This window comes from Macrobrachium rosenbergii, chromosome 4 (assembly GCF_040412425.1).
Source record: "Macrobrachium rosenbergii isolate ZJJX-2024 chromosome 4, ASM4041242v1, whole genome shotgun sequence".
NCBI classification, from domain to species: domain Eukaryota; kingdom Metazoa; phylum Arthropoda; class Malacostraca; order Decapoda; family Palaemonidae; genus Macrobrachium; species Macrobrachium rosenbergii.
In genome coordinates this window covers 33131176-33275242 of record NC_089744.1, presented here as the reverse complement: position 1 = coordinate 33275242, position 144067 = coordinate 33131176, and the positions used below count along the sequence as shown (strand labels likewise).

General features: G+C 43.7%; 3 protein-coding genes across 3 annotated transcripts in view; 1 reads left to right on the top strand and 2 right to left on the bottom strand.

Annotated features, from left to right (window-relative positions):
• The window catches only part of LOC136832440 (ATP-dependent RNA helicase glh-2-like), an 87700-nt gene extending 64448 nt beyond the window's left edge, over positions 1-23252 (bottom strand). Inside the window, exon 1 of the mRNA XM_067093321.1 lies at positions 23103-23252. The gene's annotated coding sequence lies outside the window, so the exon portion shown is untranslated. The remainder of the gene's footprint in view (positions 1-23102) is intronic.
• Positions 1-35140, top strand: part of LOC136832467 (uncharacterized) — a 38988-nt gene extending 3848 nt beyond the window's left edge. Inside the window, exons 3-7 of the mRNA XM_067093329.1 lie at positions 28667-28799; positions 29758-29903; positions 31685-31808; positions 32069-32227; positions 32607-35140. Coding sequence (XP_066949430.1) covers positions 28667-28799; positions 29758-29903; positions 31685-31808; positions 32069-32227; positions 32607-32994 — 950 coding nt within the window. The 3' untranslated portion in view covers positions 32995-35140. The remainder of the gene's footprint in view (positions 1-28666; positions 28800-29757; positions 29904-31684; positions 31809-32068; positions 32228-32606) is intronic.
• A 21282-nt stretch (positions 35141-56422) lies between these two features.
• Positions 56423-143760, bottom strand: LOC136832425 (heterochromatin protein 1-like). Its single transcript, XM_067093318.1, has 5 exons — positions 143396-143760; positions 122866-123008; positions 83459-84140; positions 65586-65683; positions 56423-57286 (listed from the first exon to the last, which is right to left on the bottom strand). The coding sequence occupies exons 2-5, from the start codon at positions 123000-123002 to the stop codon at positions 57163-57165; spliced, it is 1041 nt and encodes a 346-aa protein (XP_066949419.1). The 5' UTR covers positions 123003-123008; positions 143396-143760; the 3' UTR covers positions 56423-57162.
• Between the last annotated feature and the right edge of the window lie 307 nt (positions 143761-144067).

Here is a 144067-nt window from a genome sequence, read left to right as displayed (position 1 = left end):
TATATATATATATATATATATATATATATATATATATATATATATATATATATAATGTATATATATTCTTAATATTGATTAAGTTTTCTTATATTTACTTTCGAAAAAAACATTATAGCTCAGTATCTTTCGGACTGAAAATGCAATAAATTTCTGTCATCAATGCATGTTCGACGAAATCACTTGGGATAATCAAGGACGTCACTGTCTGCCATTGCATCTCGGGTAATTTCTTTCAGTTTTTGATTAAGTCAGATAAAACTCTCTTCATCCAACATCAAAATCATTCATCATCACCACAAAAACATCTTGAACTATGTGAAATCTCCTGTGCTTATCTTTCACAAATTTCCACTCATCTCTAGCCCTCCATTGTTTCGACTTCGTCTCAGTAGGCCTGGGTCTTCCAGCTCTTCTGTTGCTCAGAGGACTCCAGTTAACACTTTCACGTACTATTCTCCCCGGTAGCCGGCGGTAGGACCTGTCCATGCCATCTCCATTCCCCCTTCATCATATCTCATCTACATAATTAACCTCCGTATTTTCCTTTACGGTGTCATTTCTCAGTCTGTCCTTCTACCTGACTCCTAATGTTTTCTTTATCAGATTAAACAAATTAAATTTCTCCATTTTCCATCACTGAAACGGTTTCCCCGAAATTGGCTGCGATGTTCAATAGTACTGGCTTTTCGTGCCAGTTTCCTTTTGGTGGCCATGGACTGATTCTGTTTTCTAAGGGAACTGCCTTCATGATTCATCGTGACGTTTCGAGCTAAAATTTTCTATTTATGGTAAATGTTAAAATTTCAATATAAGAACACATCATTTAAAAATACATGTTCTCCAGGAGTATTTTTTCCCATTCGCCTCCGAATAGTGATCTAAAATATATCTTTGTGGGACTTACTTCTCGGAAAAAAATTGTCTTTGCTGACATCAGGTAGCAAAGTTGAAAAATGCAATGCACAATAAAGAACAAGTGTTAAAAGACAATTTTAAAAGATAAAATGTAAAAGAATACACTTGCTAAAGCAAATTACTACGTACACGCTTGGAAGAAAAAATCCTTCCATATATCTCCCATTACTTATAAACCTCCCCTTTTGTAATTCCTCTCCTCCCTAATGAGTCCTGCCATGTTGAAATTCCCACCATTCCATAATCAGCGCCATATCAAGCCAACTATTTTCATCCCGTTATATTTGACCTCCCTCATCCAGTCGGAGTACATAATGGCATTGGCTTGAATACCACTTGAAGCATGACAAAGCTGCTACGTTACGCACTGATTTCGGTCAGAGGTGCAATTAAACTGTTTCGAAGCAACGCAGTCGCTCGAGTAATTGGAAAATGAAGAGAGAGAGAGAGAGAGAGAGAGAGAGAGAGAGAGAGAGAGAGAGAGAGAGAGAGAGAGAGAATATACATAGAGATTTGATAATACAAACTGATGTCGCAAGAGCGAAAACTGAAACAAAGGCAAAGAGAGATAGACACAAGCGAAGGCAAGTTATTACGAACAGAACAGCGAGCGTCGCCACATAGCTCACATCACAGCGAAACGATCCATTAGACAACTCTCTCCGGCATAATCACAAGCAACCAAATCCTAATGTAAAAAAACAAGCTTTGAAAATCTCGCTTAAAACGGATCGTCCGTTTGACTTACTATAAGACTTATACTTCTGACATATCTTTTTTTATGCGTCAAGTATAGTCAGCTCAACCTGCTGTGAGATTCGTTTGGTTCCTAATTCCAACAGAGGCCGAAAGGAAGGGAATTCTCGATTCTAAAAGGAAAATGAGGTTAAAAAATAGAAGTAGGGAGTTACTGCCGTCAGTGCACCTCACGGGGTGCACTAAAGATATTACTAAAGGTTCTTTGCAGCGTCCCTTCGGTCCCTAGCTGCAACCCCTTTCAATCTTTTTACTGTGCCTCCGTTCATATTCTCTTTCTTCCATCTTGCTATCCACCCTCTCCTAACAACTGTTTCCTAGTGCATCTGCGAGGTTTTCCACCTGGATCCTTTCAAACCTACCTACTCAATTTTCCTTCCAGCGCTGAATGACCTCATAGGTCCAAGTGCTTGGTCTTTGCCCTAAACTCTATGTTCCATTCCATTCTAAAGGATTCACAGCTCTACCTTATCTTCTCAAGGACGATGAATAAATAATTCAGGAAATCCATAAGGCGGGAGAGAATTCCAAAACCTGGCAGTGAAGGGCAAGAAGAGGTCATCAAGGTGAACAATCTTGGGATCCTAAACCTCCGAAAATAAATACAGTATATGACGTAGCTATTTAACAGTACGGACGTGGCTGTCTGTTTGGAAGGGGTACTCACATTCCTCCAACCAACTAGACAGAGCAGTGTCAGAAATGGTGCACATAGAGAAGACAGTTAATCCGAGGGAATTTGAGCCAAAATAAAGGAAAGAAGAACCATGAAATTTATTGTCTAGTGAATTTTTTTAGAGCAATCCTGGGATTTTGATGAATTATTCGCTTTTTCATTTTAGCACATTTCGTAACCAACATGCTCACTTCGAATATTGATTAGCAATCAATATTCGAAGTGAGCGCAAAATATAATTTTTATTTTTTATGTGAACCCAGTGTGAAAAATGTATCATTTCCATAAAGTTAAGATGACTTTCCTAATATCTTTGCTTCCATTTGGTAGTACGTCTAAATAGCATAAGCAGTCCGGGGCCAAACATAATGCAGCATAAAATTTTAGGAATATTTCATATTTACATGGTTTGAAAGAGTCTCACCCATATCATGTGATTTGCATATAATTTTAGCTCGGAGACTTACTTCTCCGTTTGGGATATATTAACAGAGACCCGTTCTAGATCATGAAAATCCCCAAAGAGACCGATATAGCAGTTCCGTTATCATATAGAACAAGAAAAATGCGCCGAAGTTTCTTCGGCGCAATCGAGTTTTCTGTACAGCGAATAATCAAGTCCACCGAAAATAGACCTATCTTCAGGTGGTCTCGGTATAATGCCGTATGAGTCGCTGCCCATGAAACTCTCAGCCGGCCGTGGTGGCCTGTGTTGTTGCGTTGCAAGAAGCACGATTATGGCTAACTTTAACCTTAAGTAAAATAAAAGCTACTGAGGCTACAGGTCTGCAATTTGGTATATTTGATGATTGGAGGGTGGATGATCAACATACCAAATTGCAGCCCTCTAGCCTCAGTAGTTTTTAAGATCCGAGGGCGAACAGAAAAAAGTGCGAACAGAAAAACGTGCGGACGGACAGACAAAGCCGGCACAATAGTTTTCCTTTCAGAAAACTAAAAATGAAAGTTCGATTCTAAAGTACATTTTGAAGTGTTTCGTCAGTTCCGCAGATACTGGTAAAGGCACCACTGAACCAGTTCACAACTTTTTACTAAAGAATCTATTTAGAAAATTTACAGATACTCTTTGGAAAGGGAACTGTTCTCTTTATCAGTACCAATTTTCAGTATTATAGTAAATAAGGTGGAAATAAAGATAAAAGAAGTTTTTCATCCTTATCATCATCAGGTGTAACCAAAAATAGAACTTTATCTAATACAAAACCAGTTGGAAAAATATGCTATTGATTTAAGTTTAAGCTTATCTTTTCTTTTGCTTTTGATTATATATATATATATATATATATATATATATATATATATATATATATATATATATATGTGTGTGTGTGTGTGTGTGTGTGTGTTTGTATATATAATATATATATATATATATATATATATATATATATATATATATATATATACATTTTTATTACTAAAACTTACCCGTAAGGGGTTCGTGCCGCCAGTGCACCTCACGTGGTGTAGTGTAGGCATTACTTAAAATTCTTTGCAGTGTCCCTTCGGCCCCTTGCTACAACATCTTTCATTCCTACTGATGTACCTCCGTTCATATTCTCTTTCCTCCATCTGACTTTCCACCTCTCTAACAATTGTTTTATAGTGCAACTGCGAGGTTTTCCTCCTGTTACACCTTTCAATCCTTCTTACTGTCAATGTCCCTTTTAGCGCTGAATGACCTTATAGGCCCCAGTGCTTGGCCTTTGGCCTTAATTCCATATTCCATTCCCAATTATTTTAACGTAAAACTATGCAAATGGAATAAACCTGAAAGACCATTGACCTGTGAAGCGAGATTCCACAAAATATAATCCCTATGTGTGAACAAAGAAAATTTAGGATACAAGGAAAAATAACCATATAAATAAACCTTACAAAATATTACATAAACTTACACATAAAAACAGTAATATACAGCCAGACAAAAATTGAGGTAATGCTGCACAGGCCCTTAAAGGAGAATTAATATTGCCTTTTATCATATAACAAGAACAACAATAATATTAATCGCAGCGAAAAATCAACTCTATAAAAGTACAATAACCATACACAAATAAACGTACGTATACACACACACAGGATACCGGAACTGCAACGCGAGGGCGTGGGCGCGTTTCCTGTGTATTATATGAGGCAGGGGCTACTTCGCAACCGCCCAATATTGGCCGCCAAATGCAACAGACCCCTCTCCCGTCCGAGCCACGCCTGCGGGCCTAATGATATGGATGACGAATGTCTCGTTTACGCTGGCGCTTATTTTTGTGATGTATTGCTGTCTTTCCCTAATGCTTGCGATTGGTTACGGAGGTAACTCACACGTGTATTTGAGAGAGAAAGAAAGAGAGGGAAAGAGAGAGAATGGCATGCTTTGTACAAAGGTAAACTACAAAAGAGATTTTAGTGGTCTGATGAACTTGAGTCTGATCACGCGCACAAAGTTACAAAATCACATACACACAGACAGACACAGACGCATACAAGCCTAGAGAGAGAGAGAGAGAGAGAGAGAGAGAGGGATGGGAGTGGACAGGATATTCACATAATCTGTAAAAAAGTAAACGGCAAAAGATTTTTAATGCCATACTATCGTGTCTGAATACAAAAAAAAAAAAAATACAAACACGCAAGCAGAAACATTCGTGTTTTGTTAAAAGAAAAAAAGTACTGGTAATAATAATAATAATAATAATAATAATAATAATAATAATAATAATAATAATAATAATAATAATAATGTGACATACTTTTCTAAATGTAGAGAGAGAGAGAGAGAGAGAGAGAGAGAGAGAGAGAGAGAGAGAGAGAGAGTGTGTAAGTGTTGCTAGCGTGCTACATGGATTTTTAGAAAGCATTTAGCGGAAAAAATTGGGCCAAGATGATGGCGTCCATTTAAAAAGGTGCACCGTGTGATGGTTGCGGGAGCTGAAGGCCTGTTTTGTGTTTGTACAGTATTTAAATCAAACGGTAATTGCAAGGAAGGTGACGGGGAGCTGTACAGAAAAAATTTGTCAGTATCCGTTTTCCTTGAACTTTGCAAAGAATTGGGAAAGTTTAGGTGACAATCATCGGATAATGCTGAAGACGACGGAAGAAGGTAGGACTGCAGGGGACGAAGTTATGACAAACATTACAGAAGGATTTTGAGGAATAATGAATAGGAAAATAAGATATGAATTTCGAATGAAAGAGCACAATTGTTTAGTTATCCTGAGAAGAGAAAATCTTACTCTTAATGAAAGGTAATTTTATTCTGATTCTGAGACGATATATATATATATATATATATATATATATATATATATATATATATATATATATATATATATATATATATATATATATATATATATATATATTCTCAAATGTATATAATATAATAAGACGTTTCTGGATTCTCAAAGACTTCTTCAGGAAGACGTTATAATCCAATGGGCGTTTCTCTAGGAATCCTCCAGGAGCTGAAGACGAGTTCACAGGATTCTGGAGTCTTTAAGACTTTAAGATGACGTTATTAACCAATGGGCATTTCTCCAGGAATACTTCAGAGGCTGAAGACGGCTTCAAAGGATCCTGGAGTCGTGAAGACGTCTTCAAGAAGACGTTTTAATCCAATGGGCGTTTCTCCAGGAGTCCTTCCGGGAATTCCGAAGGGATCTGGGAATTCAGAAAGCTTCTGGGAATCCCGAAGGCTTCTGGGAATTCCGAAGGCTTCAAGACGATCTTCAGGCTCTGCAGCCTTTGGATTTCTTGCACAATACTAAAGAGAAGGAATCGGAGTAGGAATGGAGAAGGAATCGGATTTGGTCCTTCCTGGAGACGAAAATTTTCGAAGATTTCTTCGGGCGAATTCCGAAGGTTTCTGGGGTTTCCGAAGGCTTCAAAACGATCTCCAGGTTCTGAAGCCTTTGGATGTATATACGAAGGTGTGGAAATGCTACTTTTTTCATCACAATGACAGGCAACCTTAACTGGACCGAAATTTTCAGCATTGAGTGACCCAATGGGTAACGGGTGGTCTAGTGTTTATTAAATGTTTGATAATCATTCATTTAAAATACTTTTTTGCAAACTTTGCTCTCAAGTTGTACTCTTTGATGTACTCCATAAGGCAAAAGAAAATATTTTAAATGGTTAATGGATACTTTAATGTTTCTCAGCTTAAAAGGTCACTAATAAAGTATTGTTTCTTGCGCTGAATAGTTCAAACAATACAAAATTGTGCTGAAGCAAACATACTCTATCCTTATGAGAGCTACATATTCCCCTGTAACGAGTTAGTCTATCAGTTTCAATGTAGATTTGGAAATGAAATACAACATATCAAATCTAAACGGAGGGGAAAACAAGTGAGCACAAAACACATAACGGATAACTGTATGTCGATCACAGCAATTTGAACGACTAAAAACCGTTCATAATGAGCAACATGGCATTGATATGGTCACGACCAGCTGTGGCAAAGCAACCGCCAAAAATGTTCGCGCGCAATATCACGGAATCCTGCCAAAAATTTTCACGCGCATTATCACAACCTCCAGATAAGGGTATTTCATCTGCATTTTGCAATATTCCCGTTGTCAGAACTTGAGTATTTTCGAGCAAACAATCTGACTGATGTTACTGCTGCCGTTAATGACGAACGGATAAACAGCCAGTAATTCTCCCACGACGTAAGTCATTTGATCCCTAGCCCTAGTTGCAAAACCTGTTTGATTACCCTGACATCATTTGAACGTATGTGTAATCTGGAATTCGTTTTACGTTGTTAGTTCGAGCAGAATTGGCTTACAAACTATACCTGCATAAAGGCATGAAAACTTTGGAGGGCCAATGTTGTTTTCGGGAACATGACACTGCTATCATTCTTAATACCGAGATGCCCTTCACGCTTAACGTTACCATAAGGTCTGCGCAAGGACATAACCCATTGTTACTTATAAAGTTTTGATTTTCGATTTCTTATTTTTCCATTGGTTAATTTCCCTCCAGTCTTCAATGCGCATGGAATACTGAAGGACTATTACTTATATCTTGTATTTCAGTATGACGATTCAGTTGTACGATCTTAAAACATATTCAGATTGTAATATAAATATTTGGTTTGTTTCAGTATCTGAAAAAAAATTCTCCCTTTATGAACATATACAGGTCCTCAGGGCCACGTATAAGAAATTAGGGAATACTTTCCGCCTCTTGTATAAGCAAGAAAGATCAAAGATATAAAATTCACTTTGGTCTTCATTAAATATAAAATAAAAGCTTTATTTTTTCTCACGTTTACTGTAAAAATTTCAATAAGATTTTCCCATCAAATCAAACAAATCAGTTCTAATCCCCATGCGACATCATCTTTCGAAGCTTTAGTGCAGTCAGAGCACCTCACGTGGTGCACTGCAGTCATTTACAAAGGTTGTTAGCAGCGTCTATTCAGGCCCGAGCTAAACCCACCTTTCTTTAGACCTCTCTTCCCCGCTATAAAACATCTTTAATATTATTTCTTGGTGTAACTGTAGCCTTTTCTCCCAGTTCCACTTTAGAACTTTGCACTTCAACTCCCTTATTTTCTGTACCTCTTTATCTTGCTGTCCAACCACTCCAACTCCTTCTTTCACTGTCTTGAGCGCTGAATGGCCGAAAGTGGCCCAGTGCTTGGCTTGACAGCCTAAATTAATAAATCAAAATTCATCTTTCAATAATCAGTGATTGTTGTCTTCGGGAGATGCTACTTCCAGATGCAGATGTTCTAGCTGATCAATTCTGCAATAAATCAACTCCTTCGATGTGTGCAGTCATGATGCGAAAGTTTTTCTCATCTTTATATCGTGAGTTTTTACGCCTCATAATGACAGTTCAATGTACCGCTGTAGTCAGCAATTTCCTACTTCCCGCTTGATATCTCCAACGCCCTTTATTTTCACGTGTAAAGCGATGATTCATTGCCTTTAAGAGAACGACTACTAAATGAAAGCACGAATCAAATAGGAGAGAAAGAGAGAGCAAAACTACATGCATATATATATATATACATATACATATATATATATATATATATATATATATATATATATATATATATATATATATATATATATATATATATATATATATATATATTGCAGGAAGAAAGATCACAACGATCATATATGGACACTGAGAAAGGTGTTTATTAAACGTATGGCCATCACTTAAATTGCCAACCTCTTAAAACCCGTTTTCCTAAGTACTGGTCATTAGGGGTAAACTCATTCACTTTGCAAAGCACCTCCACATGAAATCTTTCGTTTCTGTGATCGTTTATTTCTTCCAGAGCAGTTCACATCTCTTCGTCATGGGACGGCGGGCGAACGATTATCCTTCATCCGAAATCTCGACGGGCGTCAACACGCCTCTCTTAACATCGTCACGGTGCGTAGACCTAGACCTACGTGCACATGATCCGTTAAGGAATCTGATATCCCGACAGCTCAACATCCAACCGGGGAGGTTATTCCTTGTCTCTTGTAGGGTATTCCGAAATCCGTGAACTCGAGGTATCCGAAAGTATAAGGCTGAACTGGATATGATAGCGTTACTCGTTTTGTTTTTGTTTTCGGTAATTTTGCGCTTATTTTACGCCGCGAGAAAGAATACATTTCAAACTTTCTGGCCGGATCTGGTTTGCTGATATTTCCAGATACAGGAACATTACCATAATGTATTTTTGTGACTGTTATTTCCCAAAATGTAAAATATACTGTATGTATATATATATATATATATATATATATATATATATATATATATATATATATATATATATATATATATATATATATATATATATATATATATATATATATATATATATATATATATATATATATATATATATATATATATATATATATATATATATATATAATATTTATATACCAGTACATATGTGTATATACATTTTATATATATATATATATATATATATATATATATATATATATATATATATATATATATATATATATATATATATATATGTTTCAAGTGATATAATCTGTTTCACTTGGCAGTAACATTGAAGTATTTGCAGAAATTACCTACAAAACTTAAATAATTTCATTTTTGTCACCGTAAGGTATATGTATGTGTGTATATATTTGTACATATATAAAATACACATATATACTATATATATATATATATATATATATATATATATATATATATATATATATATATATATATATATATATATATATATATATGTATATATATTACACATCATAATAGCTGTACAGGTGCGCTCAAGTAGGCCAGATTTTTAACTGTAAACACAATGTGAGTGAGAGAGAGAGAGAGAGAGAGAGAGAGAGAGAGAGAGAGAGAGAGAGAGAGAGAGAGAGAGGGGGATGGGGGATGACGTAGGTAGGTATACAATGATTTTAAGCAGACAGAATTTATTTTTATGAAAATCGGTCAGTTATACCTTATATATTTAACACGAGTGAATGTATTATTTATTCATAATTTAGCTTTAACAAGGAAATTAAATTTCAGTTTGATTCCGCAGCTTATTTTCATAATAAAACTAGAATGAAGTATCAGATATGACTAATTATTACGAATAATTATTAATTCTACGCCATTTTTGCCCTTATTCACAAATGTTACGATGCAATTAGTGCAGTCACTCATGTACCGTGCCAACGTTTGTCATATTTTCTTACACAAACAGAAGGAAGCTTCATTTTAACCCACAAGGTGATAATAACATTGAACGGAGTTATTATCATTGAAATCATTTAACCAGACCACTGAACTGATTATCACCTCTCATAGGGATAGCCCCAAGGATTGGAATGGAATGGAATATTAGCACCGGGACCGATGAGGTCATTCAGTGCTTTGAGAAATGAAAAGGAAATTTAAAATATGCATACATACATACATACACACATACATATATGTATACATATACATATATATATTTATATAATTTTATATATATGTAAAGACTCTCTTACACTGGTATGCAAACATACAATAAATACATTTACACGTTTACATACACACAATACAAAAATGTTAGCAACGATAAAAATCAGAATTAATTCAGTAAAGTTTTTAAAATTTGTATCTTTGAGCAAGTTATTAACAAATCCGTAGGGTTTGTATATTTTTAAAATCCTGGATGCTGTAAATATGCGCATTCACACTACTCTCAAATCACCTGCTCCCTGGAACACAGCGAATCTTTTTACAAAACATTCGTAAAGATCTGTCCATTAGTTTTCAAGCCATCCTAAAGAAACCGTTGACAAGGTCAGATATTAAACTTGTCGGAGAAAATATGACGTGGTACTTATTTTACCACTTAAAGCAAAAAAATCTGTTGTTGTAACACCCTCCTGTTAAATGGTGTATGTGCTTTGACTGTGTGCCTGACTGAGTGAATGAGTGACTGCTTGAACGACTGTCTGGCATGGTGACTGAATAAAAACTGGGTGTGCGGTGGGGTGACTGACATTGTGTCGGATTTTGATTCCCATAATGGGACTGCTATCTGCACAATACATATTTCATCAACATTGCTGATATAAAAATGACCTTAAAATATCTATGTTTTAGATCGTATTCATATTAATGCCTGGATACAGTATATATATAAGTTATTTATGAATGTAAGTAATTCTCAGATAAAAGACGGGTTTGCACGCATAAAAGATTATATATATATATATATATATATATATATATATATATATATATATATATATATATATATATATATATATATATATAATGTTGTATGTATATACATTACATATATAGTGTATATATACACAAATTCATATATATATATATATATATATATATATATATATATATATATATATATATATATATATATATATATATATATATATACACTGCTAAGATCATGCCTCATAAAACGATTATCTGATGTCCTGTACAATGTATACATATAATGTAATAATAATAATAAAAAAAATAATAATAATGTCTTAGCAGTATAATCTGCATCATTAGCAAGAGTAATTCACTTAACAGTAAAGGAGCAGACAATACTTCATGAACAATGACAGTAGCTAGAAAAGAAAAAATACTCCAGAATTTATCTCTCAAACGTAGGATGATTTCCGAAACGGCATTCGAGCAGAATACGCAGATCATAGCTGGTGTTAAGATTATTGCCTTCAATGAGGGTAATACCAGCTGGGGAAGATCCTCCTTGGTTTCCGATTTTTTGTGTACGAGTAGACTTCAAGGCACCACAAAGTCAATTGCCGGTGGCATTTACAGATGCCCTTGACATTTTCTTTCTGTTGTAAATTTCGGGTAAACGTTTCGATTGTCAAGTATGTGCAATGAAAAGGTTGATGTAGTTGGAACACTCTGACAAAGAGAATAAATGCCCCACCCATACAAGCACTGACCAGCCCCAAGGTTGCTTAAATTTGCTGATCGAATGACTAGCAGTGTGTGCATATGTGTAAAAAAAGAATGGCGGAGGCAGAAACAAACCACGGATTGTTTGGGGAAAATAAAAATCAGCCGGGCGTGGAACACAAAAAATATTCAGAACGCCATACTCTTTGACCACGTACAGAGAAAGGCAAAGGAAGCTTTCGTATTAACTGTACCATGGAGCGAACAAACACCCACTCCCATCATAACAACGAAACGGAAGCGTTCGTCAGCCCTGTTTCCGCTGAAACACCGGGCTACTTCCAGCTCAACGCGGAACAAGACAGGAAAGCGGGGAGATCTGGGATAAGTTATTGCGATGGCCTTTATTTCGATTTAATTCTTTTCACCTTTACCATTCCAAATGAGGCAACATTCATGAAAACAAGCCTGAAAAACAACTTTCTCAGAATACATTGCCAACATCTGCAAAAGGAAAAATCGAGAGAAATTTACAAGTGTTTGTCTTTTTCTGAATACGGTTAAATTCGGGACAGACATTTGTTATATCACTCTTCAGATTTAGGACTGACCAGATTTACATAAAAATCTTGGTCTGGTTAATTAACACTTATTATGCCTGGACATTCTTTCCCTCTGCTTTTTGGTTTCCTTTGTTTATTTCCTGACGTTGTTAGGAAGTTAAGGGTGACTTTTGTCTAAAGAATAATATCAACGTCCGTTAAAGCTATCGTTCTCAATTATTTTCATGTACTAAACTGCAATGAAGTAGGCCATCTTTTACAAATGACAAGATCAGAATCCTTATTTTAATATTTCGACAAATGATTAAATATTCAACATGAACATAGCTGACAACAGCCACAACCCCGTATGAAGCGCGCCACTTTCTAAACGGTTGGAACAATAACACTGAAACAATGCTCAGCTTCTTACTCAACGTCACCTGCTCTAGATAAATATTCAGAACACACCCATCAAAAGTCTGCTTTATTTAGGATGAAACCAGGTCAGCAAGATCACACAGCACCGCTGACCACAGCGCAAACAATGGCCCTTTTATTTTTTGTATTCTCTGCCACGAGAGCAGAGATGAGTATGTTTTTTGGATGATGCAATGATGACAAATTACGACTACCATATAAAGCTACAGTTGGGCAGTTGACAGGAAAGTACGGTCGCACAGATGTGATTTCGTAATGGCATATCTTTGGCGGGTGTCACTCACCCCGCTACTGCATTTTTTTAAATAACCATAATCAAATCATATATTCAGGAAAAATTTACGCTTAGTAAATGCTTTATATCTTACAATAAACAGTGATACTGATGCATTCTCTTAGCTAAAGGCATGGAATTTGTTAATCTTAGAAGTGTTTTAAACTATATTTTCAAAAAGTACCTTGGATTTCCTGTGATTTTTCATACTGACCCTATTCATTTAAAGCACTCCAATAGTTTACATGAATAAATTTTCATGAGATTTGGCAGACATAATCATTAGAGGACTAGGAGCAAATCATCAACTTTCTGTAGTATTTAGATTTGAAAGGATGTCTTTATTATCTGCAGCATTAAATATAATGCAGTTTTGGCATTATATTTAATGACCTTGAGACGGATAAGGATGCCAGGAAACAGAAGAAAGAGAATCCCAACGATAAAAATCATAGTCGTTCTGACCCACTGTCTTACAGAAAGCGTCCGCAGCTCGCTGCTCAAGAGGGTTTGTGCCTCTCGTGAAACAGAGCAACGCTATCGTCGGATTTACCAAGTTTTTCCGACCAGGTTATCTAGGCATCTACTTTCCGGAAGGAAAAGGTGAAAATTTGGAAATAACCTTGCTTGTTTAATTATTCACGGCTTGGTGATACTTTGATTTCGCATCAAATTTAACATACTTTTAAGGGGGTTTTCGTATCGTGTTCTAAAAATCCCTCGCTTCAGATCTCTTTACTAAGTACATTACTGTATGTAATTCTTAGAGTTTGTGAAAAGTTTTAATTTTTCCTCCTCAGCATTATTGTTATTAGTATTATGAACATTATTATTATACAATTTTTATTATTGTTGTTATTATTCACTGCATTTTCCTGTGCATCTCAGATGCCTTTCTGTAAGGCTACTGCATTAGTATTTTGCAGTGTTTATTTTTCTATTTTGCTGTTTTTCACCTCCCTTGAGCTTTGAAAGACCTCCGGCACAACTTTCATGTTTTGCCTAACAAAGATAAGACAACAGATAACTCAGCCAGTGTTCAGTAATTCGCTCGATGTGATATATCGATCTTAAAAAAAATGCCCACGGAGAACTAGTCTCTTCCTCAATTTTGATAAATTAACCCAGAAAACGTTCTAGGTAAAGATCAAGTTTTAAACGTTTGATAGTGAAATACAGGAAATCAGAAAGCCAGAAGCAAAGCGTAACAGAGCTGATATACTTCCAAGAGACAAAGCACAGAGAGAACTGCTTGGTACCGGATATACGGACGTGAACTCATCTCCACGAATCCAGGTGATATAAACTCATCTCCCCTGCCCGAAACGAAGGAAGGACTCTGTCACGTACCTCAAGCAAGAAGTCGTCAATGTAGTGGTGCCGTCGTCACGCTTAGGGTCATTTTTCTAATATCAAAATAGAATCACGGCTGAGTGTGGGATATAAAGCACATAGCAGTTATTATTCAAAGCAGCTGCTATGTGATTTACCTTGAGATGAAGGTGAGGTCACAGACTCTGGGAAACTTTGGAAATAATAATGATGATATGCCATATAAAGAATCTACCTTCTTATCTAGACCAATTTAATGAAAAAAAAATCTACATCCGCTTCAGAAACCAATAACTAAAATTTCTCCATAAAGAATCTTGCTCACCGTCACAATTACCACCCATCGACAATCCACCTGTGAAGAGCACCTGGGTTGCCGTACCAGACAGGTGCTCCTGAAGACTTATTTCTTGTGTTGAAAGGTTCCTCCCTCCCCCCCTCTCTACCTCCCTGTATACTGTACTGCAATCGCTGTACGCAAGGCTGCTCTTCACCGTCTAAATTACAGGCAGAACCCACCTCCCGATTACAGGAAACTCCCTTGTGCTCTCTGTAACTTCCCCGTGAATAAAACCACCGAAAAATATCTTCAGTTCCCTCTTCTTCTTTTTTTTGTCTGGGTGTGAGGATGTGTCATTACTGTAACTGATATTTGCGTTTTTATTCGGTTTTTATGCGGGTGATGCGCACGCAAATTACGTTAGGATGTTCTGCCTCTTCAGCTTTATAATTTTTTGTGTATGTGTTGAAGAGTGTTTGGTTGAAAGATAGAGAGAGAGAGAGAGAGAGAGAGAGAGAGAGAGAGAGAGAGAGAGAGAGAGAGAGAGATAATTAGATAGATAGCTAAATAGCTATACAGACAGACAGAAAGATAAAACAAGAGAGATAGTAGACAGATTAATACCAAGGTAGGCAGACAAAGCAGGCTAAATCACATCATTTCACCCACTGTCATCGCGAGGGCATACCTGTCAAATTAAGAGCAACCCCAAATCCCAGCCATAATTACCGACCCTGCAAGCAAGCACTCACCACATAGGCGTTCATGGCTTTTACTCGGCGCATACGATTAACAACACGATACGTTCTCACTTATAATGACGGGTGTGAGCCAAGGTTGCAATTACAGGGCGTTTATTTGACGCACTCTCGTATGCAAGTAGAGTATCAGGTAAAATATTAGGGAAGAATACATGGAAAATTTCGACAGTCGTAGCTACATTTCATCTGAAGTCACGTAATTTTCATTGGGAAAATATTACGGAAAATATTAAAAGGTTTAGCTGAAATGTGTCCGAATTGGAGTCAGTTAAACTCCGCAGAGAAAACATTATGGAAGACTATTAAGAAAGATATTGGCAGTCTTAGCTGATCTATATCTACTAGAGTCATTCCAGTTCTGTTGTGAAAATATCAGGAAGGGTTCAAGGGAATGTACTGTATACATAAGTTTACCTGAGGTCACCTGAAGTCCGCCAGGAAAATATTAAGAGGGTATTTGGGGAAAAAAAATCAGCTGACTCCGCTAAGTTGTATCTAAACTGGAATCAGCTAAACGTCGTCGGAAGATATCGGGGAAGCTAATGTACATTATATTTTTTGTTTATTGAAGTCACTTGAATTCAGTCGGGAAAATAGTGGGGGAAATATTAAGAAAAACAATAACAAGTTTAGCTGAATTTATCGGAGATGGAGTGGGTTTAACCCCAATGAAAAATATCAGAGCAAATATTAACAAGATCTGTGCAGTGTGATCTGATCTAAAATGGGTTCGATGAAACTCTGTCGGAAAATAAAAGAGAAAATGTGAAGAAAATGTACAAAACGAAATGAAAACTTTTGCGAGGTTAACTATATGGCAGCTCCGTACGTCCGATGGAGCCAGTTAAACTAAGTCAGAAAATAAGGAAAATATCAGTATGGGGTAAAATAACAGGGTAAATATAAGGTAAAATATTTGGGAAAATATGAGCAGAATTCCTGCCGTTATCAGTCATCAAGAATGAGATCATCCTTTTTTCCCAGATACGTAAGAATAAGAGGATTCATTATTTCTTAATCTGAATTTTCTCTCTTCTCCTATCTCGAAATCTTCGGAATATAAATGTCCGTTTTAGAGACCCCGAATAAAAACGGTCCGAGTTCAAGTCTGTAAGTGGAAGTCTTATGCGTGTTATTCAGATCTAAGCATCATCCTAATTTTCAGTTGCAAGCTGCATTTTCTCTTCACCCTCCGATTTTTTCAGCAACTTTTGCTAATGTTACGCAATATCAACATTTCAAGGTCGCTCCATGCAAGACGAAACACAAGGAGCTAACATAGGCTTCCGACGATGGTTGCCAACTCAAGTGTTAGGCTTGAAGGTTACGAAGTGATCTTATGCCGCAAGACATTACCCATCTCGGCTGCGTTCTGGATCGTTTCCTTGACGGAAGCGGGCATATGAGACAGGAAGGGAAGTGGCAATGAGGCGGACCCGTCGCATGAGCTGCCAAAGGCCGCACTTGCCAGTGTTGAGCGAGATGGTTTGTTGGCTTCTCGCTTTTATCATTCTACTCTGCAGCTGCTGAATACTCTGCCCGGTGAACATTTTAATATGTGGCTCAGTAACTGTTTTGTACTAGAACTGGAATATGAAATTTAGGGCAAAGGCCAAGCTGAATGAAGCCATTCAGCGCTGTAAGGGAAATTAAGAGTAAAAAGGTTTTAAAGGTGCAACAAGAGGAAAACGACCAGTTGCACTCTGAAACAATTGTAAGGAAAGGGGGGAAAGTAAGATGGAAGAAAGTGAATATGAACGAAGGTACAGTAGAAGGAATGAAAGGGGTTGCAGCTAGGGGCCGAAGGGACGCTGCAGGGAATCAAAGTAATGCCTCCAGAAGACTGCGTAAGGCGCACTGATGGCACTACCCCCCTACAGGGAGTAACTGCTGTGGCACCCACTGCATTTCAGCATGTGCTTTTCAAAACACTTAATAACATCCGTAATAAAACTCACTTCTTTTTTATTATCACTGCTTCTGATACGACAAATGCAACAGATGCATTACTAATCCTGCTTTCTAAAATTTCGTAACGCAGACTGTTGTAGCTACTGCTACCACCACAAATGCTGCTTATGATGACTATATTATTATTATTATTATTATTATTATTATTATTATTATTATTATTATTATTATTTCTAGAAAGGCAGAACGTTGCAAGCCCAGTAGAGAGAGCAATCTAGTTCAGGAATGAAAATGACAATACTGCAGAAAACGATGACGAACCAATGCTAAAAAATGCATTCTTTTTTTTACAGAATTATATTCAATAACAACAAATACACCTTTGAGTTTCAGCTTTGTAAGACCTCATGGTGTGATAAACAACCCAAGTTATTAAACACCAATGAGTAACAACCTGACCTTGGGCGAATGCTTTTTTTATGCTTAATTATCCCTTTATCACTAGGTGGAAGCAAAAACATACATTTATATATGCACTCGTGAACTTGGGAAGTAGATATTGTACCACCCAGTAAATGTAAACATCAAAACCGCTGTTAATGCCATTTAAATGACTTACATGCCGTAGCAATGGGAGAGAGAGAGAGAGAGAGAGAGAGAGAGAGAGAGAGAGAGAGATCATATGACGTATGTTTCCATCAAGGATTCCCGCAGGTATGACCTTGACATTGCAAGGTTTTAATCTACGGCAATAATTAAAAAGTATGACGATGTGCACCTTAGGTGTCTCCACCCATCCTTCCGGGCTGTTGACAAAGGAACATAAGCTGCCTTATCTGATTTAACGCTACTTGGTACTGAAGGAGACTACTTCCTTTTAGGAAATGTTACTGCTACTATTGCTATTATTACTATTAACACTACTTCTATCTAACTAAGGGTGCAGCTTGGCTAGTAATAATAATAAGTTTAAGGAGAAGAATTAAAAGAAAAAAGAAGCAGCTTTTCATAACCTGCGACTATGAAAAGATTATCTCCTGAACAAGAGAATAAGGTATTCATAATTTATAATCCCAGAAAGCATTAGGAGCTTGATCATTTAGCATTTATGAAATTACAATCTTCACAGTTGAGGCCATCTATGGTTTTAAAATATTATAACTGTATATTTTAACAGCACTAAAAAAATTATTAACTTCCCCTTCACAACGCCCTATAACACCGCCCTATAAGTCTTTTAGGAACGCTTTTTCATGAGCATATTTTTTACAAGGCTTTGCATATCGACTTTGTTCTTGGCTACTCGAGTAATCCTTCCCCCTTCACTCGCGGTTTCATTCTCTTTTCCGATTCTTTCAGATGCTATTGAATATCTCCACTAATCTGGTCTCGAGATCCATCTGAAGTGGCAGAAGTGGAGAGGAGGGATCGAATGATAAGGAGGAGAAAAAATGGAGAGAATAAAGTGTAGAAGGAAGTGTTACAGAGAGAGAGAGAGAGAGAGAGAGAGAGAGATACAACAGTGGAGGAAATGTTCGAGAGCAATAGAGGGAGATATTCAATGTTGAAGGAAGTGCTAGAGAGAGAGAGATAGAGGGGGGTGGGGTTGGCTGGACAAAATGCGTGCGGAAATAGTCAAGAGAGACTTGGGTGAGGGAGGGGAGAAGGATTCTATGAAATGCAGAGGAGCTAAACAAAAGAGAGAGAGAGAGAGAGAGAGAGAGAGAGAGAGAGAGAGAGAGAGAGAGAAAGAGCATTACGAGTAAGCTTTCAAAAGCAGCTTTCCCATATTCCGTGTAACGCAATTGATGGATACGATAATTAGACTTAGAAACCTAGTCTCATGCCGTGCATTTCCCACGCTCCCAAGTTTTCGTTCGAAGAAACAGGGGAAAACTAAATTGAAACGAAAATTAAGTGTCACGCTTAATAACTTTTCCATATCTAGCTGCTTGTTTGATAGCTAAGTGTTTTTATTTTCCTCAATAATTATGTGACGAAAAGTAAATGACGCTAGCAAATATTTGCATATATAAAATTACGTTCAATTTGGAAAGAACAAAGTAAAACGCAAGTAACTTTTCAAGATGTATACAGTGATCTCGTCTACATGGCTAACGAAAGGAATCAGCTAATTATTGAGAAAAAAATTGTTTATTCCAACCATTATTTGAGCAAGGTAAAACAAATATTTACGAAAAACTAACGTTACTGGGGTGTGCCTGGTTCCTCAACGCTCACCCCACAAAGTTGCGGCCACACTCACTGCATACACTACTAGACCTAATACAGAGCTTTAAAAAATTGAAGTCAATCACATGGAACGGCATTCTCCCTCAAGAGCGTGTGATCTCGGGCGCCTTTATTGAAACACCTGGTCCAGCCCACCGTACTATATAGTGTAATGACGAAACCTCAAGGCAGCCAATGCTATTTTCCTCTTGTTTAATTATTACAAGAATATGTTATTTTAATACCGATGAATTAATCATTATCGTACCATATATTTGCGAAAGTCTTGAAATCACGTTTAGCAAATATGATATTTTTTCCCACAATGCAGCTTCTATTAAAATAAAAAGTCGGTTTCGTTTCATCTGTCCACTCACCAACGCAGGTTTTAGGTAGATGTGTCATATGCATAGCTTTCAAAAGGCTGAAATCAATGTGTCCGACACCGCAGGCTTACTGTAATAAAGATGCATGATGTTTCTTCAGTAATACATCCCAATGCTTATATATGCAAACAACCCTAACGCCTTATTTTTTGGATTATAAACATGCCGATTTCTATCGATAATATAACAATACAAGCACAAGAATGACGAGCTTGTAACAAAACAGTCTACTACGGTCAAACGCAAACGAACGATGGACTTTTTCTTTTTTATATCTCAATGTAGGTACATAAAGACATCTGGCTATGCGAGTGCGAATAAGTTATTTTAACAATTTCTTGCATGTAAATTACATGTGTAGGTTAATATTCGAAATACGCAAGAAATCTTGTTGCCTGTGAGACTGTCTAGGGGCTGGAGGCGGTGAATGGAAGAACCACTGTTTTATTTATAACATGGCATGACAGCAATGAAATTGTGGTTTCTTTCTACACTACTCTGCATACTTATACAGTTTTTTCTGAAGCAAACAAATAATTATCATAGCCCAGTGCTTTGGTACTTTGGGACTATTTAGCTAAATAACCTATCAAGCAAAATTTAAAATCCCATTCAGTTCCCGTCACCCTTAGTGTTGATGACTTACGTAAGGCATAAAAGGCTAGCCTAGGCATACAATTTTACTTAACGTTGGGCATCGGAACGATAATCAGATAGAATGAAAAATAAAGGTTACAATGAAAACTAATTTTGCATGAAATAGAATGAATGTGTGCTTGAAAGGCCAGTAAAATAAAATACCTGGCGAATCAGTAGCATGGGCCTAGCTTCACTGGTGCTGATTCATGTTTTAGCGGCAAACAATATTAAAGGTTATTTTTGCAGTTTACGGACGTAGATATTACTTTGGTGTCATAATAAAGTGTTTTCATATACACGCAATGAAACTGTGCATAAAATAAATTTTTAATAAGAAAATCTTGTGATTCGAACAGTTTTTGAGCATGGGTCTGTGTGATCTGGGCAATACTAATGAGATGAATCATAATTACTGAAAGCTCATCGTTTTTGTGTTTGATATAAGTAAAGTGTTTGATATAATATCGTCTTTCGTGTTCGTAATTTACATCAGAAAGGGGCCAGGTTTCTCTGTCTATATAAACATTCTCAAATACATTATTAGAGAAATAGCTTAATATTTATCACAATAAACCAACGATATCGGAAACGTTGATTGTCAGCTAATCACGTACTACTCATGCGCAGGTGCCACCTCTTCATCCAGAAGTGGACAGATGAAATGAAAGTTGAAACTGAAACCGACTAAGGTAAACAAACCGACGACAACAAAAAAAAAAAAAAAAAAAAAAACTAGCACAAGCAACCATTTCTTTCGGTTCTAATACTTTGGAACGATATATACCTGGAGAGAATTTATAAATGAGAACTACCATATGAAAGTAATTCTGACTTGAAATAAAACTGTTCCTAAGGGATGGGCGGAACAGTGAAAAAACTTGCCGAATCAACAGGCATATGGTGTAGCCTTTGCATAGTCAACCCCCTTTAATAAAGTTTCCTGTAAAAGAAAACTATTGTGCCGACTTTGTCTGTCCGTCTGCACTTTATTCTGTTCACACTTTTTCTGTTCTCCCTTATTTCCTAAAAACTACTGAGGCTAGAGGGCTGCCAATTGGTACGTTGATCATCCACCCTCCAATCATCAGACATAACAAATTGCAGCTTCTAGCCTCAGTAGTTTTAATTTATTTAAGGTTATAAAGTTAGCCATAATCGTGCTTCTGGCAACGATATAAGATAGGCCACCACCGGGCCGTGGTTTAAGTTTCATGGGCCGCGGCTCATACAGCATTACGAGACCACCGAAAATAGATCTCTTTTCGGTGGCCTTGATTATATGCTGTTGCGGCCGTACAGAAAACTTGATTACGCCGAAGAAACTTCAGCGCAATTTTTACTTGTTTTCCCAAATTACCACCTTAATGACCATTTCTGGTAAAAAGTTTGCGTTAAACCATTAATACATTTTGTACTTGAAAATATAATTTTCCAATGTTTTAATGTGCTCTTTGAACGTTTCTGACATTCGTATTGTTAGGTGGGGGCCTACCTAACCACACCTAACCTAACAACCAAGGGTACCTGGTCCCTCCCCTAGTGAATGATATTAGTTTACAAACTTTCCTTAAACTTACTTTAATCTGAATGAGAGGTATCAATGAGATTAACGTTCTTGTATTTTACTCTCTTTTTGTTTTCCCCCCACATAAAAACCCCACTGTGGTCCCTGAAATTATAGAATATAAGGGGGCTCACTTTCTCTAAAAGTACTCATTTGCTAATGAAAAAATGTCAGAGCACATTAGGAAATAGGAAAAATGGTATTTTCAAGTCCAAAATGCAATAAAGGGTTAAAGTAAAATAATACCTGTTTTTTTTAATTAGTATGGTGTGTCGATTTCTTTTACCAAAGGGAAATTATTACTATTTATACTAGAAATTGAGCAGTTGTGCTTAGAATAAGTAGTTTGAGGGCATGAGTATAGCCTAGGCTACCGAACTTCCTTTCTTGCAATCACCAACCTACGCGACATATCGAGTGATGAAAACGTAAATTACGCAAAGATTTGTTACACATAAAAAATGTAGCTATTTTTTACTTTACTTCGAATACTGGAAATTGTTTTTAACGGTTTGGTTACATCGCCCTGAAATACTCTCTCGTAGTGTGATGTTTCGGAATTTTGTTTAGAAACATCGATTGATAAAATTCATTTTTTTAAACAATCCTAACGCCGATCTAGACAATATCCTACAGGCCTAATTACTGAGAATAATTCTTAATGACTGACAATATACAGCAGGTCTTCTTATGCATCACAGTAACGTGTTTAAACGACGAGTCTTGTTGACTTACTACTAGGCCTACTTACTACTAGGCATCTTCAATAACGAGCGAAACTTTTACTTAATATAATGTAACATATATAAGATGTCCCAAGATCTGATTTCAAAACTGAAATCGTCACTGCACGGGTTTGCTAAAATAAGGCGCTGAAAACTTAAGACGTAAACTGAAGTATATCTTCAAATAATAAGACATTAACTAACTAGCCTAGCATAAAATTATGGGTAGATAAAATTCAGTAAGCTTCGCTAACCTGTCTAATGTTACTCCATTTTCTCCTGAAGAATTCCTGTGTCCATTTCTGCGATTATAAGCTGCACAACGTACCACTATTGAAATAATGAACGAAACAAATCGCAAGATAATTTTCGTGATGATACCCGTAAGGTTGTTCGGGCTGCGACCGCAAGCAGCGCCGTTCAAGAGTCTGGTGGCGGAACACCAAACTATGTAGTACTACTGTACAGATATCTCCAATTCTTGTCCTTTTATGTTTATAACTCATAAAGTGAGCAGAAAATTTAATATGACTGCTCGTGACCACGCTAATTTTTTTTTTTTTTTTACATTCCTTAACTATCTTTTCTTTGAGCTGACGGTAATTTCATTTTGTTAAATACTGTTTCTTTTCACTTAGATTTTGATTTTAATATCTCCAGTTCTTATTAGATTTTGATTTTAATATCTCCAATTCTTGTCCTTTTATGTTTATAACTCATAAAGTGAGCACAAATATGACTGCTAGTGTCCACGCTAATTTTTTTTTTTTTTTCTTTACATTCCTTAACTATCTCTTCTTTGAGCTGCCAGTAATTTCATTTTGGTAAATACTGTTTCTTTTCACTTATTAGATTTTGATTTTAATATCACCTTTATATGCTACTTCATCACTAGTAATTCTCTAATTTGGAATGTTTACATCTCAGGGGCGTCATTTCAGATTTTTGTTTGGGGGGGGGGTCAAAGATGGTTTGGCGAGCGAAGCGAGCCTAACCAGCTGGGTTTTTTTTATTTTGAGCTATTTTATGTGCTTTTTGAAGCCACATGAGCAAGGTATTTCAGCAAAATAGGCAGACAAACAAACATTGTGTGTGATAGAGAAATATAGATAGATAGATAGATAGATAGATAGATAGATAGATAGATAAATAGATAGACAGACAGATTGCTAGATAGATAGATAGATAGGTAGATAGATAGACGGATAGATAGATAGATAGATAGATATAACTTAATGTGGTGACACATTTGAATTTCGGTAGGGATAATGGAAAACCCGCTGCTGTTACTTCTTGGGAGTTGGGGGTGTGATGGGGGCAACTTGAGTCTGGGGAGGCAGTTGCCCCCCCCCAGCCCCCCTAAATGACGCCCCTGTTACATCTATTCCACTCAAATACGTGCCAAAGTTTTTCTTCTGTAGTTAGAAACTTCACTGCTGAGGTCTCTAATAGGCTCAGGTTCTTGTAACCAAAAAATCCAGATACCAAGAACTTATTTTTTTATCACCAAAGGATAGGTAAAGAGGAATAACCACTGATTCATTCTTAACGCATGAGCTTTTGAATTTAATCTTCAGTCGCGCAATAATCCAGTCCTGGTTGATAACCGAACTCCACAGGAAAAACAAAATCTGAGTCATTAACAAATCTTCTGCTTTACAGTTAGTTAGTTCAAAAACATTTTTAATACAAATTTATGATACGTGAGACCTTGAGAACATATAAGCTATACCGTTAAATGAAAAACAATGCACCCTAACATGAGAAATGAGAAACTGGAGATATAGTTTACGCTTTGTTAAATACTGATGAAATAAATTGTCCTTCAAGTAACTTGATTCGTCTCCAAGCCTGTTTCCTCTCTGGTATGATTTTTTTAAGTCTACGAAAGTGTTGCGGGAATATCAGGGGAGCTACTCGTCTTTTTATGGAAGGAGAATGGAATGGTGATATCCACGACGAAAAAAAATGCAAGTCGCTTTGAAATAGCCTGCATTTTACTTCCGTTGTCTTTATGAACACGTCATCAGTTTCCTGCAACGCGCCAATGATTCGGGAAATTGAGTCACCACCTGAAATAACTTGGAAAACCTTGATCTGATGCTTCATTGGTTATTAGCAACGGGTAAACTACATGTATAAGTGTAACCCACTTACCCCTCTTCTATTATGTCCGTGGAGTAAACCTGTACTTACAATTTTAACCGTTTCCTAGTATCATGTTGATCGCTGACTTCCCATATAAGTTCAGAATTGAGAATTGAATGGCCGAGCTCAGTAGAGCGCGTTCTCCCTATTTCTTCATTGAGGCCTGGGAAATTCGCCATCCTAACTCTGTAGTGCGATGTTACTCAAACCTTCTCGCATTAAACACATCCACATTTATCGTAGTCTGAACGCCATGGTACAAATGGCTTCCATTTGGTTGCTCGGGGAAAAATGCGCCGTTCACGGCGAATTATACTATATCTTTTTTTTCATCTTTTATTTTAAAATGTTCAATGCACAATATACATAGTCTCGAATTGCAATATTACATGAAATCTCCCGTACCAATGTTCCTCAGTACCTCTCTTTAAACCTATCTTATTTTTTTTTTCTTTACTATTTTTATTTTACAAAAATGTTCATCATACAACATTTACCTTATATTTAATAACAATTTTCTTTCATCTGTTACCATACACAACACTTAGTCATTAACATTCAAAATGTTTTGGTAACATACACCTTAGGAAATAAGTTTTTAATTTTCAACTTACAACTCTCCATCAACAGCTTTTTCTGAAGATTCCTCTTATGTTTTAGAATGCTAAATAAAACGTTACTACTTATATTCTGTCTTTTCCCATTCCATACTGTTAATAGAAAATCAGTAATAAGAACTACAGCACAATTATGAACTTTATTAGTATTACAATTAAAATAAAAAAGAACAACATGAAGAAAACTTTGATTTCTTAAGTTACATAATGTTTTCAAGGCTATTTTTAAACATTTTACCAGCTGTTGAATCTGATCACAAAACCAGAAGGTATGGAACACATCCTGTCTACAACCGCAAAGATCCATGCCCACATTGTGGTTGTAGAGAGGATGTGTTTCATATCTTCTGGTTTTGTGATCAGATTCAACAGCTGGTAAAATGTTTAAAAACAGCCTTGTTTACATTATGAGAGCAAAGTTTTCTTCATGTTGTTCTTTTTTATTTTAATATATCTAGTACGGATTCAATAGACGTTTCTCAAGAACAACGTTTCGAAGGGTGTCTGTTTGCAGAAAGTGCATTCCGATACATCTAGTCTGGCCTAAGAGACCAACCGATATAACAACCTCAAAAGGAATTTAAGAAAAAAAATTATGCCTTATTGTATACATACATAAAGGCCTGTGTTTCATGTGCATGCACACATAGTCATATATATATATATATATATATATATATATATATATATATATATATATATATATATATATATATATATATATATATGGTGATTTGCGGTCCATACTCATACCCTGCGCTCATATAGCAAGAACTCAGAAAAGTATTCTGTATACACACATTTACGAGTATATATATAAATTTTATACACACACACACACACACACACACACATATATATATATATATATATATATATATATATATATATATATATATATATATATATATATATATATATATATATATATATATATATATATATATAAAATTTATATATATACTCGTAAATGTGTGTATACAGAATACTTTTCTGAGTTCTTGCTATATGAGCGCAGGGTATGAGTATGGACCCGCAAATCACCATACCTTTGGATTTTGGCGCTTTCAGTAGCAGTTAGGGCAAACCGTGCTATTATACTCTTGTAGTGACGTGAAAAGCGTGATTGCCTTTGGCATCGGCAGAAAATGCTCATCTGGCATTTCTTAGGACAGCAGTAGCCTGACCTGACTCATGTGGCGGTCATTAGCCATAAGAGAGATAGAAGAGAGATGTATAGAATATACAATTTAGGCCAAAGGCCAAGCTCTGGCACTTATGAGGTCATTCAGCGCTGAAAGGAAAATTGAGAGAGATTAAAATGTGTAACAGGAGGAAAACCTCACAGTTGCACTATGGAACAATTGTTAGAAGAGGATGGAAAGTGAGGTGGAAGAAAGAGAATGTGAATAGAGGCACAGTAAAAGAATGAAATGGGTTGCAGCTAGGGGACGAAGGGACGCTGCAAAAAACCGTATGTAATACCTGCTGAAAGTAACACCCCTCTAAGGGGCATAAGAGGGAGAGAGACTCATCCACCATATAGGGAACATTTCCATCCACAAAGTGTTCACAACTCCTCACTAAGTGCTTCTCTGTTATGGGATACAGTGAACTGAGAATCCCATACCATTTTAATTGACTAACCTGATTTATACACACACACACACACACACACACACACACACACACACACACACACACACACACACACACACATACATATATATATATATATATATATATATATATATATATATATATATATATATATATAGACGTAGGAGGGTGATTTATTTGGAGGGTAACACCAAATTTGCCCGAATTTCAGAAACCCCTGAGTTTTTTCAAGTTGCCATATATCTGTGTAATAGACACCAAACAGCTGTTAAATTATGTGCAGTAGGTACGAATTTAAAGAAGTTTAGCAAAACCATGTAGCTACTATTCTTTTTTCATTCAGTGTCCATGCATACATCCTGTCTGTTTTTGTAATCAAATGGGGATATTCTAAAGTAAATGATAAATTGATAATCATAATTCATGTGCAGTTATTTATTACCTGGTTAACTTACAAACACAAGTTTATCATCATTTTTATTCTTATTCTTGTTATTTTTTAAATTATAGAATTATTTTCCTTACTACGAATGCCCGAATATCCCAACCCATTTGCCCGAATTTTAGCAGATTCCTGAATCCAGGGGAGGCAGTTCCCAAACCCCTGCCCCCGCCTCCTACGCCTGTGTATATATATATATATATATATATATATATATATATATATATATATATATATATATATATATATATATATATGTATATATACATATATATATATAAATAACTTTCATCAATCTATTAAGCATTATTAAAAACAGGTCCTTTTATTTCATAACGATTGCTTTTGGGTTTGTTTCCGAGAAGCTAAACATATCCGCACGAGACTTGAGTGTGGTTTATCACATAAAAAGTGCTTTTAAATGCCCAAAGTTGAAGTTGATGATGCCCAAAGAGAATTAATGCCATGCACCGACCTTACAAAGCCTATTCAAACCAAACTTTTTCTTGGTATAAAAAAGAATTCGGGAAATTTATCACAAATAGCTTCAAGCAACAAAATGACATTTTCCCCGTTCAGCGGAACAGAAACACTATGTCCAAATGGCTTTGATTTGAATCTCTTCTGGACTCTATATATTGATTTAGAGTTACAGAACTCCGGTTAAATGTGTTGTTTGAAGAAAAGGGTTATTAAAAGAGAACAAAGGAAGATCAAACATTTTGAAGTTCCATGAATTTGGGGAAAAATATACCGAGGCAAACTGGCGGGAAGTTTTGACGTTGAAAGATGAGGACCAACTTGGGAGCAGGCCTCCACTTACAATGCTGTTGTTGATTGCATCAAAAACTCTAGTGGCTTATACGTCGGAGCATCTTAAAACACTGGGAAATTATCTCCTTTCTTGAACGATAACAGTCCTGGTAATAACCATTCTTCTGTAATTTAAAAGTTTACCTATTTATTTATTCATTCTTCTCCTTTTTTTCAGTCAGGCGGAACGAAGCCAGGGATGAACGAGGCATCGAGCACTTGGCGAGGTGCATCAAGATGGCAGAACCCCTCGTCCAGACTCCGGAGTACATTTTTCCTCTTACAGTTGCAGAGATCAGAAGCGTTTGCAGGTATGAAGGAAGGGAATAGAGAGGGGGGGCAGGGGGCCGCAATGGAACAAGATAGATAACTGACAGTTAACAAACAGATAAACATTACATATAAAATCAGCATTATAGGTCAAAAGCAAGCTGAGAGTTCTGAGGCTTTAAGGCACAATTTTCTTTTTCTTTTTTTTTCTTGTATGCGACTGAAGCCTATAGTTATCATAAATGGCTCAAGAAACAACTGTAAGGAAAAAAAATTAAATGAAGCAGAAAACATCTTGAGAGAGCCAATTCAGATGACAATAAGAGCGATCGGCAGTAGGGCATTTATATGCATCAAGTACGTTCAAAGCGCTGACGGAGAGTTCATTTATGATACTTAAAGAGTCAGAGAACCATTATAGTAAATAAACGCTCTTGAAAGAATGAGCACGGTAAGTTTCACAAAATATGATAGTGACACACGCGAGGAGGGAAAAGAACATTCTCAGCTCATCTGATAGTGTATTGCATATTGTATTGTATTGTATTGTATTTTGTCTAATTAAAAATAAAAGTGCACATTTCTATTACAACGTCTTAGGTGTTTTATATGAAAACAGTGTTGCAGGGATATCTGATACAGTTCAAATGATTTTCGAATCAACAGGATTAGTTTACCAACAAAAACTTTTCAGAAACTCTCAGATGGATGACAGAAACAAAGTAAACTTCAAAATCACCGATGTTCCCTGGAAGAATTTCCTGCTCAGTTCAGTTCTTCGAATAATCACTTTCTCGATACAAGCGATTGAAATGTTTGAAGAATTTTTTTTTAGTACGCAATAGACAGACTAACAATTTTGTGTACACATCAGCATTTTTAAATCTTTGAGGTATCAAACCAGCCAAAAACAATGTTTCCTTTTATCTTCATCTGTTTATTTTATCAACATTTCTCAAAATTTAGACCTACCTCAGATTTTTTTTCCCCCCCTTTTAGGATGTGGGACGGATTCGTCGACTGTGTGAACGAGTACACGGCGACTTACCTGTCACCTACGCAGAAGCATGAATTTAACCAGGCCATACGCAGCTCCATCGAATCCATCCAACAGCTGTGCGCTGGGGAGTATGACTACCAGAGATGTGAGTGATAGGTCAGCTTTCTGCTGACGCCTTCCTTCCTTATCTGAAGAGGGAGGGGAGAGAGAGAGAGAGAGATCATATTACCTTCATACTATATAAGAATCCAGTTTCTCTCCCTTCACATATACACACACGAACACACACACACACACACACACACACACATATATATATATATATATATATATATATATATATATATATATATATATATATATATATATATATATATATATATATATATATATATATATATATATATATATTATATACACAAAAAACATATATATATATATATATATATATATATATATATATATATATATATATATATATGTGTGTGTGTGTGTGTGTGTGTCTGTGCGCGCGCACTCATAATGCATACATATAAAGGAAACTTCCACAATGACATTGTCTAGAAAAAAAAATAGGCATTAAAAAATCAACTTTCGCTAGCTATTGCTACCTTTTTTAAACTAAAACAGATCGCTATGAGGTGTGGAGGTAATTTCTGGTGGCATAAAAATGAAAACATCAACACACTGGAATGCGCAATTGTTTTGAAAATGACACCGGCAGTTAGAAGGCACAACTATAAACAGATCACAATAAAAATACTCTGACTAAACGATTATATATATATATATATATATATATATATATATATATATATATATATATATATATATATATATATATATATATATGCATATACCCTTAATAGCTTGTGACTTTACATAAGGCCACAGGAGAAATAAAAAAAGGAGTACCAAGCGCTTTCTTCTTATTTCCAACACATTATCGAGATACAATTGTACCTCCAAACTGTGTTGGTAAATAACACGAAAACGCTTAATACCTCTTTCTTTTATTTTTCCTGTGGCTTTAACTAAATGAATGTATATATATATATATATATATATATATATATATATATATATATTATATATATATATATATATATATTTATATATATATATATATATACATACATGCATACATATATACACACAATATACACACACACACACACACACACACATATATATATATATATATATATATATATATATATATATATATATATATATATATATATATATATATATATATACAATATATATACAAGCCAAAATAACCCATTAGTGTTGAATTCACTTAAATTTGAGAATAACTTATACATAAAGGCATTTGCATCCGACAAAAGTAAGTTACTCTAACTAAGATTCGAACCTGCCTATTCGAAATGGTGTGGGTGACAGTCGACTTGACTATTCGTCCTTGAGTAGGAATGGAATGGAATATAAATTTTAACCCAAAGGCCAAGCACTGGGACCTGTGACATTATTCAGCCTGAAAGGGATGCATTGAGAGTAGAAAGGCTTGAAAGGTGTAAAAGGTGGAAGACCTCGCAGTTACTTAACGAAAGAATTGTTAGGAGAGGTTGGAAAGTAAGATGGAATAAATAGACACGAACGGAGGTACAGTAAAATGAATGAAAGGGGTTGTAGTTAGGGACCGAAAGGACGCTGCATATAAGCTTAAGGAATAGCTACAATGCACCACGTGAAGTGCACTGACGGCACCACCCTTCTACGGGGTTTCTTGTGTCATCTTTCATTGTGGCCAAGTAGGAAGAGAGAGCAAATGTGTCTGATATCAGCCTCAGTTCGACTTTTAAATATGACCCGTTTTGTATGGGACGTCTATCAGTTTTGACAGGTTTTTTCCACGGTGTTTCTTTTGAATTCTGATGCATCCTTTGGACTGTTTCTCCGCAGCCTACCTTGCTTATGCCCCGTGTCTGAAACGTGTATCTACCGATTCGGCTTTCTGCAACGACCAGTACCAGTACCTGGCTGACCTCGTCCAAGGAAGTACAGCCACAGATGCCCAGCTTTGTTGGTGAGATTCACTATTTAGTCAAACTGTTGCTTTGGTTTTCTGTTGGCATTACTAATATTTCGTCATAAAAGAAACAGTTAATAGTCTACAAAACCACAAGGAAGTCACTTTTGGCAAAATTGAATTATAAAATAACGGACCGCTTTCTCCTATATTTCCAGTTTTCAGGGATTGCCCTCTTGAACCAATCTTAATATATATCCAAGAACTGTTAACAGCTCGTAATTATGGAGTGTCTAATAACCATCTTTATTTAACAGTGCCCATCATAAATTTCGAGACTGCGTGCTCGAAAAGACACCGATGGAATGCGATAAAGAAGGTGTAGCCGCTGGGTCCAACATGCCAGCGTCCAGATTCATGAGAGACATGTTGGACCGGGCTCTTGGTTTTCTCCTCCAGAAATGCCGCGATTTCGTGTAAGTTTGTGCCTTCTTTGTCTTAAAACCTTACAAGTTCATTTTTTCTTTGAAGAGCTGCCACTTGAGAATGCTAGTATACAGGCAGTGGGGACAGTATGTTGGTGAAATGTAATATTAAATCTGGTCTCAGTTTATGTAATTATTGTAGGCTGTTAGATTTTAAAGCTTACCAGGATAGCGTACTTTATGTCATACTTCAAATGCTCGTGGTCGATGCAGCTATTAGTAAATCCCGAATTGTTGCATGGTAATGCAACCCAAATTAATTCTCAAACGCCTTTCTGTATGTGAAGAGAATGAAGATAGCTCTCCAAACCTACTGTTGCATTAAATTCGTTAGACAAGGTTGAGTATCTGACCCTTTATCCTCCCTCAGGCCCAACTCTCACGACTGCCCTCGAACAAACATCCGTCCATCCGTCACAACCGCTGACACGAGCGACAACAACGGTGGTGATGACTTCTTCAGTAACACCAACGACGGGGAGAAGAACAACGAAGACAACCTGGGCAACAACATCTACCTCCGTCCCGATTCGACAACGTCCCGCCAGTCCTCAACAACACCGCCGGATTCGACAACCCGCTTTACCTGGACGACCAAGGGCTCCGGCCTGGCAACTCCCGACCCGACCGACCATCTCTCCGGAAATAACCTGGAACCGGAGAGCCAGCAATATCGTGGAGGGGCTTCTGGAAACTTTGGGAACATCATTTCGATTGTGCTCTTGGCCGGTTTGACAACCGTGTTGAGGTTCCAATGATGGCGGACTGTGAAAAGCTGAACAAAATTGGAGGAGGTTCTTGCTCTGTTTTCGTTCTCATGTCTTGTTTACCTTTCGTACTTTTGGGTCTTTTTTATCTTTTCGTTTCAAAGGTGCTCAAGATTATGAAAATGCAATTTGCCAGCTAACATAAACAAACATCGTTATATGTCGCGAATTATCCTGAAATCTTAAAAACAACAAAAATTAATAGGTGGAATTAGGACAGTAGCCTAATGACTGTTATTGTTTTTGTCATTTATTATCATACATAGCAAATGCATCTGCAACGATGAAGTGCACAGTTCGTACAGATTTTGAATGATAATAAATCATGTCCAGGTTAGTAATTCTCTTGCTTTCTCACTTAGAACCATTACAAAGGACATGACGTAGTTTTGGTTTTGTTTCTCGGCAAATATCAAAAAGGATAAAGATCGTTTTCTTAGTCGAAATAATTGCCTTAGTGTTCATCTAAACGGTAGACTTAAACTTTGGACAGTAGCTATGAACTTTGAAAAAGAAAGAAGTTGAGAGAGAGAGAGAGAGAGGTAAAAAAAAAATACAGAGATATTAGGAACTTAAATATGATCGTGTTACGTATGACTCTCTCCCTTCAAAGTTGATATAGTAACGCTGAGTTTTATCGCTCCTTACTTATTCTTTCTTTGTTTGTTTATCTATCTGTCTGTCTCTCTCTCATTTTATCTTAGAACGCTGAGCACCCAAGTTCAAGCCTACTTTAAATATTCCTGTATATAAGAGTAGTTTATGGACTGCATTGCTTCCTTTTTGTATAGCTTCCTAAGACGTAGCGTCTTTTAGGGGAACAGGTGGAGGGCTTAGATTTCTTTTGTCCTTGAGAGAACACTGAAATATCTGTTCCTGTTCTCTCTTTTGGATACATTCATTCATTTAGACGAGACCACTATTTTTCATGATGGGGTTCAAAATCTCCTTAATTTTATAGTGTTCGCACTGCTATTGATTTGAAAGTTTATTTCAAGAGGTCAAATTTCGTCCACTAATTATTCATGGCTGTAGCTACTGTAAAAGCGAAAAGAGGAATTTGTTTGTAATTTAACAAGGTTGCATGTGGGCGCTTGGCTGATTTTTTTTTTTTTCTCAAATAAATTTTTAAATGTCATCCAAGCAATGATGGAAGTAGTTGCGTTGCTTCAGAGTAAATGGCTGTACCATGCAACCATAAGGAGGATTACCGATTTGCAATCCCACATCTACAGTAGATAGTTTCTGCATCCACAGGATTTCCCAGTTCTGTGTTTTTATATTGTGGTAGTACAGTGATTTTTACATTGCCAGTCAATTAATGCTAACAAGTGGTTATCGAATGCAATGCCTGTCTGACGGAATTTTATTTCCTTTGTGGAGTTCCACAAGTGGGCTTATATCAACAGCATGCATTCGTGTAGACTCTAAATAGAAATATTCTAAATGAAGTTTACTTATCAGTTGTAACACTGAAGAATCCCTGAATGGAAAACATCCTGTTTCTGTGAACAGAAAACGACACATTCTTCTTCCAAAGATGACAGCCGGGCAAAAGCATTGGAAGTTTACCTTCCCTTTTGCCAGATTGCCGTGGAGATGGTTTTGTCTGTGTGTTCAGAAACTAGTGTGTCGAACGTCTGTTACCCATTTTTTACCACGCAAAATTAACTTGTAATTGCAGCTTTTATATTGCATTCTGGTAGCTCTGTATTTTGGACATTTCCAAATCGTACAGTATACTGTAATTTTGTCTTTAAATTTTAAGTAACAAGATAAGTTTTCATTATGAAACACAAGAGGATTAAAAGATGCTACCAGAATGCGAAATATTAAAAGCCTAAGAATTTGTGCAAGATTTTTAATCAGGTTTACAATGATGTAGTTTTAGATAACGCTTTTTAGATGAAGCGCAGTTCACTATTAGTGCGTAAGCCTTGTTCTTTCCTTGTGTAAGAAGACCCTTGTAGCAAAATTCTTTGAAAGGGCTCAGCATTATCGGAATTAATAGTATAAACATTCTAGTCAAGACGGAAATCCTTTGGCAATCTGTGGGCTAAACATTTTTGTACATGGCTGGGTTGGTTCGTAATATAACAAGCACTCCGTGTATCTTCTGAATAAAATGTGCCTGTTATTTGACCTGTTTTTCACCTGTTATATTTTGGACTACAGACACACATACGGTGATGTCTTTATACATATATATATATATATATATATATATATGTGTGTATATATGTGTATATATATATATATATATATGTGTGTGTGTGTATGTGTATGTATATATATATACATATATATAAATATATACATATTGAAAAATGTCCAACATGCAAAACTTCTCCAGAACACATGAAGGAACTTACTGTACTGTGATCTGTGCTTGCAGCGTGTGCATATTAAGGGCATGCAATACCTTTATTAATCACATATAAATCCGAATGCAACCACGATTTAGCAGCCGCGTTGAAACTGTTCTTTGCCTTGTTTACTAATTATTTCATCGAGATTTAGTATTTGATCTAATATTTTTTATGTATTTGTCTCCTTTACCATAATCTGTTTCATATAAGGCCTGCTTTCTGACACTTCATAATGATACTACGTGTGGCTGAAGTTGCCGTTGGCCCTGGGCTTACTTATCCTGTATCTTTTTTTGTGATTAGTGGGAAAATTCTCTTTCATTGATAAGATTGAAATATCTTCCATAAATATTATTTTCATATTTACACCAGGCATTATCTACTGCGTGTGCTTTCTTGAAAGAGTCATTCATATTTTCATTTCGGTGAATAAAAAAAAGTGAATGTTGAAATAACATGGATGCGAATCGTAAACGCGTGAGTGTGAAACTTACTATAAGTACAATGGCAGCATTCCTAAACTCTATGGTGCTTGTTCTTCACGTTTCATTTACATTGATTGAATTAATCAAGGTGATGTCACAGACGAAAGCGTTTTCCAGCATCTTGTCCCCTAAACTTTCTTCGTTCGCATTCCACATACACACTTAACTTCCGTACAGAACTGGTTTTACATTACATCCTGCGGTTTGTGTCAACTGTGGAGATGATGAGAATGGTATGTGTACAAGGGAACCTAAATGTGTTCACTGTGGTGAGGGACATGCATCATCATCTCAACAGTATGATATATATTTATTTAAAAAAGAAACTCAGACGTTAAGAGTGATGGAAAGGATAACGTTTAAGGAAGCAAGAGAGAGAGAGCAAAAGCTAAGATTGTAAGACCTGGTCTAAGTTTTGCCTCAGTAGTAGCAAAACTTAGAAACCAACAGAAAGAGACAAACTAACCAAAATAAGAAGCACAAAGGTAGAGTAAAAAAAAAAGAATAGCTGAAAAGACGCCTAACAGTCATCAGAATCTATTGATGATGGTAATGCGAAGACAAGGTTCAGTAGAACCAACAAGGAAGACGTCAACATAGAACTAAGAAAAATTGAAGTGTCAGTTGAGACATCCTTCACCATCGGCCAGCGAGTGCTGGTCCGGTGCCAGCTTCTGTTGGTGCCAACTCCTCTTTGGAGGACAAACCAGCAGATGCTGGTCCCCCAGCGCCAGTCCTTGCTGGTGCTTCTGCCTCTTTAAAGGCAGGGCTGGCTACTGCCAGCAATAGCAAAATATATGAGAAGGTGTCTCTTTAGAGAACACCTCTGCTCTCTCCGTCTCGATTGAGACGGAGAGAAAAGAAACTAAAAAAAAAACCCTCAGTGTCAGACACTGAAGGAAAGGATGTTGGATCTTTCAAGGTGGTTATTCCCCCCAAGAAGCCAACAAAACTGCCCATTAAATTGCCTTCCCCAAGTAGAAAAAAGAACCCCCCCAATCTTGTAAAAAGGAACCATACTGATGGTCCCAGACGGAAATAAATTCACTTCCATAATTCAGTGGAACTGTCAGGGACTCCGAGCAAAGTATGAGGAAGTGAAGCTTTTGCTCTATGAGCATTCTCCTGTAGGGGTATGTTTGCAAGAGATCATGCTAGGTGAATATAGCCCTTGTCTTGGGGAATATGTTCACTTCAGAACTGAATTTGATTTGGAAGTGGGAAACACGATGGATCCCTCATCTACATCCGTCGAGATACTCCACACTTCAAAGTAAAACTAAATACTCCACTTCAAGCTGTGACTGTATGGATTAATTGTTCCGACACAATATACAAACCCTCGGTCCTTTACATTAGGGGGATTACTTTCAGGCGTGGGCTGGAAACAGCTGTTGAACTTCAAACAAGGTGGTTAGGCAGTTGACTACTGTCCGGGAGGCGGGGGTACCGCCTGCCCGGATGTAAACATTCCAATTTGCTTTCGGCCGTCGTAGAATGCGGACGTTGTTCTTTGCTCTCTGCCTGACAGCCTCTTTTCTCCTTTTTTTGGTGGGAAATCTTTGTTTTTTTTTCTTTATCAATGAATATGGACAAGCCTTCCTATCCCCAGCGTGTGTGTCCCGAGGTGGGAGGCAAGAAATGTAATTCATTTAGGACTAGCGTCGACGCGGACCCACACTCTCTGCCCATCTTGCAGAGGGCGTGTTTGTTCGTGCAACGCTTCTTGCAGTGAGTGTTGCTCTTGGTACCCCGAGCAATGGAGGAAGTTCGAGGGGAGGAGACATTACCGTCGTAAGCTTGCCAAGGAATCGTCCGAGGGTAATGCGCCCCCGACGGCTCCGGTGGTGGCGAATGTGACGGGTTCGTTTCTCCCTCCTGGCGAGCTTGTAAAGTCACCACATCGGCGCCAGCGTAGTGTTTCAGCGGCGCCATTAATTAAGTCTCCGCTGAGCATGTTTTCTTTGGTGACTTCCCATTTTCTTCAAGCTCAATTAGTCACGCCTAAAACGTGCCAGATCACGCATTTTTAATCATTTTTACTTTATGCGTATTTATACAAATGTCACATATTGTGTATCACATGTTTCTTCATTCACAGGCATCAAGACTGTATCCATATTGTAGTTCTGTATGTTTTGTATTGTAATTTGTACTCGTTCACTGCATATTATTGTTTATTGTTTTGACCTCAGGTCACAGTCAATTCCATTGTCTCTCGCGGGCCGGCGTCAGTCGGCCGCTATATAAACTGCCTGGATCTGTAATAAAGTAGCAGTAACTTTTACCTGCTCGTTTCTTTGACACCTTACAGTGGTGACCCCCGGAGTATCCCGGAGCCATTAGCGGACTGACACGGCAACTTAGTCTTGGCTCCAGGATTTCTCCAAAAACGCTCTTAGCGGCCTAAACACGGCGCTGTAACCAGCGTTTGAGCGTGCTGACTCGTCGGCGTACCCCACCAGCGCCACTAGCGGAACCACACGGCGCACGAAAGTGCGTACGCGAAAACCCCACTCCAGTAAGGGGTCAAAGGAGCGAGCATGGACGCGGATATCCCCTCCTTCATGCAGTTAAACGCGACCCCGCGGACTCGGAGGTTTACCTACCTCCCATCACACCCGCGCCCGCCCCGCGCCGAGGCCCTCCCGCAACTCCACACCAGCGCCCGAACACACGACGGCCGGGCAACACAATCGCGGGCCGCCCTCACAGTAAAGCTGCCGCCGTTTACGCAGGGGAACCCATCAATGTGGCTGCGCAGGGTGGAGAGCCACTTCAGAATCGCGGACCTGACGGACGAAATCCTACAGGCCGACACAGTGCTCAACGCCCTTCCGGAGGACGTGTACAGAAAACTCATCTCGCGAAAATACCGAAACACACCCCTCACATACAGCACCACAAAAAGTTCCTCCTCAAAGCTTGCTCCTGCCCATCGCCGAGCGGGCCGCCCGTGCTATCGACCTTGCCATAAACCCACGCCACGACCTCAATTCAAGAGACGCTTGGAGCATGGTCATAGATCTCCTGTCACTACCAGACTTGGGTGGCACAAAGAAGCGGCAGGAGATAAGCTTCGCACGGGAAATCTACCTTCGCCAACTCCTCCTGGAGGTACGCAACCAGATCGCTCACCCCTACACCATGCCTATTGAGGACCTCATAGAGACGGCGCAACATCTCACAGACTCCATCAAGGCTTCACAGCGGCTAAAACCAGCCACACAGCCGGTCAGCTCCGTCCAGCCTGAAGAGGACGTAGAGCAGCCCGTCAACGCCATCGCCAACAGACGTCCTCCGAACCACAGCAGATGGAGGTCCCGGGCTTCTGTCGCTACCACAAGTGGTTCGGAAAGGACGCCTGAAAAACTGCCTGCCGCCCTGCTCGTTCGCCCGTTCAAAAAAACGGGGTGGCGGCGGCCAGCAGGACAGGCCGCCATGGCAGCCGAAGAACCCAGGGCCTCAAAAACAGTAGGTTTTTACGTCCGCGACACCGTCTCCGGCAGGATGATGCTGGTCGACACAGGGGCCTTTAAATCGGTCTTCCCAGCATCCAGAGAGGACCGCAACCAGACACCAGCCGGCCGCTTTCCTGACGGCCGCCAACGGAACCCCATCCTCCCCTACGGCACCAGGCTCCTGTCGATCTCCATCCTGGCCAGAGTTACTCCTGGGACTTCATCGTCGCGACGTAGGAACCCCACTCCTGGGGCCGATTTTCTGGCGCACTTCGGCCTGCTAGTCGACGTGGGGCGCAAGCGCCTCCTCGATACTGACTCCTGCCGGTCTCTCCCGTTAACGGCGGGACCCAGACCCACCATCAGCGCCGTCGCCCCCACCAGTATGCACACCTACTGTTGGAGTTCCCTGAGGTATTTAAGCCTGAGCTTCGCCAAGTCCCCGGGCCCCAGCCAAGCACGGCATATACCACCATATAGCGACTAAAGGGCCCCGACACATGCGAAGTTCCGCAGGCTTCCCCCTCAGCGCCTTCAGGAGGCGAAAAAGCATTCATGGAGATGGAGCAGATGGGCATCTGCAGGAAAGCCTCCAGTCCATGGGCCTCCCCCTCCACATGGTGCAGAAACCAGACGGCTCCTGGAGACCCTGCGGCGACTACAGGCGGCTCAACATTGCAACAGAGCCCGACCACTACCCTCTACCCAACATGCAGGACCTCACGGCCTCCTTTCACGGGCCAAAATATTCACTAAATTGGACCTTCTTAAATCTTATTTCCAGGTACCTGTTGCGCCAGAAGACATACCAAAGACAGCCATCATCATGCCCTTCGGGTCCTATGTGTTCGCCTTCACCTTCGGGCTGAGGAACGCCGGGGCCACCTTCCAGCGGCTCATGGACAGCATCCTGTGGGACCTAAAGTTCTGCGTCTGCTACGTCGACGACATTCTCATATTTTCCAGGTCTCACAGCGAACACCAGAGACACATCAGGGCAGTCCTCCAGCGCCCCAAGAGAACGGCCTCGTCGTCCGTTTCGACAAGTGTACCTTCAGCGCCCAGAAAGCAGAATTCCTGGGTCACGAACAGTTGTCTCCGAGCAGCCGCGCCAAGTTCCCGTGGCCCTCAAGTTGACATCGATTACCAGGACCTTGCCAGAAACAGGCAGCCCCAGAAACCCCAGCATACCGCACGCCATCACATCCCTCAAGTGGCAGATGGCCCCAGCCTGCTCTGTGAGTCAGCCCCGCCCTTTGGTTCCAGTGCAGCCGCCAGGTATTCGATTATTCTCGGGCAGGACTGCTTTCAAAAAGTTCGCCAGAGAACAGGCCTGGGCAAAACAGTGCCTGACCAGACCAGAAACCCCAGCATACGAGTTCCACAGCCAGGGCGCCGCCATCATCCACATCGATGTGGCGGGCCCGTTCCCCATCAGGCGGATCCAGACCTCCTGACGGTGGTAGACCCCAACCCAGGCCCCAGCCTGCTCTTGGGTTAGCCACTTCCGACATCAGCACAGGTCAGCCCTGCTTTCCCTCTTGGGTTCCAGCCAACTGCTGGGAACCACGCCCACACCCACAGGTATTCGCGGCCAACGGCCTGGTCGAATTCCACGGTCCCTAAAGTCATCCCTCATGGCCTCTCACACATCAGCTGCCGTGGGTCCTCCGGCCAGGACCCCATCCACAGCTGAAAAACTGCCCCAAAAGTTCGCCTCCCACACTGCAGAGGCTCGGTGGCAAAAAGTTCGCCGCCAGGCGCCATACATCAAACGGCCTGGGCAAACAGTGCCATCTGCACCCACGTGCCAGACCAGTAACCAAGCCCTACAGGGGACCCTTCCGGTGGGTCGTCAGCTGGCACGGCAAGGAGTCGGGGTTAAAGCCCGGCGAGAGTTCCCACAGCCAGGGCGCACTCCAGCACGCCCTCACCCCGCAGGCCACATCCACATCGGCGGGAGACCCTCCGTTATCTTCAAGGAGCCGGGCACCCTTCAGCGTCCCAGCAGATACAGGGGATTAGTCAGACGTGTCCCTCAGTATTTGTAAAGTCACCACATCGGCGCCAGCGTAATTAAGTCTCCGCTGAGCATGTTTTCTTTAGTGACTTCCCATTTTCTTCAAGCTCAATTAGTCACGCCTAAAACGTGCCAGGTCACGCATTTTTAATCATTTTTACTTTATGCGTATTTATACAAATGTCACACATTGTGTATCACATGTTTCTTCATTCACAGGCATCAAGACTGTATCCATATTGTAGTTCTGTATGTTTTGTATTGTAATTTGTACTCGTTCACTGCATATTATTGTTTATTGTTTCGACCTCAGGTCACAGTCAATTCCATTGTCTCTCACTGCGGGCAAGCGCCAGTCAGCCGCTATATAAACTGCCTGGATCTGTAATAAAGTAGCAGTAACTTTTACCTGCTCGTTTCTTTGACACCTTACAAGCTTCCCCTGCTTGCTCCCTCTCCTTCGGGTGAGGACTCCCCCTCCCCTTCCTCATTCGTTTCATCGGGTGGGGGAGAGGTGGACCAGGGCATCCTCTCGGGGGTCTCTTCCCGTTCTGGAGGGGAATTTTTTCCTCCAGAGCGGGCGGAGGCTTCCCAGCCTAACCCGACTTTTGCTTCAGGTTTGTTCCGACACAATATACAAACCCTCGGTCCTTTACACTAGGGATTACTTTCAGACGTAGGCTGGAAACGGCCGTTGAACTTCAGACAAGGTGGTTAGGCAGTTAACTACTGTCCGGGAGGCGGGAGTACCGCCTGCCCGGATGTAAACATTCCAATTTGCTTTTGGCCATCGTAGCGTTCGGACATTGATCTTCGCCGCTCTCTGCCTGACAGCAATTTTTCTTCTCTTTGGTGGGAAATTCTTTGTTTTTCTTTCAATCATGGAAAAACCAACTAAGCCCTCCTATCCCCAGCGTGTGTGTCCCGGGGTAGGGGGGAAGAAATGCAATTCTTTTAGATCTCGAGTCGACGTGGACCCACACGCCCTCTGTACATCTGCAGGGGACGTGTGTGTTCACGCGACGATACTTGTAGTGAGTGTTGTTTGTGGTCCTCCGAGCAATGGGGCAAGTTCGAAGGGAGGCGATGTTACCGTCGTAAGCCTACCAAGGAGTCGTCCAAGGGAAATATGCCCCCGACGACTCCGTTGGTGGCGAATGTGTTGGGCTCGTTTCTCCCTCCAGGCGAACTTCCCCCTTCTCGCTCCCTCTCCCTCGGGTGAGGACTCCCCCTCCCCTTCTTCTTACGTTTCTTCGTTTGTGGAGGGGCGCGGGGGAGAGTTGGACCGCGACATCCTCTTGGAAGTCTCTTCCCGTTCCGGAGGGGAGTTTTTTCCTCTGGAGCGAGTGGAGGCTTCGCTTTCTAACCCGACTCTTGCTTCAGGTCCCGGACTGGATAGCCAGACACTGAATCCCAGCACATCCTGGCTACACCTGGGCCTACCTGGCTCGGCACTGGAGGGATTGGCTCCCCTGCCCCCGCCTCCAGTCACGACCCATGCGGCAACAACAGCCACCACGACAACTGTCACCTTCTCGAGGTTCATCCAGATGCCGATTTCAGTGGCTTCGCACCTGGACACCCAAGTGTCGGCGTCATCCGCGGGCCAGCACGTTGTTCCACTGCCGCCTGGCTTCCTGGCTCCATTTATGCATGCTGGCCCCTCCTACATGGTGACGTCATCATATCCATATGTGACTGTCGCTGCCCCTGTTGCTGACCATGGCCTGTCCTCGGATACGGTTCCTCGTCTGACTTTCCAGCCCAGCCCTTCGTCTGCTTCCATCCCCATTCCATTGACCCTGGCGCGGCCCGACTTGAATCTTCACGCGGGAGGGGCGGCGCCTGCATTCCCGGCCCCGCCCACTTTTGTTCCTAATAGACACGCGGCTTTCTCCGCCCAGGCAAATGCTGGCCCGAGCTCCGCTGTCGCTGCCCGGGATGTGCCTTCTGCTGCAGCCCCTCCTGCTGTTCCTGAGTCGGCGGCCTTGCTTTCCTGGCTTGGGGATTTGACTGCTGTCCTGAAGCAGATGGTGAAGAAGAAGAGGTCTAGGAAGGTGTCGTCCTCGTCTTCATCTTCATCATCGTCGTCTTTGTCTGCTGCTTCTTCCGCTTCTCCTTCCGAGGCTTCGCAGCCGACGAAGAAGTCTGCCTCTCCCCCCCCCAAGAAACCTCGTACTGAGACTTCTAAGGCTCTGCCTCCTTCCACAGGGAAGGCAGTGGGATCTCACGTCGGCTCTTCCCGATCCTCGGATCAGGGAACTGTTGCCCTGGCCTCCGGGCCAGGGGCACCGGGAGCCAAGGGTGTGCAGACCAAGGTCAGCACTCCCCCCACTGCGCCTAAGAAACTTCCTGCATCTAAGGCCAGCGAGTCCGCGTCAGACACTCGTTCGCGAGTTGCTCCGAGTACCAGGGTCTCCAAGGAGACTCGGGTACCCCAGTCTGATACGGTTGACACTTCTCGCCGTATGGACCAGGGCGAGAGAAAGAGCCGGGGCATGCAGGTGCTCCGTCTCTTCCTGCTGGCACTCCTTCAAGTGCCAAGTCAGGTTCCAGGGACAGTGCTTCAGCCCGCTGGGTCGAACGCAAGGAGAGGTAGGGAAGATATCCCCACTCAGTCTTCCCGAGGCCCGGCCTCGAAGAAGTCTGGGGCGCGTCCAGAGGACAGCGCAAGCTCGCGCCAGCCAGCCGCGCATTTGACTCCTCCCAGTCCCCGGCCATGTCCGCGCGGCCAGCCTGGCTCGGGGGAGGCGAGTGCGCGGCTTGGCTCTCGCGAGCCGCTCCGCTCTCCTCGGGAGATCGCTTCACCTGGGGTGAAGCGGTCTCCTCGACCTGGGGGCTCGTCATTACCGCGGGTTGGTGACTGCTCTCAGCCCGCTGCCTCTGCTGGTTCTGCCAGTAAAGGCAGTGGGAGTGCCCGATCTTCCTCGCCTGTCCCCTCCGCCCCTTCAATTTCTTCCAGGGGGCGCGAGTCAGAGAGGAGGAACTCTGGGGATTGTTCTCCTCAGAGTTCTACTGCATGGGGGTATGCACCTGGCTCGGTCCTTGGCTCGACCAGGTCCTACACCCGCGAGTTCAGAAGGTCCTCGGGGTCTGCCGAGGTTCTCCTCCTGCAGGGAGAGTAGTTCGGGAGGACCGCACTCTGAAGGACTCGAGGGTCCTCTGCCCCAGGATACGGACACCCCCGAAATACAGAGGACTTTTGCAGAGGTTATCACGCTGATTCGTCAGCACAATGACCTCGGGGAAGGGACCACGGCCTCGTCTGTGGATCGTCCGTAGCTCCTCGAATCCTTCTGGGGACCCAAGAAGGAACCCAAGGCTTTGGTGGGGCTGCCGTGGTCCACGCTTGCCGAGGAGGTACTCGATCAGGTGAACGGTCTTGTGTCTGGGCAGGACAGTTCACTTCGATCGAGCCGCTCGGACAAGCTTCTTCCCCCACCTCTGCCTCGTCAGAAGCATTTCTACGCACCAGTGGAAGGGGCTTTGCTGACCAAACAGGTTGATCCGGACCTGACTCGTTTGGGTTCGGGTCTGTCGTTGCAGCAATTGACTGCAGAGAACATATCCCTCTCTCAGCAAGAAGCTGCAACCCTGGAAGCCACCGCCATGGCGGCCTTCCAAGCAGTCTCCTGGCTCGATCTGTGGTCATTCACATTATCGAAGGTAGCTGCTTCCTCAGGTGCTATCGTACTGGGGAGGACTCCGCCTTTGGGAGACTGTGCCAGTCTGGAGGTAGGGCCATTTCCTACCTCACCCACCAGACTGCAAACCTTGTGCTAATGTGGAGAGACACTGTTCTCTCTCGCTTTGCCAGGTCCGTAGGTCCCGAGTCGGCTATTGGCCTTCGGAATGGACCGTTGCTGGGTTCCTCCTCTCTCTTCCCTAGAGAGTTGGTGGACGCCGCGGTGGACAAGTGCCATGCCGATGACAGCGACCGGCTTGTTCACCAGGCAGTGGCCAAGACCTCCGGGTCTTCTCATCCCACTGCAGCCAGGTCTTCGGGCCAGGCTGGCACTTCCTCGGCCCTCAGAAGTCCCAGTCTTCGAAGGGGTCCCGAGGAAACACCTAGCCTCCTTCTTCCTCAAGAAGGGGGGTCACTCCCACCCTTTTCAGCCCTCTTTCCAAGCCGGTAAAGGGGGCAAGGGTAAGAAGAAGGGGAAATGCTAGGGGCGGCGTTCCCCCCCCAAAAGCTGCCGAAGGTGGGGGGTGCCTGTCGAGCCATTGGGCAACGTGGCAGCGACACGGAGCCGAGACCTGGATAGTGGATGTCCTTCGGGAAGGATATCTACTACCCTTCGAGTCTCGGCCTCCCCTCACCTACACTCCGGTCCATCTCTAAACATATCTACTAGGTTCGTCGAAGGACATCGCACTACAGCAAGACGTGCAAGCCATGCTGAACAAGAGTGCTGTAGAAGTCGTGTCGAACCAGTCTCCAGGCTTTTACAGCCGCGTCTTTCTCGTAGAGAAGGCCTCAGGGGGATGGAGACTGGTCATAGACCTCTCTCCCTTGAACCATTTCATTCGCCAGACTCGGTTCACGATGGAAACAGCGCAAACTGTGCTGGCCTCCATCAGGGAGAACAACTTCATGCTTACGGTGGACTTGAGGGATGCATATTTCCAGATACCCATCCATCCGTCCTCGAGCAAGTCCTCTGCTTTGTCCTCGGGGAGTCGGTCTTCCAATTCAGGGCACTTTGCTTCGGGCTCTCGACCTCTCCCCAGGTGTTCACAAGAGTTTTCTCTCTCGTGTCAGCTTGGGCCCACTCGCACGGGATACGTCTACTGAGGTATCTCAACGACTGGCTAGTCCTGGCGAGCTCTCGCTCGCTGTTGCTACAGGACAGGGATCGTCTCCTCAAGTTTTGCCGGGATCTAGGGATCATGGTAAATCTGGAGAAGTCAGATCTCACCCCCAAGCAGAGGACAAAGTACCTGGGCATGCTGTTAGATACGGTGGCAGCGAAAGTCTTTCCCTCGGACTCTCGTATCAGCAAGTTCAGGCAGGCAGCACAGTTGTTCCTGTCACGGCAGGAGCAACCAGCTCGGCAATGGCAAGTCGTCATCGGTCACCTGTTGTCATTGGAGAAACTAGTACCGCACGGGCGTCTTCACCTGCGGTCTCTCCAGTGGAGACTAAAGGAGTATTGGTCCCAGTCCCACGACCCCCAGTCCTTCTTCATTCCTCTTTCCGAGGAGGTGAGAAAGGACCTTCACTGGTGGTTAGACGACAGGAACCTCTTAATAGGAGTATCCCTGCATACTCCCCCCGGTTGATGCTTCTGTTCTTTGGACGCATCGACCGAGGGATGGGGCGCACACCTGGAGGAGTTGCTGACTTCGGGAGTGTGGCACCGAGACGACAAGCACCTTCCCATCAACATCCTGGAGCTCAAGGCAGCCTTCCTGGCCCTCCAGGAGTTCCAGGATCGAGTGATGGGACACTCCGTGGTACTGATGAGCGACAATACCACGGTAGTGGCATACGTCAACAAGCAGGGGGATTGGTGTCCCACCAGCTTCATCAGTTGACGGTGCAGGTGCACGAGTGGGCCGTGGCTCACTCGGTAGAGCTGTCAGCCAGGTACATTCCAGGCAAGAGGAATGTTGTGACAGACAAGCTCAGCCGAAAGAGCCAGGTGGTAGGGACCGAATGGTCCCTCCATCAGGAAGTAGCGGAAAGGCTGTTCGACCTGTGGGGGCGTCCAGCCATCGATCTGTTCGCCACCCAGCACAACAGAAAACTCCAGGTCTTCTGTTCTGTCGTGCCGGACCCATGGGCTGCTGCGGAGGACGCGTTCCAACACCCGTGGGACAATCTCGACGCTTACGCCTTTCCCCCATTCTGCCTGATTTGCCGAGTGATCAGCCGAGTGATGATCACCCCGAATCTCAGAATGACTTTAGTGGCACCCAAATGGCCCCAGGCCGTTTGGTACCCGGACCTGCTAGCTCTCTTCTCCGAGGCACCGAGAGAGATCCCCCCTGGCCCAACCTTCTCCGTCAACCTCACGCAGAGCGGTTCCACCTGGCAGTGCATTCCCTGTCTTCACGGCTGGAGGTTATCCACCATCTCTTGCGAGCGAGAGGCTTTTTGCGCCGCGCAGCAACAGAGATGGCAGGATACCTCAGAAGATCCTCCGCAGCGGTATACCAGGGAAAGTGGTCCATCTTCTGTGGTTGGTGTCATCAAAGGGGTATCTCTCCGGTCGAAGCTACTATTCAGCAGGTCGCGGACTTCCTCGTCTTCCTTCGCCGAAAGAAGCTTCTCTCCGTTTCAGCCATGAAAGGCTACTGTGCTGCACTCGGCCTAGTCTTACGGCTGAAGGGAGTAGACATCTCCTCCTCCTTCGAGATATCTCTACTAATGAGAAGCTTCGAAAGGTCTTGCCCACCCAGGGATCTCAGGCCCCCTGCGTGGGATGTGACTCTCGTCCTAAGGAGCCTGACTCGTGCACCGTACGAGCCTTTACGAGAGTCGTCAGACAGGGATCTGACCCTCAAGACCGTCTTCCTGCTAGCCCTGGCATTGGCAAAGAGAGTTGGCGAACTTCACAAACTTTCCTTTGATGTTAAACACTCGAGGGGATGGGGATCAGTTACGCTCGATTTTGTAGCGAAGACTCAGAATCCTTCGGTCCCTGACGCACGGTTCTAGTCCTTCACGATCCCCTTCCTAGAGGACTTTGTAGGTAATGAACCACACGAGATGCTACTGTGTCCTGTTAGAGTGCTGCGGCGCTTTCTGAAGAGGACTCAACACCTCTGGCCTGAGTGTCGACGACTCTTCGTTAGTACTGGCTTGACCAAGAAAGAAGTGTCCAAGAACACCATCTCTTTCTGGCTTTGTGAGACGATAAGGAGAGCGTACGCTGCTGCAGGAGAAGACGACACTGGTACGCTTCGTCCGAGAGCTCACGAGGTCCGCAGCATTGGTCCGTCCCTCGCATTCCGGAAGAATATGTCGGTGTCACAGGTGCTGAAGGGGGGGGGTGTGGTCCCAACAGACTACTTTCACCTCCTTTTACCTCTGGGATGTTGCACGCAAGTCCTTGGACACTTTTTCCTTGGGTCCTGTGGTGGCTGCTCAACAAGTTATGCAGCTTACCCGGCTCCTCTAACAGAACAGATTGCATCTTACCTAAGTTGTACGGTTGTGATTGGGAGAATGAATGTGGAGTGACTGGCCTCTCTTCTTTCTCCCCATCCTGGCTCTCTTCCCACAGGCAGGGAGCTGGTGTGCCGTTACATGCTGTATCTGGCAGTCGATGCAGGTAAGCACCCAACGGGAGCTCCCGTTCTATTTTTTCGTTCAGGTTGATAGAAGCAACACCACTCCTTCCTCTTGTAAGGGGGGGAAGGAGACCATGACTATAAGACAAACCCAATGCTTGTATTTGCCTTTATATCATCCAACGTCAAGTTCTTCCTAGCCTACTTTGCATGAAGTGACGTTTTCCTCTTTCATGCAAAGGGACCCAGAAGTCTGACAACTGATCCTGCGTTTCTTACAACCTGATCTTTTGTCAGAGGCAGTTTTTTCCTTCCTCGCTCTCACGACCAGGAAGGGAAGACAAGGTGGTGAACTCCAGTCAGTTCATAGAGACTTAATCAGATTCCTCCTCCAATCAGTAAGTCTCCTAATGTAAAGGACCGAGGGTTTGTATATTGTGTCGGAACAAATAACAATTTTTAAAGTAAATTGTATTTTTCCTAACTATACAAACCCGAGGTCCTTTACACTTTGTGCCCACCTCATGCCACCCCTCAATCTGATACCTAGGCCGAAAGGCAAATTGGAATGTTTACATCCGGGCAGGCGATACTCCCGCCTCCCGGATAGTAGTCAACTGCCTAACCACCTTGTTTGAAGTTCCACGGCCGTTTCCAGCCTACGCCTGAAAGTAATCCCTAATGTAAAGGACCTCGGGTTTGTATAGTTAGGAAAAATACAATTTACTTTAAAAATTGTTATTTTTCTTCAGAGAATGTTTTGGAAGGAAAAATAGTCTCCAGAACTTAATACCAAGGAATTAACACTTCCTGAACAAAGTTCAGCAGGCAAACTTGAATATTGTATAGCACTTTTAAACTTGCAGTAGTATGGGACACTTATCAAATACTGACTGTTAACAGTTAAGGTTGCAGTAACACAGTATAGATTTCCTAACAAAAATTCCACAGACAAATATGACTAACTCTGATTTCAATTCTTTTAAATTCTATTATTGAATTTTATATAGTACATAAATGTGAAAGTGCAAACAAAAATTGTTCCGACATGATATACAAACCATCGGTCCGCTACACTAGGAATTACTTACAGCGAAGCTGGACACGGCCGTTAAACTCTTGAACAAGGTGGTTAGGCAGCAACTACTGTCAGGTAGGCGGGAATAACCGCCTGCCCTGTTGTAAACATTCCAGTTTGCTTTTGGCTGTCATGCGTTGCAGGCATGTTTTTGGATCTCTTTTGCCTGACTGTCATTAACCCTTAAACGCCGAGCCTCTATTTACAAAAGTGTCTGCCCTATGCCGGTGGCGTTCAGAAGTTAGCGCCGAAGCGGAAAAAAAGTTTTTTTTTTAAAAATCACAGCACGTTTAGTTTTTAAGATTAAGACTTCATTTTGCGCTCCTTTTTTTGTCATTGCCTGAAGTTTAGTATGCAACCATCAGAAATGAAAAAAAATATCATTATCATATATAAATATTGAAATATATGACAGCACAAAAAAAAATTTCATATATAATTGTATATAAATTGCGCTGTGAGCAAAACGGTTAAAGCTAACAAGTTATTTTTTATTCGTTGTATTGTACACTAAATTGTGATTATTTTGGTATATAACAAATTGTAAAATGATCGAATCAACACAGAGAAAATATTATCACAAAATCATGCATGAATTCGTAACACGCGGATGTAAAAAAAGTTTTTTTCAAAAATTCACCATAAATCGAAATATTGTGCTAGAGAATTCCTGTTTGTTGCAAAATGAAGGTAATTGATTGAATATTACTAGACTGGAAGCGTTTTAGCTTACAATTGCAGTTTTCGACCATTTCGGTCGAGTTAAAGTTAACTGAAGGTGGAATTTTTTCTATTTATCGTGATTTATATGAAAATATTTCAAACCTGATAAAAGCTACAACCATGAGTTATTTTTTGTATTCTACATGAAATTGCGTACATTTTCTTGTATAACACTTTATGAAACACCTAATAGAAAATGGTGCAAAAATTACGACAAGGTGACTAAATAAATTTTGAGATTTTCAGCAGAGTTACGGCGAGCGGAGGTAAGGAAAAAGTTTTTTTCAAAAATTCACCATAAATTGAAATATTGTGCTAGAGACTTCCCGTTTGTTGCAAAATGAAGATAAATGATTGAATGTTACTAGAACGAATGAGTTTTAGCTTACAATTGCATTTTTCGACCATTTCAGTCGAGTCAAAGTTGACCGAAGGTTTAAATTTTGGCACTTATCGTGATTTATATGAAAATATTTCAAAACTGATGAAAGTTACAACCATGAGTTATTTTTTGTTGTATTCTGCATGAAATTGCACACATTTTCATGTATAACACTTTATGTAACGCCTAATAGAAAACGGTGCGAAAATTACGACAAGGTGACTAAAGAAATTCTGAGATTTTCAGCAGAGTTACCACGCGCGGAGGTAAGGAAAAAGTTTTTTTTTCAAAAATTCACCATAAATTGAAATATTGCGCTAGAGACTTTCAATTTGTTGCAAAATGAAAGTAAATGATTGAATGTTACTAGAATGCAAGAGTTTTAGCTTACAATTGCGTTTTTCGACCATTTTGGTCGAGTCAAAGTTGACCGAAGGTTGAAATTTTGGCACTTATCGTGATTTATATGAAAATATTTCAAAACTGACAAAAGCTACAACCATGAGTTGTTTTTTGTTGTATTTTACATGAAATTGCGCACATTTTCATATATAAAACTTTATGTAACGGATAATATAAAACGGTGCAAACATTACGACAAAGTGACGAAAAGAATTTCTGAGATTTACGGCTGAGTTAGCGAGCGGACGTAAGGAAAAAGTTTTTTCAAAAAGTTCACCATAAATCGAAATATTGTGCTAGAGACTTCCAATTTGTTGCAAAATGAAGGTAAATGATTGAATATTACTAGAATGTAAGAGTTTTAGCTTACAATTGCGTTTTTCGACCATTTCGGTCGAGTCAAAGTTGAAGGAAGGTTGAAGTTTTGGCACTTATCGTGATATGAAAATATTTCAAAACTTATAAAAGCTACAACCATGTGTTGTTTTTTGTTTTATTCTACATGAAATTGCGCACATTTTCATATATAAAAGTTTATGTAATGGCTAATATAAAACGGTGCAAAAATTACGAGTGACGAAAGAATTTCTGAGATGCGTCGCTGATGCTTTCTAGTGGGAGAAGAAAGAAATTCATGCATGCGCAGCTGGATCACGCTTGTAAACAAAACAACACTGTGATCCGTGAACTCCCAGCATTCCTCAAGGAGGGTGATTTAAAATTTTTCGCAAACTAGGCCTATAAGTATTTTTCCACGAATATTTAAAAAAACTTTTTGTAGTTGACGTATTTTACGTCCACTTGGCACCCGACAGACAATTTTCGTCGACGTAAAATATGTCCAGTCGGCGTTAAAGGGTTAAGCTCTTTATTATCCCCGTGGGACCTTTCTGTATTTGTGTGTATATATTGCTTGTGTTTGATACTTATTAATACAAACCCACGATTTATGATAGCCTCACATAAGCCGTCGTCCCCTGCATCTGTGTCTTGGGTTTGACGGCCAAGGGCGTATTTAAAGGGGCGTAACCGAGTGGTAATGCTTCTCTTCCAGTAGCCCTTTATTTAGATACTGAAGGCGTTCCTCTGTACGTTCGGAGATATTAGATTGGGATGTAATATCTCCGCTCCCCTACATTGATTGGGACATACGAGTTTGCTTCCCTTCTTGGGCTCCCGCCCTCCGTGTACAAGGGCATGGCTACTTCCTTCCTACTTGTGCTGAGTGTTGTTTTTGCCGCCTCGCCTGCACTGTAGAGTTGTAGGGGGAAGGTTGCAGGCGTCGTCTGTAAGTTCTGCTTCCACAGCGCGTCTGGTGGCCTCCCCTCCTTCCTTCTCTCTCCCTGTAGGTTCTTCCTTGTCTCTCCTTTGGTAGAGATCTCTCCCCTTTGCCCTCTTCATTTGCTCGTCAGGCGAAGACCGCGAAGCGGGGTAGGGCTGCGGGCGGTTGGCGACCTCTTCTAAGGGGCCTCCTTTCTCTGCGTAGAGCAGTTCCCCTCCTAGTGAGAGGAGTCTCCCTCTGCTAATCATCTTTGCTTTTTCTTTCGGGTTGACAGTGAGCATCACAGGCACAGCAGTAGTTGGCTCTATATCTCAGGGGATATCTTACATGAAGGAGTCCCAACGTTCATTCAGTGTTGCTTCGGGATCAACCACAGTACCTGTTTGGATGGCATAGTTACACGTCGGGATCGTTCCAACTCTGTTCCCACCGATGTGGATCGATCGCTGTCATTACTGGCCTTCATGTATGCTGTGGCACTGCCTCTGGCATACCTGTGGTCCATCTGCTCCTGCTGTTTTCTGTGTTACACTCCTGTTAACTCAACGACAGTCGCAGGGCAGCTCTTCCTGGTCTCCTGCTGCAGCTGTACTGATTGTTCCTGTCGCTGCTGGTGACTTTCATGTGACGTTCCTGGCCGTTGCTGTAGCTCCTGCCTTACGAACCGCTTCCATAGCTCCTGCATTGGCTGTCCTGATCGTGCCTAGCTGCCTTGGAGGTTACGATGTTTCATGTCCACCATCCTTTAGATGTTGGAGTGAAGGTGAAGGAAGTCGCCCTGTGGAAGTGACGTTCCTGGCTGTTGTGGTACCTACTGCCTTCCGAACTGTTTTCGTAGTTCCTGCAGCGGCAGTCCTGATCGTGCCTGCTGCTTCTCCTGGTGGTCGTGTCCTAGGCCGCTTCTGTTGTGTTCCTGCCTAGCTACCCTGGAGGTTACGATGTTTCGTGTCCACCATCCTGTAGATGTCGGAGTGAAGGTGAAGGAAGTCGGCCTGTGGAAGTAGCTGCCATCTTGTCCAACTTATCTTCTATTTTGTCTTCTGTTGCCTCTTCCTTTCCTCTCCCGAGGTTCAAGGGGGTCCCGGGAACCAGATAGACTTCCATCGGCTGAAGGAGAGGAAGACTGCTTCATCCCCCTTGATGCCCTTGGACGTCGAGGGACTGCCTCCTTCCGAGGAGGCAGTGGGTCTCTTGTTGGCTTTTCCCGACCTTCGGGTTAGGAAACCGATTCACATACCCCTGGGTTTTGTGTATTGGGAGCCGCAGGCGCGCAGACCTCGGTTAGCAATCCCGTTCCCAGTCCTAGAGGTTCCGCCTTTAAGAGGGGGGCTGCTTCAGGTGCTCATTCGCAAGCCTCTCCGAGTGCTCAAGATTCTGTTGAATATCGAGTATCCCGATCTGGTCTGGAGAGTAATCTCCCTGTCCCAGTCCGGGAGTAGTACGAGAAAAAGGGATGAGGCACCCAGATGTCTCAGCTCTTCCTGCCAGCACTACAAGCGCTTCCTGACGTCCTTCATGCTAATTATACAAAGATCTATACAGTTGGATCAAAGTCAGATAGTGGTGGTGGTTACGCTGTTATCCTTGGTGATACAGCATACACAGCTAAATTACCTGACTCTGCATCAGTATTTACTGCTGAGTTAACAGCCATAGTCTCTGCCCTAGATTTAGTTTTTCAAAGTAGTGACACTAATTTTGTAATATACTCAGATTCTAAAAGCACTTTAGAAGCTATTAAAAAATTTAATAGCTTTTATCCGTTAATTCAAAAAGTTCAGGAGTGGCTTTTTTTGTATCTGTCATCGGCGTAAATCATTCTCTTTCTGTTGGGTCCCTTCTCACGTGGGGATTCACAGAAATGAGATGGCAGACAGGAAAGCATAACCTGCTAGTATTTTATCAGAAACCACTTTCAGAAAAGTGCCTCATACAAACCTAAAATGTCCTATTAGATGTTTAAGTAAATGGCAAGAAAGGTGGATTTCTCCTATTCTTGCCAATAATAAAAAATATAGAAATATTAGGTAATATACAGCTGTGGTCTTTGTCATTCCAGCTTGACAGATGAACAGGAGTTATATTAACCAGATTAAGGACTGGGCACACTCGTTTAACCCATCAGTTTATTTTAGAAGGAAGCAGCCCTCCAGAGTGTGCTTACTGTGATGAGACACTAACAATGGAGCACATTCTGGTGGTCTGCCCCAGATATTTTAACCAAAGAAAAAGATATTTCCAGAGTAAATCCCTCTTGGATATTTTGGGAGATGAAGTCGATACTTCTGCTACCATCTCTAAAAAATTTTTAAAGTGTATACAAATTTTTAATGATATTTAATTTTTTTTCTAATATATATATTACATCACACAAAATTTTAATGACTTTTTTATATGTATATCACATCATTCATTAAACTTTATATCTTTATTTTATTTATTGGTCACATTGCTTCATTTTATTTATTAATCATTTCCTTCACTAATTCATAAATTCATTTACATTAACATATGTTATTTTATTCTCTCTTCTTTACAGCGCTGAATAGCCTTCTTGGCCCCAGTGCCTGGGCTTTTGCCCTAAATATCATACATCCATCAATCCCTTCTCACTTAGAAGGGCCCAGCAGGCCCAGGGTCATACTACTCCGGTAGGGGTCTGGGAGCCATGACCTCCCTTGCTTGCAAGGTAACTATGATCATGGTAATTCTGTGGTGGTTCTCAGTTCCAGTCAGTTGAAGAGGACTGACTTCCCACTGAAGGGGTAAGTCTCCTTTATAAAAGGCAATGGTTTGTATTCCTGTAGGAAAAAGTAACCAATTTTGAATAATTTGTATTTTTCCTAACTACGCAAACCAGAGCCTTTTTAATATTTAGTCCCACCTCAACTACCTGCTCAAGTCCCTGTGGCCGAAGGAAAAGTGAATGCGACAGTCAGTGACAGGGATACTCCCCCACTCCAATTGCTAACCACCTTGTTACAAAGTTGTGACCAGTTTCCAGCTCACACTGAAATATACTCCTTTATAATAGGCTCTGGTGTGTATATCTAGGGAAAATGAAACTTTATTCAAAATTTGTTACATTACTCTTCTTTGTAAATAAAAACACAAGACAGGCATAATGCACATACTGTAGTCACTTGTTTTGTATTTATAAAGAAGAAAAATATCACACCATTATATATCCAACAAGTAATAGATATTAGTTGGCTTTGGGCTGTAATTCACAGTTTGTGTTTTTGAGGGATTTGTGCACATTTTTCATCGAGCTTAAACACTAAAGTTTGTGGAGCCTGTAGGTTGGGGATTGTTGTTGGTTGCAAGTTGCAGAAACATATCTAAGTTCTCTTAGTCATCCTACATTTCTGTAGAGTACAGACAACCACCATCCCAGCCTACAAGGTCCCACGTCATTTGTTGGTAAAACTGGATAAAGTAAGGAGAGCACAAATCTTTTGAAATGCATACATAGCAACTCATGACTTACACACTAATAAAGACCTGATGTCTATTGTACTGTACACCACAGATTATCACTGTTATTGAGTGTGAATCTGTGCACCACAGATTATCATTGTTATTGAGTGAATCTGTAACTTGGTCAGAGTATAAAAAAAATGTTGATATAAATTTTGTGTTTAGCCTTACTCTGTGCCATGTCATATTTATGCTCATATTTATCTTTGTAAAATAAAATAGCACCTCCACTTAACAGATGATTTGGGGGTCTGGCTTTCTGATAAGTAAAGAAGTCCTTTTATAACCTGCACTTGAATATATATATCTTACAGTCAACAGGAATTCCATATTGTTCCTAACCTAAATTAACTTGTACTATTTATGCTGGAATATAAAGCTTGTCAAATTTCAGGTGGGGATATACATTGCAACATTAACATAACAAAGATTACCAATATTTCACTACCCAAATTTCAAAGCCACCAAACCAAGAAGTAGGTGAATGATACATATGCATAAAAAAAGTTATTCAATGTTTAGCACTAATAACAGCTTACACTTCCCAAAGTGGGACAGGGTAGGGAAAAGGCAACAATCTTATATGTTTTGTATAAAGACAAATTATTTACAAGGTATTCAAATAACACCATTTGATTGTGAAACCAAAAATGAGAGCATGATCATAGCAGCTATTCTCATTTTCTCATACATAAAATTTATACACTTGTTCTTATGTTTCAGCCATTACTAGAATAAAGTAATCCAACTGAAGTCCAAGAAAAATACAATGGCCTTTAATTGAAAATAAAAGTATAACTTGAGTACCTATGCCCACATCAAGTTTCTTTACTATAAATAAAACTAATGCTTCTTGTTTAGATTCTAAACAATTTCTTACCTCTACAGAATAACTAATTACATTATTCATAAACAGCAGTAAAAAAATTCCTTTATTTAACTACGTTATTCACAAAAAAAAAAAAACTTTGAGACCTTTCTTAGGCAGTGTGAGTGATGTCTATATTGGCCTATACAATATATAAATCAAATTAAAACTTTTGTACTATCTAAACCAAAGTATAATAGTTCTCCTCCTCAAAATACTCTATTAGAAAAATGTTTTCTTATAAAAGTAATAAAAATATACTGTACTGCACTTCAATGCAGCAAGTTCTTTCATTAAAAAAAAAAAAGTACTGGTAAACTCAAGATCTCTTTTCTTATGCGAATCATGCACAATCACATTTCTCCCCGATTTAACTTTCCTCATCTGTGTTGGTGTTCCACGTTAATCTTGCTTCATAAAAACTTATAACTAACTGTGGTACTTTGACATTGGCTTCTTTGGCTGGAACCAATTCTACTTCGCTTAACCCTTTCCTGAAAAAAGACAACATCGGTTACAAAACATCACCAGTCTTTTATGTATATTAATTCTTTAAAACTACTCTACTAAACAATGCAATCATTATGTTATGAAAATGTCGGATTTCTTGCACATCTACCGCATTTCACACTGAATAGCCAAATTTCATAAACAGGGCTGCCAAAACATTAACAACCTTAACACCCTTAAGGGACAGGCTAATTATACATCATGCAACCCACCCATACCGGGCAAACTTTACCCTGTTAAGCACCCCCAGACGACCTTGCTGCTGACGCACCATCAAGCTTTTTTTTATAGTCAGTGGTCATTTCACTGAAGATAGTTTTTCAAAGTTAATATTCATTTTTATGCTTATAATTCATACTTGTAGTTAAATGTAGGAATATTAATTAAATGATGGGATAAAAAACAATACTACTATTATTTTATTTCAAAAGACTACATAATACTGAATGAAAAATGTTATACATACATGCATTATTTTTCTTTCGTTATGCCAATCTCTAAAGCAAGGGGCTACACACAATCCTACTTCACAGTCCTTACACCAATATGGGCTATCCCTTCTTATGTTATTCTTCTGGCACTGAGCAGAAATCCTTTGTGGCCTCTTCTTTTTATCTGTAGGTGGACTATAATCAGGAAAGTGCCTGCCAATTAGCCGCGAAGGTTTCGCTGCAAGTCGTGGGGGCTTGCGCAAGAGAACAAGTCTTTCTTTTTTCATGTAAGGATCAGCAGCAATAAAAGCAAAGGGATCTTACTCTCTCGCTCTCTCTCTCTCCCTCCCTCTTGTCCAGTCACTCAGCAACCGAAAGTCATCTTCACTCTCGCTTATCAGAAGAAAAGTTTGTTCCTTCAATATCCTCATCACTTGAGGATTCAGAACTAGAGCTCTCATCATCAAATAGGTTATCAATATCAGACTCCTCAACTAGTATTTGGCTGATCTCGCCTCAAGAAATACGCCTCCTCTTTAGGACACTCATTGTGAAAGAAGTGAAAAACTGACTTCTCTCGATAAACGGCCCAAGCAAACTGAAAGAAAACCAGTTTTCTAGCATCAAGCGACCCCCAGGAAAACGTTGCCAGGCAGCAAATAAGTTTCCATTTACAGCTTACGTGTGCTGAGGGTTGCCAAATAATATTCCTACATTTTCCATACTAGTAAACGTATTATCACAGGACTGACGGCTTGACATGTGCATTTAAAGTCTTGAACGTAGTATCCCATTAAAGGCGGTACCGAGTAGATCGTGGTAAACATATTAGTACGTGGGTGCCGCTTAACAGATTACAGTTGGCCAATTTAGGAATAAAAAAAAAACACATCTATGGAGAGCATAAGATATGCAAATGCACATGGTGTAAGAAAATAATTCTAAAAATTTTCCCTACCTTCCAAGGGAAATTGAAAGTGACTATTTACAACCCTGTGCGGGGCCTCTTTTACAAAACACTCGTAAATTTTACCAAGTTATATATGTTTTTTATAATTTTATTTTATTTTGTAAAACTACAATTATAGCTCACACAATATCATAACAGTTAAGAACTAAAATCAGTAACAAAATCCGAGTATATTTGTTGTAAAATATTTAAGTAAATTTACTGAGATCAGGAGATGCAGTAACTTTTTTGGAGGTATGCATGTTTTTTCTTATATTCCTTTGCACTTTTCTTTGTAAAATTACAATTATAACTGATATCATATCATAAAAGATCAGAACTAAAACCAATAGCAATCCCTGGGTATATTTATGAGCAAATAAATAAAAAGATTTCATGGGAAAGAGAGAAGCAAGACATTACCCCCTTCAAGTTAAGAACAATACTGATTCCATGAAATGCCCAATGCTTGAGCTGAGCTGAATTCTAAAGCCCTGTCCACACTAGTGGGCACTGCCCGACGGGCAAACACTTCTTCCCATAACCCATTCCACTGAACTGACTGACTGAGTATGGAGCCAGAGCGATGCGATTGTCTGGTAAAGCTGCTTCAGAAGCGAGAGAAAATATGAATGGCCGGAAGTGCCCGACAGGCATGCCCGCTAGTGTGGACAGGCCATAAAGTTTCCATCATTCATTTATGGGCTATTGAAGCGATGGAAACTCCCACTCGATACAGCCAAGTCATATGGCACGTAATATTAATACTCCTCAGAGGGGATCCGTCCACCACCCAAAACCTGTTTTAGATCCTCTCATGAGGGGATATGTCCATTAAGGGTTAACTGAGCCACAGGTGAACCTTTTCATATTACAAGAGTGCTATAATTAAAATGATTAAAATGATGAAATGGAAGTAAGTGAAAGTAATGACTGTCCAATATCAAATCATTCATGGCCTGGTTGTTCAACAAGATGGAAATTTCAAAGACAGATGTTTTGAGTTAGTGATGGGATGAGAAAAAGTGATATATACAGAAGCAGTGAGTAAGAAACCTGTTGGAAGGCCCAGAAAATTTTTTTATCATTAAAAATTAATGAACAGTTTAACTGGATCACTCACATTCTTACTGGCCCGAAGAGTTTGTCATAATGAATACACCTGATCTTATTAACCCTTAAACGTCGATTGGATGTATCGTAAGTCGACTATAATTGTCTGTCGGATAATTGTCTGTCGGAGAAAAAATTTCAACCTGTCACTGTACTCAACCAATAAAAACTGGTAAAACTCTTACAAAAATTTCAACATTTACCTCATTTTGACTCAAATTGGAATCTCTAGCACAAACGCAATTATGTAATTTTAAAAAACTCTTACATTCTAGTAACATTCAATCATTTACCTTTTGTCTATTTTGCAACAAATTGGAAAATGTCTCTAGCACAATAAAAAAACCCATTTCGATTTATGGTGAATTTTTTGAAAATGGTCAAAAATGCAATTAAAGCTAAAACTCTTACACTAGCAATCATGTAACCTTCATTTTGCAACAAAAAGTTTCAGAAATTCTTTTGCCAAGTTCGTCATTTTGTCTTAATTTTTGCACCGTTTTATATTAGCCGTTACATAAAGTTTTATGTATGAAAATGTGTGCAATTTCATGTAAAATACAACAAAAAATAACCCATGGTTGTAGCTTTTATCAGTTTTGAAATATTTTCATATAAATCATGATAAGTGCTAAAATTTCAACCTTCGGTCAACTTTGACTTCGACTGAAATGGTCGAAAAATGCAATTGTAAGCTAAAACTCTTACATTCTAGTAATATTCAATCATGTACCTTCATTTTGCAACAAATTGGAAGTCTCTAGCACAATATTTAGATTTATGGAGAATTTTTTTTTTTTACTTTTTTTACATCCGCGTGTTACTAAATTCATGCATCATTTTGTGATAATATTTTCTCTGTGTTGCTTTGATCGTTTACAATTTGTTATATGCAAAATCATTGCAATTTAGTGTACAATATGAAAAAAAAAACCCTCATTAGCTTTAACCATTTTGCTCACAGCGTGATTTGTATTTATATATGATATTTTTTCATTTCTATTTATATATGATATTTTTCTTCATTTCTGAAACTTTCAGGCAATGAGAAAAAAAAGGAGCCAAAATGAACTCTTAATCTTAAAAACTAAGTGTGCTGTGAATTTTTGAAAAAAACATCTTTCCGCTTCAGCACTAACTCCCAAACCCCACCGGCATACGGCAGACACTTTTGTAAATAGAGGCTCAGCGTTTAAGGGTTAACTGACGCACTTAGCTGTTCCATAGTTGAAACAATGAACCCAAACTTCATATCAACACGGGCTTCTAGGCTAGCAATGGTGTTAGGCTCAGAAGCATGGGGACTGGGTGAAGTAGGTTCAATAGGCAGAGGACTGGTTAAAAGGGACATAGGAGTAAGAGAGGGAGCCACAACGGGTATATCAGTAACTGCCGATTTAGAGAACATTCTACATAGCTACATTCCTAGCCTCGGCTCGAAGACCCGCTTTCCTCTTCCTGTCTCGTTCTAACTTATCTAAGTGCTTTTTAAAGTTTTCCACCTACCTTGATCACAGTCCCTACACTCGATACATGTCAAATCAACAGAGCAAGTTTGTCCCCCTACAATTAGTACAGATTGTGTGGGAGTCACGAGATGCTTTCATAAGTCTAGTTTTGCAGCCTTTGCTGCAGAACCAGATACTAGAAGAGCTAGTGTTGGACATAGTCGTGAAAAGTCAAAATCGGGAAATAATTCGCTAATACCTAGTCTAATGAATCCTAGGCTGTTTGAAAAGAGCTTAAATGCTACCAAAAGTTCAGAACACGTTACCAAACGGAGACAAAGAGTAACCATCTGGCGACCAATCTCGAAACAATAGCTGGTGTGACAACTGAAATACAGTCATTAACCTGCAGAAGCAGACTGACGCTATTCAGCGTTGCACCCTTCCTCCCCTAATAGTGGGCAGGACCTAGTCACCTACGCTAAAACAATCAAATGCTACTGTGAATTTCAAATTTTTAGCTGACACGTAAGTTAGAAACATAGGCTATGTAATTACTTGGTAAGTTACATATATCAAAATAGCTAATATGTACCAACAGGTTTCCTTTATTGTCTATCCTCCTCTAACACTGCCAAGAGAGGAGGGGGACTTCCATCCAATCAAACAACAAAATATGAAAGTACTGGAGCTCAGTCATACAGCTTTACCTGCACTTCAAAGTCTGTCCACCATGCACGCTACCTAGCTATCTGACTCTGCCCTAAGAGTGAGGAAGGAAAGAGAAAGGAGGGAGAACCATTCACTTTCACACACTCTTGCTGAAAGAATACTTTAGATGAGGTGCTAGCTATCCAACTTGTTGAGCAGCAACCACAGGATCAGAGGACAACAACATGTCCAAGGACTTGTAGGCAACATCCTGCAAGTAAAAAAAGGTAAAAGTGGTCTGGTGCAATCACACCCCACCCAATACCTGCTGTTCTGACAGGTTCTTTCAGAATGCCAAGGACAGGTGTCACAGAAATCTCCCTTAGGATCTCGGATAACACACTCAGACTCTGACCACTTCAGAGCCACCAGAGTTAGCCTGAGAATTGGTGTCATCAACACCCTGTTATTCACCCTTGTCAGGAAGGCAACTGCCTGCACTGAGAATGTGACACTGGTGTTAGAAGGCATCCTCCATCTCTGCCTATGAGTCTGGGACTACTGAACAGAACACCTAGAACTTCCTGATGCGCCGAGCGGCAAACAGGTCTATGCTCAGGGTCCCCTAAATCTCAAAAAGCCTCTCTGCCACCCACGTGTGCAGCGATCATTCTGTCCCTATTATGACTCTACTCCTATACTCAAAATATCATTCATTTTCCAACCCATTTTCTTCTTCCTAGTCTTAACTATCTCTTTTAAAACTGTTTCCTCTTGGTTACTTATATCATATGTCATTCTCATTCAGAAACATTTATTCACACTTCAACCACTGAGGCTGAGGGTTCACACCGATAAACCCTCTTCATACTCCACCCTGTAGGGGGGTAGGGCTGTCAGTGCACCTCATGCGGTGCACTGTAGGCATTACTTACGGTTCTTTGCAGCATGCCTTCGGCCCCTAGCTGCAATCCCTTTCATTCATTTTACTATACCTCCTTTCATATTCTTTTTCTTCCATCTTACTTTCCACCCTGTCCTAGTGCAACTGCGAGGTTTTACTCCGTCCTAGTGCAACTGCGAGGTTTTACTCTTGTTACACCTTTCAAACCTTCTGTCAATTTCCATTTCAGCGCCAAATGACCTCATTCGTCCCAGTGCTTGGCCTTTGGCCTAAATTCTATATTCAATTAAATTCCTTTCTTCACACCCAATTTCTTGACTGCTCTCCATTCAACCCATTATCACCTTGGTTTAAACTCGATTTCCTGAACACTCCTGCCATGTGACCTGCTATCCCACACACTGTACACTTAGTCTTCTGACTACAGGCAGTCCCCAGTTATCGGCGGGGTTCCTCAGTTATCAGCGCCGATAACCAAGGATCAGTGCCGATAATGGCAGATCGGCGCCAATAACAAGGAATCAGTGTCGAAAATCCAGTTATCACCATCGCTAGACAAGCGCCATAAAACCGGATCACCGATAACTGAGGTCGCCGATAACAAGGGACTGCCTTATCACAAATCTGGGCAAACTTACCTGTTCTACTGCAACTTCCGCACATACCTACAGCTCTTGCAATTCACAATTTTTCACCATGTGTCCAAACCTTCTACATTTAAAACATCTGGCTTCTTCACCTCTCCATGTTCCCTTACACAAAGGCCTACCTAACCACATGTAAAACAGGCTCCTAATGTCCACCTACCTTAGCCTATCCAATGTCCTCTTCCACACCTATGACATTTAACCCCTGTCACTCCCCTTTTCATACCACCTGTGGCATTCCTTTGCCTATTCCTTTTCCCACTTACATTTCACCCTTAACTCACACATACTCCTATCCTGCCTTGTTCTAATGCTGCTTCTCCTCATACTTCTAGCATTCTAAAATCCATATTTGTTCCAAAATCATCTAAACCTCTCAAATTCATATAATTTGTATTCTGGACATAATCGCTTGACAAAATGAGATTGCCTCAAGTGCTTGCTATTGTGGTATTTGCATAATTTTCTCTTATTAAAACCCTTGCTCTACACCTCTCAAAATGAACATGACTATGTTCCTTTTCCACAGGGCAAAACAAGACTGGGGTCCCCTATGGGAAGCAGAAGCCTTGGATTTCCTCTGACCTGAAGAGAAGATGCCAGCTGAACCTGGTGGTTTGACCGCAGTGCCTCTCGAAGGCCTGCAGCCTTACAGGACGCTGCATGGTGGAGAAGGATGTCACTGTTATCAACAGGTAACCTTTCCCCTGCAGCCTCTACCTCACACCACGGAAAGAGAGAGGTAGATCCCAGAGCCAATCCATTCCTCAGAGCCAGAACCAACGCCAAACCTATGTGCCTGGACAGCCGGGAATGCACTGCATCCCTTCTCTTCAAGACATGATTAGAGGAAGGTAATTGCCCTACCTCCAAACAGCAGCAGTCTCATGAAAGAGGCATCTTTGTCCAAGTACAGCACCACAAGGAGGATGCCACTGAAGGACCACATGTCCAGCCAATCAACTGCTTGGAGTGCTGACATGGCAGTTGACTCCAACGCTGTCACCTCCATCTGCAAGAGGGAGATCCCCTTTGCCCAGAGACAGTCCAGCAACAGAAATCTGCAGAAGCAGCCACGGCAGTCAGAGTCACTGGAGACTGTAACTGTAGTTGTTGTTACAGTCATCGTGGTTGTAGTGATGTGACCCTGAAGTGCACAAACATTGGGCTCCCCCAACAGACCCAGGGAAAGCCACAACTCTTGAGCCTCTCTGCCTCTGACATGCATGCAACAAAAGTTGGGTTAGTAGGAGGTTCTTCCTTCTAACCTGAGTGAGAAACCACTTGCCAGAGGAAAATTCTCCCTCTGAGTGGAAAGAGGCCTCTAGAGAAATGCCAGAATCGTTATCCCCATTGCAGACAGTCTGCAAAACATCTGGTTGGAGATGGCACAGGAGAAACCACCCCCTTACGGGTAGTAACAACAGAAGGAAGTTTGGTGGGTGGAAGAAGGGTGCTGAAGAGCTCCTTCAGTGTCACTGGCAGAGTATAACCCTCCAGTGACACCAGGAAGAATTTCTCCCTTGAGGCAAACTTTACACATTGTTCAGACAACCACTCTTGGTACACTGAAGAAGCAATACCATGTTTAAATACATGCCTCCTACTGGAGATATATAGGGTGTGTGAATCAATTTGGACACAAGACAAGAACCTATTAGAAGGCTTGTCTCTGCCAGGAGCAGGGCAACTTCTCATGTTTTTAGGTTTCCTTTGTCTAGAGGAGGCAGGCTTACAAGAGTCCTGAGTCTGACTCATATTCATATTTCAGGATGAAAACCAACACAAGACGTGATCAAAACCAAAGAAGTACTTAAGTGAGCACAACCAAGACAAGAAGCAATAAAAAAACAAAGTACTTCAGTGAGCACAAAGTCTACTGAAAGAACATCAAAGGTTGTAACATATTCAGGTAAGATGTCTGGACTCGAAGGTGGCTGGAGGCAAAGTGGAGTGCAAGAACAGACGGTCAGGGCTTCCCCCTACTTCTCGATAGTTAACTATCTTGTCAGTAAGTTTGAACAGCTGTTTGCAGCTGTGTAGAGAATGATGGTTTTGTATATGTGTGGGAACAAATATTTTATATCTACCGTGCAGTATGCATAAAAACTGAACCATTAACAAAGAAAAATATACACACCATTTTATCAGGAACATCAAGTCACCATTCTCCGTATCTGTGGCACCAATGATTTTTTCCACCTCTAATCCACGGTCGAATCCTCGAGGACCACTATCCTGCAATCAAGGAAATTTAGCATCCTAAATTTTTTAGAGCAAGGTAAAATAAAAAATTCTGAAACATACCTAAAATTATTCAAGCAACAAACTTCATCTTAAATTCCTTTAATTAATGCAATATTACAGAACACACTAAAATCATAATTGCAAAAATCTTTTTATTACATCAATACTAATCTCATATTTAAGCTTAGTGACTCCCATATGTGAAAGGGGTTGGGGTGGGGTGTTGCCAATTACAGCATGCCCTGTGTGGCACACTGTACAGTAAGTTCTTTTTGGTAACCCTTTAGATCCCAACTGCATTTACTGTCTGTTTATTACTTTACAACTATACCCACTGATCTCTTCCCACAGCTGTCCTCTCTAAACTTTGCCAAGCCCAATTATCAGTGCTCATCTAAAACATTCTTTTTATGAGTCCTCTCATACTTTCGTAACTCACTGGTCTTGTTAAAATAACAATTTTTAAAGTAAATTGTATTTTTCCTAACTATACAAACCCGAGGTCCTTTACATTAGAGATACTTTCAGGCGTAGGCTGGAAACGGCCGTTAAACTCTTGAACAAGGTGGTTAGGCAGTAACTACCTCCAGGTAGGCGGGGATACCCACCTGCCAGGATGTAAACATTCCAGTTTGCCTTTCGCCCAGGTACAGATTGAGGGGTGGCATGAGGTGGGCATAATTGTAAAGGACCTCGGTTTGTATAGTTAGGAAAAATACAATTTACTTTAAAATTGTTATTTGTTCCGACACAATATACAAACCCCTCGGTCCTTTACATTAGAGACTCACTTATTGGAGGGAGGAATCTGAGAAAGTCTCTCTGAACTGACTGGAGTTCACCACCTTGTCTTCCCTTCCTGGTCGTGAGAGCGAGGAAGGGAAACTGCCTCTGACAAAAGATCGGGTTGTAAGAAACGAGGATCAGTTGTCAGACTTCTGGGTCCCTTTGCATGAAAGAGGAAACGCCAGTTCATACAAAGTAGGCTGGGAAGAATTTGACGCCGGATGACAATAAGGCAAATACAAGCATTGGGTTGTCTCATAGTCATGGTCTCCTTCCTCCTTGCAAGAGGAAGGAGTGGGGTTGCTTCTAACCCTTAACGGAAATAGAACGGGAGCTCCTGTTATGCGCTTATCTGCCTCGATCGCCGGTCCAGCTTGTAACGGCATTTCCGCTCCCTGCCCGTGGGAAGAGAGCCAGGATGGGGAGAAAGAAGAGAGGCCAGTCACTCAACCTCCATTCTCCCCATCACAGCCGCATAACATAGGCGAGATGCAATCCTGTCCTGTTAAGGGAGCTGGATAAGCTACACAACTTGTTGAGCAGCCACCACAGGACCCAAGGAAAAAGTGTCCAAGGACTTGTGTGCAACATCCCAGAGGTAGAAGGAGGTGAAGGTAGTCTGTTGGGACCACACACCCGCCTTCAGCTCCTGTGGTACCGACATATTCTTCCGAATGCGAGGGATGGACCAAGCCATCGACTTTGTGAGCTCTCGGGTGAAAGGTACCGTATCGTTGTCATCAGCTGCCAAGTACCTCCTTGATCGCTTCACGAAGTCAGGAGGAAGATGTGCCCTTAGACACTTCTTCCTTGGGAGAGACAGTACTGGCGAAAATGCTGACGACATCCAGGTTAGGAATGTCAAACCTTTCGAAAGTACCACAGCTCCCAATAGGACAAAGTAACGAATGATCTGGATCATCGATACAAAGTCCAAGGAGGAGGGGAACAAGAAGGACTCGAACCCAACAGTCGATGCCAATGGATTTGAGTCCACCTACGACATCCGAGAAGGATGATCCCCACCTGTTCTTCCATCTTCTACGCCAAGGCCAGGGTAACATGAGAGATGGACCTAAGAGGGCATATCTCTATCCCGACGACTCTCGTAGGGGCGAGTGCAGAGCACGGACAGGAACCCTAAACGAGAGTCGCATGCCACCCAGGAAACATTCCCTGGGACAGCATGACAGAAGAAGCTTCTCGTCCGTAGCTAACTCTCGACTAAGGAGACGAAGGCTACTTCAGATAAAGACTAGGGTCGCAAGGGCCTACATTCTTCAAAACTGAAAGGGAGAGAAGCAGCCCTCGGCGGAGAAGACGAGGAAGTCCAGACTTGACCAAGCGACTCTGACCCGGGAAGAAGTTCCGACAACGACACCACCAGCGAAGACGGATCCAGTCCCTGGGACAGTGTTGCAGAGGACTTCAAGGGATATCCAGCTATATCTGTTGCCGCTCAGCGAAAAGCCTGTGCTTGCAAGGAAAGCTGGAAAGTCTCCCAGTCCTGAACCCACAGGGATGTACTGCCTCAAGAACCGCTTCTTGTGTAGCTGCACAGGAGGATGGGTCAAGCGGAATTCTTCTCGATGCCTCGCAATCAGTTCGGAAGGAGGGGAAGTCTTTAAGTATTTGTCTGTAACTCGGGTGAGCAATGTTTGGAACCCCAGCTTAAACGGACAAATACGGGAGGGAAAAACGTTGATATCGAGTTTTCACCAAAAGACAGCATGCCTCAACAGAGCGGCCCCTGGTCTGGTATGAGGAGGAGCGAAAACACTACTGACTTGTGTGCAGGGAGGCAACAGAAGGACGGTAGGGATTTCTCAGTCCAGCAGTCTCTGTATGAGTCTTCGTGAAAAAGAGTGAGCAGCATGTTCTGTCCCGATCACTCAAACCCGAGGCCAGGCTTGCCACCAATACATCCCCACCAGGGATGCATCTGGTTAATTGAGCTGTCGAGTGTGCAATAGAACAACACTCGAGTACCTTCAAATGTCGAGATAAAACAGGGGAAAAAACGATTGCCTCCTGTTTGTCGACAAAAGTCACTACTGTGGTTTTATTGTTCAATGAAACCAGTGAGTACCAAAAACCCATCCTGAATTCTCGGACGGCCAAAAGGCTGCCCTGAGCCCAGGACGGTGACGGAAGGTACTAATCATCTCGGTCGCACAAATTCAAGACAAGGTCTTTACCAGTGTGCGCCTATTCTCAACCCTGTGAATCTGTGAGTAGACACAAGATTTGAGGGAAATATGAAGGCATATTCGAAGGTTCCTATAATCAAGCATTAGCCTAACTCTTTCCTCATACCTCAAAGAGGAAAGAACGGGCAAAAGGAAGCAGACTTCCATTTTCGACCATGGGGAAGCTTCTGCAAGATGACAGGGAACCGAGACAATTAGCTCTAGCCGGCTGGCATTTCCGAATCGGGAGCACGGGAGAGGCGATGGAATCCTGAAGAATTGCCGAGACCTAAGGGAAATAGATACTTCTCCTGAAGGAATCCATTCCCAGGTCTCGGCAATGTTGCTGCCAGCTCCAGAGACTCGATAAGCATCATTTTGTCCAGGCATCAGCAGTTGCAATCTTCTTCTGAAGCCTAGGACTTCTTAGCTAAGGAGTTGAGGTGGGCTGGCTTGAACCCAAGGTCGAGTTGAAATGATAAGACCCAAAAATTCTTGGCCATTGTCCAAAGGACAAGGCAGTGCCCTGGTGGGAACCTGATTACCAGGGTATCTGGCAAATCTCTGAAAGAGAAAGGCAGAACCAAGTAAAGGTTTCTGCTCCCAAGGGTCGAGCCAACTGGGACTTACGAAACTGGAGATCCGACTGGGACAAAGTCCTTCTTCTTAGCACCAGAATTGCCCAAAAACTGTGGTCAGCAAGACCCTCCGAGGCAAGAAGAATTCATATTCTGCCGAGGCAGGGTGGAAGTTTGGTGTTTCGACCTGAATTAACTCCATCGAAGAAAAGAATCCATCAGGTCGAGAACGTTTCTCGAAGACAGGACTGCGGCGGTCCCTGACATTCTCGGCCCCTCAGAAACTGCAAGGCTTGCAAGTGATGAAGGTTATTCATTGGGAGCCGCGTCCTGTCCTGGGATCCTCGGCGACTGACGAATCAGCGCTGGTTCCCGAGAACACGGGGCGTATCGTTTGAAGAGGAAGACCTCGCTGTTCCGATGCGTGAAACCCCTGTACTTCTCCCCTTGGAGGGAGACCTGACAGATCCCATGAAACCCTTCTCAGCTACCTGGTTATAATACGAGAATCGGGGACCGATACCCAAAGCACGCCAGGCAGCCGAACTCCGAAAGAAAATTTCGCCGGAGCTCTCTCTGTCCGTCATTCCTCTCGAACAACCGAAAGGAGAGGAGAACAGGTGAGGAGAAAAGAGTAGCCCTACCTGTCCTGCCAGAATGATAAGCAGGGAGAGGCGGACGTGAGCAATAATCAACCGAAGGAGATTACTGCCACACGGGAAAGAAGAGCACCTATGCCGTGGCAAAGTGCTTTCCTGGGAAGAGCAAAAAATTCACTCGAGCATACACGAGAACCCGAATCGAAAACCGAGTAGGGCCGAACGGCCGAGCCGAGCCGATCACGAACGCGATCCAGCTGGTCGGTATGCGGCAGACTGGGAGGCAGGCGAGATGGGGCGAGCCAAACGAGCTAAGCCAGTCTGGCAAGCCGAGTCAAGTCGAGCCGAGCCAGTCTGGCAAGCCATGTCGAAGTCGAGCCGAGCCAGTCTGGCAAGCCAAGTCGAGCCGAGACCAGAGCCAGACTCATAACTGGGCGGGCCAGACTCGTCTGCTGTGAACAATTGCTAGTTTCCGAACTCTAAACTCCTTCGAGGCCGAAACCGAGGCCAAGGCCCTCGAGAAGAAGGCTCATAGGGGAATTCTGTGTCTGTTATCTTGCATGCTCGAACCCTAAAGTTCGAGACACAGAACGGCCCCCGAGCAACCAAGCAGCTGGCGGGCAGAATCGAGACACCTGGCGTCGCGGTACACCGACACCTGGGTGTCCTGGCGACCAGACACCTGGGTGTCTCGGCAACCAGACACCTGGGTGTCCCGCAACCAGACACAAGGGCGACTGTCCCGGCAACCAGACACCTGGGTGTCTACCTGGGCGCCCGGCAACCAGACACCTGGGTGTCTCGGCAACCAGACACCTGGGTGTCTACCAGACACCTGGCCCCCCGGCAACCAGACACCTGGGTGTCCCCGCAACCAGACACCTGGGTGTCTCGACACTTTCTCGTCCCATGCCTCAGAAGGAGAGCGCTCGTGATTCATAGAATTCGAGCTACCCACGAGACTTCCGAAAATCGGGAGCGGCTGCTTTGTTACCTAATAGATTAAAAGAGCCAGCACAGAACCAGTCTTAGATGCAGACTTCCAAGACTGGCAACGAGGAATGGCCTCGAGAGGCCGTGCTCGCGCCCCAAAACGCAAGATCCCACAGGAAAATGCGAATCGCCAACTTGTCTTCCGGAAGAGTGTCAGTCCCCTGGAAGTCCTCGCAGGACTCCCAAAGTGAATCTCTTCCTTGCTTTTCTGGTGTTCGAACCGAGAGGTTCGAGACACCAGGCTGGGAACCCGACCGAGCACTGGCAAACACTCGGGAGCGCTTGTGTGCTGGCAGGAAGAGGAACCGAGACACCTGGGTGCCTCGGCCCTTTCTCTCGCACTGCTCCCGAACTGGGCCCAGGAAAATCTCTCCAGACCAGATCGGGATACTCGATATTCCATAGAATCTCGAGCACTGAAGCGGCTCGCGAACGAGCGCCCGGCAGCCCCATCTTAGAGGCGAACCTCTAAGACTGGGAACGGGAACGCAAACTGAGGTCTCGCGCGCTCACAAGCCCCAAACACAAAACCCACGGCTATGCGAATCGGTTCCCTAACCCGAAGGTCGGAAGAGCCAACGAGACCCACTGCCTCCTCGGAAGGAGGCAGTCCCTAAATGTCCAAGGGCATCAAGGGGAAGAAGCAGCATCCTTCCTTCGCCGATGAAGGTCTGCCGATTCTCGACCTCCAGGACCTCGGGAGAGGAAGGGAAGACGCAGCAGAAGACGAAATCAAGATAAGATGAAGAAGACGCGCTACTTCCACAGGACAGCTTCTTCATCTCCACTCCCACATCTTCTACAGGATGGTCGACACGAAACATCGTAACCTCCAGGGTAGTCCGGCAGGAACACAACGGACGCAGGAGAAGCATGATCAGGACAGCCGATGCAGGAGCTACAGCAGCAGATCGGAGGGCAGGAGCTACTGCAACGGCCAGGAAAATCACCAACAGGACCACTTCCTAAATCTTCACGCCACACATCTTCTACAGGATGGCGAACATCGAACTCTGGGGCAGCTAGCAGGAACGCACGGAAGCGACCGGGCACGACCGCCAGGAGCAGCAGGAATGATCAGGACAGCCGATGCAGGAGCTACGGCAAAGGTTCGAGAGCAGGAGCTGCAGCAACGCCAGGAACGCTCACTTCCACAAGGCGACTTCCTTCCTTCACGCCACGCCTTCTACAGGATGGCAGCAGGCAGGAACACAACGGAAGTGGCCCCGGCACGACCACTAGGAGAAGAAGCGGCACGATCAGGACATTCGATGCAGGAGCCACGTGGCTGTTCGGAAGGCAGGAGCTAATGCAACAGACAGAGTGTCATTGAAAGTCACCAGCATCGACAGGAGCGATCAGGACGGCTGCGGCAGGAGACCAGGAGAGCAGCCCCGAGACTGTCGAGAGTTGACACGAGCAAAACACAGGGAACAGCAGGAGCAGATAGACCACAGATACGCAGGAAGCATTGCAACAGCATACATGAAAACCAGCAATGACAGCGATCGAACTACATCAGCGGGAACAGAGTCAGAGCGATCCCGACGTGGTAATATGTCATCTAATCAGGTATTGTGGTCGATCCCGAAGCAACACTGAATGAAAGTCGGGACTGCTTCATGCAAGATATTCTTGATATATGATATCCAGCCAACTACTGCTGTCTCTGCAATGCTCACTGTCAACCTGAAAGAAAAAAAAAATATGATTAGTAGAGGGAGGCTCCTCCCGCTACAAGGGGACAGCCCTACGCAGCGTTAGGGGAGTTACTCTAGACGAGGTTGCTCGCTCCCTCCCCCTCCCCGTGTCTTCACCCGACGAGCGAGCCGAAGAGGGCGAAGGAGAGAGAAGGAAGAACCTACGGGAAGAGAAAAAGGACAGAGGGGAGCCCACCAAGGGCGCCGTGGAAGCGAGAACTTATCGGACGACGCCAGAACCTCCCACTCAGCCTGCAAATCTCTAGCGCAGGCGGAGACAAACACTCAGCAAAAGAAGGAAGAAATTAGTGATGCCCTTACACACGGAGGGCGGAAGCCCAAGAAGGACTAATCTTACGTCCCGATGGATGTAAAGTGAAGAAAAAGCGTCCCAAACTAATCCCGAAGTACAGGGCGCCCAGTATTACGAAAAGGGCCGCTGGAGAGAAGCATTACCACTTGGCTACGCTACTCCAGCTATGCCCTTGGCCACAAACCCCAGACACAGGCAGGGAACGACGGCTTACACAAGGTTATCACAAATCGTGGGTTTGTATTACAAATATCAAACACACGCAATATATAAACAAAAATACAGAAAGATCCCACCGTAAGAGCTTAACGACAGTCAGCAGAGAGAACAAAAAATCACGTCCGCAACGGCTGACGGCCGAAAGCAAACTGGAATGTTTACATCCGGGCAGGTGGGTATCCCCGCCTACCTGGAGGTAGTTACTGCCTAACCACCTTGTTCAAGAGTTTAACGGCCGTTTCCAGCCTACGCCTGAAAGTATCTCCTAATGTAAAGGACCGAGGGTTTGTATATTGTGTCGGAACAACTACTTTACAATAAGCAAATACGCACCATTTACAAGACTTCTTGCATGGCACACTGTAGACAGATCCTAAAGTTCTTTGTAGCCTCAGCAATAATGTTTAAAATTTTTTACTTTTCTTGTTTCCAGTAACATTCTCCCACCTGGCTGTCAAGCTTTGTCAACTTTTACCAAAATTTTAACCCACTGCTCTATTCATTACTCATAACAGTTGTTTACTGTCAGTATCTTAGTGCCTGTATTAAAAAATGTTATTTTCATGATAAAATTTTCATATATACTTACCAAGTAATTATATCGCTATAGTTTCAACTCGCACGGCATCTTAAATTTTGAAAAGCGGCAGTGCTTTTTTTGTTTTGTGTAGGTTACTAGTCCTGCCCACTTTCTGGGAACAAGAGGAACAACATAGCAATGAGCTTCAAATTGTTTATGCCCTTATGTCCATGCGAGGGGAGGAGGAAGGGCTCCGAATCTGTAATTACTTGGTAAGTATATATGAAACTTTATTTTATCATGAAAATAACATTTTCATATCAGTAACTTACCAAGTAATTACACAGCCGATTCCTAAATTGACAGGAGGTGGGATACATGGACATATTCTACTCCAAAACATTAGTGATGGTAATGAATTTGAGAGTAGGAAACAATGCTAGCATTGATACAATACTTGTTGTTTCCTTACCTGGTAAGAGAGCTACTGCAGGAAGATACTGCCTCTGGTTGGTGCTCATCTTAACCTGTAGTGGCGTGGCGATATAGCCACGGAGTGCCTCTACTTTAAGTGAGAGCTTTGCAGCAAAGGACATTTCTGATGTCTAGCAAGGCAGCAACAGTTGCCCCCTGCCCTGGGCGCAGTACCACAATAAAAAACAACCAGACAAACAACGTTGTCACCAACACCACACAATAAAAAACCACCACCCATCCACTAAAAAACTGGTGGGCACTCCAGGTACATGGTACCGCAAGGCTCCCCTAAGACTCGACACACCATATCAAGGCGAAGAGAACAAGGATGGAAGGAATGCTTCCTGCGCTTCGTCTCCCAAAACCATGCCAGTTACTGACAACGGACCCAGGGTACCGCAATTTTTGAACACCATTTCCACTTCACGCAAGTAATGAGTTGCAAAAATCGGCTTATGCCACCAACATGTCGATTGAAGAATGGAAGAGAGAGAGAGACAAGTTATGTCTGACAGCTAATGAGATAGCGTCCACTCTGATCTCATGAGCTTAACTTTAAAAGAAGGCAAGACATCCTTTCAAATCTGGAGATGCACTTCAGTAATAAGTCCCTTATAAAGAATGCCAAGGCTTTCTTAGAAAGGGGTCGGGAAGGATTTTTAACTGAGCACCATAGGTTACCAGCAGGTCCTCAGATTTTCTCAGTTCTATGCATATAATATCTTAATGCTCTCACAGGGAAAAGAGCTCTCTCTTCCTCTTCTGGGCCCAGGATCTTCGTCAAGTTCGTATTGGTAAATGAACGAGGCCAGGGCTTGGACAGTCTCGTTCTTGGCAAGAAAGTATTATTATGATAAAATAAGATTTTATATATACTTACCAAGTAACTGCATAGCTACTAGTTTTTTATACAGCAGTCTACAAAATTCAAATTTTCACAGTGGCATTCCCATCACTTGTGCAGGTGACGCGGCCCCGCCCACATTCGGGACTGATAGATACAACTCAGCAGAGAGCTTCAATTCGTTTGCTGCTCGATGTCCATTGAGGGGAGGAGGGCGGGTTCTGATTGTGTAATTACAGTAGAACCCGGGTCCTCGACCGTACCAGAACTAACATAATCGGATTTCAACATGAAATGTCAAGTAGATTTTGCGTTGGAGCTAAACAACAAACCGGAATCCGACCCGATGAATCATATGATGTTTGTAAACAAAAGTGTTTCGGTCAGCAGCCGCTAGTTGGCGTTGTTGGAAGCGTTCTTCCCACACGTATTTAAAAGCGTTTAAAGCCCACACACGCTGCTGCTGTTTTTTGGAAAAGTTCAGGCTTGTTTTTCAATGTTATTATTATTAACAACAGTTTTTGTGTGTACCCATTACAGTACATTCTGGTAGTGCCTATAGGTTACCTAGCCTAGCCTAGGGTGCTCGGTCTACCATCGGTAATACAGCTGCATTGGTCGTAGACCAATTTTTTTGATACAGTGTGCATTTAAAAATGTAAAAAGTGCTTCTAATACAGTGAGTTATATAAGTAAGTATATCTTAGTTTAACCAGACCACTGATCTGATTAACAGCTCTCCTAGGGCTGGCCCGAAGGATTAGATTTACTTTTACGTGGCTAAGAACCAATTAGTTACCTAGCAACGGGACCTACAGCTTATTGTGGAATACGAACCACATGATAGCGAGAAATGAATTTCTATCACCAGAAACAAATTCCTCTTGTTCTTCACTGGCCGGTCGGAGATTCGAACTTGCGACCAACAGGGTGGTAGCTGAGAACGGAACCCGCTCACCCAGCGAGGAGCTAGTGAGTTATATAACTCTGAACTTATTTAACTGTAATTTGTGTAATGTTTTGTATAAAAAGGTAAGGTTGGGGTAATGACTGGTGGTCAGGAACGGATTTCTCCATTTTCCGTTATTTCTTATGGGAGAAATTGATTCGGAATTTGACCAAATCGAATCTCAACGCTTCTTCTGGAACGGATTAGCGTCGAGGACCAGGGCTCTACTGTACTTGGCAAGTATATATAAACCCTTATTTTATCATAAAATATCATTTTTATATAAGTGATGACTTACCAAGTAACTACATAGCTGATTCCACATTGAGAGGAAGTGGGATACATGGACATAATCTACTCTAAAACATGAAAGAAAGTAATGACTTTGAAACTTTAAAGTTACTAGCATTGGTACAATGCTGTGTTCCTTGCCTGGTAAGAGAGCTACCGCATGTGGGTACTGCCTCTAGTCGGTGCTCATCTTAACCTGTAGAGGGCGTGGCAGAATAGCCACGAGTCGCCCCCACTTCAGTGGGTACTTTGCAGCTATGGAGGTTCACCAATGGTTGACAAAGATAAAGAGGATGCCCTTGCCCTGGGCGAGACTAGATTAAAAATCAATGCAGTCACCTACTCTCGAATAAAAAAACACCAGCCCAACCATTAAAAACTTGAGTGTACTCTGGGTACATGTACCCCCCGGGTTCCCTTGGACTCAATCACCTACCATTAAGGTGACAGGAAAGCAGAGGGACAGAAGGCCCCCTATGCTTCCTTTCCCAACACCATGCCAGCCATAGATAAAGGACCCAAAGTACAACAATTTTCAAAAATAGTTTCCACGTCCTTAAAATAATGCGAAAAAAAAAAAAGATCTACACTTGCAAAATGTTGAATATAAAATGTTCTCGAGAGACAAGTTATGTCAAAAAGCCAGAGAAGTCGCGACAACCCAAACCTCATGAGCTTTGACCTTGAGAATGATCTTCAGGAAAAAGGAGAGTGCATTCTTTGACAAGGGCCATGCAGGGTTCCTTACTGAGCACCAAAGCTTGTCAGAAGGCCTTCTGATCTTTTCCGTCCTTTGAAGGTAGTACTTCAAGGCTCTCACAGGACAGAGAAGTTTCTTTCTTCCTCTGAACCAAGGATGTCCGTTAAGCCCTTAATAACGAACAAGCAAGGTCAGGGCTTGGAAATGTCCTCATTCTTGGTGAGGAAACCAAGAGAGAGGGAGGATACTGCATTTCCATGTGAAAAGCCTACTCTCTTGTTGAAGGCTTGCAGCTCGCTAACGCATTTGGCGGTAGCCAACGCCATGAGAAAGAGTCTTCTTGGTGAGGTTCTTAAAAGAGGTCGAGCGAAGAGGTTCGAAAGTAGGGCCAGAGAGCCACTTCAGCACAACGTCCAAAAATTCCAAGAGACTACTGTAATCCAGACTTTTCTAATTTGGAAGTTTTGAAGGATCTGATGAGGTCGCCGAGATCTGGATTAGGCGGCAAGTCTAGGCCTCTATGCTTAAAATCTTAAGAAAGCATTGACCTATACCCCTTGATAGCAGGAGACAACTGACCTAAGACCTATACCCCTTGATAGTAGGAGACATTTTCCTGTCGGTCCTCAGGAAAAGTTAAAAGTCAGCTATCTGGCTTACAGATGTTATTGTGGCTGCACCATCCTCTGAAAACTGCTCACTTGGATTGGTAGAGCTTGCTAGAAGAGGATCTTCTGCACCTAGCAATAGCTTCTGCAGCTTGCCTCGAAAAGCCTTTTGCTATGACGAGGCTCCTGACAGTCTGAAGCCTGTCAGGGACAGAGAGGACAACCCTTGCTGGAACCTAAGGAAGTGGTGCTGTCTAAGCAGTAGACAGCGGCTGTTTTTGTGGCAGGAGTCTTGGGAAGTCCACTAACAGTCACAGCAGATCCGGAAACCATTCCTTCCTGGGCCAGAACGGAGCATTTAGGTTCACTGAGACGTTTGGTGAGAGGAGACCTTGTTGATCACCTCCCTGATCAACCTGAAAGGTGGAAATGTGTAGACATCTAGGCCCGTCCAGCCCAACAGCATGGTAACCGTCACCCATGCAACAGGGTCTAGGACTGGGGAGCAAAAGAGAGGCAGACGATGATTTCTTGATGTCGTGAAGAGGTCCATAGCTGGTTTGCCCCCAAAGTCTCCAGTAATCATCGCATACGAGGGAGTCCAGGGTCCACTCCATCGGTAGGACTTGATTGCAATGACTCAAAAAGTCTGCGGGGACGTTCATTTTCCCCTGAACGAAGCGCGTGATAATCTTCAACTGTTTCCGCTCTGCCCACAGAAGGAGGGTTTTTCTCCATCTCGTAGAGACTGCAGGAGTGGGTGCCCCCTTGTTTATGACAGCACTACGGTGTTGTCCGCATAAACTGCTACTACTTGCCGGAAACGAGTGAAAAGAAGGCCTGGAGGCCCAGGTGAATGGCCTTCAATTCCTTCACACTGATGCGGAGAGCTCTCTGATCTACCAACCACATCTAGGTCAGGGTGCAGAGGTAGAAGAGACTTCCCTTCTCAGAGTCTTTCTACGGACAACCACCATCAAAGGTCTGCTCTGAGATCTGAGGAGATGGGGAATACAAAGGAGTCTGGCTGGGATTTCCTGCTCCAGCATGCTTTCAGATAAAAATGAAGAGGCCTCATGTGAAGCCTGGCCAACTTCACAAACGTTTCCACTGAGGCCTAGGTCCCCAGCAGACTGATCCACTGAACCGCTGAGCAAGTCCTGAGGGATAGGGACTCCCGGACAGTCTGGAGACAGGAGTTGATCCTTTTGGAAGAGAGAAAAACCCCCAAAAAATCTGAGAATCCAGAATCATCCCTAAGTAGAGAATCTTCTGGGTTGAAACTATTTGTGACTTCTTGAAGTTGATCAAGACACCCAACTCCTGTGTCAGGCGAAGAGTTTTAAGTCCTTTGCGCACTTCTCCTCTGAAGGGGAGTCGAGCAGCCAGTTGTTGAGACAGAGGCAAATGTTGACTCTGAAAAGGTGAAGCCATTTCCCAAGAGGAGAGAGGATCCGAATACAGTAAACACTTGTGGGGCTGTGGACAGGATGAACCACAAGGCTCGAAACTGGTGTAATTTGCTCTGAAAGACAAAACACAGAAACTCTCTGGATTCTGGATGTATCAGGACATAGAATAGGTGTCCTGCATGTCCAGAGTGACCATCCAGTTGCCCTAATGGAGAGAGGACATGACAGAGTGGTTGGTCTCCATATGAAACTTGGTCTTCAGCATGAAACGATTCGGGGTCTGATATCCAGAACTGGTCTCCAGCCCCCTGATGACTTGGGGGCCACAAAGAGACAATTGTAGAATCCCTCCAAGTTGAGATCCAAAACCTCCTCTACTGACCCTTTGCGAAGAAGGAACTCGACTTCCTGAGAAAGGGCGGCAAGCTTCTCGGAGTGAGCCGAGTACGCAGTCAAGTTGATCGGCGATTTGGATAAGGGAGGCTTCTCTTGGAAAGGAATGGAATATCCTTCCTTCAACACTTGGACGACCTAAGGTTCTGCCCCTCTGCGGCTCCATTCCTCCCACAAGAGGTGCAGTCTGGCTCCTACCAGGGCACAAGGACTGTGTTCTTAGTTCTTAGCAGCTGGCTTGAATGACGATTTCTTGACTGATCTAGATGGGGGACGCAGATTGGTTCAAGGCCTAGATCTTCCTCCTCGAAAGGACTGAGGTTGCAGAGGAGAGAAGGACTTGGCTGTTGATGCAGGAGCTTCTTTCGAGCACTTAGAAGACTGTGCTAGAAGATCGGTAGTAGACTTCTTCCGTAAGTCAGACAGAATCTCCTTAACAGTGTCTTGGGGGAAAAGATGGGATCTGTCCAATGGAGAGAACAAGAGAGCTGACTTCTGGGTTGTGGTAACTCCTTTAGTGGCGAAGGAGCACCACTGCTCTTGCTTCTTCAAGATCCCCATTGAAAACAAGGAGGCGAGCTCGAAAGAACCATCCCTGACTGCCTTGTCTGCACAAGACAATACTCCCAACCAATCAGAAGAGAAATCTTCGGCCAGGGTCGGACAATCCTCGAATTTTCTTGCTAAAGCCCCCGTGGTCCAATCAAGGAAGCTCAAAATTTCTAAGACCTTGAGCAGGTTCTTGACAAGATGATCCAGTTTGGGCGAAGAAAAGGAAATCTTGGCTGCAGTGAACGCCAAACAACAGGTAGCATCAACCAAGCCAGAGAAGTCCCCCTGGGAGGAGGCAAAAACTCTCAAGGAAGGAGCCTCCCGGTGGCGTAAAACTGATACTTCTTCAGAAGTTTAGGAGGAGGGAAGGCAAAGGTAGCTTTACCTTGCTCCCTCTTCATGGCAAGCCAATCATCTACTTCTCGAAGTACTTTCCTCAAGGAAAAGGAAAGCATTAGCTTAGGGAGGCAAGCGACGTCTGAAGTCAGTTTCCTCATCAGGAAGGTTGAGACTGGGGAATCAGGAGTGGCAGGCTTGAAAAAATCAGGGAAATTACCAAGAAAAAACCTCAGCAAAGACGAATAAGCTGAAGACGTGATAGAAAGATGTCTTTACTCTTGGAAACAGCTGTCTTTTTCAAAAAGCCCATGAGCTCCTCCAGTTGAAGCCTAGTCAGGGTTAATACAGAGTCTTCCTGAGCCAAAGAAGAAGGAAGCGGTGCTGAGCGTCCTACCACTGGTGCCAAGCAGCCAGAGGTTGGCGCCGAATGCTCCACAGCTGGTGCCAAGCAGTCGGGTGCAGAAGTCTGAAGTGGCGAAGAGGGCACCAAGCAGGTCAAAGGAGAGGGGTGCTGGGCGCTTACTCCAAGAATCTTGTTGCTTGGAAACCAAGACTGGGCACGAGACACGAGAGAGGCTCTGGAGTATCCCACGAAGGTTGAAGGTCACGAGCAGAAGCAGCAGCAGGCGGAACAGATTAGCGAAACTACAAGAGGGCTGAGGACTAACACTGGCCTCCTTGTACCTCTTGACGGGAGGTGGAGAGCAACTTAAAAGTCTCAACAGTCTTGATAAGGTCGCTAAGGTCTTGGTTAGAGGCCAAGTCTAGACCCCTATGCTTAAAAACAGACCCAAATATCGCTCTATACCCTTTGATGGTGGATGAAGAGAGCCACTTGGCGGTCCTCGGGAAAAGAAGGAAATACGCTATCTGGGCTACAGTGGTTTTAGCAGAAGAGATGTTACGGCTGCTACACCACCTACTGAAGACAGCCCACTTTGACTGGTAGGCTCCCGGCTGGAAGGTCGACGTCTACATCCCACAACAGCTTCCGCAGCTTGCCTTGAAAATCCCTTCACTCTGACAAGTCTCCAGACAGTCTGAAGCCTGTCAGAGTTAGAGCGGATAGTCCTTGATGGAATTTCCAAAGGTGGGGCTGTTTAAGTAAACGTGGATTTTGCAGGAGCAGTCTGAGAAAATCTACAAGAAGTTTTAGAAGGTCCAGGAACCACTCCTTGAAATCCAAAACGGAGCTATCAGGGTAACTGTCACGTTGCAATGGGATAGGAAGAAACTTGTTGAGAACTTCTCTCACCAAGCTGAACAGAGGGCAGGCGCAGAGGTCCAAGCTCGACCAGTTTATCAACGTGGCGTCCGGAACCTGCAAACAAAAGTGGAAGACAGTGGTTCTTTGATGTTGTGAACAAGTCCACAGTCGGCCTGCCCCGCAACTTCCATAGCCTGCCACAGACTGCAGAGTTCAGAGTCCACTCTGTTGGAAGGACCTGTCCTCTCCTACTTAGTTCACCTGCCAACACGTTCATCGTCCCTTGGATGAACCTGGTGACAATCTTCACTCGATTCTGATCTGCCCATATGAGCAGCTCCTTCGCTGCCTCGCAAAGGGAGAAGGAGTAGGTTCTGCCTTGCTTCTTTATGTAGGAGAGAGCCGTGGTGTTGTCAGAATGCACCACCACGGACTTGTCTGTGACTACTTTTACAAAGTACATTAAACCCAAATGAATGGCAGTCAGCTCTTTGACCATTATGTGCAGGCTCTGTTGTTCCAGTGACCATGTACCAGAAGCTTCTAAGTTGCCCAGAAGGGCTCCCCAGCCTCGGTCCAAGGCGTCTGCATAGAAGAAGAGGTCGGGGTTCACAAGACCTAAAGACTTTCCCCGCTAAAAATCTGCCTTCAGAAGTCCACCACCGCAGGTCCGACTTTATCGCCAACGTTTTGGCAACACGGAGCCAGCGAACGCAAGTGTCAACTGCTAAACTCCCACGAGTTTGGCGCCAAACCCAAACCAGGAAAAACGGATGAGAGGTGTCAACGAGCACAGAACCTTGTCCCAAGACATGCCTTGGTTCCCTGTCAGAGGAGACAACCAACTGATGCAGGGCAGTCCAGAGGGCAGGCTACTGATAGATGCCAAGGCTCCAACATCTCCCTTGCGGGGGAAACCGAAAAAGGACAAAAATGGGGGGGGGATCTCGGCCCTAATATTTCTGATTGAAATCCTAATGAATAAAATTTGTCAATAATTATTTTTCTCTTGAACCACATAGGGGGTAAAAGAAGGCAGAGCAGAGTGAAAGAGAGGAATTAGCCTAGGCTAGCAGGTAGGTTAATGGAATAAGAGAATCAACACCTGAAGACATAAGGAAAAGACTGGGTAGGCTTCTGGTGTGCTGTAACTAATTGCTTATGTAAATATCGGCCTTTAACATCTTCCAATACTACACAAAATTTACATCCTCTCATCAGATCATTCAAAACCTACATATCACGAAAACCACCCTTGTGCCAGCGCAGCTGGTCTAACATAGGTTACAAGATCATCTTGCAAAATCTAAACGTTCAGTTTTTACAAAGTCTTTCCATACGGTCTAATGCTTTCATCTCTGCCTGTTGTACATGACATAAAGCAAAAACAGAAACAAGCACAGTACCGCACAGGAGAAAATTAGCCAGAAATCAATAAATATTACAAACGGCGATCCGACCATCTGTATAACAGGTCAGCATGAAGAAATATGACAAGAACGTAAACATTCCAACACCATCTGGTTGAAAAACAGATGCCTACAGTTACAGTCCTCGTGGGTAAGCCCAGTGTATTTTGATTTTTTAAATGCCGACTGAACCAAATGGTGCGAAGATAAAGCTAACTTTAACAGTAGATAAGATTCATTCCAAATAAATATGTTATGCTTAGCATGCAGCACTTATAATGACATAGCATGCAGCACTTATAATGACATATAGGTACCAGGAAAAGCTGAGGATTCAGCCTAGGTGGTTATTCACCAAAGAATCCCACTTGTAAGTACTGTAATACAGCAATAGTGCAAGCTACAGTGGAACACAGAATTGGTGTAGTTGATATTTCAAAGTATAATTTTATATAAATAAGGTTCTGAGCAGTATGGTGATGAAAAGTCCTTCCTTAATTGCTTAAACACCAAAAATGAGAAGAGCAACAAAAATGAAATTTTTTCAATATTTCTAACAAATGGAACTACATCAAGTTAAATTTTAAGATAGAAAAACTTAGTTCTCACTTTTGATATAAAAGCTTTAAACATACTTTAAAAATTGCACTACTGTATTATGCTATCTAAACTTAACGCTGACACTTACTGAAGTTGCCGTTTTCTTTTTAGGAGGTTCCCTTCCACTTGACTTTCTCTTTTGGGACTCCTTGTCTGCCTCTTTTAAATCTCTATCTCTTGAATCTTTAACAGAGTCTTTCACTGAATTTTTGCTTGAGTCTTTCACTGAATCTTTTGATGTCTCTTTATTTGATTCTTTTGTTGTCTCTTTACTTGACTCTTTTGTTTCTTTGCTAGAATCTTTTACTATTTCTTTGCTAGAATCTTTTGTTATATCTTTGTTGTAATCTTTTGTTATTTCTTTACTAGAATCTTTTACTATTTCTTTACTAGAGTCTTTTGTTGTCTCTTTACTAGAATCTTTTGTTGTATCTTTACTTGAATCTTTTGTTGTATCTTTATTTGAATCTTTTGTTGTATCTTTACTTGTATCTTTTGTCATTTCTTTGTTTACATCTTTAACTGTATCTTTACTTGAATCTTTAGTAGATGCTTTACTGGATTCCTTGTTTGAAGCTTTATTTGAAGTTTTATGAGACTCTTTACTTGCATTACTCGACTCTTCTGTAGGTTTTCTTTTGCTGGACTCATCATGGGTCTTCTTTTTCTTTTCTTCTTTTTTCTTTAAGTCTTCTTTTCTTCTCTTTTCAAACTCCTCTATCAAATCTGGACAGTCTAAATTATCCTCTGGCTCCCACGTGTTGTCCTCACTGCAGACAGAAAACAATTACTTTCAATCAGTAATGTAGTCATAAAGTTTTTTATTTACTTGAAAGGAAGCCATGGAATCATATCTTCCAAACATTCAATCACTTCAATACCTCAAAATTTTTTATAAAGTGCCTCCCTAATCTGCAAGATATAAAAATAAAACCTCATTAAAACCATAGAGCCATTTCATTTCCCTACCAAAACTAACAAAAGTGGATTTGCAGTGGTAGCAAACCTGTCTATCCTATCAAGAACCATCATATACTCCCAAGCAGTAGCCTGAAATTGTACCAATATACAGTACTGTAGTGCTATTCCAGTACAGTGTACAGTACACTTTAGTTATTGTAAAACATCACTAGCAAGCAAGCTCCCAAGAATTGCATAAATTTTAATGCACCTAAGCATTCATTCAAGTCCATTCACTTGCCCAAAAGTTTATGAAAACCCACAAACATGGAGGTGTAAAATTACAAAACCTACTTAGTGGCTTAGAGTACTCGGGTAATATGCAGATGATCATACTGTAAGTAATTATGTACATAAAAAGAAGCCACTAAAGATGTACAGTGCAATCATTTAATAGATCAAAACATTGTGTTACAAAACAAAGCAACTGTTGTCACCAGTTTTCCTGACAACTGTTTGCTTGCTGGAAACCAATCATACAGGCTTATGTTATCACAATCCCAGGTATATTAACTACACGTAATTCAAATAACTTAATTTTAAATTACTAATGGCTTACATTTTGACTAAAACTTTACATTGGGAGTATTACCTAATATGCAGGTCCCATGCCCGGGCAAAAGAAGAGGGTTGAGTGTAGGGTTAACGGACCTGCCTTGGAAAAGCATATTGTTACAGCAGACCTAATATGGATGGATCCTTTATTGATGACAATGCATAAATAGAAAATGCCACTGAAATTATGCACTTGGAATGTGCTTAGCCTATATAGAGCAGGATATGCTCAAACACTCATCAGTGAAGTTAAGAAGTATCAGCTAGATATAACTGCTCTGCAGGAGACAAGATGGACTGGAAATGGTGAGTGGAAGATAGATGGTTATACAATCCTATATAGTGGCAGAGATGATGGTATCCACATGGGTGGCATGGGCTTTTGTCCGACAGGTAAAGTGTATAGAGTAGTTGAAAGCTTTATGCCAGTAAGTAAAAGATTAGCATAAATCAGAGTACAGAGTAAATGGTTTAAACTGTCAGTAACAGTAGCATATTCCCCCACAGAAGAGAGTGATGATGATGAGAAAGATGATTGTTATGAAAAGCTCCAGGAGGGTGTAGAGCACACACCAAAGCATGATGTAATAGCAGTATTGGGTGACTTTAATGCTAAGATTGGACATGAAGCAGATGTACATATTGGGCTTAGCAATTGGAAGACATAGTGCCCATGAGGTTAGTAATGAGAATGGAATAAGGCTTGCTTCATTTGCCAACTCCAATGGGATGGTTGTAGGTGACACAATATTTCCTCATAAGGAAATTCACAAGCACACATGGAGTTCACCTGATGGAATTACAGGAAATCAGATTGATCACATACTTATACAACACAAATTCAGAGGTTCATTGATGGATGTGCATAGTTTCAGAGGAGCTGACTGTGATTCAGACCATAACTTAGTGATTGCCAGAGTAAAGATCAAGTTGAATATGAAAAGGAGCAGTAGAAATGAAAGGAGAGAACAATTTGACACTAATAAGCTCAAAGATGAGATATGCAGGGTGGAAAACCACACAGAAATTAGAAACAGACTTGATGTTTTACAACAGCTAAATGAAGATGAAGAAATAGGACTCCGGGGAAAATGTGGAGACAAAACAAACTGTTAAAGTAGCAGCTGAGGAAACCATCGGGTACATGGACAGCACACATAACAAACATTAGTTTGATGATGACTGCAGAAGAATGGCAGATGAAAGGAAACACACAAGAATAGAATTCTTGTAGAGCAAAAATAATCAACACTAGGAGAGACTTCAGGGAGAAAAGAAGGGCAGCAATGAGAATACATGGAAAGAAGAGAGATGCATTAAGTAAGGAACTGGATGATATGGACAGAAACATGAGAAATGGTAGGAGAAAGGAGGGCTATAGGGGTATCAGGAAAATAAAGAATGGATATCAAGCAAGAAGCAGAAGACTGAATGATGCCAATATGACAAAATTTTTAAAAGTAATTTGTATTTTTCCTAACATACAAACCTGGGGTCTTTACATACGGGTATTAACTTTCAGCGAGCTGGAAATCTGGCCGTTAAACTTTTGCAAGGTGGTTATGGTAACAGTTGCGGATGGTAGGGGTGGAAGCATTGCTCACCAAGTCAGTGTACATTCAGTCCTACACAGTTTAGCTTTGGCCCAAGTAAGAGAATGAGGAGTGGTAGGAGGTGGGCCCTTAATGTAAAGGCCTCAGGTTTGTATGTTAGGAAAAATACAAATTGCTTTAAAAATTTGTCATCTGTTCCTACATGAGTACAAACCCTCGGCCTTTACATATGGGAGACTTACTTTTGGAGGGAGGAGGATTCTGAGTAAATCTCTGAACTGACTAGTAGTTCGGCTCACCTGGGTACTCTCTTCCTGGTCATGAAAGAGCAAAGGAAGGAGACCATGACCCTGATCTACTGAACAAGAGAGATGTTCAATCATCAGACTTCTGGGTACTTTGAATCAAAGGAATGTAATATCCTTGATTCAAAAAGGTTTGGATGAACCCCCAGTGTCAGAGACTATAAAGCCAAGAATAACCAACTGGTTTGCTCATAGTTAGTCCCTCTCTCCCCTTGCTAGAGAGAAAGAAGGATTTGCATCTACTAATCTAAATAGAGCTAGATTATCGATAGGATACTCAGTCACCTAGATCACCTGTATGTATGCCAGTCCAGCACATGACGGCTTGTTCACTGTTCCTCTGCCCCACTGGAAGAGGAACAAGACAGGAGAAAGGGAGGAGACCAGTCCCACACACACCTTCCCCTTGCAGCCACACACCTTAGGCAAGATGCAACCTATCCCTCAAGAGCAGGGTGAACTACGTAACTTGTTGAGCACCCACCATACGATCTAAGGAAAAGCAGTCCAAGGACCTATGGGCAACATCCCTAGGTAACAGGAGATGAATGTGATCTGCACGATTACAGTCCATCCTAGTACTCAATGAACAGGTTCTTCCTGAATGCGATGAACGGACCAATGCCCCTGGCCTCAAAGGATCTGGTCCGAAGCATACTGATGTCCACCAAGAAGTTGCGGAGTACGCTCATTTGATGATCTCACTAGTCAGAGAAACGACAATTTGGACACCGCTTCTCAGCCAGCTCGAAGCAAACGAACGAGTCATTAGCACTGGGTTGAAAGTCTAATCTTTATGGAGGCAACATAGACGTCATACTGTCATTGGCACCATAGGACCATAGAAGTGGAATGGTCAATCTCACTGATCACCTTCGAAACATGGTATTTTTATAATAAAATAAGGTTTCACACATACTTACCGAACAATTACATAGCTATACGCTTCTTAACCTTACGGCAGTCGAAATCCCAAATTTCTCGGTGCTAGCGGCACTGCTGACGTGTAGGTGATACAACCCCGCCCACTTTTGGGATCCCAGGTACTACTGAGCTTTGCTTGACAATTCGTTGAGCCACCCTGTCCAACTGTGGGGAGGAGGGAGGGCTTTAATCATGTAATTGTTCGGTAAGTATGTGTGAAACCTTATTTTATTATAAAAATACTATTTTCACACATGAAACTTACCCGAACAATTACATAGCTGAATCCACATTACCCGGCTGGTGGGCATATGGACTTTTAATGCAAATAAGAAAAACTCACATTGCAAGAATGTTGTAGTACCTTACCTCGTGAGAGAGCAGCTGCAGGAGAATACTGCCTCTGGTCGGCGCTCTCATCACTTGTAGGAACGTGGCAGTAGTGGCCAGGATCGTTCCTACTACTAGTGGGTATTCTGCAACCATGGAGGTTCACCGATGGTTGATCAGAATGAAATAATGTTTGCCCTTGCCTGGGCTATGACCAGATTAAAATAACAATCAAAGACCATCACCTACACATAACCATAAAAAATTAACCAAACCCTACCATAAAACTGGAGGGTACTCCTGGTACCGTGTACCCCCAGGCTTCCCCAAAACTCGACCACCTTCTAATCAAGACGAAGAGATAGTCAAAAGGAAGGGGAATTGGACCAAATCCCCCAATGCTTCCTTTCCCAACACCATGCCCATCACTGACAAAGGTCCTGAACGACAACAATTACCAAATGTTGCTTCCACATCCTTCAGGTAATGGAGAGCAAAAACCGATCTCGACCTCCAGAACGTAGCTTGCAAAATAGATGCTAGCGACGTATTATGTCTAAAAGCCATGGAAGTCGCTACTGCCCTAACCTCGTGGGCTTTAACTTTACACACCTGTAGAGTCTGATCTCTTAATGACGTGTGTGCTTCCTGAATCAGGCTCCTTAAAAAGAACGAAATTGCGTTCTTAGACATAGGACGGCTCGGATCTTTAACTGAACACCACAATCGGTTCGAACTTCCTCTCAAAGCCTCTGTTTTATGAAGATAAAATTTCAGTGCTCTCACCGGACAAAAAGAACGTTCTTCGTCCTCTTCTCCTACTACTCCTGACAAGCTTCGAATGGAGAAGAAACGAGGCCATGGTCTCAAAGGATCTTCATTCTTCGCTAAAAAATCCTGAGTATAGGCACACACAGCTTCGTCTTGTGTGAATCCTATCTCTTTACTCATTGCTTGCAGCTCGCTGATTCTACCAGCTGAAGCTAAGGCGACTAAGAATAACGTCTTCTTAGTAAGATCCTTCAAAGAAGCCGAATTAAGAGGTTCAAAATTTGCTTTAGAGAGCCAGGACAATACTACGTCTAAATTCCAGTCCACTAAACCTGGTCTCCTTGTCCTAGAGGACTCAAAAGATTTAATCAAGTCGCTGATGTCCGAGTTATTAGATATATCTAAGCTTCTATGTTTAAAAACTGACACCAACATGGATCTATATCCTTTTATTGTCGAAGTCGATAACTTCCTAACGTCTCTCAGATATATTAGGAAGTTTGCTATCTCTTGAATAGAGGTTTTAGAAGAAGTTGTGTGACTTTCTCTGCACCAATTTCTAAAAACTCCCCATTTTGACTGATAGAGTTTGCCCGAAGAGACTCTTCTACAGTTAGCAATAGCCTCTGCTGCTCTTCTTGAAAAACCTTTCGCTCTGACCAGGTCCCGGACAGTCTGAATCCTGTCAGAGCAAGATACGACAACCCTTGGTGATTTCTGTCGAAATGGGGCTGTTTGAGTAGCGATGGAATTTGTAGCAGAAGCCTGGGGAAGTCTACTAACATCCTCAGGAGATCCGGGAACCACTCCTTTCTGGGCCAAAAAGGAGCTATTAGTGTCATCGTAACATTCTGGTGACTCTGAAACTTGTTTAATACCTCTCTGATCATTGCAAATGGTGGAAATGCGTAAACATTCAGACCTGACCAGTCGAGAAGCATTGCATCCGTTTTCCAGGCTAACGGGTCCGGAACCGGAAAACAGAAAAGAGGAAGCCTGTTGTTCCTGGACGTTGCAAAGAAGTCTATCGTTGGTTGTCCCCACAACCGCCATAGATCCTGACAAACTCTGATATCCAATGTCCACTCTGTCGGAAGAACCTGACGCGCACGACTGAGTTCGTCTGCTAAAACGTTGAGCTTCTCTTGCACGTACCTGGGGAAGAGGATCACTTTGTCTTGACCGCCCACAGAAGAAGATGCTCCGTCATTCTGTACAGGGAGAACGAATGTGTCCCTCCCTGTTTCCTTATGTATGACAGCGCTGTGGTGTTGTCTGAGAACACTGCAACTTTCTTCCCTTCGATTAGAGGGGTGAAACTTTGAAGCCCAGAAAAATTGCTTTCAGCTCCTTTATGTTGATATGAAGACCTCTCTCCTGTTCCGTCCAGATGCCTGATGTCTTCTCTTTCCCCAACAGGGCTCCCCATCCCGAGTCCGATGCGTCGGCATAAAATTCTAGCTCTGGGTTCGCTCTTTCGAGGGACAAACCCTCGTGAGCTCTTTCCTCCGACAACCACCAACAAAGATCCTCCTTGATTTCCTCGGAGATTGGAATAACAGTCGAATCCGGTTGAATTCTCCAGTCCCAACTGGCCTTTAGGTAGAATTGTAGCGTCCTCATGTGAAGACGACCAAGTGTAATAAAGGTCTCCACCCGGCGAGAGTCCCCAGCAGGCTCATCCACTCCAGAGCCGTGCAGGACGAGCGGTTTAACAGTTTCCGTACAGTCGCAAGGAGAGACTCTATTCTCCTCAGGGAGAGAAAAACCCGAAAAGCTTGTGAGTCCAGAATCATCCCCAAATATGGAATCCTCTGACTCGGTACTAACTGTGACTTCTCTAAATTCATTACTAATCCCAGTTGCTGTGTTAATATTAGTGTCCGATTTAAATCCCTCACACACTGGAGACTGAGTCGGACCTTAGAAGCCAGTCGTCCAGATAAAAGCAATGTTGATTCCCATCAAATGTAACCATCGACTTACCGGGCCAGGACTCGAGTAAATACCTGAGGGCTGTCAAAAGTCCTAAACAGAGCGCTCTGAACTGATAAACTCTGCTGTTGAAAACGAACTGTAGATATTTCCTGGAGCTCCGATGAATAGGTACATGGAAATATGCATCTTTCATGTCCAGCGACACCATCCAGTCTCCTGGTCGAAGAGCTGACATGACCGACCAGTTGGTTTCCATCTGAAACTTCGTCTTCAGAACAAAGATATTGAGTGCACTCACATCCAGGACAGGCCTCCAGCCCCGATGACTTGGGGACTACGAACAGCCTGTTGTAAAGCCCGGTGAGATGTCTTCCACTATTTCTATGGCCTTCTTGGAAATCAGGGCTTCTACTTCTTTGGCAAGAGCCAAAGCTCTTTCTGATCCCTGCAGTATGCTGTCAAGGCGATGGGAATACTCGACAGCGGTGGATCTTGCACAAACGGGATCACATAACCTTCTCTTAAAACTGTGATCACCCACTGTTCTGCCCTCTTCGACTCCATTCCCGCCAAAACAGGCGGAGTCTTGCTCCTACAGGTGTGTGAGGGTAAAATTCCCTACTTGTCCGACTGTCTCGAGGGTGGTTTCTTACTGGCTGTGGCTTGTGGACGTAAATTAGTCCTTGGTCTGGGTTGCCATCTAGTCTTTCCCCCCCGAAAAGGGTGATTCTGAAGAGGTGACCCTTTAGCTCCTGTAGGTGTTGTCTCCTTGGGGCGTCGCGTCGACGAACAAGTCAATAAGTCATTGGTAGACTTTTTCTCCAGATCGGAGAGAACTTGCTGAATAACCTGTTCAGGGAATAAATGCGACTTACATAAAGGCGCAAACATGAGAGCAGACTTCTGGTTAGAATTGACTCCCTTGGAGGTGAAAGAGCACCAAAGTTCTCTCTTTTTAAGGACGCCCAGAGTAAAGAGATGCAAGTTCCCCTGAGCCATCCCTGACTGCCTTGTCAGCACACGATAATACATCAAGCCAGTCCGTCGCCAAGCTATTCTCCAGAGATTGACAATCCTCTATTTTCCCTGCTAATGCAGCAATAGTCCAATCTAAGAAGCTGAAAACTTCTATTACCTTAAATAGGTTCTTAATCAGGTGGTCGAAATCAGGCGAAGAAAAGAAAATTTTCGCCAACGAAAACGCTGTCCTTCTGTTAGCATCCACCAGACCTGAGAAATCCCCTTGGGAGGAGGCAGCGACTCCCGAGGGTAATTCTCCAGTAGCATAAAATTTATATGTTTTCAGTAACTTGGACGGTGGGACAGCGAAGGCGGCTTTACCAGACTCCCTCTTCTTCTCCAGCCACTTCTCCGCATCTTTGAAGACTCTTTTCGCCGACTGCGAAAGCACTAGTTTAGGTAGACTCGCCGAAAGTACTTTCCTATCCTTAACAAAGGTAGAAGGAGTCGAAAACAGAGGAGCTGGCTCGAATTCCGGATAAGAAGCCAACAAAAACTTCATCAAGTTGGAGTAAGCAGAAGCTGCTTTCGGTTCTTGTTCCGACAGATCCTCTCCATCCGACGTTGTCGATTGCTTGGTTTCTTCATCCGTACAAGCCTTAACTTTCTTCAATGACTTAACTAAGTCCTGAAGCTGTCTCAACGGTTCCAAAAAAGCTTCTTTGTTGTTCGCATCATCTCCCGATGGTGCGGCGAAGGCAACGACTTCCTTGATGAAAACTTGCGAATCGAACTCTCTCTCTCGTCAGCTGGCGAATGAGTCGAAACTTTCCTTGTTTCAGTCAACGAGACGAAACTATGCAAGTCCGACACTGATACCTCGCGAGATCGCTTGCGAACAGCACCCGAACCTCTACTAGGCGAAAGATACACAGGGTTCTCCCAACAGCTACACGAGGGTTGAGGACTCTCTTACCCTCCCTCTCTTCACAGGTGATGACGAACTATCCAATGGCACTGCGCGCCTTTTCAACGGGCGTGACACTTCACTCCACTTCTTTCGCCTGGTATCAGGCGAACACACCTCCCAGTCCGACGACAAACCTACACCAGACACACATCTACACCTTTCCAATGGTGTCTCTTCACAATGTCGAGTCGAAATTCACGACTGAGTCGACGGCCGCCGTGGGCAAACCCTCCAGTCTCCCTTCGACTCACGGTATGTCTTCTCCCAGGTGCTGGGGAACGGGACAGTGACCTCGGTCTAGGAGAAGTGGAGGGACGGACAGCCGCCTCCTCCGATCACGACACTTGCACTTTTCACTTCACTAGACTTGGTCACAAATTCACGAAAAAGATGTACCTAAATCCAAAACAGATTTAGCAATCAGCTCAAATTTCTATCCATCTTATCTTCTAATTGGGCAATGATGTCGAATCAGAAGCATGGGGAACCTGAGCCGGAGTAAGATGTACTGAAGTAGGAGGACTATCAATAGGAGAGATGTTTGACAAAATAGGAGAAGACAAAGCGGGCTTCTTTGCCTCTGACGGCAAAGGAGTTGACTCTAATCTAGCCCTGCTATCAGCCCTAATGGCTGCCTTTCTTTTCCTATCTTTTTCCATCTTATCAAGGTGAGACAAAAAAACTCTTCCATCCTTGATCATCTAGATCTACACATTCATTGCATGTACGCTCTTTAGTACACTCTTGCCCCCTACATTTCACACACTTTGAGTGTGGGTCATAACATAACTTGGCTAATCTAGTTTTGCAGCCTTCGCTGCAAAACCTAACAGATGAACCTGAATCTGACATAACTCACACTAAACAGATGAATAAAGAAAGCAGCTATGCCGTCAAACACAAAAAACAACCAAGAAAATTGTACTTCACCAAATCGGGTGTCAAACAAAATGGCGAACAGTTGACTGCAGCGAAAAACCACGGGTGTTTCACCGTGGGCGGCAGGAAACGAATTGTCAAGCAAAGCTCAGTAGTACCTGGGATCCCCGAAAGTGGGCGGGGTTGTATCACCTACACGTCAGCAGCGCCGCTAGCACCGAGAAATTTGGGATTTCGACTGCCGTAAGGTTAAGAAGCGTGTAGCTATGTAATTGTTCGGTAAGTTTCATGCGTGAAAATGTAGAATGATAAAAGGCTAACACTTCCAGATGTAAATGGGTACCAAAGATGTCTTACTTTATTCAAAGGTGTGAGAAGACAGAACAGAACACCGCCAACTTCAGAAAGTCAAGAAAGAAGGACTATGATCAAGCTTCTTCAAAAGTTGAACGAATTTATGGAAGTAAAGGTGCCAAGATCCACTGTCCTTATCTACTGACTTCAACGAATAAATGTTGTGTTTGGCCACTGCACTGGCTGTTTGTCTGTCTGCTTGTGTACCTGCACTGCAATAGAGCAGATGAAAGGACACACGGACCTTTGTTGACCATGGCAGTAGTGTGGTGTTGTTGCTATCACACCGAGGAGTGTCTATCTTGGATCTTGAGACTCTTGAACTGTGTTTAAGTTCCAAGTAAGGAAGTGTAGGAGACTGCCACCCTGGTCAACGTTCTGAAGACGGAACAATCTCTGGAGGAGGATAGTGTAACCATGGCACTACCTTGATGTCATTGCTATCAAAGGAGTGCCTATTTGGACACTGGAGACTCCTGAAACTGTCTTAAGATCCACATAATATTCTCTCCTTGGGTTGTGGATCCACTGGTAATTACAGGAGCAGCAGCTACTGCTTACATCTCACACCCCTCACAGGAGGAGTGTAACTACATCAAGTCAAAAGAAATGGAGCCTCTAGACCCCGCTTCTTGACCAAGTAAGAACCAAAAACAAGTTGTCGGAACTTAGTTTGGAGGTGCTGTTGATCTTCCAATGAATTAGACAAAATGATGGGGAGTTGAAAGCAAAAGACTTGAATCATGGATGTGAAACCGAACTTGTCTGTTATACATCCATCATCCTGGAGTGTGTCTGGTTGGCTGCTGTGCTGAGTGTGCTACTGCAAACCCATGCACCCACACCATCAACTAGCCCCCAAACCCTCAAACCCTCTTGTTGACTAAGGAACTACCATGGTACCGGTTCTTAACTACACTACGGAACGCCTATCCTTGGATCCTGAAGCTTTGAGATCTAAGAAGATTCAGGTTACTGAGGTGCAGATCAGGTCAGGCTTGGCTAGGTTGGGTATCTAGCCCAATCTTTACCCTTGAAGAACGGGTAACTACCTTCTGCCTGATGCCAGGATATTGATGTGCAGGACTGGTAAGGTTAGACTAGAACTAGTTAGGTTAGGCTAAGTACCGAACCAAAGCTAACCCAACCTAGTCCCTTGTAGAGCAGGAGAATACCTCCTGGTTGATGCCATTAGACAAATAGTTCCAGAATATTGAAATGCAGGTCCGGTAGGTTAGACTAGAAACTAGTTAGGTTAAGTACCCAACTTAATCCAAACCCAACCTAACCTCTTAAGTGTAGGTGAATGTCCTTCGGTTGATGCTTTGAGGCACAGAGTATCTCTGGAGGGGAAGTGTGTACAACACCCCAAGGAGATAGTTGCCATCTCACCATTAGGCTAAATTCTCTCACCTCTCTGAGATAGGATGGGAAGGGATGGAGAGACCTTGTCAGAGATCATGACTTCCCTGACAGCTGTATGGACCTGATAGCACGAATTCATTCATTTAGATGTAGGTGTTATGAAAAGGACGTTGGATACTATGATGAAAACGTCCCATGAAGATCGTAACTTACACCGATACGTCTGGGAGAATGATCCATCAGTTTGAATTCACAGGCCGTTCATTCGGTGAAGTGGACGTTTACTTAAAACAGAGGCTGACTAGTACCGATAAATAAGACCCCATCAACTTATGTTATGAAGGACATAAAAGTTGGGAGAACGATCCCGTTCGCTTGTATGTAGATGGTATGGTAATGTCCGTTGGCCATTCCAGATGATCCAGCTAAAACAAGTAAGTGATCGAAAGGCATTGCACAGATATGCTATTGATGCACTCACACGTGGGTTGTCACCCTTCTAGAAGTCCACAGTAATTCTATCAAAACTCTTCATTCGACAGAATTGAACAAGACGGTGATCAGACAGGAACCGGTGCTTCAACATGGTATGACCATAGGCCATCCTGTTCTCTCCCCAAGCCTTGACGTGAGTGAAGTCGATGGTCCATTCCCAGACACGCACACCTGAGACAACTTCCACACCTCCCCGTGAGACAGCCGTGAGTCGACATGTGGCTGTAATTCTGATGGCTGTGAGTCGACATGTGGCTGTACGTCTGTGTGAATTTGATTTCTCCTAAGAGAGTGAAAACGTGAGAGATGACGAGACGCTGAGGAGCAAGGCTGAATGGCCAATTGGACTGAACTAACCAGACGTACATGCATGTCTTCAAGGACATGGATATGTGACAGTTCACGTTCATGGGAGCTGGAATGACGATCAGAGGGCCTTCTGGGATAGCGTGAACAGAGAGGCGTTCTGGAATGCCGGAGACTAAGGTCATGGACATGCAAGCGACGAGGTGACAACGGCCTAGGCTGGAAACACGTCCGCGGCTGTGCAGAATCTCTCAATTCCATCATACAATAGCGGGACCCTGAAGGAAACAGTTGAACTTCCGAACCCTTCTCTACACGGGATTTCTTAACAGAAGCCTTGTTATCCTTCCTACAAACATGAACGGGGCGATCGGGAAAGACATCACTGCTATAGAATTTCCTATTGCCGATCTCTGCTTGGGGTGAAAAACTGATGGACAAGAAGCGGCTGGACATGACACCCCCTCACCAGCGAGATGGCTGCGAGCTGGAGCAGGAGAACCGCAGCCATGATCAGACAAAGATAGAGAAGAGAAGGAAGACAATGGAGGAAAAGATGGAGATGGAGACTGGCGACGCTTCTTCACAACACAGGTGAACTTCTCTCGAAAAACGATGTCAACTCTGTCAACCACTGCTTCATGAGACCATCAGAAGATGGATCCTACGTAAAAGTTATCACTGCATTAGGGGTCCAAAGCTCTGCGAGGGATACGCTGCTGAATGAGCGGGAGAAGAAGCCACCACCACAAAAGGGGCTCCAAAGCTTTGAGAGTGATACACTGCTGACAGATCTGGATTCCGGAACCGTAGGTCTACAAAGAGGTGAACGGGTTAGCCGCTGCAATCGCCAACTCAAAACGCTGGTCAGGGTACATCAAAGGCTGATGTGACATCACTGGTACAGTCAAGGGGAGAGCAGCAGGGCTGCTCAAAAGAGGATGTGCTCTTGGACACCTCTTCCTTGACCAAGTCAGTACTAATGAAGAGGCATGACACTCAGGCCTGAGATGCTGAGTTCTCTTGAAGTAGTACAGCAGCACCCTAACTGGAAAAAGTAGCGTCTCGTTCCAATCATACCTAAAAGTCCTTCAGGAAGGGATCGAAAAGGACTTGAATTGGCGTCAGGGATCTTTGGATTCTGAGTCTCAGTTACGAATTCTGGGGACCAACTCAAGTGTAACAGATCCTCTTTCCCATGAGTGCTTATGGTCAAAGGCCACAAAGCTCACCAACTCTCATTGCCAAAGCTAGAATAAGCACAGAAAACCAGTCTTGGAGCCAGAGCTCTGTCTGACAACCCTCTCAACAGCTCATACAGCATACAAGCTAGGCTCAAGATGAGAATCATAACCTCCCTGGGGACCTGAGTTCCCAGGGTGGACAAGACTATTAAGAACTTCTCAGAAGTATAAATATCCCTCACACAGATGAGAGATCAATTTCTTCACCAAAGGACTTGGCTAAGGGCAGCTCTATCAACCTTAATAGCTGACACAAAGAGAAGCTTCTCAAGGCGAAGAAGGGCAAGAAAGTCCACTACCTGCTGAACAGAATCTCTGATTGGAGAGATACTCCTTCAACTACAACAACTACTGAAGACGGTTCATTTCCCCTGGTACACAGCCGCTGAATATTCCACAAGTATCTAGACATCTTGTTATGTGCTGAGAAATAACCCTCTTGCTCACAAGAGGTGGTGGATAGTCTCCGGGCATGAAGTGATATCATCACCACTGCCTGGTAATACCTCTCAAAGTGCAGGCTGGTACAGAAGGCTGTGTCAAAGGGGAATCTTTCTTGTAAAAAGGAGCTAGCAGGTCTGGGAACCACTCGGCATGTGGCCACTGGGAGCCACCAAAGTCAAATTGAAATTTGGGGTGATCACTAACAAATTACAGTCACTGCAAACAGAAATCGGACCTAACCCATAAGAATCCACTGTTTAGACGTCCGAAATCTTTTTGCGTTTCCCACCCTATGGTTTGAGCTAGAGTTGGCTGGTGATATCTGGCAACTCTCCTGGGCTAGTATGTGTGGGAGGTGTGTGCCTCAGGACTCAGTGCTGACCCAGACAGCAAAGGGAGAGGTTATTGCTTTGATTTGCTCTGCCCCCAAGATCCCAGTATTTGGACTGGAGCACTTCTTGCCTTTTAATTCTTTATATATTCCCTAAATATGGGTCGTGCACACATGAATAAGGAGGAGAAGGCTCACATATTAGCCTGGAGGCAAGAAAAAGTGCCTATTTAAGAAATCTGTAGACGTACTGGCTGAGCAAAGTCAACTGTAATGCTGCTGCTGGCTGCCGCTCGTGACCTACCAGCCAACATTGTTCCCCCAAGAAAACCTTATCCTGGACGCCCACGGAAGACTTCCAAGGCCACTGATCATCTTCTTGTGAGAGAACTACGTAAAAACCTTCGTCTTACAGCTTCTCAGCTAAAAACAAGTCACCCAACCCTGTTAAAAGAAGTATCAATCCATTGCATCCAACACTGTCTCCAGAAAGACCTCCAGCTGCCCATCCGCCGTGCTGCACGCAAACCTCTTCTGACAGATCGTATGAAGAAAGCTCGACTGAATTTCGCCAAGAAATACATCCACTGGACAGCTGATGACTGGAGGAAGGTCATGTGGTCAGATGAATCAACATTCCAGTGTATTCAGGGCCGTTCTACCACAATAAGACGGCCATCTTCAGTCAGCAGATTCGACCCTGCCTACACAGTTGCCACCGTCAAGCACCCCGAATCTGTCATGATTTGGGGATGTTTCAGTGGTTTAAGAGGCCGTGGAGGATTGCACTTCCTCCCAAAAATTGTTACAATGAATTCTGACCGCTACATTCAAGTTCTTGAAGATCACCTCCTGCCTTCATATGAGACTCATAGCTGCAGTGTCTTCATGCACGATGGTGCTCCATGTCATAAGGCCAAGAAAGTTACAAAGTGGCTCACTGATCACAATATTGAGGTCTTACAGTGGCCTGGTAACAGTCCAGACCTCAACCCAATCGAAAATGGGTGGAATGTCATGAAAAAGAAGCTTCAGTCGTGCAACACATCATCCCTCATGCGCCTGCAACAAGAAATCACCACAATCTGGGAGAATGAAATGTCTTTGCAATACTTCAAGAAACTGGCCGACAGCATGGCTAAACAACTCATACTTGTTCTTAAAGCCAAGGGGAATATGACTAAATATTAAAATAAGTGCTACTATTCTCTATTATGTTTGTTTTATTTATTTCCTTGATGATAATCATGTTTATCCTACCAGTTGCCAAGTAGGTTCGATTTCTATTTGCGGTGACTGTATAAAAAAAAAACTGAGAGGAAGGCGAAAGCCTCTAACATGTCCCCTGGGTGCTGGAAAAACATCCTCCATCACAACCCATGGTCCAGCACAGATGAGCTGTACCCCAGTAACTTCTGACATACCGGGACTCTGAAGAATCTCTCCACAATGTCTTAGAGTTGGAACCCCGTCCTTATCACCAGGCTCTGGCCACTGAGCTCATCTGAGACCCCATTCCAGGACCCCAGAATGTACCTGGCTGACAGCTCCACCAAGTGTGCTACTGCCCACTCTTATATCTGCAATGTCAACCTGTGATGCTGGAAGGGACCCTGCTCATTGATGTATGCCACCACCGTAGTGCTGTTGCTCATCAACACCACGGAGTGCCCATTCACACAGTCCCGTAACTCTCGCTGGGCTAAAAAAAAAAAAGCTGCCTTGACTTTCAGGACACTGATATGGAGGTGTCTGTCATTCTGGTCCCACACACCTGCAACAAACATTTTTCCAGGAGTGCGCTCTACCTCTGGCAGATGTGTTAAAAAAACAAGAGCACCTAAAGAGGGGGAGTGCCTAACGACACCCCTAAAGAAAGGCTCTTGTCACCAACTACCAAGCTAGCTCTCTCCTCACCACCTCCGACAGAGGAACATTGACGCACCACTACCGAGAGGGTTGTTCCTACCAAGGCAGGAAACTTCTGCGATATGAGAATCCTCATTGCTGCCATGTCTTTCTGCATGTTCAGATATTTTACCCTCTGCTTGCACGTGAGATCTGACTTCTATAAGTTCATCATTATACCCAAGTCGTGACAAAAACTTGAGAAGCTAATCTCTGTACTAGCGATGGCAGTAATGAGCTTGCCAGGACCAGCCAATTGCACAGGTACTTTTGCTGAAGTACCCATGCAAGTGAATCCTTGGAGAGTGGTTACTAGTCCGAAACAAGCATCTTGAACTAGAACACCGTCCCTCCAGAGGGTAAAGAGAAGAGATACCTGCAAGAGGACCGATGGGTAAGTATTGAACATACACATCCCTCAAATCCCCCGAAAAGCAAGAAGTTCCCCTCTTTGATGGAACTAAGAACAGAACAGACTGTTCCATCTAAGACCAGTTCTGGCAAATGAATTGGTTCACTGGGAAGAGGGGGTAGAACACTCCCACAGCACCTTCCAGAAGGATCTCATTCACCTCTTCCCAGGGGCAAGGTAAGGTCTTAGCCACTGCCTTGTGACTGAGCCAAAGCCTGTCCACTGCAGCCTCCCCTACCTTTAGCAGGGGGGGGGGAGGCTCCCAGAACCATTCCATTACTGAGTGTCAAAGCCAACTTGGAACCAACAAACCTCGAAGTTTGAAACAGCACAGCTTCTCACACCCTACAGGTTTGCTGTCTATTGGAAGAGGTAGATAATATCATTACCTCCCAGAGTAACAATCTTTTGAGTGCTGGCAGTCTCCTCGAGTGTATGGAAACCTGAGGAAAAAAACAATCTTAGCCAATGACAGACCCAAAGATCGATCTATGAGACTGACTGGAATGCTGCTCTGGCAGTCAATTCCAGTGCAATAGTCTAGGGAGACTCCCTCCACATGGAGACATCCTGGTGACAGACCAGGACCCAGATGAGTCAAGTATGGATCAACCTGACAGACTGTATCTCTGAGAGATAACTCTCTTTCCTGGGGAAGCACGGAGCAAAAAATTATAAATGTCTCTTCCTGGAGATCTTTAAAATGATCTCCATAATAGTCCCCTGTAACTCCGTAGGAGAGAAACTCACTAGAGCCCCCAGCAATCTCTTAATCATTTGGCATACATTCTGTCCAGTCCAAGGACCGGACCAAGAATGTATAGGCCTCTGTGTGACAGGGCAAGAATAGAGTTTTCACTTCAGTCTCTCATATCAGCAATTTCAGGGAGGTTATGCTGTTCCTGTCTCATCAGGAACAATCTGCTTGGTAGTACCAGGTTGTTCTAGGTCACCTGTCAACTTTAGAGAAGTTGGTCCGTCGTGGGTGGCTTCATTTCAGCTCCCTACAGTGGAGGCTGATGGAGTTCAGGTCTCCTGTGAGAGACCCTCCCTTCTTTCCAGTTCGCCTCTCTGGAGAGATAAGACAGGTTCTAGCTTGGTGTCTGAACGACAGGAACCTCACAGTGGGGATGCCACTTGACACTCCCCATCCAATGATGGGTGGGGCGCACACCTGGAGGAGCTAGCTGGTGTCAGGTGTGTAAAACCAGAACAATCAGCACCTCTACAACAATGTTGATGAGTCAGCAAGCAGGGAGGTTTGGTTTCTCTTGTGCTGCACCAGTTGACGATGCAGGTGCATAAGTAGGTGTTGAGTTACTTGGTAGAGCTGTTATCCACGAACAGTCTCAGAATGTAGTGGCAAACAAGCTCAGCCATCAGACACAGGTGATAGGTATGGAGTGGTCTTGAGCAAGACAATGGATGCAATGGTAATCGCAGTACCGCCAGCAAGAGCTCCATCACTCCTTTCTGCAAACAAAGAATGACTGTTGGGATCCTTACAAAGCTTTCCATAGGGAGACACAGCAGCCTTCTTCCTCTTCTATTTACTAAGAGTAGAAGTCAAAGGGGAGGAGCCAAAGCACCTGATGGAGACAATGGCAAAGGTGAGGATTTCCTCTTGTACTGAGGAATTACTCAGCCTGATCTATGGTGGACCAAATTGGCATCATCTACCTTTGGGTCAGGCTCATCTTCCATTCTTCCACTACTAACACTTGATGGTATATTGGTTACTGGCCCAAAGGAAAAAGCTGAACTGCTTCATCAAGCTTCTGAAGCTAGGCTATCAGCTGAGGATGTCCTTCTCCCTGATACTTGTCATCTTGAACCTATTCTTACAAAATTTGCATTCTGCTACATGGGTGTTAAGAAAATTCTTGATAATCTTGACAGAAATTCTTGATAATCTTGACAGCTTGGGTGGAGAAGATCCTGATGGTTTCTTCCCTTTGTTTTATGAAAAAGTTTCTAGTGTGTTGTCTCCCAAGACTAGTTGATTCTATAGATTTTTATGTTGACATATTACCTTCGCAGATGAGCACGGGCTTAGCAATACAGTGCCTATTCCAAAGAATGGCCTATCTGTAAACTGCAGTAACTACAGGCCAATTTCTATTCTCCCTGTGCTCTCCAAAGTTGCCAAAAAATGATATTTTTATAACAAATAAGATAGTTTTATATAAAATTACCAAGTAATTACATAGCTAACAATTTCTAATAACCGGCTACTAAAATTTGAAAATTCACAGTAGTAATTCTTTTGTTTGTTTTGGTGTAAGTAGTTAGCCCCACCCACTTTCAGGGAAGAAGAAGAAAAACATAACAAGAAGGCTCAACTTGTTTATGCTGTAATGTCCATGAGAGGGGAGGAGGGAGGGCTCCCACTTTGTAATTACTTGGCAAGTATATATAAAACTTTATTTTATTATAAAAATGGGATTTTTACAGAGGAAAAATCTATTTCTGAGGAAGGTCCCACACTGATAGTGAAATTCCATTACAGCACGAATTTCTAGGTATAACAAAGCTAGATATACCAGAGAAAAAGAGCTTTCAGGAAAGCTGGGGTTACTACCCAGTCGATAACATCTTTTAAAGACGCTCGGTATAATGAAGGGTGTGAAATACCACTACCACGGAAATATACTGGTAAGAGAGCTATTGCAGAAGAGACTGCCTCTGGTGGCACTTATCTTACCCACAGAGGTGTGGCAGTATAGCCATATGTCACCTGCTAAATAAATGGGGACCTCACAGCGAAGGACTTCTCCAAACGCTAGCAAAGTATAGAAAGTTTGCCACTGCCCTGGGTGCAGTACCAACACACAACACCAGATAACAAAGCTGATACTTACACCAAAAGATTAAAAACACCATCACCAAGTACAGAGTACCCCCAGGCTCCCCTAAACTCAAGACCAAGTTCCAAGGCGAAGAGTAAGGATGGAAGGAACGCTTCCCATCTTCCTTCCCCAACACCGTGCCAGCCACCAATAAAGGACCCAAGGTACCGCAATCATTAAAAACTGTTTCAACATCGCGAAAAAACTAACACCTCCAATAAGTGGATTGGAGAATGGAGGAAAGAGAAAGATAATGTCTGAACGATAAGGACGTAGCCAAGGCTCTAATCTCATGCACTCTTACCTTTAGAAAGGGAAGAAGCTCTTCTCCAACTTGTGAATGTGACTAGCGAATGATATCTCTTAGAAAGAAAGAAAGAACATTCATCGACAGAGGTCGTGAAGGGTTCTTCACTGAACACCACAGGTGATTGGACGTACCTCTTATTTTGTCAGTCTTATGGAGGTAGCACTTGAGAGCCCTTACTGGACAAAGGAATCTTTCCTCATCTAAAGAACCTACCACCTGAGATAGGTTCTTGAATGCTAAAAGAACAAGGACAAGGTTTGGGTGGATTTTCATTCTTAGTGAGAAAGCCAAGAGTAAAGGAGCATATCACATCATCATTAGAGAAACCAATTCTCCTATCCAAAGCTTGGATCCCACTTACTCTCTTGGATGTAGCCAAGGCTACTAGGAATAAAGTCTTCTCAGTTAAGTTTCTCAGCGAAGCAGAATCAATAGGTTCAAACGATGGACCTGATAGCCATTTAAGTGCCACGTCCAGGTTCCATTATACTTGCTGTAAATCTTTGCGCTTTGTTGTATCAGACAATTTAATAAGTTCAGATAAATCCCGATCCGAAGAAATATCTAGGCCTCTATGGCTGAATACCTGAATAGAGAGCCTAACACTGCCCTATAACCTCTGACAGTGGATGAGGACAAGCTTTTGAAGTTCTCAGGAACAACAGAAAATCGGTAATCTCTGTTAAAGATGTCTTAGACGAAGAGACATGATTTGCTCAGCACCAAGTGTGGAAAATAGCCCACTTGATTTGGTAGACATTGGCTGAAGACTGTCTCCTGCATCTAGAGATAGCTCATTCAGCCGCTCTCAAAAATCCCTTAGCTCTGAGGAGTTTCTTGATAGTTTGAATCCTGTAAGAGCTAGCGTGGATAACCCCTGATGGAATCGCCTGAGATGGGGTTGTCTGAGAAGCTTGCGTTTTTGAGGAAGTAGCCTTGGGAAATCAGACAGGAGACTTATCAGGTCCGGAAACCATTCCCTTAAGAGGCCAAAAGGGAGCTATGAGGATCATCGAAGCATTCTCGTGAGACCTGAATTTGTTTATCACTTCCCTTACCATCCTGAAGGGAGGGAATGCACACAAGCTCTTGTTGGACCAGTCCAACAGCATGGCATCCGTTGCCCGCTGAGGGATCTGGAACTGGAAAACAACAAAGTGGAAGGTGGTGATTTTTGGAGGTCGCAAAAGGTCTAGTCTCGGCCTTCCCACAGCTTCCACAGCTCTAAGCATATCAATGGATCCAACATCCATTCCTTGAGAATCACCTGGTTGCTGTGACTCAGCTGGTCCGCTAGGACATTCATCTTGCCTTGCACAAACCTTGTTGCCATCCTTGTCTGATTTTGATGAGCCCGGAGAAGAGGGTCCAGCGCCGCCTTGCAGAGGGAAGAATGGAGTTACCCCTTGCTTGCTTATGAAGGCCAGGGCAGCCGTATTGTCCAAGTGGCGGTCGTATTGTCCAAGTGTACTGCAATGGTCTTGTCTCAAACTTCCGCAGTCAGTTCTTTTAAGTTTATGTGCTAATTCTCCTGTCCCATTGTCCACCTTGCGGAGACTTCCTTGTCCCCAAGGACCACACCCCAATCCAAGTCGGATGCGTCTGCATAGAAGCTCAGGTCGGGGTTCAGAGAAAAAGAGGCTTCCCCTTCTAGTAGCCTGTTTTCGGACTTCCACCAAAGCAGATGTTTCTTGATGTCTTGGGAGATTAAGAAAACAAACGAGTCCAGATATTTCTTTCGGTCCCAACTGTCTCTGAGGTAAAACTGGAGTATCCTCATGTGAAGTCTCCCCAAGGAAACAAACTGCTCAATGGAAGCCAATGTTCCTAGGAGGCTCACCCACTTGTTGGCCGAACATATATGGAGAGAGAGAAACTCGTCTACTGTCTTTAGACAGGATTCTATCTTGTCTAAAGGCAGGAAAAGCCTGAAAAAAAAAAAGAATTCAGACATTCCCAAATACACTATCTGTTGAAAGGGAATTAGCCGAGACTTTTAAAGGATGATTGAAAGTCCCAACTCTTTCGCTAGGCAAGAGTCTTTTGAATGTCCTCATCCTGAAGACATTCCTTTTTGTGACGTCTACAAACCCGTGGTCATCGTACCAGCAACATCTCTGCTGAGTTCCCAGCCACCCTTCTGTGATGTCTTCAAGCCTGAGATCATCGTCCCAGCATCATCTCTTCAGCTGAGACCCCAGCCACAAGGGGATAACTCACTAACTCACCATTTAAGTATTAAGATTGCTCTACCTTGCAACCAGTTCCGCCTATCTATAACTGCTTAGATTTATTTTGTTTAGCGTTACGCAGAATGAGAGCAAAGGGGAAACAACATTTCGTTTTCTTTGTAAATAAGGTTGTGAATAAATGTGTTGTAGTGTTGTGAGAGTTTCTTTTTATATTCATTTCCCATATTTCAATTGCTGGTGTTGAAACACTGTTGTTCAGAGTTTTAAAGAACCTGGAACGATTATTGGATCATGACAAATTGGAACTTCAAAAGTTCAAGCAAAGATGCAATGCATTACGACCCTAATACTATTCTCCTTGCATTTTAATGTGATATTTTCCTAATAAGATTAAGTTTCATATATACTTACCAAGTAAATTAACTTTATCACATACACAATTCCTCTGTGCATTAGTAGAATTACTAAAAGGACCTCATTCAAACTGGATGGTATCTAATGGAGTATTTATTCAGAAAAAGTTACAAGCTTTCTTGGACAAACAGTCCACATTATCAAGTTTCCGTATCCAGTTTGAATGAGGTCCTTTTAGTAACTTACCAAGTAATTACATAGCTATACTTTCCACTCACGTGGCAGTTAAAAATTTGAAGTTCGCGGTGGTGATTCGTTTATTTATAGTGTAGGTAACTACCCCGCCCTCTATCAGGGAACAATAGGTAAAACGTTAACAGTGATCATCATTACTTTTGTGCTTAATGTCCATCAGAGAGGAGGGAGGGGGAGGGAGGAGGGAGGGCTCTGACCTTGTAATTACTTGGTAAGTTTAAATGAAACTTAATTTTATTAAGAAAATACTATTTTCATATATGTAACTTACCAAGTAATTACATAGCTGAATCCCACATTGATAGGTGGTGGGATAAATGGACACAATCTGTTCCAAAAACAATCAGACAAGAGGATGAATTTGCAACATAAAAATCTGTTAGCACTGATAAACTGCTCGTTGTAACCTTACCTGGTAAGAGAGCTGCAGTACATGATTACTGCCTTGGTCTGTGCTCATCTTGACCTGTTGCGACTTAGCGGAATGGCTGTGATAAGTCCCTACTTTTGAGAAGAGGGGCCTTAGAGTGAAGGAGACTTCCGAACACCCATAAAGCAAAACAGGAGAACTGCCCTTGCCCTGGGCACAGTACAAAAATACAATAGACCAATGAAAAATAGTTACAAAACCAACAAAAATAAAGATTAAAACCATCATACTACTACAACAGACTGGTGGGCACTCTGGGTATAAGTACCCCTAGGCTCCCCAAAAAACAACTCGACACCCAAAATTTCAAGGCGAAAGAGTTACAGATAGGAAGGGTTGCTTCCTATGTTTCCTCCCAAATACCGAGCCAGCCACCAATAGCAGACCTAAGATACTGCAATTTTCGTACGTCATTTCAATTTCTTTAAGACAGCATGAGGTAAAAACAGAATTGCAGTTCCAGTATGTCGACTGGAGGATAGTTGAGAGCAACGAGGTGGCAACAGCTCTAATATCGTGTGCTTTCACCTTAAAAGGAAAGTAAGACATCATCTTCTATTTGAGAGTGTGCCTCGATAGTCAGACTTCTAAGAAAAAATGACAACATCCTTAGACAACGGTTTAGAAGGGTTCTTGATGGAATATCAGAGGTTACTGGCAGGGCCTCTGATTCTCTTTGTCCTGTTTAAATAATACCTAAGCACCCTCACTGGGCAAAGGGCCCTTTCCTCCTCCTCCTCTGGTCCTAGAATGTCCATAAGGTTTTTAATAGAGAACAAGCGTGGCCATGGATTAGATGGAGACTCGTTCTTAGCAAGGAAACCAAGTGTGAAGGTGCATACAGCATCTCCCTTCAAGAAACCGATGCGCTTGTCTATAGCCTGCAACTTGCTTACTCTTTTGGCAGTTGCCAAGGTAACAAGACAAAGAGTCTTCTTAGTTAAATTCTTGAATGAAATGGTACAGAGAGGTTCGAAAGCAGGACCCATTAACCATTTAAATACAACATCCAGGTTCCATGACACAGAGTTGTCCTTCACCTGTTTATAAGTCTCGAGAGACTTAATCAAATCTGCTGGATCTTTACTGAAGGCCAAGTCTACACCTCTATACTTGAAGACTGACGCCAGCATAGCTCTATAGCCCTTAACAGTCGATGGAGAGAGTCCTTTGGAAGTCCTGAGAAAGAGAAGGAAGTCCACTATCTGGCTAACAGTGGTTTTAGCAGATGAGATGTTACTGCTGCTGCATCACCTGCAGAAGATAGCCCACTTGGCCTGGTAGACTCGGCTGGTAGACTTACGTCTACATCTAGAAATAGCTTCCTCAGCTTGCTCTGAAAAGCCCTTCACTCTGGCAAGTCTCTGCCCTTCACTCTGGCAAGTCTCTGGATAGTCTGAAGCCTGTCAGATGAGTCTGTTTGAGAAGATGTGGACTTTGAGGCAGTAACCTTGGGAAGTCCACAAGAAGCTTGAGAAGGTCCAGGAACCATTCTTTGAGAGGCCAAAAGGGGGGCTATCAGGGTCTTCGATATGTTTCTGTGACTCCTCAATCTGAGAACCCCCCTCACCATGCTGAATGGTGGAAGGCACAGAAGTCCAGGTTCAACCAGTCTATCAGCATTGCGTCTGTAGCCCAAGCCTGAGGATCCAGGACTGGTGAACAAAATAGAGGAAGGCGGTAATTCTTCGATGTGGCAAACAGGTCCACTGTCGGCCTGCCCCGTAACTCCCAGAGGCTGTCACGGACACTTGAGTGCAGGGTCCACTCTGTCGAAAGGACCTGACCCCGTCGACTTATAGTGCAGCAGATAATTGCATATTTCATAAGAATCGTTCAGATAGTGAAACAAGCATGAAATTTTGCACAAGTGCTCTTAAAGTTCCCTCTATCAGAAAACGAGCGCTGTACCACCATGGTTTTAATATGGCCAAATTCCAAGATGGCGGCCAGTATCGACAGATTTTGGCTAATTTTTCACTAGAATGGCATGTATTTGCTTCTAGCAATATGGTAAAGCTCTTCCATACTATTTCTTGTGAATATTATGTTTCTGTAGCTTCCCAGTACAGTTTACCTTTAAATATGGGGGCTATATGGCTGCCAAGAAAAGGTAGAAACAATAATTATAATGAGAAATAATGCCCGTTCAACAATTATCGTTTTAAGCATGGATCTTGGTTTCTGTGGTTTTAGATCCTAATGAGGCCATCTCTTTCGAATAATTCATCAATTTTGAAGGAAAATTAATAAATGTAAAAGAGTGTATGTCTGCACACAACCAGGGCACACTGGTGACATCACTGCTGTGTAACTCAGCATGGGTTCAGTGCCAGCTAATCCAGCTTTACTAATCCTGTAGTCTTAGACTAGTAGTTGTAGTGGATAGTTTAGTTTAGTGTCCCAAATGCTTTCTAACAGCCCCAGACCAGCTATAGTTAGATAGCCGCACCTGAATAGACAGGATGTGCCAGCCGGGCTAGCCGAGCCAAGGGTATGGGGCTGTTACATGATGGTTCATGTATTACCCGGATGGTGTCTGCGGATCACACGGGACTTAAATGGCACTGGATGAATGATAGGCTAGGTGTAGGTAGACCGAACCTAGTTGAATCCCTCATACAGGAATGTGTGCTTTGTTTAAGGTGGTAAAGGATAACCCCTCGGCCTTAATCAAAAGTGAAATCATGGCAGAATGTGATGCCAATCAATATTGAGCAGTAGAAAAACAAACTGGAGTTTGTGTTGTCTTTGTCAGAAGGACAAAAGAGGTGAGCACTTGACATCACCTCCAAGTCATCATGTCCTAGACCATGATGGGTACACAATGCTGGCAAGGAACATTCCCATGTTCAGTGAAATTAATGAAATGCCACTGATAATGGATCCAGCAAGGCTGGATGAAGGTGATGGCATAGACTACCACTCTCAGGAAAAATGCAGCAAAATACCATGTGAACTGTCGCTTTTGTTTAACAACACTAAACTGGACCGTGCAAGAAAGCGACAATCCAATGACCAGACCAGCAACACTGAGACTAGTCGGTACAAAACTGCGCCCGAACCAGTCATGACAATGAAGTTTGCATTTTCTGAGAAAGTGGCACCTGCATCTGATCTCAGACAGGCTAGTACTAAGGGCCTTGACTTGAAATTGCGTGAATGTGCAGAGATACTTAGTGATGGCAAGCTCCTTGCTAAGTTGACTGGTGGGGATGTCATTGCACAGGAGTTTAAAGTATCACCATGCCTGTCTTTGTGCCCTCTACAACAGAAAAAGGTCCTACCTGAGGAGCCTTGAGAAAGACCAAGGTAGCACTGAGTCAGAATCAGATGTGTATCCACTAGTCCTGTCAGAACTGATGACATACATTGTTGAAAACAACCTTTGTTCAGATGATCCAGTCACATTTCGGCTGGCAGATATTTGCCACCTCTACCAACAACGTCTGGAACAATTAGGTGTAGAGTCACCAAGTGTAAATTCCACGAGACTCAAAGACAAACTTCTGGCAGAAATTCCAGAACTTGAGGCTCATAAATCTGGCAGAGATGTATTACTTGCATTTCAAAAGGATGTGGGAAAAGCACTTGCTCAATCATCTGATCTTTCAGAGGCAGTTATCATTGCTAAAGCAGCAAATATTCTCAGAAAGTCTATACTTGATCATCAGTCACGGTTTGATGGCACATTTTCTGAGGCTTGTGTATCAAATTCTGTGCCTCCTCTCCTGCTCCAGTTTGTAGGGATGGTTGAGCATGGGGCTGACATCAAGTCACAGTTACGATTTGGAGCATCAAAGTCAGACCAGGCCATTGCACAGCTCATGCAGTTCAACTGCTACTCCCGATACAAAGAGGGGAGCAACAACTCATAGACACTCCAAAGACAGAGAAACACCATTCCCAGTCTACATGGGACTCTCAGTCTATGCAAAACCAGGAAGAGAAACCTGGTTGAAATGCTACATCAGTATGGCCTCAGTATCTCTTATGACAGAGTACTGGAGGTCTCTGCACAGTTAGGAGATGCCACAGTTAGCAAATATGTGGAGGAGGGTGTGGTCTGTCCCCAGTACTGCGAAAAGGGTTGTTCACCACTGCAGTGATGGACAACATCGACCACAACCCATCTGCAACTACTGCCACTACCTCCTTCCATGGAACTAGCATCTCCATATTTCAGCACCCCACCAAGGAGAACACTTGACAGGAAAGACAGCAACTAAAGTTTGCACCTGAGAAAGTGAGGTCGGTGCCTGAATTGCCGGACACATTCACAAACATCTCACCAGCTTCCTTTCAAACAAAGAACCCTGTGCCACCAAACACTGCAATACCAAAGCCACCCACAGATATCTTGGGGCCACAGCTTGCACTGGAGTATCAGTGGCTGAGACAAGGTCATAGTCACCCAGGAAATAGATGATGCAGTGAATCTGGCGTGGTCAGCTCATCACGCTTTTAATGAAGAGAAGCCCAGAATTTGAAGTAACCATAACTTCATTGCTTCCTCTCCTGCGTGATCAGGCTCATTCTGTTGCTACGATCAAACACGTGATGCAGAAAGTGCAGGATGTCACTGATTTTCTGAACCCTGGCCAGATACCCATAATCACAGCTGATCAGCCAATCTATGCCGTAGCAAAGCAGGTGCAGTGGCAGTGGCCTGACAGTAATTTAAGACAAGTATCTGAAAATGTTTGGTGGTCTGCACATTGAGATGGCAGCAATGACATCTCTTGGTACTCTTCTTCATGGCAGTGGTTGGACAGGAGCTCTGGTGGAGGCAGGAGTTGCTTCATCTGGAACTGCAGAATCCTTCCTGTCAGCTGCAAGTGTAACCAGGACACGGCAGATGCACCAGGTTACAGCCTCTAGTTTGTACAAACTCCTGAGGACAGCATACACTGACTACTGTGCTGAGAAAGCAAACAACAATGAGCAGGCATTAGAGTTTGAGGTGGTGTGACCTTCCGAAGATAGCAGAGTCCACAGTTCCACTTCTGGCACATGGTGTTGTCTATGGAACTTGTGATATTCCTACTGATCAGGTCCTTCCGTGAGGCCAATTTTGTCCTCTACTGCCAGGCATTGCATGAGCTGATACCCTACTTCTTTTCAACAATAATACAAACTATGCTCGTTGGCTGCCTATTCACCTCAGGGACATGATTACTTACCTAGAGAGTTCAACCAGTCGCCAGTTCTCAGCAATGGCTCTGACCAAGCTCATGAGCAGACCAATGCCTTTATAAAGGCTGATGGCGTGAGCCATTGGGCTGACTGAAGATCCGTCAGCACTCAGAAGATGGATGGTGGCTGGCCCAGAGATCATCCGCTTGGTGTCTGCAGATAAACAGATGTTCAAAGTAAGAGTCTAATGAGCAGACAACACACCATGAACAAACACCTCATGCGCAGAAGACATTCTTGGAGAGAGTCAGCAAGCTGTCATTGGCTTTGCAACACTTGGGAAGTCCTTTTCAGGAAGAGAGCCAGGATCTGTGTTCCATTGACAACAAAGACATTGCCCACCCCAGCTCAGCAGAACTTCTACAGACACACCTTGACAGAGGCCGCACTAAATTTCAGAAGTTTTCAGACTCTTTGGCAAACAATGCAGTCTCCTTCTATGAGCCGATAAAGAAGAACAGAACTGACTTCTTCAGGCAAGAAGCTGCTCCTGTAGAACAGTCAAAGCAGAAACTTGAAGGAGGATTGCCAGCTTTTCTCAAAGCTATTTATATCCTGTCAGAGCCGTGAATGTTGATCTGCAGGAATTCTTCCAGCACGAAATCAAACATTCCCAGCTTCCCTTAGTGAGGGTGGTAGGCTGTACACATGTCAGAAGTCTCAGCTGACCTCGGTCCTGGGAGAGTCATGTTACACTAGAAGACAAAGAACCAAAGACTGATGTCCTCATTGTAGATGGATCAGCTTTGGTCCATGCCTTGCCACCAAAGAAAGGGAAAGACCTTTGAGGGCTATGCACTTTGCGACTTCTTGCCTGTGATACAATCCTATAGCAGCAAAGTACACATCATCACATCTTGTATTTGATGTATACAATACATCCAGCCTCAAAGCTGAGACCAGGCTCCAACGTGGTCAAGGAGGAAGGCGCAAGGTGACAGACAAGAACATAATTCCATCCAACTGGCGCAATTTCCTAAGACATGATGCCAACAAGACAGAGTTGTTCCAGTTCCTGGCAGACAAAGTTGCCCAGATGTCTGCCACAAATGTTGTCATTGCCACGAAAGGGTCTGCTGTCCTCAGCACTCAGCAACTCCCAGGCTAGTCTTCAGGGACTGGAAAAGTGCTCTCATGAGGAAGCTGACACCCGCATCTTTCTCCATGCCAAATATGCCACAGAACATGGAGCCAAGACCATCACGGTTAAAGCAAATGACACAGATGTTCTTGTCGTTGCAGTCAGTGCTTTCTCCACTCTCCACAATCTAGGGCTAGAGAAGCTATGGGTGGCATTTGGCCAAGGCCAGAGCCTGCGCTGGATTGCTGTGCATGACCTGTGCAACTCTCTGGGCCAGGAGAAGGTGAATGGCATGCTCTTCTTCCATGCGTTCACAGGCTGTGATACAGTGTCAGCCTTCCGGAGCAAGGGCAAGAAGACCGCCTGGCAGACATGGAACATCTTTCCAGAGGCCTCCACTGAGTCACTACCCTCTCAGAGTGGAAGAGAGTGACCTGAAGGTCCTGGAGAGGTTTGTCATACTTATGTATGAAAGATCCAGCACTGCTGGCACTGTGGATGAGGCTAGACTTGATATGTTTGCCAGAAAACAAAGGGCATATGAGGCCATTCCACCAACCAGGGGAGCTCTCCTCCAACACACCAAGCGTGCTGTTTACCAGGCTGGTTGTGTGTGGGGCAGGCCACCCAGTGTCAGCCACAGCCAGAGAACCCTGCTGAGTGGGGATGGCAAAAGTCTGGTGAAGCATGGCAAGTCCTCTGGACAACCAACTCGCCCTTAGCCAAGAGTTGCCAACAGCTTACCAAATGTGGATGCAAAGCAGGCTGTCGGAAAGGTGCAAGTGCTATAAGCTGGGTCTTCCCTGCACAGCTCTGTGCACTTGCAAATGTGAAGTCTAGATAAATATTGCCTCTCTTCAGTAGATAATCTGCTTGAGCATCCAACGTGTCATGCTATGCCTAGCTTCTTATCCTCGAATTTTTCAAAGGTGTAGGTTGAGAGACCTATACATAGATTGGTTGCGTTTAGTCCGTATTTCTCTTCTTTTCTTTTTATGGTTACAGTCTTAGACACAATGTTGTATGTGACCATACCATTACTATTTCAGTTGAAAATAGCATATTAGTTAAACTGTCTGATCACATGAATATACCATTAAATAAAAACAGTTGGTCTCTATGTCTGCTAGCGCTGTGGATAGAAAAACTTTTATGGCAACCATTTTGTACATTGCCTTGATCTTGGTTACAATTCATTTAGTAAGGGTTTTCAATAAAATGTGTGGTATGGAACATTTTATAACCTAAAAGTCGAGTTTAAAAAAAAACTGGCATATTCCATCCAATAGATGCTCCCAAACCAGTGAATCTCAACATAGATGGCGGCCATTTTTGAAAAATGGCCGCCATCTTGATTTTCAGGTGGCCAGCCCTTTTCTAAGAGAGCGTAGTCTTAGGAATGTTTGTGCCAAATTTCATGCTTGTTTCACTATCTGAACGATTTTTACAGCAATCTGCTGCACTATTAGTCTTTCTGCCAAGACGTTCATCTTTCCGTGGATGAATCTGGTCTGCCCAAATTACCAGCTCCTTTACTGTCCGACAAAGGGAGAACGAGTGGGTTCTGCCCTGATTCTTGATATAGGAGAGAGCCGTGGTGTTGTCGGAATGTACCACCAAGGTTCCATTTGCTACTGTTTTCGCAAAATGCTTCAGGCTGTGGTGAATGGTAGATAACTCCTTAGCATTTATATACAGCTTCCTTTGATGCAGAGACCAAATGCCGGAGGCTCCCCAAGTATCCAGAAGAGCTCCCCCTCCCCACCCCTGGTCTGAGGCATCTGCATAGAAGGAGAGGTCAGGGCTCAGAAATAGTAGAGACTTTCCCTCTGAAAGGCTCTCCTTGGACATCCACCACTGGAGATCCTCCTTTATCTCGTTCATAACTGGGAACGTCACTGAGTCTGGTTGCTGTCTTCTATTCCAGCTTGCATGTAGACATCATTGATTCGCTGAGCAAACTGGAAGCAAAAGAAGGTCCTGTACTGACTGAAGGCAGGACTCTATCCTCTTTGGGGAGAGAAAAGCCCAAAAACTCCTCATCCCCAAATAGAGAATCTCCAAAAACTCCTCATCCCCAAATAGAGAATCTCCTGAGTTGGGGGTCGTTGGGACTTCTCTTGATTTATTAAAAGTCTGAGTTCCTCTGTAAGAAGGTTAGTCTTCAGATCCTTCGTGCACTGTTCCTGAGACTGGGAGTGGAGGAGCTAGTCGTCTAGGTATAGGCGTATGTTGATACCTAGGAGGTGAAGCCATCTCATGAGGGGTGACAGGACTCACGTGAATACTTGTGGGGCAGTGGAGAGACTGAAACAAATGGCCCGAAACTAGAAGACTTGGCCCCCGAAGACAAATCTCAGGTACTTCCTGATCTCCGGATGTATTGGAATGTGGAAATACGCATCCTGCATGTTGAGTGTTATCATCCAGTCACCCTGTTGGATGGAGGATAACACAACTGATTTGTCTCTATTTTAAACTTCATCTTCTGTATGAAGAAGTTCAAAGCACTGACGTCGAAGACAGGTCTCCATCCCCCCGATGACTTAGGGACCACAAATAAGTGGTTGTAAAATCCTCTTGAAGTCCGATCCTCCACTACCTCTATGGTCTTCTTCCTTAGGAGGGAAGACACTTCTTCCAAGAGAGCTACAAACTTCTTGGAGCCCTCCGAGTATGCCATCAATGCAATCAGCGAATTCACAAGAGGAGGGTGCTCTAAGAACGGGATCAAGTAACCCACTTTGAGAACTTTGATCATCCAAGGCTCCATGCCTCTTGCACTCCATCTCTGCCAGAAGAGGGAGAGTCTGGCTCCCACGGGCGCACGAAGGATAGAGGAGTCACTTTTTGGGAGAGGTTTTGGTTCCAGTCCTCTTGATATACTCAGCAGAGAAACGTACCTTAGAGAGGGATCTCGAGAAAACCTGTCTGCCCCAATGAAAGGGATGCTGTTGCAGATGGAAGATACACTTGGCAGAAGATTGTGCAAGAAGGTCTTGGGTTGATTTTTCCTGCAAATCAGTGGCAATATCCTTCATCACTGATTGAAGGAACAAATACTATTTATCCATGGGAGAATATAAAAGCACAGACTTCTGAACCAACATCACTCCTCTCATGGTGAAGGAGCACCGCAACTCAATCTTCTTCAAAACTCCCGTGGCAAAAAGACCCGCAACTTCGAAGGAGCCATCCCTCACTGACTTATCCGCACAGGATAAAATGCCCAGCCCATCTGCAGCCAAGTCAGGCGCTAAAACGTCGTGATCTCCTATTTTCCTGGTGAGAGCTCCTATCAACCAGTCCAGAAACTGAGACTTCCAGTACCATAAACAAGTGCTTCACGAGGTGATCAAACTCCGAAGAAGTGAAGAAAACTTTAGCCAAAGAAAAAGCCAAGCGACAAGCCAAGTCTATCAAACCTGAGAAGTTACCTTGGGAAGAGACAGAACCTCCCAAGGAAAGAGCTTCCCCAGTCGAATAAGAGTTATCTCCTGGCTGTCAATCTAGCAGGAGGAAAGGCAAAAGCGGCCTTCCCTTTTTCCCTCTTAATGGACAACCAGTCTTCTACCCCTCTAAGTGCCTTTCTTGCAGACAAAGAGAGAATCATCTGAGGTAGGTGCGAACTAGAATCTGCTGGGTTTCTCATAAGGAAAGTGGAAGCGGATGACACTGGAGCAGCTGGAAGTGCGAGGGGAAGGTTGCCAAAAAAATATCTCATCAGGGAAGCATAAGCCGTAGGAGGAGAAAAAATAAAGTCTTGATAAGGCTTATGTGAAGGGGGAGCCTTATGCAGAAGGCCCAAAACATCTTCCAACTGCTTCTTGATATGCGCGAAAGAAGGATCTTCAGGCACGCAAGCGGGAGACGATGACATAGGTGTGCGTTCAGTCGGATGGACAGTTAGCGCTGGGAGCTCGGTTAGCGCCAAGTGCTTTTTGGGAGCTGAGCTGGCTTGAGATGGACGCTCTGAAGTCGGAGACGAGCGCTTGACAACTGAGAGACGGTCTGGCAAACACTCTGGACGCTCATATGGGTGCCCAGAGGAAGAGCGTTTCTTAGAAGAGCGTTTATGAGCCAAGTGATGAAGTTCAGCATGTGAACGCTCGGAAGAAGAGTGAATGGAGCTGTGCCACGTACTGCAGCCCAGATGCGGACTAGCGGAATGGTCTTTTGCACGCTTCGGAGAAAAGGGAGAGGCATCTCTATCATGACGTCTCTTCAAGGGACAAAATTCACCTAGGAAGCGCCAAAAAACCTCTTATTAGCACTAGAGTCACTATCGGAGTCAGACGATAACTGTTGGGCGCTCACTGTGACGCCTTTCCAACGGCTTTCAGAATTACGAAGCACTGAGTCGGATGAGGGGGTGACTGCTGGTGGGCATAACCTCCTGTAGACTCAGGGGAGTGTGACTGTGACCTCCGTCTGGGAGTGTCAGCGGGGCAGACAGCCTCCTCCTCCGTTGGCACTGACACTGACATTTGTTTAATACTCTGCACTTCGTTCATAAGGACTTTAAGCAATTCACCCAACTTAGACACCGTATCAACTACGAGATCGAATTTACGACCGACCTAACTCTCGAGGCTGGCTACGGTATGGGGACTGGAAGCATGGGAGTCAGGAATAGGAGTTGCTGGAGAATTATTAGGAGGACTAAGGATGGGGGATAAAGCAAGGGCAGGAGAAAGAATGTTAAGGTCAATGAGCTGACTGTTAGTGACAGGCTCTATATTCTGAGCTCTCCTTTTGGCTCTAATAGCTGCCTTCCTTTTCCTATCTTTATCTAACTTATCCAAATAAGACCTGAGAACCTTCCATTTCATCACAACCCATCCAACACATTCATCACAAGTGAGATCTACTGAACACTCTTGTCCTCTAAATTTTGCACAGATCACATGACTATGTCTTGCAACCCTCCCTACAATACCTAATACTTGATGAACTGGGATCAGACATTGTAAATAAACTGTAGAAAAACCATGGGGCTAAGCTGAAAAGCTACAAAAATAATAGGTACTTCACCAGATCCTCGGGAAAAGCAAAGAAAAAACCTCAATTTCAACCACCAAACCATTCAATGTTGACAGTACAGCCAGCAGAAAAGTAGTAACAATCGCTGTTAACATTGTACCTATTGTTCCTTGATAGAATGCAGGGTAGTTACCTACACTATAAATAAACGAACTGCTACCGTGAACTTCAAATTTTTAACTGCCATGTGGGTGGAAAGTATAGCTATGTAATTACATATATGAAAACATTTTTTATCTACTTATCAATTTATGAATTTATTTTTTCTTTTTTAATAAGCAAAATCTCTTCTTTCTGTATTTCCCTTTACTTCCTTTTAATTCTTCATAATGAACACCATATGCTTTGGAAGCTTGAATTTCAAGTCAATGGCCCCCTGGGCATGTTCCATATGAATAGGATCATCTGAATAATATAATATAATATAATATATATAATAATAATAATAATAATAATAATAATAATAATAATAATAATAATATAATAATAATAATAGTGACCCCGTATTCAAGGTTGTCAACGTTCAGCGGACTCACGATTCGCGGGTTTCTCTGTGTAACATATCTAGCCATCATTCAAGGAAAATTAAGCCAATTCGCGTATTTTTCACTGAGAAATATTCACTAATTACTGTATTTTCATATAATTTTCATGAATAAATGCACTTTTTGTGATAAAACTATTAAAATATTCAGGTATAAGCATTTTTACAGGGTTTTTCTGTGTTTAAGCTATCAAAATGGGCAGTTCTAAGTGTTTTTAGAGGGGTTTTAAGCATTCGGATTTGACCCATTCGCGGGGTGTGGGACGATCCCCGCGAATACGGGGGGTTCACTGTAGTAATAATAATAATAATAATAATTAATTAATTAATAATAATTAATAAATAATAATAATAATAATAACATCATCCTGCACCAACAGAAAGGCTGCAGAAGGAAGTGTAGAGGCACAAAAGACCAGCTCCTAATAGATGAAATGGTAATGAAGAATAGTAAGAGAAGGAGAACCAACCTAAGCATGGCATGCATTGACAACACAAAAGCCTTGAACATGATACTGCACATGTGCCTAATAGAATGCCTAAAAATACATGGGGCAGAGGAAAACACCATCAGCTTCCTTACAAATACAATGCACAACTGGAATACAGTACTTGCAAGCTCTGGGATAAGATTAGCAGAGGTTAATATCAGGAGATGGATCTTTCAAGGAGACTCACTATCCCCACTACTCTTCGTAGTAGCCATGATTCCCATGACAAAAGTACTGCAAAAGATGGATGCTGGGTACCAACTCAAGAAAGGAGGCAACAGAATTAACCATCTGATGTTCATGGACGACATCAAGCTGTATGGTAAGAGCATCAAGGAAATAGATACCCTAATCCAGACTGTAAGGGTTGCATCTGAGGGCATCAGGAAAAAAAAAAAAAACCGCCTTGGGCAACATACAAAAAGGCGAAGTAACAAGGACAAAAAGGCAAAGTAACAAGGACTAAAGGGATAAAGCTACCAGACGGGAATAGCACCAAACACATAGATGAGACAGGATTCAAATACCTGGGAATAGTAGGACAGGATATAAAACACCAAGAGATGAAGGACACGATCAGGAAAGAGTATATGCAGAGACTTCAGGCGATAATCAAGTCAAAACTCAACGCTGGAAACATGACGAAAGCCATAAACACATGGCCAGTACCAGTAATCAGATACAGTGCCGTAGTGGAGTGGACGAAGGCTGAACTCCACAGCAGACCAGAAAACTAGAAAACACATGACAATACACACAGCACTACACCCAAGAGCAAATACAGACAGACTATACATAACATGAAAGGAAGGGGGAAGAGGGCTACTAAGCATAAAGGACTGCGTCAATATCGAGAGCAGAGCACTGGGGCAATATCTGAAAACCAGTGAATACGAGTGGCTAAGGAGTGCACGGGAAGAAGGACTGATAAAAGCAGACGAAGACCCAGAAATATACAGACACACGAGAATGAAAACCAGAACAGAGGAATGGCACAACAAACCAATGCATGGACAGTACATGAGACAGACAAAAGAACTGGCCAGCGATGAAACATGGCAATGGTTACAGAGGGGAGAACTCAAGAAGGAAACAGAAGGAATGCTAACAGCAGCACAAGATCAGGCCCTAAGAACCAGATATGTCCAAAGAACAATAGATGGAAATAACATCTCACCCATATGCAGGAAGTGCACTATGAAAGACGAGAACATAAACCACACAGCAAGTGAATGTCTGGTGCTTGCACAGAAAACCAGTACAAAAAGAGGCATGATTCAGTAGCAAAAGCCCTCCACTGGAGCCTGTGCAAGACACACCAGCTAGCTTGCAGTAATACGCGGTACAAACACCAACCTGGGGAAGTGATAGAAAATGATCAGGCAAAGATCCTCTGGGACTATGGTATCAGAACAGACAGGGTGATACGTGCCAATAGACCAGACGTGACATTGACAAAATCAAGAAGAAAGTATCACCAACTGATGTCGCAATACCATGGGACACCAGAGTAGATGAGAACGAAAGATAAAAACTGATGAGTATCAAGACCTGAAAAATTAAATAAGAAGGATATGGAATATACCAGTAGAAATTATACCCATTATCACAGGAACACTAGGCACGATCCCAAGATCCCTGAAAAGGAATCGGGAAAAACTAGATGCCGAAGCAGCTCCAGGACTCATGCAGAAAAGTGTGCTACTAGAAACAGCGCACAGTGAGAAAAGTGATGGACTCCTAAGGAGGCAGGATGCAACCTGGAACCCCATGCTATAAAAACCACCCAGTCGAATACGATGACTGAGAAAAAAAAAATAAATAAAAAAAAAAATAATAATAATAATAATAATAATAATACAGGCAGTCCCCAATTATCAGCGATCCCATTTTATGAGGCCTGTCTAGCACTGAAAATTGCCGAATTTCACTTATCAGCGCCAATACATACCTAATAGAGGCGCCGATAAGTGCTGAAAATCGCCAATTTTCAGTTATCGGCAATTTTTGCTTATCGTCACACCGTCAGAACGGAACCCCTGCCGATAACTGGGTACTGACTGTAATAATAATAATAATAATTGACCTCTTCTTCTTCAGGCTACAGTAGCTGAGGTCAAGGCAAAGAAAAAGAATGAAGGAATACTGGCTCCAGCTCCTCTGGACACATCACTAAAGTGCATGCAGGGTGACAGTGTACTTGGGAGCAGTATGAAAACCAGTAAATACAGTGGCAGTTGAAGTTATCACGGCCACTGTTGAAGGAGTTATGGGTGCCACCTCACCAGGCGAGAAGTCACCAAGCAAAAAAGAAATACTTGGCTACACTAAGAGACCCAAGGATGGCCATAATTCCAAAAGTCCCTCAGCTTCCTCTGTACCTGAAACACCAGTTGGATAGTGTGGGAATCTTCTTTCCACCCCAAGAGAGTGTCTGCCGGTGGAAGACTCTCCCTCATAGTGGAACGAGGCCTCCAAAAAGATGCTAGAGTGGTCTTCCTCTGCCCCTCACAGGCTTTTCATTGAATGATCAGTGGGAGATGGCACAGGGGAAACACCTCCCTCAAGAGTCGAAACAATAGGTGGCAACTTATCAGGCAGAAGGATTTCCTAGCCTTCTCCTTCTTAACTGCAAACTTTACTCATTGTTCTGATGGACACTCCGGCACTCACAAAATGGGCTGTCACAGATGCAGAAATACCTTCTGCATAACGTGCATTGGGTACGTGGGTCTGTTCAGTTGATGAGAGGAATCTTTTTCAATGCCTGTCATTACCTGGACAATGCCGTACAGCTAAAGGCTTCCCTGGTGTTGAGGAGATAGGCTTAAAAAAGTCATGGGTTTGTTCCATCTCTAAGCCAAACCACAACAAAGAGCAAAAAGCAACAATACTCGAGTAAAATAAGTTTTAATAGCAAGCAAAAACAGAAAAGTTGGTGCAAAGAGTCAAATCAAGATGTCTGCATACAACAATGACAGGAGCCAAAAGTAAAGTGGAGTGAAGACCAACAGATGGGCAGGGCTTCCCCCACCTGTCAACAGTTAACTATCTTGTCAGTAAGTTTACATCGCTGTTCCAGCTACATTCACAAGCTAAATCCTATGGAATGAATGAAGATTTGTATTTGTGTAGGAACAAAACTCACTTTACATATGCTTGAGTAGTAATTTATGCGATGAAGGCTTTATGTCATATAACAATCAGACTGAACCAGGTTAATGACATAGGAGATACTATATGTGAAGGGAGACACAACTCATAGGATCAGTGTACTACAGTAACAAGGGATCAAGAGAAGGGCTAGATCCTGGAAGTAAGGCTGTAAAGTGTTTTTAAGTTGGTTGAAATGAATGTCATAATGACCCCATACACAGGAAATAAGAGCCAATACTGTAGTGCAAAGTTAAAAACTAAATTGTATTTTTCTTAGATACGCATACCTCAAGCACAGCATTCATATATCTAATATGACCTCTAACCATTCCTAGATGTATCCCTGTAACCAAAAGGCAAAGTGAGTTAAGCCAGGCAAATAGCCAAGTTCTTCCTCACTCAACTTTCACACTTTCATCTACCTTGTTAACAAGCTGCAATGACCAAAATTACCAAACACCAAAGGATACTTCCAAAGAAATCCTTCACCAATAACATACTTTTTGTAAGAAGACACTTTAAATGACAAATTTACTATTGAACATTTTTAAATAACTACAGAATCTAACAAGCAAAATTTTGCTACATACTCGCCATAGCCTTTCCACTTCAGAAGATATTCAACCTTATTCCCATGAACTCTCCTATCAACTACTTTTTCAACTGAGTATTCCTCCTCCTCTTCTTCACTGACTGAAACTGGGGAATCATCAATGCGGCGTGGCATGGTGTTCTGAAATTAAAGATGTGTATTTCTTTGTCCTCTTTACAAAGATCTCAACAAATTACCCAAACAAAAATAAATTAAGTAAATTATCAAAGCAAAAAACTATTGCTTTAAACATAACCAGATTTCATCAAAATATCAACTGTGATTTTCTCAAGTCTTTCATTCTATCATGTATCCACCAAGGACTGCCTTAGATTTTGCTAATTCTATCCCTTGAATATGAGAACCTGCAGTGGGGAAAGAGCTTTAATTAGTTCTCACTACAACCAATGGTTCTTGCTTACAGATAATAAAATCAGACAATATACAGTCAACACCCCCAGGTTCGTGGGATGGCAATTCGCAGAATTTTCTGTGGAGCCTATCTATAAATTATTTGCAGGAAAACTCACCCACTCACAGATTTTTTCGTAAAGCAATATTCGGTATTTTCATATTATTTTCGTGACTAAATACTGCACTGTACAGTACCTACATACACATTTTATGATACAGTACAGTACTAATTTTCAAATAATATTTAAGTTTAATAAGATTAAATAATAACATTAAATAATAAAAATAATAATTCTCTCTCTCTCTCTCTTTTTTTATTTGTTTTGTATGACATGTATCACAATTTTTAAAAGTAAATTGTATTTTTCCTAACTATACAAACCTGAGGTCCTTTATATTAGGAATTTCTTATGGCAAAGCTGGATATGGCCATTAAACTCTTGAACAAGGTGGTTAGGCAGTGACTACCGTCAGGTAGGCAGGAATACCCACCCACCCACCTGCCCAGATGTAAACATTCCAGTTTGCCTTTCGGTCCAGGTTTCAGATTGAGGGGTGGCACGAGGCGGGCATAAAAATGTAATGTAAAGGATCTCAGATTTATATAGTTAGGAAAAATACAATTTACTTTTAAAAACTGTGATTTGCTACGACACGGTATACAAACCATCGGTCCTTTACATTAGGAAGACTCACTGGCTGGAAGGAATCTGAGTGAGTCTTTTGAACTGACTGGAGTTCTGCACACCTGGGTTACTCCTGATTGAAAGAGCGAGGAGGAGTACCATGCCTCTGACATATTGATCGGAGTGTAGGAATCGTAACTCATATGATATAGGCTGGGAAGAATCTAAGAATTGGAGGCAGTAAGGAAAACCTGGAATAGGGTTTTCCTTATTGCCATAAGTCTCCTTCCTCCCCTTGCTAGAGGAAGGTGCGGAACTGCTTCTATGGTTCCAGAAGAAAAATAGAAAGGGTGCTCGATGTGTAGTCTTACTGCATCAGATACCAGATCCAGCAAGTGTCAGTTCGAGTCCCATTCTCATCCAGAAGGAAAAGAAGTAGGAGGACGAGGAAGGAGGGGAAGGAGAGCCCAGTCACTCTCAGGATACTTCTCAATTCCAAAACCAACACCTTTGGCGAGATGCTACCTGTTCTCTTGAAGGAGCCAGGTAAGAAACACAACTTGTTAAGCAGCGACCACAGGACCAAGGAAAAGAGGTTCCAAGGGTCTTTGGGCAGGACCGAAGGTAGAAGATAAGAGTGTGGTCTATGAGACCACATCTTACTTCCAGACCGACAGAAACTTCCGGAATGTGAGGGATTGACCAAGCCATTGACTTCGTGAGATCTCAGGAGGATTGTACAGGTATCATTGTCGCCAGCTGCCAAGTACCTCCTTTGATCGCTTCATGAAGCCAAGAGAAAGATGTGTCCTTAGACAACTCTTCCTTGGGAGAGAGAGTACTAGTGAAATCGTCGACAACATCCAAGTTAGAAATGTCAAGCCTTTTCGGAAAGTACCACAGCTCCCTAATAGGACAAAGTAACGATTGATATGGATAATCTATACAAAGTCCAAGGAGGAGGGGAACAAGGATGACTCGAACCTGAAAACAGATGCCAATGGATTCGGAGTCCGCTACAACATCCGAGGAGGAGTCGAGGTATTGATCCCCTTCACCTGTTCCTCCATCTTCTACGCCAAGGCTGGAGCGAGATGAGAGATGGTCCTAAGAGAGCACATCTATGTCTGAAGACTCTCGTAAGGATGCATGCAAAGCAAGGGAGGAACCCTAAACGAGAGCCAAATGCCACCCAAGGATCAGTTCCCTGGGACAGGAAGACCGAAGAAGCTTCTCAACAGTAGCTAAATCTTGACTAAGGAGAGAAGGGCTACTTCAGATAGAAGACTAGGTCGCAAGGGCCTACATTCTTCACAACTGAAACTGAAGAAGCAACCCCTGGCGGAGAACACGAGGAAGCCCAGACTTGCTGAAGAGCGACTCTGACCCGAGGGGTAGTTCTATCGACATAACCAACCAGCAAAGACAGATCCAGTCCCTGGAACAGTGCTACATAGGGCTTAAAGAGATATCCAGCTATATCCGTTGCTGCTCGGTGAGAAAGCCTATGCTCGCAAGGGAAGTTGGAAAGTCTCCCAGTCCTGAATGCACAGGGATGTACTGCCTGAAAAACTACTTCTTGTGTAGCTGCCACAGGAGGTTGGGTTAAGGAGAACTCTTCCAGCATTTGTCTGTAACTCGAGGTGAGCAATGCTTGTTTAACCCCTAGTGAAACAGACAAATACGTCAGGAAAAACGTAGACAATGATGTTTCCCATGAAGACAGCATGCCTCACTGTAGCTGCCCATGGGTCAGTTGCGAAGGAGCAAGAAAACTACTGACTTTTGTTGTGCAAGGAGGCAAACAGAAAGACAGTAGGGATCCCTCAGTCGAGCAGTCTCTTCATGAATCTTCATGAAGAAAAGAGTGAAGAGCACACTCGGTCCCGATCACTCAAACCAGAGGCTGAGCTCGCCTACCCATACATCCCCACTGGGAATGTATCTGGCTAAATGAACTATCAAGAGTGCTATAGAACAACGAGTACCTGCTAATATCAACAGATGAAACAGGAGGAAAAATCAATTCCCTCGTTTGTTGACGTATGCCACTACTTTGGTGTTGTTGTTCAACAAACCACCGAGTGTCGCAAAACTCATCCTGAAATTCTCGGAAGGCCAAAAGGATGCCTGAGTTCAGGATGTTGATGAGAAGGTATTTATCGTCTCGGTCACACACCTTCAAGACAAAGTCTTAAAGGTGTGCGCACATTCCTTGATCAGTGTATCCGTGAGTAGAAACATAATGTGTGGAGAATATGCAAGCATATTCAAAGGTTCCTTTTCAATCAAGCATTAGCCTAATTCATTCCTCATTCTTTGAAGAGGAAAGAAGGATGGAGGACTGGAAGCAAACCTCCTTCATTCTCCACCATGGGGAAGCTTCTGCAAAATGACAGGATACCAAGACTATTAGCTCTAGCCAAGTTGGCATTTCCCAAATCGGGAGCACAGGAGAGGAGGCAGGACGGAAGTTTGATGAATAGAATTGCAGAGATCCAAAGGGAAATAGATATTCTCCTGAAGGAATCTATTCCCAGGTCTCTGCAATGTAGCTGTCAGGTCCAGAGACTTGAGAAGTATCACTTCATCCACACATCTGAAGTAGGAGAACTTCTGTCCGGTCGATACTACTCCTCTCTTCCCTTCTGCCTTCCTTCCGTATGGAAAAGAGGGTGGAAAGAGACACAATTATGTGCACTTTCCCAGAAGTGAAGAAGAGGCTGAGTGTTTCCACAATCTTCTTTTGAAGCCTGGGACTTCTTAGGAGTCGAGGAGGGCTGGCTTGAGCTTAATGTCGAGCCAAGATGACGAAGACCCAAGGGTCTTGGCTGTTGTCCAAAGGACAAGGCAGTGCCCTGGCACGTACCTTGATTACCGTGGTATCTGGCAAATCTCTGAAAGAGAAAGGCAGAACCGAGTAAAGGTTTTTTCCTATGGGTTGAGCTAACTCAGGACTTACAAAACTGGAGATCTGAGTTAGGACAAAGTCCTTCTTAGCACCAGAATTGCCCACATATTGCCACCTGGTGTAGGAAGACCCACCCCCGGACAGGACCAGTCTCCAGAAGGCAGGGTTCTCTCCAGGAATGGTCGCATCCGAGGAGAGAAAGCCTAAAAGTAAAGGATCGTGGATCCATCAGGTGACTGCCCGGAGGAAACCAAGATGTGTCCTCCAGGGTCGCCGCCTCTTGTTGCAGAAGAGAATACCCTTCATGACAAGAAGCAGAGAGAGAGCCCATCCGGATGAAGCAGAGTCAGAACAACCTGCAGTCGGCAAGACCCCTCCGAGGAAAAAATAATTCGTATTCTGTCCAGGCAGGGGAGGAGCTTGTTGTCTCGACCTGCATGAACTCCTCCTCCCAAGAAAAGTATTCATCTGGTCAAAACGCTCTTGCAAGCAAGGACCGGGACCATGGCAGATCCAAAACTCTCGGCCCCTTCAGGAACTCCAAGGGTTGCGAGTGATTAAGATTATTCGTTGGAGAAGCCACAGTCCTGTTCCAGAGATCCTCACGCTGACGAATCGGCAGAAAGTTCTCCAAGAAATGAGGGTGATTGCAACTTGAAGAGGATGACCCTCGCTGCTTCCGAAGCGTGAAACTCCTGTACCTCTCTCCCTGGAGGGGGAGACCTTGACAGACCCCAAGAAACCCTCCTCGGCTACCTGGTTGTACTACGAGACGATCAGGGAACCAACACCGAAAGCATGCCAAGCAGCCGAACTCTGAAGAAACAAAAATTTGTTGGAGTTCTCTCTGTTCGTCTCACGCCTCTCAGAACAACCAAGAGGAAAAGAGTACAGATAAGAAGAAAGAGCACCCCCTACCTGTCCTTGCAGTAAGACCAGCAGGAGAAGCAGACCGTGAGCAATAATCAACCAAAGTTGATGACTGCCACACGGGGGAAGAAGAGTGCTTGTTCCGTGGCAAAGCGCTTTTCCTGGGAAGAACAGAAAGTTCACTTAAACAGTGCCAAGAACCTGATTCGGAAGAACTGATTGGGGCCGAAGCCAAGCCAATCACATGAACGCGATCCAGACTGGGTGGTAAGCGGTGGACTGGGAGGTGAGCGGGGGGAGCCGAGCCAGTATTGCGAACGCGACCAGGGGCTGGGCAGGGCGAGCAAGCCAAGCGAGCCAATCGCACAAACGCAATCGGAAGCTGGACAGGGCGGAACTCACCTGCCGTGAACTAGCGCTAGTTTCCCGAACTCTAAACTCCTTCAAGGCCAAGGCCACTGAGAAGGTTTAAAGGGGAATTCTGTATCTGCTACCATGCATGCTCGAACCCTAAGGTTCAAGACACAAGGATGAAAGCCGGCCAAGCAACCAAAGCAGCTGGCAGGCAGTATCTAGACACCTGGGTGCCTTGGCACTTTCTTTCGTCCTGTGTCTCTCACCAGGAGAGTAATCGTGATTCATAGAATTCAAGCGACCTACAAGACTCCCAAAAATCAGAAGTGGCTGCTTTCAGCTTCTTAGGAAATCGAAAAGAGCCAGGCACAGAACCAATCTTAGATGCAGACTTCTAAGACTGGCAACGAGGGCGTGGTGAGAAGCCACGAGAGACGCAAGACCCCAGAGGAGAATGCAAATCGGTTCCCTGTCGAGGGCAGGAAGAGCCAATGAGAGAAAAATACCTCCCAGGAGAGAGGCAGTCCCTTGGAAGTTCCACAGGACTCCCAAAGGAAATCTCTTCCCTGCTTCTTCTGGTGTTCAAACCGATAGGATCGAGACAACAAGTTGGGAACCTGACCGAGCACTGGTAAGCGCTCGGGGAGTGCTTGTAGTGCTGGCAGGAAGAGCCAAGACACCTGGGTGTCTCGGCCCTTCTTCTTGCGCTGCTCCTGAACTGGGCTGGGGAGAGTGCTCTCTAGAACCAGATCAGGATACTTGATATTCCACAGAATCTCAAGCACTCGGAGCGGCTCGTGAACGAGCACCCGAAGCCGCACCCGTCTTAGAACCCAGGGGTATGCGAATCAGTTCCCGAACCAGAAGGTTGGAGAAAGCTGGCGAGAGACTCACTGCCTCCTCGGAAGGAGGCAGTCCCTAGACGCCTTCCTCTCCTTCGGCCGATGGAGGCCTATCTGGTTTCCCGGTACCCCCTCGAACCTCAGGAGAGGAAGGGAAGAGGCAGCAGAAGAAGAAATCGAAGGTAAGCTGAAGAAGATGGCAGCTCCCTCTCACAGGGTGACTTCCTTCACCTTCACTCCTAACATCTACAGGATGGTGGACACAAAACATCGTAAACTCCAGGGCAGCTAGGCAGGATCACAACAGAAGCGGCCCAGGACACGACCACTAGGAGAAGCAGCAGGCACAATCAGGACAGCCAATGCAGGAGCTATGGAAGCGGTTCAGAAGGCAGAAGCTACAGCAATGACCAAGAACATCACAGGAACATCACCAGCAGCGACAGGAGCGATCAGGGCAGCTGTGGCAGACCAAGACGAGTCGCCCAGAGGCTTGTCGCCGAGTCAACGGGAGTAATAACACAGCAAGAGCAGACGGGACCACAGATATGCCACAGGCAGTGCCACAGCATACATGATGGCCAGCAATGACCGCAATCGATCCACATCGACGCGACACAGAGTCAGAACGACCCCTACGTGGGCCTACGCCATCCCAACCAGGTACTGCGGTCGATCCCAAAGCAAACGTTGTATGAATGTCAGGACTCCTTCAGGCAAAGATATCCCAAACTGAAATATCCAGCCAACCACTGCTGCGCCTACGATGCTCACTGTCAACCTGAAAGAAAAAGCAAAGATGATTAGTAGAGGGAGACTCCTCTTGCTCTGAGGGGAACTCCCCTATGAAGCGAGAGGAGGCTCCTGAGAAGAGGTCACCCAACCGCCCACCCCGCCATCACAGTCTTCACCCAAACGAGTGAGCGAAGAGGGCAAAGGAGAGAGATCTCTCCCAAAGGAGAAATAGAAGAAGAACCTACAGGGAGAGAGACAAGGGAGAAGGAGAGGCTACCAAGGGCGCCCTGGAAGCAAAACTTACCGACGACGCCCCACAACCTTCCCCTGAAACTCAACCCCCCCCCTCCCTTCGCAACTCCTCCATGGCGCAGGCAGCGAAGAACACTCAGCACAAGAAGGGAGGGAGTAGTCATGCCCTTGTACAGGAGGGCGTGAGCCCAAGACAGGGAGTGAAGTGTTACAGTCCAATCAATGAAGGAGGAGCAAAGTTATTACGTCCCAATCTAATATATCCAAAAGTACAGGGGAATGCCTTCAGTATCTAATTAATGGGCTTACAGGAAGAGAAGCATTACCACTTGGTTAAGCCTCTGAAATACGTCTTTGGCTGTCAAACCCAAGACAGAGACACAGGGGGACGACGGCCTACGCAAGGCTACCATAAATCGTGGGTTTGTATATTTTAATAAATATAGAAAGATCCCACCGGGATAAATAAAGAGCTTAACGGCAGTCAGGCAAAGAGATCCGAAAACACGTCTGCAAAGCATGACGACTGAAGCAAAACTGGAATGTTTACATCCGGGCAGGCGGGTATTCCTGCCTACCTTACGGTAGTTACTGCCTAACCCCCTTGTTCAAGAGTTTAACGGCCATGTCCAGCTTCGCCATAAGTAATTCCTAATGTAAAGGACTGATGGTTTGTGTATTGCGTCGAAACAAAAATGATTTACTAATTTTCAAATATCAGCATTAATGTAAACCCAGCAAATTATCAATTCATTAAAGAAAATAAGAGTTAGTAAGATTGTATTTTAGTTATAAATAAATTTTTTCACCTCATTCTTTTTCCCAGTCTTTTCAGAGTGAGGGGGGGTAGGGTGTAACCTGTCAAATATGTCAAATATCTCGGCATATTGACTGTGGAAGGGTAAGAAGTGTTGCCCACACTTGATTAAATATATGTTGCCCACTGAGTGGCCTCCCTCTCTCTCTCTCTCACACCAAAGGTGATTGATGGATAGATAGATAGATAGACAGATAGATAGAAAGGGAGAGTGGCTGACAGACAGATATACATAACATATACTGTTATTGGCATTTTTAACTGTTTAACCATGTAAGCAACTCAGTTCATTCTCTCTCTCTCTCTCTCTCTCTGTGTTATCAGCTGGAAGGGTTAGAAGAACATACATATTTTCAAGGGTAAAATGTTTAAGATGATAATAATTTAAGGTATATTATATTTGATGTAGGATGATAATTTAAGTACACATTTGGTATTTGAACTTTCAAGACAGGCAGTTATAAACATTTTTAAGAGGGGGGGATGTTAACTATTTGAGGATTTTAACTATTTGCAGGGGGGTCTGGTATGCATCCCCTGCGAATACGGAGGGCCGACTGTATAAGAAATTCAAATGAGATACATTATAACTTGGATCCCAAGGTTCCAAGCAGCCACAAGTGTCAGTATTTGGTTTGCATAATCCAAGAACCAAGAGATACAGCATGGATGGAATTAATCTTAAAAAATAAATTTGCATCATAAGGGTAGAAAGGACTATAATGCTAAAAGCCTCACACAAATTGACCGAGACCTTTAATATCTGCCTGAGAACTCTTTGGTACTGATCACGCTTCAGGACCCATGTCTTTCAAAGAAAACCAAGGAGTTCAGTTTTGAGATAACACTTTTATGCAAAAATTTTTACTTTTATGAGATTTTCTTAGAATGTCCACCTTCTGCTTCACAAACCATGGGATGAGAGCCCTATACTGCCATAGAGTACTCAGAAGAGCAATTGCTCAAGCACAAGACAGGATTTACCAATTCTGTTTGATGACAAAGTCTAAGCCATAGCTGATATAAAGGATGAACGAAAGGATGTATATGAAGATAAAACCTCTGTGGAGTTGCATTTTACCTGTCCCACTGCTATTACAGAACCAAAACGTCTGACTATCTTTGTGTTGTACCCTTGAGATACAAGTTTGCAAAATCTATATTGACACCTCCATGTCTGTCCAACATCCATATCAAGTTTAAAGTAAATAAGTTGAATGACCTCTAATCTAAAAGACAAACAATATAACTTGTACATTTTTAACATCAGTCAGAACCTTATTGTTATTATTAAAGTAGTCTAATGACCATTGAGCTGACTTTCAGCTCTCATAGGGCTGGCCCGAAGGATTAGATTAAAATACTGGGTCTAGGCCTGAGGCCTAGCACTAGGACCAAATAGATCATTCAGTATGATGATGAATGAATTAAAAAGAAAATAATTTCACACAGGCACATGCTCTCATACTGGAACAATAAATACATTTACTCATGCTTCCTTACATACACACTAAAAAGGTATATTAACATTCAGAATATAAGTTACATACACACTAAAAAGGTATAGTAACATTCAGAATATACGTTTAGTAATATTTTTAAATTTTTCTTTTTTTTTATTCAACAAATGCTATAAGGGTTTCCATGCTTTTATTATTTACTTATTTTTATATTTTATTAATTAAATCACAGTTCCTCATGAACCTCAAAATCAGAACGACTGAAAATATAAAAGATTTTGACAAAATTTCATTCATTGATTAATTCCCAAAAGTTGACAGTCGCTGTTGGTCATACTTTGGACACTTACATAACACGTCTGGCCGTTATTATCACCTTCCACTCTGAGCACTAGGGAGCTGGGCCATGTGGGGTGCTCATTAAGAGTCCATGTGTCAGACGAGTATGGCCTATTCTGATACGTGTTAGAATTACTTATGCATGTCTCTCTCTCGGATATGATGAACTCCATTTTTTAACATTAGGTTTTGTTTCAATTAATTACTTTCAGGTTCTTCATTCCATATTTATTGCCATTTATTTATGATACCCACTTTTATGCGTGTTACATAATCAGTAACAGAGATATTCACATTTGATCTTGTCATGTGGGTTGCTTCTTTGGCTGCTTTGCCTGCCTCTTCATTTCCTTTGATCCCTACATGTGCAAGGATCCAACATATTTCTACAACTTTCCATTATTATATAAGTTATGGAGAAATAATTTAATTAGTTGTACAATATTATTTTTTGATTTGTAACTGAGTAGCTTCTATAGCACTTTTCAAGTCACTAAAAATATCACAATTTTTGAAAGCAAATTGCATTTTTCCTAACTATACAAACCTGAGGTCCTTTACATAGGAATTACTTTCAGGTAGGCGGGAATACCTGCCTGCAAACATTCCAGTTTGCCTTTCGGTCCAGGTTCAGATTGAGGGGTGGCATGAGGCGGGCATAACATTTAACATAAACGACCTCAGGTTTGTATAGTTAGGAAAAATATAATTTACTTTCAAAAATTGTGATTTGTTCCGACATGATATACAAACCGTCGGTCCTTTACATTAGGAAGACTCACTGGCTGGAGGGAGGAATCTGAGTGAGTCTCTTGAACTGACTGGAGTTCTGCACACCTGGGTTACTCCTCCTGGTCGAGAGAGAGAGGAGGAGTACCGTGCCTCTGACATATTAACCGGAGAGTAGGAACTGCAAGATCTAATGTTAGGTACTGGACCTTTTCTCATGAATGAGGAAACATAACTCCTGCGAAATAGGCTGGGAAGAATCTAGAGTCGGAGGCAGTAAGGAAATCCAGAGATGGGGTTTCCCTTATTGCCATTCTCTCCTTCCTCCCCTTGCTAGAGGATGGAGTGGAATTGCTTCTATCATTCTAGAAGAAAAATAGAACAGGTGCTCGATGTGTAGTCTTAACGCATCAGACGCCAGATCCAGCAAGTATTGGTTTGAGTCTTAACGCATCAGACGCCAGATCCAGCAAGTATTGGTTTGAGTCCTATCCTCATCCAAAAGGAGGAGAAGTAGGAGGACGGGGAAGGATTAGGAAGAGGGCCCAGTCACTCTTGGGAGGAATCTGAAAAAGTCTCTCTGAACTGACTGGAGTTCACCACCTTGTCTTCCCTTCCTGGTTGTGAGAGCAGGAAGGGAAAAAATTGCCTCTGACAAAAGATCGGGTTGTAAGAAACGCAGGATCAGTTGTCAGACTTCTGGGTCCCTTTGCATGAAAGAGGAGACGTCAGTTCATGCAAAGTAGGCTAGGAAGAATTTGACGTCGGATGACAATAAGGCAAATACAAGCATTGGGTTTGTCTTATAGTCATGGTCTCCTTCCTCCCCTTGCAAGAGGAAGGAGTGGGGTTGCTTCTATTAACCTGAACGGAAACAGAATGGGAGCTCCCGTTATGTGCTTACCTGCCTCGATCGCCAGATCCAGCTTGTAACAGCACGTCCGCTCCCTGCCCGTGGGAAGAGAGCCAGGATGGGGAGAAAGAAGAGAGGCCAATCACTCCACATTCAATCTCCCAATCACAACTGTACAACTTAGGCGAGATACAACCTGTCCTGTTAGAGGAGCTGGATAAGCTGCTCAATGCTACACAACTTGTTGAGCAGCCACCACAGGACCCACAGAAAAAGTGTCCAAGGACTTGTGTGCAACATCCCGGAGGTAGGAGGTGAAGGTAGTCTGCTGGGACAACACGCCCGCCTTCAGCACCTGTGACACCAACATATTCTTCCAGAATGCGAGGGACAGACCAATGCTGCGGACCTCGTGAGCTCTCGGACAAAGCGTACCGGTGTCGTCTTCTCCTGCAGCAGAGTACGCTCTCCTTATCGTTTCACGTAGCCAAAAAGAGATGGTGTTCTTGGACACTTCTTTCTTGGTCGAGCCAGTGCTAACGAAGAGTCATTGACACTCAGGCCGGAGGTGCCGAGTTCTCTTCAGATAGTGCCACAGCACTCTAACAGGACACAGTAGCATCTCGTCTGGTTCATTAGCTACAAAGTCCTCTAGGGAGGGGATTGTGAAGGACTCGAACCGTGCGTCAGGGACCGAAGGGTTCTGAGTCTTCGCTACAAAATCCAGGACGAAATCGAGCGTAACTGATCCCCATCCCCTCGAGTGTTTAACATCAAAGGAAAGTCTGTGAAGCTCACCAACTCTCTTCGCTGATGCCAGGGCTAGCAAGAAGACGGTCTTGAGGGTCAGATCCCTGTCTGACGACTCTCGTAAAGGCTCGTACGGTGCATGAGTCAGGCTCCTTAGGACGAGAGTCACGCCCCAAGCAGGGGGCCTGAGATCCCTGGGTGGGCAAGACCATTCGAAGCTTCTCATGAGTAGAGAAATCTCGAAGGAGGAGGAGATGTCCACTCCTTTCAGCCGTAAGACTAGGCCGAGGGCGGCGCGGTAGCCTTTCAGCGCTGAAATGGAGAGAAGCTTCTTTCGGCGAAGGAAGACGAGGAAGTCCGCGACCTACTGAACAGTAGCTCCGACAGGAGAGATACCCCTTCGACGACACCAACCACAGAAGACGGACCACTTTCCCTGGTATACCGCTGCGGAGGATCTTCTGAGGTATCCTGCCATCTCTGTTGCTGTGCGGCGCAAAAAGCCTCTCACTCGCAAGAGATGGTGGATAACCTCCAGCCGTGAAGACACAGGGAATGCACTGCCAGGTGGAACCGCTCTGCGTGAGGTTGACGCAGGAGGTTGGGCCAGGGGGGAATCTCTCTTGGCGCCTCGGAGAGGAGAGCTAGCAGGTCCGGGTACCAAACGGCCTGGGGCCATTTGGGTGCCACCAGAATCATTCTGAGATTCGGGGTGATCATCACTCGGCTGATCACTCAGTGAATCAGACAGAACGGGGGAAAGGCGTATGCATCGAGATTGTCCCACGGGTGTTGGAACGCGTCCTCAGCAGCGGCCCATGGGTCCGGCACGACAGAACAGAAGACCTGGAGCTTTCTGTTGTGCCGGGTGGTGAACAGATCGATGGCTGGACGCCCCCACAGGTCGAACAGCCTTTCCACTACTTCCTGATGGAGGGACCATTCGGTCCCTACCACCTGGCTTTGGCGGCTGAGCTTGTCTGCCACGACATTCCTCTTGCCTGGAATGTACCTGGCTGACAGCTCTACCGAGTGAGCCACGGTCCACTCGTGCACCTGCATCGTCAACTGATGAAGCTGGTGGGACACCAATCCCCCTGCTTGTTGACGTATGCCACTACTGTGGTATTGTCGCTCATCAGTACCACGGAGTGTCCCATCACTCGATCCCAGAACTCTTGGAGGGCCAGGAAGGCCGTCTTGAGTTCTAGGATGTTGATGTGTAGGTGCTCGTCGTCTCAGTGCCATACTCCTGAAGTCAGCAACTCCTCCAGGTGTGCGCCCCATCCCTCGGTCAATGTGTCCAAAAACAGAAGCATGTCCGGAGGGGGAATATGCAGGGATACTCCTATCAAGAGGTTCCTGTCGTCTAACCACCAGTGAAGGTCCTTCCTCACCTCCTCGGAAAGAGGGATGAGGAAGGACTGGGGGTCTTGGGACTGGGATCAATACTCCTTCAGTCTCCAGTGGAGAGACCTCAGGTGAAGACGCCCATGAGGTACTAGCTTCTCCAAAGACGACAGGTGACCGATGACGACTTGCCATTCCCGAGCTGGCTGCTCCTGCCGTGACAGGAACAGCTGTGCTGCCTGCCTGAACTTGCTGATACGAGAGTCCGAGGGAAAGACTTTCGCTGCCACCGTATCTATCAGCATGCCCAGGTACTTTATCCTCTGCTTGGGGGTGAGATCTGACTTCTCCAGATTTACCATGATCCCTAGATCTCAGCAAAACTCGAGGAGCTGATCCCTGTCCTGTAGCAACTGCGAGTGAGAGCTCACCAGGACTAGCCAGTCATCGAGATACCTCAGAAGACATATCCCGTGGGAGTGGGCCCAAGCTAACACGAGGAAGAATACTCTCGTGAACACCTGGGGAGCGGTCGAGAGCCCGAAGCAAAGTGCCCTGAATTGGAAGACCGACTCCCTGAGGACAAAGCGGAGGTACTTGCGAGAGGACAGATGGATGGGTATTTGGAAATACACATCCTTCAGGTCCACCGTAAGCATGAAGTCATTCTCCCCGATGGAGGCCAGCACAGTTTGCGCTGTTTTCATCGTGAACCGAGTCTGGAGAACGAAACGGTTCAAGGGAGAGAGGTCTATGACCGGTCTCCATCCCCCTGAAGCTTTCTCTACGAGAAAGACAAGGCTGTAAAAGCCTGGAGACTGGTCCGACACAACTTCTACAGCATCCTTGCTCAGCATGGCTTGCACTTCTTGCTGTAGTGCGGTGTCCTTCGACGAACCTGGAACTTATGTCTGGAGATGGACCGGAGAGTAGGTGAGGGGAGGCCGAGACTCGAAGGGTAGTAGATATCCCTCCCAAAGGACATCCACTATCCAGGTCTCGGCTCCATGTCGCTGCCAAGTTGCCCAATGGCTCGACAGGCAACCCCCCACCTTCCGCAGCTTTTGGGGGGGAACACCGCCTCTAGCGTTTCCCCTTCTTCTTCTTACCCTTGCCCCCTTTACCGGCTTGGAAAGTGGGCTGAAAAGGGCGGGAGTGACCCCCCTTCTCGAGGAAGAAGAAGGCTGGGTGTTTCCTCGGGACCCCTTCGAAGACTGGGACTTCTTAGGGACCAAGGAAGTGCCAGCCTGGCCTGAAGACCTGGCCGCAGTGGGATGCGAAGACCCGGAGGTCTTGGCCACTGCCTGGTGGGCAAGCCAGTTGCTGCCATCGGCACGGCGCTTGTCCACCGTGGCGTCCACCAGCTCTCTGGGGAAGAGAGAGGAGGAACCCAGCAATGGTCCATTCTGCAGGGCGATAGCTGACTCGGGACCTACAGACCTGGCAAAACGAGAGAGAACGACATCCCTTTGCTTTAGCACAAGGTTCACCCACAGGTTTGCAGTCTGGTGGGCGAGGTAGGAGATAGCCCTACCCCCAGACTGGCACAGTCTCCCAAAGGCGGAATCCTCCCCAGGTACAATAGCGCCTGAGGAAGCAGCTACCTTCGATACTGTGAAGGACCACAGATCGAGCCAGGAGACTGCTTGGAAGCCCGCCATGGCGGTGGCTTACAGGGTTGCAGCTTCTTGCTGAGAGAGGGAGATACTCTCTGCAGTCAATTGCTGCAACGACAGACCTGGATCCAAACGAGTCAGGTCTGGGTCAACCTGCTTAGTCAGCAACGCCCCTTCCACTGGTACGTAGAAGCGCTTCTGTCGAGGCAGAGGAGGAAGAAGAAGCTTGTCCGAGCAGCTCGAACGAAGCGAACTGTCTTGATCAGACACAAGACCGTTCACCTGGTCGAGTGCCCCCTCGGCAAGCGTGGACCACAGCAGCCCCACCGAAGCCTTGGGTTCCTTCTTGGGTCCCCAGAAGGATTCAAGGCGCGACAGATGATCCACAGACAAGGCCATGGTCCTTTCCCCGAGGTCATTGTGCTGACGAATCAGCGCGATAACCTCCGCAAAAGTCCTCTGTATTTCGGGGGTGTCCGCATCCTGGGGCAGAGGACCCTCCAGTCCTTCCAGAGTGCGGTCCTCCCGAACTACTCTCCCCGCAGGAGGGAGAACCTCGGCAGACCCCTGTGGACCTTCCTGAACTACGCGGGCGTAGGACCTGGTCGAGCCGAGAACCGAGCCAGGTACGTATCCCCATGCAGTAGAACTCTAAGGAGAACACTCCCCAGAGTTCCTCCTCTCCGACTCGTGCACCCTGGAAGAAACCAAAGGGGTGGAGGGGACAGGCGAGGAAGATCAGGCACTCCCACTGGCTTTACTGGCAGAACCAGCAGAGGCAGTGGGCTGAGAGCAGTCACCAACCCGTGGTGATGACAAGCCCCCGGGTCGAGGAGGCTGCTTTAGCCCAGGCGAAGCAATCTCCCGAGGGGAGCGGAGCGGCATGCGAGAGCCGAGCCGCGCACTCGCCTACCCCGAGCCAAGCTGGCCGCGCGATTGGCCGGGGACTGGGAGGAGTCGAGCGCACGGCTGGCTGGCGTGAGCTTGCGCTGTCCTCTGGACATGCCCCAGTTTTCTTCGAGGACGGAGCCTCGGGAAGACTGAGTAGGGGACTTCTTCCCTACCTCTCCTTGCGTTCAAGCCCTCCGGGCTGAAGCACTATCCCAGAACCTGACTTGGCACCTGAAGGAGTGCCAGCAGGAAGAGACGGAGCACCTGCATGCCCTGGCTCTTTCTCTCGCCCCACGCCCTGGTCTGTACGGCGAGAAGTTTCTCCCGTATCAGACTGGGGTACCCGGTTCTCCTTGGGGACCCGGGTACTCGGAGCAACTCGCGAGCGAGAGTCCGATGCGGACTCGCTGGCCTTAGATGCAGGAAGTTTCTTAGGAGCGGCGGGGGAGTGCAGACCTTGGTCTGCACGCCATTGGCTCCCAGTGCCACTGGCCCGGAGGCCAGGGCAGTGGTTCCCTGATCCGAGGATCGGGAAGAGCCAAAGAGAGATCCCACTGCCTTCCCTGTGGAATGAGGCACACCCTTAGAAGCGTCGGTGCGAGGCTTCTTTGGGGGGTGGGGAGGCTTATTCTTTGGGCCTCGGAAGGAGAAGCGGAAGAAGAGCAGACTTCTTCCTTCCTATACCTCCTCCTCTTCTTCTTCTTCACCATCTGCTTCAGGAATGCCGGAAGACCCCAAGCCAGGAAGAAGAGCAGACTCAGGAACAACAGGAGGGGGCTGCAGCAGAAGGCTTCCTATAGACCTTCCCAGTATTTGCCTTCTTCTTCTTCACCATCAAAGTGGGCTTCCAGGAATGCACCGCCCCTCCCGACAAGTTGGGCCAAGGGTCAGGGATGGGGACTGAACAGAGAAGGGCAAAGTCAGACGAGGAACAAAAGTCGTGGACAGGCCAGGGTCAGCAACAGTCACATATGGGTATGATGACGTCACCATGTAGGCGGGGCCAGCACGCGTGAAAGGAGCCAGGAAGCCAGGAGGCAGCGGAACAGCGTGTTGCATCGCAGGTGACGCAGACACTTGGGTGTCTAGATGCGATGCAACTGACACCGGGAGCTGGGCAAACCTCGACATGGTGACGGTTGTAGTAGTGACTGTCGTTGCCGAGTGAGTCGTGACTGGAGCGGGGGGCAGAGGAGCCAATCCCTCCAGTGACGTGCCAGGTAGGCCCAGGTGTAGCCAGGATGAACTTGGGGTCGGTGTCTGGCTATCCAGCCCGAGACCTGAAGCGAAAAGTTGGGTCAGTACGAAGCCTCTACTGATGCTCGGAGGGAAAAACTCCTCTCCGGACGGGAAGGGACTTCAGAGAGGATGTCTCGGTCCAACTCTCCCCTCCCCCTTCCACAAACGATGAAATGTAAGAGGAAGGGGAGGGGGAGTCCTCACCCGAGGGAGAGGGAGCAAGCAGGGGAAGTTCACCGGGGGGGAGAAACGAGCCCGACACATTCGCCACCACTGGAGTCGTCGGGGCGTATTTCCCTCAGACGACTCCTTGGTAGGCTTACGACGGTAACGCCTCCTCCTGAGAACTTACCCCATTGCTCGGAGGACCAAGAACAACACTCACTACAGGGGTTTTCACGTGAACACACACGCCCCTTGCAAGATGTACAGAGGGCGTGTGGGTCCACGTTGACTCTAGATCTAAAAGTTGCACTTTTTACCCCCTACCCCGGGACACACACGCTGGGGATAGGAGGGTTTAGATGATTTCTCCATTACAAAATACAAAAAAGAGATAATTTCCCTCCGAAAAGTAGAAATATAGCTGTCAGGCAGAGAGAGGCGAAGAACAACGTCCGAGCGCTACGATGGCCGAAAGCAAATTGGAATGTTTACATCCGGGCAGGCGGTACTCCCGTCTCCCGGACAGTAGTTAACTGCCTAACCACCTTGTTTGAAGTTCAACGGCCATTTCCAGCCTATGCCTGAAAGTAATCCCCTAATATAAAGAACCGAAGGTTTGTATATTGTGTCGGAACAAGAGTAAGTTTACCACCAATGATGCAGAAAAAGAAAGCTGTCAGGCAGAGAACGGCGAAGAACAATGTCCATGCGCTAGGAAGGCTGAAAGCAAATTGGAATGTTTACATCCGGGCAGGTGGTACTCCCGCCTCCCGGACAGTAGTTAACTGCCTAACCACCTTGTTCGAAGTTCAACAGCCGTTTCTAGCCTACGCCTGAAAGTAATCCCTAATGTAAAGGACCGAGGGTTTGTATATTGTGTCGGAACAAATGGGTAGCTTAGAAAATCCCAACATGGTAACAGAGGTGGTGGTGACTGTGGTTGCCGCATGTGTTGTCACTGGAGCGCCAGACAGATGAGATATCAGGCTCTCCAGTGACAGAATGCCAGGTAGACCCAGGTGTAGCCAAGCCAAGGATAGGTCAGACACCTGGCTATCCATCCCAAAACCTGAGGAAAAAGTCAGGTTAGGCTGGGAAGTCTCTGCTTGTTCTGGGGGAAAAAATTTCCCCCCAGAACGAGAAGAGACCCCTGAGAGGATGTCCTGATCAACGGCCCCCCCATGCCCTTCCATACCTGATGAAATGAATGAGGAAGGGAAGGGGGAGTCCTCACCCAAGGGAGAGGGATCAAGCAGGGGAAGTTCACATGGAGGGAGAAAGGAACCCGACACGTTAGCCACCACTGGAGTCGTCGGTGGCGTGTTACCCTTGGACAATTCCTTGGCTAGCTTCCGACGGTAGTGTCTCCTCCCTTCAAACCTCTTCCATTGCTCGGGAGACCAAGAACAACACTTGCTACAAGGAGTGTCGCGCGAACACACACGCCCCTGCAAGATGGGCAGAGGGCATGTGGGTCTGTGTCAACGCTAGACCCAAAGGTGTTACATTTCTTACCTCCTACCCCAGGACACACACGCTGGGGATAGGAGGTTTTAGAAGGTTTATCAACATTCATGCTACAAAGAAAACAATTAATTTTCCCACCAAAAAGGTTGAAAAGAGGAAGTCAGGCAGAGAGCGAAGAAACAATGTCCGCATTCCACGACGGCCAAAAGCAAATTGGAATGTTTACATCCGGGCAGGTGGTTCTCCCGCTTCCCGGACAGTAGTTAACTGCCTAACCACCTTGTTTGAAGTTCAACGGCCGTTTCCAGCCTACACCTGAAAGTAATCCCTAATGTAAAGGACCGAGGGTTTGTATATTGTGTCGAAACAAACCACGTCTTATTCCAGCAGGGAACTGCAGGTCTACAAGGTTTGCCTTTTGCTTTTGGAATCAAGCCTTCAGCACTCTTCAAAGTAGATTCAATAAAGTAATCATGAGCATCTAGATGAGAATGAAAGGACTCAAACTCCCTATCTAGATTGACACCCTTACTCAATTTATCCCAGTCTGCGTCCTCCACCTTCCACTTAAGTAAAACTTCAGTTGGGGCATTTACAGCATATTTCAAGTGGATCGGGTAGTGATCACTTCCATTTAAATTTTCATTAACAGACCAATTAAAATCAAGGTGGATACTTGTTGAAGAAATACTAAGGTCCAGTGCAGAGAAATGGCTATCAACAATATTGTGGAAAGTCACTGACCCATTTTTATATAAGGTAACATCATTCCTGTCAATACGATCTTCAATTAATTTCCCTTTACTGTCTAGAAACTGACTTCCTCAAAGGGCAGAAAGTTAAGATAGAAGAAAGAGAGAATATGAGTATGGGTAAGGTCAGAAAAATGAAAGGGGTGGCAATGAACCTTAAGTAATGCCTACAATGCATTGCATGAGGTGCACTGATGGCACTTCCTCCCTATAGGGAACATCTGCTAGAGCATGGATCATCGTCCCTCTCTCCAGCAGGGCATTAGCCTAGGCCTATTGTTCTAAGTGAGCATATCTTTGACAAGAGAAATAGCGTAGTTGGTGACAAGACGTTTATCTTAGACTGTATGCCCCCCCATTCTAGGTTAGATTCATCTTGGGATTCTTATGAATTACATCTCTCACACCTGGATGACATTTCATTAAGTCAAAATGTCCAGGCCTAAGCGCTTGAACATAAGATAGATTATTTGAAATCTGGTTCTCAATACTCTGCAAATACTGTAGGCCTATTCAGTTCTTAAAATCTGATTGTTTTCAAGATCTCCCTCTTCTGGCCTCGCCTGAGGTGGCAGATGGCAGACTGACGGGGAAGAACGGCATTTTGGTTTGCAGACTAGACTTGGGCCTATCCTATGGTCCTAACTATTTAATGTGCCACAAAGCTGGTTTACGCTACCCTAACACCTTCGAATTTATTAGTATTTTATACCGATCAATTTCTGGACAACTTTGTCTGGGTCTAGGCTTGTCTTACCATCGTAGGTTAGGCCTACCTGTGGAGTTGCCTAATCGAGACCCTTCCCCTGGTCTACAATCAAAGGAGGCCTGATCATAATGGGATGGATAGGCCTAGTCTACTAAACTTGCTTTTTAATAAAAAGAATACAGAACCATAACTGTTTCCCTTCAAAGTTTTCCGACATTTCAAACGTCTCCGGCAGGCTTCTAGCCTAACCACCAACGCATTCAAGCCTAACGCGGGTTAGGATGCCTCGTCAAGGCGAGTAGCCTATTTAATAACTAAATATTTCGTTTACCAGAGCTCTCACTCTTATTTCTATTAAAACGAGACAAGTTCCTAGGGTTATAATACCTCTGGTGTCACTATACAGAAGCCTCGAAGAAATCAGGAGACTCTTCGTGAAACTAAGCACAAAAAGACAAACATGCACCGATCGCGGTTTTGAATTAGGAAGCGTGGAATGTGAGAGGCTCGCTATCATACTCGGACGTGGTGGAGGTTTTCGCCTCAGTTCTCGCGTTAGTGGCTGACTGATCGTGATGACTGAGATTTTGCACTTATAAAAATGACGCGCAGCAATTCCATGATCTTTATGAACTAATAAATGCAAAATTAAAGATATGCCTGTTACACGTGGTTACGGCCTACAAGATAAAAAGCGGCCGCCAAAAGGACTAACCAAATGAAGGGCTTTAGGAGGCCATTAGAACTAAAGTGAGGTTGACAAGGTTTTTTAGGAGGAATTACAAAACTATAAATAAATGATGCGACGAAAGAGTACTGACCCCTGAAGACTGGAAACAGGGGTTTCTGTCAGTAAACACAATGATGGTTACTGAGTTTGCATAAGAGAATATGGCTTTTCACTGACATCGCAGTAAGTAAAATCTGAAAAATTAAAATTTTGGACTTAAGGAACGGATGAACGGGATGCACGGAAAGTTAAGTGTATATCGATGTTGTAGTGTAAGACAGCGAATCCATAAAAGTTTATTTGCTTACTCCCCCTAGTGCTGTAACTAA

Bases quoted from the DNA above. Each gene is read 5' to 3' on its own strand.
- LOC136832425 (XM_067093318.1), bottom strand. From the start codon at position 123,002: ATGCCACGCCGCATTGATGATTCCCCAGTTTCAGTCAGTGAAGAAGAG. The intron at 84,141-122,865 runs GTATGTAGCAAA...TTCTGTCTGCAG, and splicing joins AAGTGGAAAGGCTATGGCGA to TGAGGACAACACGTGGGAGC. The intron at 57,287-65,585 runs GTGTGTATATTT...GTCTTTTTTCAG, and splicing joins TTGATGTTCCTGATAAAATG to GAAAGGGTTAAGCGAAGTAG.